The 142,894-nt window shown below is 46.5% G+C and overlaps 3 protein-coding genes across 3 annotated transcripts in view; 2 read left to right on the forward strand and 1 right to left on the reverse strand.

Annotated features, from left to right (window-relative positions):
* The window catches only part of CHRNA2 (cholinergic receptor nicotinic alpha 2 subunit), an 11,261-nt gene extending 6,255 nt beyond the window's left edge, over window positions 1–5,006 (reverse strand). The window contains exons 1-4 of the mRNA XM_077769681.1: window positions 4,898–5,006; window positions 3,595–3,746; window positions 3,165–3,209; window positions 1,346–1,455 (exon numbers count right to left, since the gene is read on the reverse strand). Of these exons, the coding sequence (XP_077625807.1) occupies window positions 1,346–1,455; window positions 3,165–3,209; window positions 3,595–3,746; window positions 4,898–5,006 (416 nt within the window). The remainder of the gene's footprint in view (window positions 1–1,345; window positions 1,456–3,164; window positions 3,210–3,594; window positions 3,747–4,897) is intronic.
* A 23,680-nt stretch (window positions 5,007–28,686) lies between these two features.
* EPHX2 (epoxide hydrolase 2) lies at window positions 28,687–96,145 on the forward strand. The gene is made up of 19 exons (XM_077769713.1): window positions 28,687–28,713; window positions 39,049–39,133; window positions 45,742–45,901; window positions 47,141–47,331; window positions 49,217–49,339; window positions 52,206–52,280; window positions 54,349–54,444; window positions 54,981–55,059; window positions 57,705–57,739; window positions 64,272–64,298; window positions 66,645–66,730; window positions 70,526–70,637; window positions 85,228–85,299; window positions 87,751–87,784; window positions 88,833–88,935; window positions 89,362–89,431; window positions 93,799–93,879; window positions 95,430–95,488; window positions 95,652–96,145. Exons 2-19 carry the CDS (start codon window positions 39,107–39,109, stop codon window positions 95,728–95,730), a joined length of 1,509 nt encoding a protein of 502 aa, XP_077625839.1. The 5' UTR covers window positions 28,687–28,713; window positions 39,049–39,106; the 3' UTR covers window positions 95,731–96,145.
* A 7,534-nt stretch (window positions 96,146–103,679) lies between these two features.
* LOC144236098 (L-gulonolactone oxidase) lies at window positions 103,680–137,601 on the forward strand. Its single transcript, XM_077769714.1, has 12 exons — window positions 103,680–104,235; window positions 105,165–105,266; window positions 107,034–107,159; window positions 109,001–109,095; window positions 114,423–114,513; window positions 117,983–118,168; window positions 127,733–127,840; window positions 128,689–128,765; window positions 133,137–133,286; window positions 134,150–134,314; window positions 136,045–136,135; window positions 136,907–137,601. Exons 1-12 carry the CDS (start codon window positions 104,233–104,235, stop codon window positions 137,033–137,035), a joined length of 1,323 nt encoding a protein of 440 aa, XP_077625840.1. The 5' UTR covers window positions 103,680–104,232; the 3' UTR covers window positions 137,036–137,601.
* Window positions 137,602–142,894: the final 5,293 nt, after the last annotated feature.

Consider the following 142,894-nt stretch of genomic DNA (forward strand, 5'->3'; position numbering starts at 1 on the left):
GGGCTTGAACCCATGAACTGTAAGATCATGACCTGAGCCAAAGTTGGACACTCAACCAACTGAGCCACCCAGGCACCCCTAGAACAGTTTTTTTTTTAATGTTTATTCATTTTGAAAAAGAGAGTGTGAAAGGGGGAAGGGTAGAGAGAGAGGAAGACAGAGGATCAGAAGCAGGCTCTGTGCTGACAGCAGAGACTCTGATGCAGGGCTCGAGCCCACGAATCGTGAGATCATGACCTGAGCCCAAGTCAGACACTCAACTGATGGAGCCACTCAGACGTCCCTTAAGTTTTGATTTCTTTTTTTTTTTTAATGTTTTATTTATTTCTAGGAGAGAGAGAGAGACAGTTGTGAGCAGGGGAGGGTCAGAGAGAGAGGGAGTGACAGACTCTGAAACAGGCTCCAGGCTCTGAGCTGGCAGTCAGCACAGAGCCCGACGCAGGGCCCGAACCCACGAACCGCGAGATCGTGACCTAAGCGAAAGTCGGATGCTTAACCGACTAATTCACCCAGGCGCCCCATTAAGTTTTGATTTCTTAATGAAGAATTACCTGACAGTGAACACACAAATGAAAGTATAGATCTCTATATCTTCTTTAAAAAAATTGTGGGGGTGCCTGGGTGACTCAGTTGAGCGTCTGACTTCAGCTCAGGTCATGATTTCCACATTGTGAGTTTGAGTCGAGCTCTGTGCTGAAGATGCAGAACCTGCTTGGGATTCTCTCTCTCTCTCTCTCTCTCTCTCTCTGCCCCTCCCCCACACTCTCTCTCTCTCAAAATTAACAAAAATTTAAAACACTAAAACAAAATTGCATTGTTGGTGTTCAATGGGGCTCTCTTTAGACTTCCCTTGGCCTTTATCTTCTTGTCATTATGCTCAAAGACAGCTCCTTTTTGGTCTTGAATTCAAGGCAACTATCAATAATATGAGTTTTTAAAAATACCATACCAAGTTTGCTCTCTTGATGGTGTTCCCCCAGGGATGCTGCTTACCTGTTCCAACAGTATGGCCATCCTGCAAACCAAGCCATTGTTTTCAGAGCCTGTACCTGCCTCAGTTTGCAAATACTGCCCAGTGTTGGCAAATCGTGCCCCCCCACCCCCCCAGCACAGCACCATGCACTGATTTAGAGTGAGATGTACACTTAGTACGTTTGGGTATCTGAGTGAGAGAACACAAGGAAAGAAATACAGGAACCAAGAAGAAGCATGGAGTTGAGAGCAAAGCAGGAGTTGAGAGGAAAGCAAGGAAGCAGAGTTACAAGCAGGTACCTCACATGTCCGACCAGGCCAAGCCTCACTTTCCCCGCCCCTCCCAGGGCCTCCAAGATCCCCGGCTTCCTACTTGTTGTAGAGGACAATGTCGGGGATCCAGATCATCTCCGAAGGGACACGCAGGGATGTGATGTTGCCGAAGTCAGCCGGGTTCCAGTGCAGCTTGTAATCATTCCACTCCTGTCAGTGGGGGGCAGAGGGGGATGGTGTCATGTCACCAGCACCGCCCAGGGAGCTGCCTGGGGCATACCTAGGCAGCCTGGGGACATCCCAGCAGCTGGCTTCGGGAGCGCCCCAAGCACCTCTCCTAGCCCCACAGAAGGGAAAGGACTGGAAGGCTGGGACAGGCCTCGGGGAGGGCTATTGATCTTAGACTGGGCTCCCGCTTGTATCTCTGAACCTGTTCTAGGAGGTGCCTGGGTGGTTCAATTGGTTGAGTGTCTAACTTCGGCTCAGGTCATGATCTTACAGTTCATGGGTTCGAGCCCCATGTCGGGCTCCGTGCTGACAGCTCAAAGCCTGGAGCCTGCTTCAGATTCTGTGTCTCCCTCTCTCTCCCCCACTCCCCCACTTGTGTTTTGTCTGTCTCTCTCTTTCAGAAATAAATAAATGTTAGAAAAAATTACTTCAGGGCCTGGGGAAGGGCCAGGCAGAGTATGAGGGGGTGAAGAGGAAAGGAATATATTCAGGCTCCAATAAAACCTGTGCCCCCAAGTTCTGCCCCCAAGGATGGTACATCAAAAAAGGCCACACATTCTATTCCAGGATTGATGCAGGCCAGTTTCCAGACCTCAAGACGCCAGCAGCTTCATTTCCTATCTCTTCGGACCCTTACTCTGAGGTATCTGAACCACCAGGTGAGGCATTCGACTCCTCTGCAGGAGAGAACTCATGGAGAGACCCTGACTATGCCTGAAGAGGAAGAAGAGCCCAGTGGGCTCAGCTTCCAGAACTTTTCAGAGCCTTCCAGACACCCCTCCTAAGAAAAGGACATGAGTGATACTATCTTAAACGCCACCCCCCCCCAGAGCAGACCACAGCTTAAACAGCACCTAGTAACACCAGTAGTAGCCATACAAAGCAGAAAAATCACCCAAACTCCTGACCATAAAACTATGAGATATGACAAGTGTTAATTTGAACCATTAAACTGTGCAGTAGTTTGTTAGGCAGCCTAGATGTGGAACACCCAGCATTCTCCCACAGAAGGAGCCTGGAGTTCAGACTTGAGCACACCCGCCCCCTCCCCTTTTCTAGTGCAGNGCTATCTTAAACGCCACCACCCCCCCCAGAGCAGACCACAGCTTAAACAGCACCTAGTAACACCAGTAGTAGCCATACAAAGCAGAAAAATCACCCAAACTCCTGACCATAAAACTATGAGATATGACAAGTGTTAATTTGAACCATTAAACTGTGCAGTAGTTTGTTAGGCAGCCTAGATGTGGAACACCCAGCATTCTCCCACAGAAGGAGCCTGGAGTTCAGACTTGAGCACACCCGCCCCCTCCCCTTTTCTAGTGCAGTTGTACTCAGCTTCAGGCTTTCTTCGGGTGTAAAATGGGCAGAATGAAACCTCCTTTGGGTTTTCAGCAACAACTCAATAAGCTAATCTGCAAACAATAGTGGGGACGTAGGAAATGCCGACTCCCAGAATGGGGATGACTAGGGTCTTGTAAGTGACATTCTCAGGTACTGGACTTGAAGTCTCAGAGCACAGCCCCTACGAGAAGCAGTCTGCAATTGGATGGCTTTGGGAATGTCTCAAGTGGTAACTCTTGGGTGAAACAGGAATTAGAATCCCACTGATAGTGAGAGAGTCCTGGGTGGGCCTGGGGTCAGTGGGCTCCCTCCCCTATTCTCACCCCAACCAGGAGAGAGGATCTCACCTGCTTTAGCCAGACGTTGGTGGTCATCATTTGATTCTTCTCATCCTGACCGGTAGAGAGAATAAGAACAGTAGAGTAATGGAACCAGCTCCCCAAAACAGGGTGGAGTGGGATGGGCTGATGCAGGCTCCCTACTCCCCAGAAGAATCTCTTACGTGACACCCCAAGCCCAACACAATTTGCCATCCCCTCCTGATGCTGTCACCCTTATTCAGATTTTTCAGGATCACACCAGCCACTTGGGTCCTCTGGGACTTTGTGTCGAGTGGAACAAGGAGGGCACCTAGAAAACCCACTGCTGCCAATCAGTGTCCTCTCAGGAGGGGCCGTGGGGCTGGGAGAGTGGGAAGGAGAGATGAAGGCCCCTGGGAAGGGGACCTGTAGCCTGGGGGCTGATACCAAGAGAGAGAGGAATAGGGGACAGGCATACCACATCGATGAGCTGAGCAATGGACAGCCCAAAGCGCACGATCACCACATCCGAGGTGTTGGGCACTGGCCGTGCCCAGCGGTTGTAGCCCCTAAAGAGGTGTTTGAAGAGTTGGTCCTCAGCTTGGGTATGAGAGGCTTGCTGTGCTGACCCTACGGACAGGAAGGAAGAGTGGGGTCCCGAGGAGTCCATGGTGGTGGGTGCATGGGTCCCTCTCCTATCAGATCAGAGCCACTCAACCTCTGTTTCCTCATCTGTAAAATAGGGACTCTATCCAGAGTCTGGCTCAAAACATTGTTGAGGATTAAACAAAATAGTGTGAAGTAAAGTTTAACAAAGCAACCAGCTCAAAGGGGCGCCTGGGTGGCTCATTGGTTAAGCCTCTGACTTTCAATTTCAACTCAAGTTTAGGGGATTGAGCCCCACGTTGGGCTCTGCACTGAGAACATGGAGCCTGCCTGGGATTCTCTCTCTCCCTCTCTCTCCTTCTCTGCCTCCCCTCCTCAAAATAAATAAATAAACTTAAAGAAATGTCAGTTACTCTGTGACTATTAGATAAGAAGGCATGGAAATAAGTGCTGGACAAGGAGGCAGAGGCACAGGAATGGGGAAGAAGTCAGACCTGCAGACAAGATGCAGCCTAGACCTGAGGAGCCCCAAGGTGCAGCAATATGGGGGAGATATCTAATTGGTGCAGAGCAAGCTGCAGGGAGAAGGGCTTCACACATCTCAGAGATCCTTTCATTCCCATGTACCTGTCAACAAACCACTAACACTAACCACAAAATCCTCTGTCACTTCAGGCATGCCCTCCATTTTTGCTCAAGCCACTGGCATTTGCTCCTTCTTATCAACTAGCAAAGTGTTCCAAAATTGTGGATGGAATCTCTCATGTTTGTTTTCACCATGGTCTGCAAACAGCTTCACTCTTCAAGGTTCTGGTGCCTGAGCAAGCCAAGACTGTTGCGCTAAAATCCAGGAAAGTACAACAGTAACCATAGTTGCCATGTACTGAGTGCTTACTGTGTCCCACGTGCTAGTCGCAGGCTTGCATTTCATGTGATCCTCACAACAGCCCAGGACAGTTCGCAGATGAAGAACTCTGACCTTCGGGAGATTCAAGGTGACACAGCAGCTCCCAACATGAAAGCTGTGAGTGCCCTGCCACCTTCCCTGTGGGAATGAGCTACTCAAGTGCTCTGTAGCATTAGCAGCTGCTGTGAGCCCACCTGCAGGAGTCTCCTCCATGCAACACGGAAGCCTACAGGTGCGACATGATGTCCTCGTGATTACCCCCACTCACCTGCTGGCATCAGAAGGAGCCACCACAGACCGAGCTTCATCATGGACAGGACTGCAGAGACGGAAGGGCCCATGGCTTCAGAGGACAGAGTCGGGCTTCCTCTGGACATCAGAAGGTGGGCAGGCCAGGGCTTTGCTGTGGGCTGAGGCTCAGACCTGCTTCCCCGGTTGTACAGCCTCCAGTTGCTGGTGTGGTAGAACTTCTTCTGGACACCACACAACGCTTCTCACTGTAGAACCTGAGCAAGCCAGGGGAAGGGGTTTAGGGTCCTCTGTCCTCGACACAGGTGTGCCTTGGTTCCTCACACTTCACAGAGCTGCAAAACGTGAGCAAACAGGCTTCCCAGGAGTAGAGGGCGCTTGGGCTCTCCCTGGCTTAACTGAAGATCTAACACATTCTTCTCTCTCTGGCCATCAACCAGCTATTCTAGCCTAAGATAAACCCTGACCCACTGGACAGAGGAGGGTGCAAGATAAGACTGGAGTCCCCATTGTTATGGCCTCAGTGTTGCATCTGTAAAATGGGGATAATTGCACAAGGCGGTCAATGGAAGAACTTGGGTGCTATTCACAATAGTCAAAATATGAAAGCACCCAAATATCAATGAGGTGATGAAGAAATACATAAGAGGTGGAATGTTTGTACCATGGAAGGATGTGTTGACCTGCTACAGCATAGATGGATCTTGAAAACATGGGAAGTGAAAGATGCCAGGCACACAAAACTACACATTATATGATCCTATGTATATGAAATATCCAGAATGGGTAAATCTGTGGAGATGGAGAGCAGATTAACTGTTTTGGTGGGGGGCTGGAGGGGAAGGGAGAAGAGGGAGTGACTGCTAATGGTACAGGGTTTCTTTTTGGGGTGATCAAAATATTCTACAATTAGGGGCGCCTGAGTGGCTCAGTTGGTTAAGCGTCTGACGCTTGATTTCAGCTCAGGTCATGATCTCAAGGTTTGTGATATCAAGCCTCCAGTCAATCTCCAAGCTGACAGTGTGGAGCCTGTTTGCAGTTCTCTCTCTCTCTCTCTCTCTCTTTCTCTCTCTCTCTCAAAATAAATAAATAAACATTAAAAAATGGTCCCAGTAGTGAGAAAGACACTGATGTCAAAGATGTGAGTGAAGTGTTGGATATTTCATAACAAAGGGAGTTGGGGAAAAGCTGTATTTTTAAGTTAATGTATTAATATATATAGTAGGTGATTTAAAATGCTTGTTACTGGAAAAATTAAATATTACCCTAAAAAGTTTCCATATTCAAATTAACGCTTTCATCATCATCTTCTTCTTCTTCTTCTTTTTAAACCACCCTTCTTATTGGCAGAATAGGGAGGTCTAATTGTTCAGGCTCATGTTACATGTGTCAAATGCTGACTCTGTCTGGCACCAGCTGTGTCCTTGGGACTAGGTGCAGATAATGGGCATGGGGTTTCCCTTTGGGATGATGAGAATGTTCTAGAACTCGATAGTGGTGATGTTTACACAACATTTGAGTGTCACTAATGGTAAATTTTATGTCATGTATATTTTACCCCCATTTAAAAAGGAAAAAGAATACGAGTGAAAGGGATTTTAAAATGCAACCCCAAGTACATCCTCTTTTGCCTGCTCCATTCTCATCTGCCAGGCTACTCTGTCCCTTCTCTTGAAGAAGTGATCCCATCACTGATGTTCCATCTCTCCTGAAGCCTGTCATCCCTGCCTGCCCTCCTGGAGTTCGCGAATGTGGCTCTGAGTCCTGGCCACCACACTCCCTGACACAGGACTTGGGCAGGGCACTCAATCCCTCTGAGATTATCCAATGTGAGGATAGCACAGTCTCTGTCTGCCTACCCCTCAGAACGGGTGCAGGGAGGGAACACACGGGATCACGCCCACTACAGCTCCTGAGAAATGCAGGGGGCTGAGTAGGAGAAGCAGCTGCTATGGTCATCAGGGCACAAAGAGCCACAGTCTCGTGCATTGATGGCTTGTGTCAACTTGGAGGGAGAGAGTGTGCGGGAGGGGTTTCATGTGAATTTCAGTGTGTTGGCAGTTCTGAAATATCTGTATTATAATAGGCTTTCCCAGAGTGTGTTAGGGGACAGAAAGCCCTCCTGTATTGATTTTCTTGGGTTTCAACTCAAAGACTTATTAGAAATTGACAATTACATTTGTCTCCCGCTACCTCAGGAGAATATGGCCTCAAACACCAGCCACCCTTACACCTCATCCTTGCCCCAGGTTTCCTCACATAGCAGTCCTACCTCAGTCAGTTCTTGGATCCTTTCTGGCCCCCCAAAATCCCAGAGGGCAGATGGAAAAGGCTGGCAGTCCTCTGAAGGTGGCTTCTCTGAAACATCTAATGAGTATTAAGAAAACAGTGCACAGCTCTCCCAGTGGGGTAGGGATGGGAGGTTCTCCAGGATCCAAGTGGGGTGGAGCAAGGGATCCTGGCAATGGAAAAATGGGAAGCTTCCTCCATAGATAGCTACCCTAACACAAACTCCTTCTGAAGCCGCTTCTGTCCAAACCACAAATTCTGGAGCCTAATTATCAGGAGCTCTGTAATGGGAATGCAGCTTTATATATACACGAACTAACATCTCGCTGCACATCCTGCATAACATTTGCGAGATGCCTGCCCCAGCTTGTGCATCAATTTATAGCTCCTGAGGCACAGATGAACTGCAGCCGCTGGGTCTGGGGGCTGAGACCCTTGCAGTTGCAGAGGTCTGCCTCCTGGAGGCTTCCCTACAGCAGACCCAAGCAGAAGAAAGTTATTATTAACAATACTGTAGACTGAATGTTTGTGTTGCCCTCCTCCACCAAATTCATAGCTTGAAGCCCTAACCCCCAGTGTGATGGTGTTAGGAGGTGGGGGTCTTTGGGTGGTGATTAGGTCATAAGGGTAGAGTACTCATGAATAGAATCAGTGTTTTTATCAAGGAGATAGGAGAGTGCTCCCTCTCCCCTTCCACCATGTGAAGACTCAGCAAGGAGGCACATCTATGAACCAGGAACCAGTAATCCATCAAACACCAAATCTGCCAGCACCTTGACCTTGGACTGTCCAGCCTCCAGAATTCTGAGAGATAAATGTCTCTTCTTTATTTATACCACCCAGTCTCTCTGGGATTTTTGTTATAGAAGCCCTGGGGGACCAAGACGACCAACTTGCTCTTTTCTAATCTTTTTTTTTTTCTCTGTACATACACATCACCTGTGTTATCTCTGGGTGCAGAAATTAGAGGCAGTTTTTACTTCTTTTTGTCACATTGTTATATTTTCCAAATTTCTTACCATAAGGATGTATTAGCTACTAAATATTATAAAGTATGTTTAATTGGATGCTGACATCTGTTGGATGTTTTGCATGCCCTCCCCATCTCATGGCAGGGTGGAGGGTAGCTGCTCTCACCCCACCCAATAGGTGTCAATTTAAGACTCCATTCCTCCATCTAAATGGAGTGCAAGTCATCAAAGTCAACTGTAAAAAAGGTGGAAGCAATTGGAATGTGGACAAATAGATAAACAAATGTGGTGCACACATCCAGTGCCATATTATTTAGCCTTGAAAAGGAAGAAAAATCTCACACATCTACAGACAAAGAAGAACCCTGGAGACATTGGCCTAAGTGACATAAGCCAAACAGCAAAGGACAAATATTGTATGATGCCATGATTTGACCACCTAGAGTAATCAAATTTAGAGAGTCAGGATGGGGACTGCCAGGGGCTGGGAAGAGGGGGGAGGGGAGAGTTAGTGTTTGATAGGGACAGACTTTCAGTAGGGTAATACGTGAAGTTCTGGAGATGGACGGTGGTGATGGCTGCACAGCACCATGAATGGACTTGATGTCACTGATCTCTACACTTAAAAATGGTTAAAACAGTAAATGATGTATGTTTTGATACAATAAAAAAATACTTGGGGATAAACTGGTAATATATACTCAAAACTCATCCCCCAAAATGTCAGCTATGAAAAAAATACTTGGGGAGAAACTGGTAATAAATACTCAAAACTCATCTCCCCAAAATGTCAGCCATGGGAATCACCTTAGGGCTGAGACAAAAGAGAGATCAGGAAATAGATAGTAGCACTGAACTCCTCACATGGGCTCCAAAGTTGAGACAAAAGAAGACAGTGGCTGGAGTGCCTGGGTGGCTCAGTTGGTTGAGTGTCCAACTTTGGCTCAGGTCGTGATCTTAGTCTGTGAGTTCAAGCTCCCTGTAAGGCTCTGTCCTGACAGCTAAGAGCCTGGAGCCTGATTCATATTCTGTGTCTCCTTTCTCTCTGCCCCTGCCCTGCTCATTCTCTCTCTCTCTCTGTCTCTCTCTCTGTCTCTGTCTCTCAAAAACAAAATAAACATTAAAAAAAACTTGATAGGGCTTTGGAAGAGAAGCAGAAGTCACTTCTGTGAGTTTCTTGCAGATGGGGACTGTGTCTCATTTGCCTGTTATCTCAGCCCCAAGCACAGCCCTTGTAACAGGGGTTTGCTTGTGTATTCCAGGTATAGAAGGTCACTGTAATTGGTGCCTAGGAGTGGAAGAGTGCTCAGGAAGAGTCTATGAGGCAGACCCAGGCTTAGTTTAGGGAGCAAAATGACATAGGACTCTTGTTCCCATAATCTGATTATTTATTCTTTCCTTTACTTATTCATCTTTCCACTTCCTCTTCCATCATGGGGCCAACAATGTGCCCGACATTAGGAACCAAGAATTGAGAATGTCTGACCCTGAGGAGGACACAGTAGAGAAGAAAGGATGGAAGAAAAGTTGTAGACTCTCCTCTGCTCATCCACCCTTGCTGTGAGGCATGACTTTGTTCATTTAGTCCCATTGGTTTCAAAACCATGCAGAGAGACCCCAAGTCCCCAGAAGTGTCCCTTTTGAGCTTTTTACAACTCCTCAAACCAGGAAGTTCTTCCCTGAGTCTGATGTCAGGTAAGAATCTGAGAGACAAGAGACACTTGAGATGAGCTGAGTTGATTTTAGAGATCCTGGCATTGCCCAACTAAGACAGATATTATCAACATCCAGGGGAAACTGCAGAACAGGTGGCCTTTTCAGTCTTCCTGCAGTCATTCAAAACCTGACAATCACAGCACTCCTTTTCTGGTTCCTTTTCTCTTTTTCATCCTCCATCCTGGATGTCTTAAGATTCTTATACATCTTGTGCCTCCCTAATTGACCTGGAACATCAGCGGCAAATTATAACCTGACACCATCTCTACCATCTAAAAGTTTCATTTGTTTGTTAAAATGAAGAGGAGCTATAAAATTAAATTGCTTTTCTCCACCAGGACATAGCTTCACTATGGAATCTTCACCAGGAAGATTCACTGCTTTGTTTTCAGTTAGCTGTGAGAAAACAGGGCGGGGCAAGGGCAGGGAGAGAGGATGCCAGGGTCCCCTTTGATGTTAATGCCTAGATCTTTCTAACAACAATCTACAAAACTTGTGTAGTTTTAAGGTTTACAAGGCACTTTCACACTTTTACTTCATTTGGGTCTCATGTAACCCCTCAGAGGGGTAGGGGAAGAGATTTTATTATCTCTTTTGTGTAAATAAAAGAAATATTGATGCTCAGAAAAGATTTGCTCAAGGATGCATAGTTCAAAATCGATACAGTTGAGATTCAAATTCAGGTCTTCAGCTTCTTATTTTTTTTTTAAGTTTATTTATTTTGAAAGAGGAGAGAGAGAGAGAGAGAGCAGGGGAAAGGCAGAGAAAGAGAGAAAGTGCCAAGCAGGCTCCACACAATCAGCATGGAACCCAACATGGGTCTCAAACCCCCAATGAACTCTCATGGTTCATCCATAAGATCATGACCTGAGCCAAAACCAAGAGTCAGGCATTTAACTAAGCAAGCCACTCAGGAGTCCCTCGGGTCTTCAACTTCTAAATTATAATGTGGTAAAGTGTTACCCAGTGCCACTAACTAGAAGGGCAATTTGTATGGACAACTGAGCCCATACTTCCATGTATTCTACATATCCTAGCACTACTGACTAACAGGACTGAGGTCAGTGGCAGATGGGCCGTGAGAAGGAAAGATGTCCCACCCCAAATCCTCGTTCACCTGGATCCAGGGTTCTAGGAGTTTCCTCTATATGCAGATTCACTCACTCCCCATTCCAACCCATACCATGGCCAAAATTCCCAAAGCTATGACCCATTTCACCTTTCAGTCCAGTGCACTAAATAAAAGATTTCCTCCCTCCCATTAGTGACAATAGGAGAAAAAGAAATAGAAATCCAGGCATGCTGAAATTATATTATATAAAGAACTAACCAGACATGTGCTGGACTCTATGAAAGATGTGCAAATAGAAGTCAATTGATCCTAGAAGATATGTTCCTACGAGATGCCTCAAATTTGCATCCTTTGTAATTAGTCCACAATAGTAATCTCATTAATTTGTCACTGGAAATCGAAGGAGAAATTATCCCACGTAATTGGCAGTAATTAGAGTTACCTTCTAACTAAGAAAGATATTAAAAGAGAAAGAGCCCTGGACTCTTTGATCCTTTAGCTGGCTGGGTTGGCAGGATGGGGAAGGAGGGGTGGCTGTGGGCTAATGTCCCTGTTTATAAAGGGTGTTTGGATAAGAGGTGCACAGGGAAAGCTACACAAAAGAAATTGCGTATGGGGATTTAAGACACCAACATCCCCATTACTGTTGCTGATACATGCGGGTGTGCAGACCATCACCCCCCCCCCCCCCCCCTNCCTCATGCCTGCCTCCTGAGTCCTGGTCCCTTCACCTTGTGAAGTCAAGGTGATTTGGGCTCGCCTCTTTGTCCATCTTCCTAATGCAGCTGACTTTCAGCTTCCCACCCACCAGGCCATATTCTATTATTTTCACAAGTATCACCTTCTCCAGAAAGCCTGCTTCGATCCCCACAGCCCCTCTCTGCCATCCAGCACCCCCTTACCTCCCCCACCATGAGAATCCCAGCTGTCTCCCAACTGTCAATACCCCAAAGAAAGCCCCTTGCTTAAAGGAAATGATACTGTTTCTTCTTCCAACTAATTTCATTCCAGGAGCTCAGGGGAGAGAGAGCATATTTCTAGCTTGTATATCTGCTCTGCTCAATAAATTGATCAATCACAGAAGCTTCACATCTCAAGGTCAGGTGGAGTCTTTTTTTTTTTTAATGTTTTATTTATTTCTAGGAGAGAGAGAGACAGCGTGAGCAGGGGAGGGTCAGAGAGAGAGGGAGTCACAGACTGAAACAGGCTCCAGGCTCTGAGCTGGCAGTCAGCACAGAGCCCGACGCGGGGCTCGAACCCACGAACCGCGAGATCATGACCTAAGTGAAAGTCGGACGCATAACCGACTAAGCCACCCAGGCGCCCCATGGTCAGGTGGAGTCTTAAAGGTCATCTGGATCAGCACATCAGCTGATGTGGGAAACCTCTCCCACAAATTCCAGCCTCCGTAAAACCCCAGCAATGAAGAACTTTCTACCTTCCAAGTCAGTTAATACCATTGATGTGTGTTAGTCTTTACTAAAAGATACAGAATAATTACTTTATGAATAAGTAAGTGACAAACAAGTAGTAGTAATCAAAACACAGAAGCAGATATACTATAGTAAAGCCACTAACTCCTGAGACTGTGCTACCCTCTGTGGAAGGGGTTGATTGTCACTGGGCTCTGAACAGCCCTAACAGAGGCAAGTGGAAGATCACATTTTTTCTAGGGGCAGGTGGCTTTAGCATTCTGACATACTCTCCTCCTAAAGTACCTAGAAGCCACAAATCTGGTAGAACCCCCTTGACCCCACCCCAACCATGTCTCCACATCTGCCACCCCCAACACAAGCTTCAGGGGGAGGGCACCTTTCTTACCTGTGACCGTAGAAGAAGAAAGTCCTTTGAAAGAACACAGAATAGCCTGGCTTGGAAGTCCTCTTGGTCAGCCGAAAGAAGTTCCCCCCCAAAATGGAAAGGCCGGTATAGAGCAGAGCTGGATGGTTTCATCTCATGGCCAAACAGAGGCTGGGGCTGGACATCCCTTGGCAGAGGGCGACATGCCTCTGAGTCACGGTGGCTTCCTGGGGAGGGCTGGACAAGTTCTGCAGGCAGATCACTGCCTGGGGCTCCCAACTCTGGCAGCCAGAGAGCCTTGGCAGGTGCTATAGAGGAGGGCGTCATGGGGAGCCTGGCACAAAGACTTCTGCAGGTAAAAGCCAAGCCAGTCCACAGGAGGGACCGCTGGCTTGGCAAGCACACACACTCATGCTCTCATTCTCCTCTCTCTCTCTCTCTCACACACACACATACACATATACCCTCTCTGGAGAGGAGGAGGAGCCTGTGACTATTCAGTCTGTGTCCAGTGGGGACAGACAACAGATTTGCTTTCCCTCTTTCCAGCTATTAAGATGCTTCTTTCTTTGTTCTGAAGGACCCTGTGCCCTTGGATCACTGCCTGGACCCCCTGATGTCACCCACAGGTAGGGAATCTCCTGGCTCTTGGGTCTGTGTGTCAAGAGAGCCATAGACTTTCAAGTAGAATAGGACTGAGGACAGAGCCCTCAGTGAACAGGCCTATGGGTCTGTCCTTCCCCTTCTCCCCTGGAGGAAAACCCCTCTCCCCTCAAGCAGCTGTCTTCAGGACCACAGGTCACCCATGCTGCCACCTGGTTTGGCTGCAGCTTGCCTGTCACCTTCTCAGACTCCTTGCTGGTGACCTCGCCTTAGTTTCCCAGAGAAGCACGATCATCTTCCAAACCATAGACCCCTTGCCTCCTTCTCACAGCAGAAGTGTTGTCCCTCCGCCCTGCATAGTGGTCTTGGCAGCACCCCTGTCTATGAAATACTCCCAGGCATCCTCATATCTTCACCTCTTCTCCAGCCCGGTCCTTCCCCTCAGCCCATAAGTAATCTCGTCCTGCACCCCAAAATCACTCTTCGAAGTCTGCCTCCCCCTCAAGCCACTTGCCATCTCATCTCTCTTATTTTGCTGAAAGAAAAGGGCCCTGAGCATGATTGCCAGGGTCTGATTTCTGGCTTTGCTCTTCAAAGCTGTGTGGGTTTTTGAACAGTGAAGGAAAACATCAACAAAACAAAAAGACAAGCTACTGAATGAGAGAAGATACTTGCAAATGATATATCTGAAAGGGGATCTAATATATACATGAAACTCAGACAACTTAATAGCAGGAAAACAAACAAATCTGGGGTGCTTGGGGGGCTCAGTCAGTTAAGCGTCCGACTCTTGACTTTGGCTCAGGTCACAATCTCACGGTTCATGAGTTTCAGCCCCACATTGAGTTCTGTGCTGACAATGCAGAGCCTGCTTGGGATTCTCTCTCTCCCTATCTCTCTGCCCCTCACCTGCTCTCTCTCTCAAACAATAAACTAAAGGAAAAAAACCCCCACAAATAACCTGATTAAAAAACAGGCAGAGGAACTGAATAGAAACACTTTCAAAGAAGACATACAGATGGCTAATAGGCACATGAAAAGTTGCTCAACATCACTCATCATCAGGAAAACACAAATCAAAACAACAATGAGATATCATAGTCAGTATGGCTAAAATAAAAAAGACAAGAAATGGCAAGTGTTGATGAGAATGTGAAGAAAAAGGAACTCTCTTGCGCTGTTGGTGGGACTGGAAGCTGGTGCAGCCACTGTGGAAAAGAGTATGGAGCTTCTGCAGAAACTTAAAGATAGAAATACCCAGCAATTCTTCTGCGTATTTACTAGAAGAACATGAAAACATAATTTAAGAAGATACATGTACTCTTATGTTTATAAGAGCATTATTTACAATAACCAAATTACGGAAAAAGCACAAGTGTCTGTCAATGGGTAAATGGATAAAGATGTGATATACACATATATTGGACTATTACACAGCCATAAAAAAGAATGAAATATTGCCATCTGTGACAACATGAATGGACCTAGAGGGTATTATGCTAAGTGAAATAAGCCAGACAGAGAAAGATAAATACCATATGATTTCACTTATATGTGGAACCTAAAGCACAAAACAGGTGAACAAACAAACAGAAAACAAAAGAGAAACAGACTTATATATACAGAGAATAAATTGGTGGTTGACAGAGGGGTAGGGGTGGGGATAGGCAAAATAGATGAAGGGGAGTAAGAGGTACAAACTTCTAGTTATAAAATAAGTAAGTCAGAGGGAGGACAAGTACAGCATAGGGCCGTATAGTCAATAATTTCATAATAATTTTGTATTATGATAATAATGGTGACAGACGGTAACTACACTTATTGTGGTGAAGATTTTGTAATATATATGATCATCAAATCATTATGCTGTATACCCCAAATCAATATATTATATGTCAACCATACTTTAAAAAAGGTGTGTAGTTTTAGATAGGTCTCTAGAGCTTTCTGTGCCTCAATTTCTTTGTACATAAAACTAGGATGTGAATATTGGTTCCTACTTCACAGGCTTATTGTGAGGAGTAATTGAGTTTGTATAAATAAAGGGCTTGGGGCACCTGGGTGGCTCAGTTGGCCGAGCATCCAACTTCAGCTCAGGTCATAATGTTGCGGTTCGTGAGTTCGAGTCCTGTGTTGGGCTCTGTGCTGACAGCTCAGAGCCTGGAACTTGCTTCAGATTCTATGTCTCCCTCTTCCTCTTTGTCCCTCCCCCACTCATTTCTTGTCTCTCTCTCTCTCTCTCTCTCCAAAACAAATGAACATTAAAATTTTTTTTTAATAAATAAAGGGCTTAGAGTTGTGAAATAATATATGATACATATGTGTATAAGTATGTATATGTTTACACATATGTATATGATTGCTAGTGTTATCTTTTGAGAAAATAAAGGCATAAAATACAAATTCATTAAACACTATATTCTCACTATCTATAATGAACAAATATTAGTATTTCACCATATGTACTTTCATATTGAGATGTGTAAGTCTGTGTAATCACAGCTTATATCAACTAGGGTTCTCGGTTACAAGCAATAAAAACCTATTAATGATTTAAGCAGAAAATGTCCTTTACTAAATAAAGGACAACAGGTGGCTCATAGAAAAACTTAGGAAGCTGAGAACCCGCTTAGGGCACAGGTGAGAACAAGGGAAACATCAGCCAGACCAGAGCCTGAATCACAAGCCATTAGCTGCACGGTGGCCCCGCTGCTATAGAATTGGATGCAAAATCTTGCAATGTCTGTCACTGGTACTGCTGTCACTGCTGTCCCTGGGAACCAGGCACTTCTGCTGCCGCCAGAAATAATTCTCTATCCCTGCTTCTTTGTGGCACTGGCTCCCAACACAAAGGTCAGGACAGATGCCATCTGACTAAGCATGTGCCCATGATAGGGGCAAGGAAGGTTGAGGACGCAGGAATCTGGTGTTTTGGGCTCCTGTGCAAAGTGGCTCTACCACCTTCAAGGTGGGAACATTCCCAAAATATTTGGAAGGAGTTTAAATCCTGGGAAGCTCCCCAAGATCTAGCTTTTTGGCTCCTAATATCAATGCACACCCAACTTTCCATAATTACACTTAGAAAAAAAATGCTTACATATAACTGTTCTAAAAGTTGTACCCAAAATGTGTTTTAATTAGGTATGACAAGACATCCAGACATGGGAATAGTTGTTGTTGTGAAGAAGTTTATACCCACAGATCCCTAGAAGTAAAAACCACAGTGTGCCATGAGGGGCCACATGGGGAAGTACTAGCACCAGCCGGGGACAGAAAAGGCAAAGGAGAGAGCATGGCCCAGGGTATTTATCGGAGTTTCTACAAGAGAGACAAAGCAGGCCAGGATAAGCAGTTTAGGTTGGGATAGTCCGAGTAATTTGGGCAGGCTGTGGGCTCTAGTTGTCTGGTACCTGGCTGTGGGGTGCTTTGTGCAGAGGGAGTGTTGGCTTCATATGTGGTTGGGGATGTTGACTCGGGAGTGGTTGGAGGGTTTGTAATATGATTTTTTTTAATGTTTTATTTATTTCTAGGAGAGAGAGAGAGAGACAGCGTGAGCAGGGGAGGGCCAGAGAGAGAGGGAGTCACAGACTGAAACAGGCTCCAGGCTCTTAGCTGGCAGTCAGCACAGAGCCCGACGCGGGGCCCGAACCCACGAACCGCGAGATCATGACCCAGGCGAAAGTCAGACGCCCAACCGACTAAGCCACCCAGGCGCCCCTGTAATATGATTTTTGTACTGGATCTCAAGGATGATGTTTGGCCATCAGTTTGGCCCTGTGAGCAATGGTGGCCAAGTAGACAAACACAGAATCTAAGAAAACACATTTCAAACACTAACGTGAGGAAGCCATTCCATACAGAAATAAAAGTGCTCATTCTAACCCCATATCCTTAGGAGTCATCGATTACTCTATCCAGCTTCATATCTAGCCTTTCTGGGCAATGCCCATCCTTGCTCCCATCCTGACACAATGTCATCTTGAAGTTCTGTTTCCCATGGAGTAAATCATAAAATTCATCAAAAGCACACTGCATATAAAGTAATGGGGTGCACAGAAAAAATAAATTAACCAAGTAAGGAAGAAAATATAGGCTGGTACATGCCTTATTGTTATAAAAGATCATTAGGTTAGAGTTGATATTTATAGCTTTCCCCTTCACCCATCCTTCAGAAGAAACACCTATTTCATGAAAGACAAATTGCTACCCCCTCCATTATGGAAGGAGTTCACTGTAATCAGCTTGCTGCCAGGTGAATAATTTGAGCCTCTGGGCTTGGTTACCTTATCTAGAGCTCGGGATTTGTCATTGCTGTTGGAGAATTTGGCAATGGGAGCAATAGGGATCCCATCGGGAATAGCATCTGTAATTAGAATACCCTATTAAGTTTACAATGATGCATTGACACTCTGCAAGACCCATCCATCTTAGATAGAGTTTGGTGGTCATCAAAATTACCTTCCCTGCATCATTCTGGTCTTTGATGGAGGTTCTAACCCTTGTGATTTCCCCCAGAGACATGCTATGGATTTTATTTATTACTTTGTTACAGAGGCTTCTTCTTGGTTCTTCCACTCAAGACTGATAATGATGTATCACATACTGAGAAGTTTCCTTAACTCAAGTCTTCAGCACCCAAGATTCAAAGTACTTCCCACACCTCCTGTAATCAAGATGGTAGCCTTCTCACACCAATCTGTTTTTCAAAGCCTTGGAGAAGGGAGTGTCTCATGAGCTTTCTCATATAAGGAAGATGGTAGAAGGTCGTGCATAAAAAAAAAAATCCATTCCAACATTTCTTTTTTTTTTCTTTTTTTAATGTTTTTTATTTATTTCTAGGAGAGAGAGAGAGAGACAGTGTGAGCAGGGGAGGGTCAGAGAGAGAGGGGGTCACAGACTGAAACAGGCTCCAGGCTCTGAGCTGGCAGCCAGCACAGAGCCCGACGCGGGGCTCGAACCCACGAACCGCGAGATCATGACCTAAGTGAAAGTCGGATGCCTAACCGACTAAGCCACCCAGGCGCCCCTCCAACATTTCTATTTCACCAAGTCTTACCTTCCACTATACTAATTTCTAGTATCTCATAGTAACTTTTCATGGACTACCATTGAACAAACTATGAATACCACTCTGTGATGGTTAATCTTATGTGTCAAAGTGACTGGGCTAAGGAATGCCCAGATAGTTGCTAAAACATTCTTTCTGAGTGTCTCTGTAGGGTGTCTCTGGAAGAGACAAGCATTTAAATCAGTAGACAAATCCAAGAGGATCACCCTCCCCAATGCATGTGGGCATCATTTTATCTGTTGAGGGTCTAGGTAGAACAAAAAAGTGATGGAAGGATGATTCACTTTCTCTGCCCAAGGTATGACCTCTATTTTCTCCTGCCTTTGGTCACCAGTACACCTGGTTCTTCAGCCTTCAGACTCAAACGTACACCACTGGTTCCTACCTCTCATTCTCAGACCTTTGAACTCTAGACTGTCAGTGTGTAATACTACCTGCTTTCCTGTTTTTTCCAGCTTGCAGCGAGCAGACTGGGACTTCTCAGCCTCCATAACCATATGAACCAATATAATAAGTCTCATCATATATATATATATAATACATATATATACATATACATACACATACATATATACATACATATATAAAATAAATGACAATCCATTTCTATGCATGATCACCAGATTGTGGGCATCAATGAGCAGAATCTTGCAGGTTTAGGGTGTGTTCGTGTCTCCTCCCAGGTTTGTCCCTGGAACCTGCCTGCTGGTGAGGCAGTGAAGGGACTTAGGGTGGGGCATGAAGGAAGTTGGCTTACCTGGCTCATGATAAATCTTTCAGGTGAGGTTATTGTAGGACTTTCTGCTAAGGTAAGAACAGTTCACCAGCTAGAGAAAGAGAAACCTCTTTCCCTGACAAGGAGGAGTTCCTGCATGGGACTATTCCCATTTCTTAGAGTCTTACTTCTTCCCATCAGTGCTGTAAATCGAACTGATGCAATTTGAGCTTGGAGTTTTGCCATCTGGTTATTTATCCATTTATTGCCCATCATCTCTGAATGTACTTTCAGTTTATGTTTCTTTGAGTATTTCTTCTTTAAAGTATACCCAATACTAGCTTTCTCAGTGAAGAGCACTGGAGGGACATTGCAGGAGGATGAGAGAGAGGTTTCCTGCAATTTCTAGCACAGGTGGTGGTACCTTTCAGTCTCAGCTGGCAATAGCCTCTCTGTATCCTTTTTTTTTTTTGTTTTTTTTTTTTTTACAAATAGTTTATTGTCAAATTAGTTTCCACATAACACTCAGTGCTCATGCCCACGAGTGCCCTCCTCCATGAGCATCCCCTGCTCCCCCCCACATCCATCAGTCCTCAGTTTTTGTCAGCATTCAAGAGTCTCTCATAGTTTGCCTATCTCCTTTTCCCACACCATTTCCCCCCTTCTTCTTCCCCTTGTTCCTCAGTTAAGTTCTTCCTAATCCTCCTATACGTGCAAACATATGATATTTGTCCTTCTCTGCCTGACTTATTTCGCTCAGCATAACACCCTCANCTGTATCCATTTTTGACATGGAAACCAGAGCCTCAGGTTGTCTGCACACAGCCACCTGCCCAGATTCCCTCGGAGAGCCCCTCCAAGGGCTGTGTGCAGCTGACTGTGGTCAGAGGGTCACACATGAGGAAGAGTGCAGGAGAAATAATTTGGGGAAGAGAAGACCAGTTGAGATAAGCAAAAGAGTAGTTGTAGACAAAGAATAGAAGAGGCCCCAGGACTGATTTTAATTTAGAGATGAGGAAAATGAGGAGGAGTCCACAGAGGAAACCAAGCAGGAGTTGTTTGCAGAGCAGGTTGGAGCACCCAGGCAAGAGAGGGTATGAGAGGCCAAGCACAGAGGGTGTCATCAGGAAGAGGAATGAACACTGCACCGGATGCTGTTAAGTCAGGCATGGTGAGGGTGTAGAATGATCTATGGATTTAGCAACACAGAGGTTTTCTGTGATGTTGGGAAGAGGATTTTCACTGAGGGGGTAAAGACAAAAGCATGATTCAAATGAGTTCAAGGGAGAATGGGTCAAGAATGCTTAGAGTTGATGAACCTCAACAACTCCTACAGACTTTTGCTGTAAAAGAAGAACACGAGATAGTAGTGGAAGAGAAATGTGGGCCTTCCATAGATTTATTCATTTTTAAGGTTTATTTATTTATTTTGAGGGAGACAGAGAGAGAGAGAGAGAGAGAGAGAAGGGGAAAATCCCAAGCACTGACAGTGCAGAGCTCAACATGGGGCTTGAACTCACCATCCTGAGATCATGGCCTGAGCTGAAACTAAAAGTTGGACGCTTAACTGACTGAGCCACCCAGGCATCCTTATATATTTACTCCATAAGTGAAGTTATAGACTGTTGGCGTCCTAGTTTGCTTGAGCTGCTATAACAAAACACCACAGACTGGGTGACTCAAAATACAGAAATTTCTCTCTCCAGTTCTGCAGGCTGGAAGTCCAAGATCAAGGTGCCAGCAAGGAGGGTTTCATTCTGAGGCCTCATGGCATGCAGGTGGCTACCATCTCACTTTGTGCTCACATGACCTCTTCTTTATGTCCAGCAAGCTCTCTGGTGTCTTTTTTCTTTTTAAGTTTATTTACTTATTTTGAGAGAGACAGAGACAGCACAAGCAGGGGAGGAGCAGAGAGAGAGGGAGAGAGAAACCCAAGCAGGCTCCAGGCTGTCAGCTTATAGCCTGATGTGGGGCTCAAACTCATGAAACATGAGATCATGACCTAAGCTGAAACTGAGAGTTGGACACTCAACCAACTGAGCCACCCAGGCACCCCTCTCCTCTGGTGTCTTTTTAAATAGGAACACTAGTCCCTTCATGCGGCCAATCCACATGACCTCAACTAACCCTAATTTCTTCCCAAAGGCCCTATCTCCAAATACCATAGAACTGTGGACTAGGGCTTCAACATACAGATGAGGGTGGAGAGGAGAAGGGACACATACATTGAGCCCATAACAGTTGGCATGTGAATGGGATGATCCAGGAGAGGATATAAGTGGTGATGGGGTGAGGAGTCGTCCTTTTGCCTCCAAGAGTACCAAATTCAGTGTCTCAGGGGAAGAGTCAGCCTTATTCAGGAGCAGAGGCAGCTGCTCCATGTAGCTGGAGAGAAGACTGAGTTGAAGCAGCCAAAGGTCCAGGTAGGTGAGTCAACAGAGAGGTGGGAGTCTGTGGAAGTTTTCTGATTGCTCCAATTTTCTCAGTGCAATGGGAAGCAAAGACACTGGCCGAGAGTGAGGATGGGGGAAATCATTGGAGTCTGAGGAGAGAAAGGATCTTGTCAGTCGGTCTCCCAGGAGATCAGGCGAGACAGCTGACTAAGAGTAGTGGAGTAGTTAAGTGCAGTGTGGTACAGTCGGCTGAGTTGTGGTTAATATTATGAGTCTTCCAGGGGATCGGGGAGGGGGGCAGTGATGATGACTAAAAAGGTCGTCTCTTCCTCCCCCTGCCCAGTGGCACAAGGGGAGGAGGGGAGAACAGTAGGAGGAGCAGGTGCCTCAGAGGAGAGCCACATTTGAGATAGAACAAGAAGAGCAAGAGAATAAAAAAAAAAGAGGCTGGGGGAAAGAGTAAATCTTACTGATGATGATCCTGAAGTTCCAGAGGGCATGGTGAATTCCAGAAGGTTCCAGAAGGCACAATAGAAGGGTTTTGGGAATTGGTGAGGAATAAGAGGGTTCTATGCTGGCTGATCTAGGCAGAGAATATATTTAATGACAGGCTACTGGAGGCCATTTGGAAGCTTTGAGAACCAAACTTGGAAAACTAGCAGTAGAGAAGGTTAAGAACCCAAATCACCCCAGACCAGACTTGGAAACACAGTGCTGTTTCTGTTGCTGAAAACTGAGGGTCACATGGCCTGCATCATCCTTGTTGGCTGAGGACCTTGGATATTGCTGCTGCCCCAAAACTGCCAACCAAAACCTTTTCCCTGTCCGTCTTCCCTTCACCAGCTCCTGCTGTAAAGCCTGGACTGGGTGCATCTGATTTGCTGAACCTGACTCATAGACCTTCACCCTAGTTCAAGGTGAGCTCACAGAATCTCGGGAGGAAAAGAGGAGCAGTCTAGGAAGCCACACAGCCAAGAAGAGCATAGTGACAGCAAACCACACCATGGTACAATTTTTACAAAGCCACCCTTGTGCCACTCCATCCACACCAAGTGTATAGGACTAGACTGGGGAAGCTCCCTACTATCCTCCCCAGAAACACTAGATGCTTCTGCCACTATTGCTGGAAGACAGTTCCAGCTCACATATCTGTTGCTTCAGGTTGCCGGTTCTCATACTCAAATCACGGGCAAGAAGGTTGATGGGCAGAGCCCATGCCTCATGAGCAACATTATGGGGGCCTAGGGAACATGGTGTTCGCAGAGTCTACCTTGAGAAGGAAGAACTCAAAACGTGAGAACTATCAAAGTAGAGAGATGATGTTCAAAGGACACTGTGTATCTCTGACAGATGTCAGATGTCCACTGGAGGGTATAATTCTTCAAAGCTAGGAAGAGGCTATAGATGTTGGACAGTCAAAAAAAAATAACTAAGAAAAATGACAAGTAGCTACCATAAATATTTCTAATGTTCTTCTCATTCATAGCCCCAGAAGCAACTAGAAATTCCTTCAATTCATCATTCCACTACAATAGAAGCTTCTTGGTCCCTATTTTTGTCTATTTTATTTACCAGTGAATCTCAAGTGTCAGAAAGTGGCACTATATTATTTGTTGAATGGATTAAAGAAATTCATTTGCTGCACTAAAGAAATACAAACCTTCAGGTGGAATGTGGGTTTACAAAATTTGTAGTGCCAGGGTGGCTCAGTCTGTTAAGTGTCTGTCTCTGGGTTTTGGCTCAGGTCATGATCTCATGGTTCATGAGTTTGAGCCCCACATTGGGCTCTGCGCTGAAAGTGTGGAGCCTGCTTAGATTCTTTCTTCCTCTCTTTCTGCCTCTCCCTCTCTCTCTCGCTCTCAAAAATAAATAAATAAAAATTAAAAAGAAAACTGCCAGAGACAACTTTAATTTAGCTTGATTCAAACACCTGGGGCGGGAGAGGCAGCAGCGTGAAATCCTTCCTCAACCACTTGGAACTGATAGTTTTAAAATAGAGTTGGGGGTGGCTGGTGGCTCAGTCGGTTAAGTGTCCGACTTTGGCTCAGGTCATGATTTCGCAGTTAGTGGGTTCGAGCCCCTCATCGGGCTCTGTGCTGACAGCTAGCTCAGAGCCTGGAGCCTGTTTCAGATTCTGTATCTCCCTCTCTCTCTCTGACCCTCTCCTGCTCACACTGTTTCTCTCTCTGTTTCTCAGAAATAAATAAAACATTAAAAAAATTTTAAAAATAAAATAGAGTTGGGTGGGGGGCCCCTGGGTGGCTCAATCGATTAAGTGACCCACTTTGGCTCAGGTCATGATCTCACAGTCTGTGGATTTGAGCCCTACGTTGGGCTCTGTGCTGAGCTCAGAGCCTGGATCCTGCTTCAGATTCTGTGTTTACTTCTCTCTCTGCTTCTTGTGTTGTTTTTCCTCTCAAAAATAATGAATAAACATAAAAAAAAATGGGGTTGGAAAACCAAGGTCTAGCTGGCGATGGGAAAGAGAGGCAGTCGCAGGAAATCCAAAACAAAACCTGATGAGTTTACTGTAAGCTTATTGCAAATTTAGCAATTGATATAATTTCTGAATTTGCACTACTGTACTAGCCATGTTTATGATGCCATGCTATCACTTCAAACATATTTTATAAATATTTTTAAAAATTTTTTAATGTTTTGTTTATTTTTGAGAGCGAGAGCTTGAGGGGGGCAGGGGCAAAGAGAGAGGGAGACACAGAATCTGAAGCAGACTCCAAGCTGTTAGCACAGAGCTGGATGGTGGGCTTAAACTCATAGACCACAAGATCATGCCTTGAGCCAAAGTCAGACGCTTAACCAACTGAGCCACTCAGGCGCCCCTTATAAATAATAAAATTAGCAGACCTAAGGGGTTATGATTTACATTTCAATAAAGATTTCCATGGCCCAGCTGAGTGGGCTTCTTTTTTTTTTTAAACTTTTTTTTTTAATGTTTTATTTATTTCTAGGAGAGAGAGAGAGAGAGACAGCGTGAGCAGGGAGGGTCAGAGAGAGAGGGAGTCACAGACTGAAACAGGCTCCAGGCTCTGAGCTGGCAGTCAGCACAGAGCCCGACGCGGGGCTCGAACCCACGAACCGCGAGATCATGACCCAAGCGAAAGTCGGACGCTCAACCGACTAAGCCACCCAGGCGCCCCTGAGTGAGCTTTTACCTTCCTCTATTGTAGGTGGCAGAAAACATGAGGGAAGTATGACCCATGAGAAAGAGTAGAACACAGTAAAATGCAATTGAGACCTCTAAACTTTGCCTGAGCAATTCAGCCAGGGCGTTCTGTAACTCACAAGGTGCCAGAGACTGAAACTGCACAGGTCATCCCTGATGGCAAGGCCCAGGGAAAAGACTGCAAGGCAGTCAGAAGAACCCCGTGAAGAATTCTTCTTCTCTGCTTAGTCTGTGCCTTTTCACTGTCACTTCTGCTGTTAGTCTATTCTAGGGTTAATATGAAACCAGAATTGGCCAAATTTCCCCCTCTTCCTCCAAAATGGAATGTACATAAATATCATGTCTGCCCCCTCAATCAGATGTTGTTTAATGAATATTGTAGCAATTAGCAAAATTGGAGACAGTCTGGTACGCATGGGGTCCATAAGAGACCTAGAATTCATTTTCCTTGTATGGGTCTAATTGCCAGTAAGAATACATATTATGCCATAGGCAGAGACAAAAACAAGACTTACTAGTTTTGGAGGACTTTCTTGGAAAAATGTTAGAGAAATATTTGCCTGCTGACCTGAAACCTGTGAGGCAACTTATGGATTGTTCTGGCCAAAGAATGAGATCAGTAAATGCAGAGACCAAATTCTAGTTGATCTATGTAAAACATTTCCATACGTCATCTATGATAAATGTTGACATTGTTCTTTCTTAGTAAGGGGTTGTGAGAGTCTATTACCTATAACCATGGGTACAAGTATATCCTGTTTTTGCACGCCCACTGAATTTAAACAATCAAAGTGCACTTTGTTTTCATGCATCCTGATTATATGCTTCACTTATTTCCTGCCATGTGTAGTAAAGAATATGTAGAACTTTGTTAGGACTACCTGGTTAAATTTTATCAATTTAAGTAGGAATTTTATACTGTGAAATCACTGTTGCTAAGAATATTTAGAAATATTAAATCCCATGACTGTTTTCAAAAAATGTAAATTGTTTAAGCATGATTGTTTGGATCTGCTATATAAAAACCCTAAGCTGAAAAATAAATTTGAGCAGTCCACATGAAGAGGCTGGCTCTGTGTCTTTTTCGCCGACTCCAACCATCACTCTCCAGGTCAACCCTGGCTTGCAGAGGCTGGACCCCTGCAACAAGGTATTATAGAATATCCCAGACCACGTCAATTTACTAGTTTACCACCCCTGAATAAACAAAAGTGCACGTGATACTTTCATATTTTCTTATTAATCAGCAATTATTCCCATCTTAAAAAGGGAGTCTCAGATTCTGTATTTCTTACTTTCCTTCTCGGAAGGGGGATTTATAAACTCCAGTTCTGTCAGTGTGTCCTTCCTCTTTGCTGTGCTACATATACAAACATATATGTATATGTATTCCTAAATGGCACTGCACCAGATGGCAGAATTATTCTAGTTAATTTAAATAGAAAGAGATGTAATACGGGCTACTAGAAACTTATAAAATCTTTGCAAGCAGTGGGTAAGTGAACTCCAGGGTGAGCCTTTAAGAAAGACTCCTAAAAAAAAAATATTTGGGTTCTCTGATGTGCGTTTCCGTTGACATCTCCACTAAACTGTGGAGAATGAAGCTTTTGGCAACACACACACACTTTAAAGTCTGTGGCCCCGGCTTTTTCTCAGGCGTCCCCTGTGTCAGGCGTGCTCGGGCCGGTGAAAGTCTGGCAAATTGGCGTGAAGCAGTCAGCTGTCCCGGGACTCAAGCCCTAGCCGCCGCGGAGACAGGACCGCTTTCCCGCTAGGACGCGACCCGGGCCGGACCAGGACAAGGGGCGGGGCGGGGCGGGGGCAGAGTCGGAGGGGGGGCCGGGCTCCACCAGTGGGTGGGTGTGGGGAGGGCCTCTCCAGTACAACTCCAGGCCTGCCTGGGCGCAGTTCCGGGCGCTTGGTGGCAGGCTGGAGGTGCCCGTGCAGGCCGCCATGGCGCTGCGCGCGGCCGTGTTCGACCTGGATGGGGTCCTGGCGGTGCCCTCTTTGGCCAGCGCCTTCGGCCGCGNCCGGGCCAGAGGGCTGAGGGAGATTGGGGGGCGGGAGGCCGCTGGAAAGCTGCCTCTGGGGACCTCCGGCCCAGTTTTCACCCGGCTTAGGGCAAGAGCCCATCGAAAGGTTAAAACAATTACCCGGCCCGAAAATACCCGACTATGTCAGTAGACCTGTTTTTCTGAACACTAAGCAATTAAATCTCTCTAAAGACTCCAAAAATTGACCTTTATATATTTCCCAAAAGGAGAGGAACTGTTCGCCGCGCTTTCTGCTCTCCCCCTAATTCTAGGTATTGGAATGGGTCTTAACGACCCGCTGAAATTTGCAAGAGACCAAAGTTCTTATTAGAAGAGCAAAGGAGAGAAACAGACCCAAAGCCTAATCGCTGGGAAATGATGGACTAGGAAGCATCACCAGTAAAGAGAATGTTCAGAATGAGATTCCAGTAACCTCAGAAAAGACCTGTTGTGATAATTGGAAAAAAACAACAACATCGGAATGTAAAACAATTAATGCAGCATGGTTTCAAATATGGGGGGGTGGGTGTAAGTTATATGTAGAAAAATGTCTGAAAGAAGTATTCCGGAATTTCCTGGGATTGTTAATCCCACGTGAGGTTATGAATTATTTCCTTCATTTTAATACTTTTTGCGTTTTCCAAATGCAAACACCTGCTTATGAACATGTGTTTCTCCTATAGTCAGAAGGAAGGAAAGCATATTTGTTTAAAAAGGAAAGAAAGAAAGAAAGAAAGAGAGAAAGAGAGAGAGAGAGAAAGAGAAAGAGAGAAAGAGAGAAAGAAAGAAAGAGAGAAAGAAAGAGAGAAAGAAAGAAAGAAAGAAAGAAAGAAAGAAAGAAAGAAACACCCTGGCCATACCCGCAAAAGACTAAATTCCAAACTAGTGGCAAGAATGAGAGGGTGGACGCTTTGAGAATTCTGCACTGTTTTGTTTCATGTCAAATGGAGTCAAACTCCGAGATGGAGTTTGGTTTTGGCAGCAATTTATTTAACACAGTTTCACTGTGGGTATTTCACAAGCCAATAGCATGCAGGATAATGTCCCTTCATAAACCAATAGACAAAAACATACTCGCAAACAATGATAAATAATCCCATTATTGTTCCAGTTAAGAGGGTCTGAAAGAAATGAAGTCCAAATGTAGTTGAGGTGTACCGTTATCTGGTTTTGTACTTGTGAGAGACGGTTTAGCCAATTGAAAGCTGCCCTGCAGCTTGCGTTGCAAAAGTTCGTCTTCCGTTGCCAGAACGCGTTGCTAGGCAACGATGGCGCCAACATTGGTGGGCTAGAGGGCTTTCTTCCCTAGCTGGAGGCTATTCCTCAAAGAGTGACCTTTATCTAGGCAAAGGCTAATTGCCCCCAGGGCTTGGGAGAGCTATTTAGAGGAGCAGAGCCAGCCCTCACCCCCCCCTCCCCCGCCCAAACCAACTACTCTTTGGATAGTCCTCACAGACTTCTGTCTTGCTTCCTCAACGTTTTTATTCAGACACCCAGTGAGGCCCTCAGCAGTTGAGCTGTTGAATGCTTATCAAGGGCAAAGGACAGTTATTGACGTTTTGTTTCAGCTTACCTCCCTCCTTTCAATATAACTTCACATCTAAGGACAACTTTTTTTTTTTTAATCTTTTGTCGTGAACACGTGGATTTGAAATCTTATCAAACCAATACAAAACATGCCCCATTCTAGAATTCTTGTGATACCAAAGGCCAACCAGGCTTTCTATTCTATTGTATAAATTATAAAAGACTGGTTAGTGCAGGCATGCCAAGCCGAAAGGGGTCTAACCCTCACTCCTATAGATGGGGAAACTGAAGCTTAGCAGGGGACTCACTTGATCTCTTTAGTCATTAGACACAGGCCACCACCAAACCAGTTTTTCTGCCTTCCTGTTTAGGCTTCTTTCCTCTCTGGCTCATCATGACTTCCCACCTCACTTGGCTATTGTTCAGGAAAAGATACCAGTCTGTAGGGGATGAGTAAATACACGGTAAGTATGTCATAATAAATTGGCATCAATATGTCAACATCAGTAGTAAGTGTATCAATAATTATTTGTTGTCAGTAAACACAAATAAGGTGACTACAGAGTCCACAATTGGAATAATCACACCCCAGGTCATTAGGATTTGAGAGAAGTCTTGAAAACAGAGGCCACCTTTGATCCAGGCTTGTCCAATTCAGATCATTTTACAGGAGTGAGACGCTGAGGAAGGATTAGTGAGTTTTATTTTTTATTTTACTTATTTATTATTATTATTTCTAAAGGTTTATTTTTGAGAGAGAGAGAGAGAGTGAGATGAGGAGGGACAGAGAGAGGGAGACACAGAACCTGAAGCAGGCTCTGGGCTCTGAGCTGTGAGCACAGAGCCCGACACAGGGCTCGAACCCACGAACCATAAGATCATCACCTGAACCCGCGTTGGACACTTAACAAATGAGCCACCCAGGTGCCCCAGTGATTTTATTGTTTAGGAACTCTTTTAACCATAGTGTTGTTTTGCTTCCTTTTGACTCATAAATTTTATTTTATTTTATTTATTTAAAAAATTTTTTTAATGTTTTTTAAATTTGTTTCTGAGAGAGAGAGCTAGAGAGAGACAGAGACAGCATGAACAGGGTAGGGTCAGAGAGAGAGGGAGACACTGAATCTGAAACAGGCTCCAGGCTCTCAGCTAGCTGTCAGCACAGAGCCGTCGCGGGGCTCAAAACCACGAACTGTGAGATCATGACCTGAGCCGAAGTCAGATGCTTAACCGACTGAGCCACCCAGGCGTCCCTTGATTTTATTTTTAGAAGACCTGAAAAGAGAGTAAGCTGTGAGCTATATTTGTGCCTGTGATCTCATCAATGTGGGGGTGAACGTGACTTGTGAGGGTACAAGTCACAAGTATACATGTTTACAAATGTGGGGTACTTAAAAGAGCACTGATCTCTGAGTCAGGCCCAGATTAAAAATCTCAGCTCTAACATGCACTGCTGGGTAACCTTGCTTAATCGGTTTTAGTCTTAGTCAACTCCTCTATAACCTTAGTCTTCATGTTAAAATAAGAAAATGCCTTCTAGAAATTTTTGTGAGGGTTAAACTAGGTAACATGGAAGGTAGATGGACAGCTGTATTGTGACACATTTTTTATTTATAAAAGTCTCATGGATGTGTAAAGTGCTCCATTGGGCATATTCTGTTTCTCTATAGTTGCCCAGACTCATGCACTCTTTCTATGGCCATGGTTAAGATTGTTCCTGACAGCCATAAAACAGGTCATAGCAAAGCTAGCCGATGCCAGGAGGTCAGAGTCCGTAATCTTGACCTTCTTAGCCTATGGAGCCTGTGAATCAACCATGAAGGTATTCATTCAGAAGGTAAGCCTGGGGTGCCTGGGGAGCTCAGTGGGTTAAGCGTCTGACTCTTCATTTTGGCTCAGGTCATGATCTTGCGTGTGGTTGTGAGTTCAAGCTCCATGTTGGGCTCTGCACTGACAGCATGGAGCCTACTTGGGATTCTCTCTCTGCCACTCCCTTGGGCTCTCTCACTCCCTCTCTCTTAGATAAATAAACATTAAAAAAAAAAAAGGTGAGCCTGAAGAAACTGCCTTACACTGTACATTTTTAACATGCTTGCCATCTGGCGTGCAAACTCAGAATCCACAGATAGCCAGAGTTCAAGGTGAAGGCAGTGCCGTAAGAGGAACAAAGTTCTTGGGTGGCTCAACGGGGACAGATTAGGTCTGAGTTGGAGAACCAGGAAAGCCTTAGTGGAGGCAGAGCCCAAGAAGACTGGTAAGAGGTTGATGCGGGAGAGATGTGAAGGGAGACCCAGATGAAGGGAGCAGCATGAGTAAAGGCTGGGGGGTGGAAAGCATGGAATGCGTGCTGGGACACTGAGTATTCCATTGTGGCCAGAGAGGAGGGGTATTGCAGGAGAGAAGTGGGGGATTTGCTCGGGCCTGTGCTATAGTGTGATATGAAAGTCACTGAGCGTGTCCCTACTTTGATAGCCGGTGGCTCTCAGGGATTTGAGATGGGGTGGAGGGAAGTAAAATCACTGGTGTTCTAACGCAAGGTAGCCAGTTGTTGGGGCGATGGGTCAAGTACACTGGTCAGAGGGAAGAGGCTGATGCTCACATGGGATCCGGGAGTTTGGCAGCTTGCTGGTAGAGCAGTGTGGGGTGATGGAGAACCCTGGGAGGGGTTGGAGCTAAGATGAGTGAGTCCTTCTCTGAGCGAGGTCACTGGCGTGAAAGGTGAGGAAGCTGTGCTGCAGGACCCAAGGAAGCCTGAGAGCCTGGGAGGAGAAGCCGTGCGGGGAGAGGGCAAGAGGCCCCTGGACATCGTAAATCCCTGCGATAGATACCGTCGTGTAGCAGGAGGGAAGGGGAAACTTCACTCTCGGAGGTGGCCCCCAGACCAGCGTACTCTGAGGGTCAGGGTGCTGGACATGACAATTACCTTGACAGCTGAGGCTAACATGATCTAGAGGAACCTGGATGGCACCCTGAGATCTGGATCCGCTGTGTAGACAGTTGTGTGCTTCACGTAATACCTTCTCACACAGCTTTGCTGTGGATGGTCTGCCCAGTGCACCTGGACTTCACGGACACCAGGGATGGGGAGAGGATCTACTCCTTTCAAAAATGTGTGGTCTAGGGGCATCTGGGCGACTCAGTAGGTTAAGGGTCCAACTCTTCACTTTGGCTCAGGTCATGATCTCACAGTTCATGAGTTGGAGCCCCACATCAGGCTTTGCACTAACAGTGCAGAGCCTGCTTGGGATTCTGTCTCCCTCTCTCTCTGTTCCTCTGCTTGTGCTCCTCTCCCTCCTTAAGTAAATAAATAAAAATAAACTTAAAAAAAATGTATGTTCTCGAACCTGAGGTGCTTGTTGTATGCAGTGCTCAGTAAATGTTTTTTAGCAAGAGAAATGGGGTCAGCAAATATAGAAAGGATATTTGAGAAGTGGGTCTTTGTATCCATATCCTGTGGACTATATCAGGAAGTATTTGTTGAATGCTTCCAGGAGCTCCTGGGGCTCTTTCCACCTTTGTAGTGGCCTTGTGCCTGTTATTTCCTACCTCTGGGATTTTAGGTTATCTCTGAAGCACCTTTCCTTCTTTTTTCTTTTACACATAGGTTTTAATTTCATAACAAATACACAAATGCATACTTATTATGAAAATATTCAAGCTAACAGAATAATGTGGAATAGTGATGCAAGTCACAGGGCGCCTGGATGGCTCAGTTGGTTAAGTGTCTGACTCTTGATTTCAGCTGGAGTCATGATCTCATGGTTTGTGGGTTCGAGCCCTGCATCAGGCTCTGCTCTGGCAGTGTGGAATCTGCTCAGGATTCTCTCTCTCTCCCTCTCCTTCTGCTCTCCCTTGCCCTTGCTCTCTCTCTGTCTCTCTCTCTCAAAATAAATAAACTTTAAAAAAAGAAAAAGGAATGCAAGTCCCTTTTCACCCTTCCTGTTCCTCTCCCCGTTTCTGGTATGATCATGGTTGATACATAGTTCATTTAATCCAGAACCAAGGAGCTTTTTAGAGGTTTTTCGCCCCATAATTCTTTTTTTTAATGTTTATTTATTTTTGAGAGAGAGTAAGTACAAGTGGGGAAGGAACAGAGAGAGGAGGAGACAAAGGATCCAAAGCAGATTGGTGCTGACAGCAGAGAGCCTGATGTGGGACTCGAACCCACCAACCATGAGAGCACTACCTGAGCCGAAGTTGGATGCTTAACTGAGCCACCCAGGCACCACCCCCCACCCCCCTAATTCTTTATAGCAAAACCTGGCCTGACTTCATTTGACCACAAAGTCTGACCCCATTTTGGTAGTATATCTGATCTGAACAAGCGTGGGGCTCTTTATCATCTTTATTCCATTGCTGTGAGTAGTCACACATTTCACCACAGAAATAGTTGTGATTTTGATTCAGAGGGCTGTCCCAGACCCTCCTAGAGGTTACTTCCTACAGTATGCCCCCAGTTCACCTTTACCTCTACAATTTTACCTTTACAATCTTAACAGCTCTGACTTTTGAAACTCATCTGGTTCTGAGGTTTCAGATAAGGCCTTGTCTGTCTGTCACTTGCTTATCTGAATTTGGAGCCACAGTTATGCACGGTTTGGTAGGTGGGTAGTTTGATAGATAGCTAGGTTTAAAAAAAAACATAGGTGGGGCGTATGGGTGGCTCAGTCAGTTGGGCATCTGACTTCAACTCAGGTCATGATCTCCTCATCTCTGAATTCGAGCCCCTCATCGGCTCTGTGCTGACAGCTCAGAACCTGGAGCCTACTGCATATTCTGTGTCTTCTCTCTCTGCCCCTCTCCTGCTCATGCTCTATGTCTCTTTCACTGAAAAATAAATAAATAAATAAATAAATAAATAAATAAATAAATAAACAAACATTAAAAAAACCACAAAAAACCCAATAGGATCATGGTACACATACTGTTCTAGGCCTTAATTTTTTTTTTTTTTACTTAATTTGCTTAGTTTTAATTACTTCACTTAACAATTGGACATCTTCCTGTGTCTGTTTATACATATATATACATATATACTTTTCCTTTTTTAACCACTCCATAGTATTCCACAGTATGGAAGTGCCATCATTTATTCAAACATTTTCCCTGGTGATGGACATTTTGTTATTTCTTAGTTATCAATGTTACAAACAGTATCCCTGCAATAGCTCCGTAGGGTAGTTTTCCAGAAGTGTAGTCACCAGGTGAAAGTGCATTTACATGTAAAGGGTTGATAGATTGTGCCAAAGTATTTTGTAAAAGCACAGTGCCTGTCCTAATAGCGTGTCGCAAACCCTGCCCCAGAGCCTCCCTACAGCCGAGTTGACCTTTTTAAACTTTTGCCATGTAGATGGGTGAAAAATACCATCCCACTGTGTCAGTCTTCATTTCCCTCTTCACTGTTCATTTTTATTGGCCATTTGTAGCTCTTCCTTTGGTTTTTACCTGTTATGCTGTTTGCCCATTTTTATACTGGATTGTTTGTGACTTTGATTCCTACCATGATGTTTTTGTGTTTTCTACTTACCCACCTCTTCTGCTATTTCTTCTTTTATTCCTCTTTTTCCTGTCTGTAGTTGTGTTGATCAAGTTTTCTTTTTCTCCAGTTTTCCCTGGGGGAAACGTTTTATTCCTAGTCTTCTTATGGGTATGTTTTCTTTCTTATCTCTTTAAGATAACCTAGAATTATTTTATTTATTTTTTAAGTTTATTTATTTTGAGAGAGAAAGAAAGCAGGACTTAGGACCAGAGAGAGGGTGAGAGAGAGAGAGAGAGAGAGAGAGAGAGAGAGAGAGAGAGAGAAAATCCCAAGCAGGCTCCATGTTGTTGGCACAGAGCCAATGTGGGACTTGAACTCATGAATTATAAGATCATGCCCTTAACTTAGATGCTTAACTGACTGAGCCACCCAGGTGCCTCTACCTTTTCTTTCTTTCTTTCTTTCTTTCTTTCTTTCTTTCTTTCTTTCTTTCTTTCTTTCTTTCTTCCTTCCTTCCTTCCTTCCTTCCTTCCTCCCTCCCTCCCTTCCTCCCTTTCTTTCTTTCTTTCTTTTCTTTCATGTTTATTTATTATTGAGAGACAGAGAGAGACAGAGCATGAGCATGGGAGAGGCAGAGAGGGGGAGACACAGAATCCAAAGCAGGCTCCAGTCTGTGAGCTGTCAGCACAGAGCCTGATGCAGGGCTCGACTCACAAACCATGAGATCGTGACCTGAGCTGAAGTCGGATGCCCAACCAACTGAGCCACCCAGGCACCCTCTTTATTTTTTGTATAATGAAGAATTTGTCTGGTGTTTGTCCTGGGTTCCTAGCACAGAGCTTCTAAAGCCCTTTGAATTTCCTGAGGGAGAGGAGTGCCATTGGTAGTCAATGAGGTGACTCATGGTGGTGGGGGGGGAGGGTTACAAATCTTCATGATTGGGACTGGTCACCAGGAAGGCCAACTGAGTGATTGGGGTGGAGGCTGAAACTCCATTTAGGTAAAAATGAAGTCTTACTGATGGTNCCCAGGGAGAGGCCCTGAAACTGCTTGAAGAGAGACATACCTGGTCAGCCCCCAGCTGTTTCAGCTCTTCCCTTCGCCCATCCAGTTCTAGCTGTCTGCAGACACAACACAGGAGAGATCCTGAGCCAGAACCACCCAGCTGAGCCCTTCCCTAATTCCTGACCCTCAGAAACCTGGAGAGAGAGTAAAATGACTGATTGTTTTAAGCCACAGAATTGGGGCTGATGTTTTAGGCAGCAATAATAACTAGAACACTTTCTGTTTCCCTTACAAATTAATTTTTCTCAATATCACTAACATATGATATAATTTACCAGTTTATTCTCTTTCTCCCCCACTAGAATGTGAGCTCCTGAAGATAGAGATATTTGTTCATTCCTTCTTTCATGTTGCCTATAACAGTGCCTGGCACATAGAAGGTGCTCAATGAATGTTTGTTAATGAATAGATGAAGTGGTGGGGAGAGACTAGCTCAGGTGTCTGAATTCCCCAAGTCCACTTTCTACTAATGGAGTTTATTGAGGGTGACTTTGAACCTGCTCTGGGACTTCACGGGGAAGGAACAACAGTAGACTTCTTTTCACATATTTGGGCTCTTGTTTTCCTCCTTTCTCTCTTTTTTAGGTCCATATGTTCCAAGCTACATCCATCTTCCAGATTTTCTCATATATTTCAGTCTGATAATTTATGTTTTCTTGTTTTTCTTAACTATGGAAGTTGTTTTTCTTTTTAACTCTTTTAAGGGTTTTTTTTTGTATTCTCTTAGTGGGATTTTAGGCAGGAAGAGAAATAGATACATGCCCAGTGTGCTGTTCTGATACAATCCCCACTCTCTTAGTTTTCCTTTTTTGATGCCATCTTGATCATTCCATAAAGGTGTGTGTGCCTTATAACTTGTATGTGCCCTGTAGGAACTGCCATTTTCTTTTTTTTTTTGAAAATTTTTAATGTTTATTTATTTTTGAGAGAGAGAGGGAGAGAGACAGAACACAAGCAGGGGAGGGGCAGAGGGAGCAGGAGACAGAATCCTCAGCAGGCTCCAGGCTCTGAGGTGTCAGCACAGAACCCAATGCAGGGCTCAAACTCATGAGCTGTGAGATCATGACCTGAGCCAAAGTCAGATGCTTAACCAACTGAGCCACCCAGGTGCCCCAGTAACTGCTGTTTTCTAAACTGCTATCAAATTATACTCTTCCAAGAATGGAAGAGAGTTCCACTTTCTCCACAAGGTCATTAGTCCTTGACATTGTCAGTGTGTTTAAATTTAGTGGTTTTGGTGAGTATATAGTATCATCTCATTGTGGTTTTAATTTATATTTCCCTGATGAATTATGATGTTGAGCTTTTTATATGCTTATTGGCCATATGATAATTCTCTTGAGTGAAATTCTTATTTAAGTTGTTTGCCCATTTTTCAATAGAGTCATCTTTCCCTTACTTATATTTAGGACTATTTATATATATCTGATAGAAGTCCTTTGTCATATATATGTATCGCAAACATCTTCTCCATGTGTATGGTTTGCTCATTCACTTTCTCAATGACATTGTTGATGAACAGAAAGTCTTGATTTAAATAACATCTAATTTATCATTGTTTTGTTTTATGTTAGTGCTTTTTGTATCCTTTTAAGCAATTTTTGCATACTTAAAGGTCATGAAGATATTGCTCTTTCTTCTTTTTTAAAAAGTTTACTTCTTTATTTTGAGAGAGAGTGTGCATGCATGGGGGAGGCATAGAGAGAGTGTGCACTGTCAGTCAGAGCAGAGCCCGATGTGGGGCTCACACTCATGAACCATGAGATCATGGCTTCAGCTGATGTCGGCTGCTTAACTGACTGAGCCACCCAGGCACCCCTGAAAATTGTAGTTTCAAATCCAACAATGTTCTTACTTCAAATTCCTTTTATTATTATTATTATAATTATTGCCTGATTTGGCTTTAGATACATTGGTACCTCCTTCCTTTACAATTGTATTCTTCCCTCAGCTCCTCTTCTTTTATCAGTCCCCATTCTCCAGGCATAAAAATAATTTTCCCTTTGTTTTCTATCTTACTTATCCAGCGTGTTATAGTTATTTGTTTATATGTTGCCTCCCCAGTTTCCCTGTAAGCTCCTTATGAATACAATCATATTTTTCCGTTTTTATATCACAGCACCCAGCATGATGTCTTGTACACCTTAGGTGCTCAATAAAAGGTTGTCGAGTTGAATCGTGTCTTGATTCTCAAACTTGGAGGGCAGAGGTGCCTGAGTGGTTCAGTTGGTTAAGCAAACTCTTGGTTTCTGCTCAGGTCATGATCTCACCATTGGTGGGTTTGAGCCCCATGCTTGGGATTCTCTCTCCCCTCCCCCAAAATAAGTAAACATAAAACAAAACACTGGAGGGCCACGGCAGGAGGATATGAGATATCTTTTGGGGTAATGGAAATGTTCTAAAACTAGAATGTTCGCACAACTTTGTAAATTTACTGCAAATCATTGAATCATACACTTAAAATGTGAATTTGATGGTGTGTAATTACAATTTAATAACAGTGTTTAAAAAAAATAGAGAACTGGGGGGTGTGCCTGGCTGGCTCAGTTGGTACAGCATGCCACTCTTGATCTCAGGGTTGTAAGTTGGGGCCTCACATCGGGTGTAGAGATGACTTAAAAATACAATCTTAAAAAAAAGAAAAATAAATTAAAAAAGGATAATTATGGCAAAGTTGTGGCAAAGCCATTGCTACTACTGAAAACTTGAACTTCAAATACTAGGAATATCTTTGTACATTTTGTGCAAAGTTGATCATTGTTACCTGCAAGGTTAGTTTGATAAAAAGTTTGATAAAATGTCAATAGTAAGTTGACTATTATCAGAAATGAAACTCCCAGATTCGAGGTGTTTGTTGTCTTACTTGCGAATGGTAAATAATTTTAACTGGCTTGCCAATTCCAGTCCATTGTAAATATTGGCCTGGGGCACTGTATTAGGGATTGCACATCGGGATTTGGATCCAGTGGAATAGGATGTGGTGATGGATTATCCGCCTGAGCCTGGGGAGTGGAGGAGCAGAGGTGTGTGTCCATGCCATGCATGTCCCATCCTTTATCTGTCTGATGTCGCCCAGCCACTCCTGTGAAGGTAGCTCATCTACTACTGGGGGTGGGAAATTATCAGAAAATTAGAATGGAAACTTTTATATTTGTAAAGGAAAGGGCAAAGGTAATTAGCTGATCTCTCTGTGTCTGCTACTCCTTGGATCTATGTATAAGGGATGAATATGAACTGAGGTGTGTTAGAGAACTAGGGCTGTCATAACTAAGTACCACAGACTGGGTGGCTTCCACAACAGTTCCAGAGGCTAGAAGTCCAAGATCAAGGTGGTGGTAGGGTTGGTTGATCCTGAGGCCTCTCTCCTTGGCTTGTAAATGACCGTCTTCTCCCTGTGTCCTCACATGATCTTCTCTCTGTTCATGTCTGTGTCCGGATTCCTTCTTGGAACACCAGTTAGTTATTGGCTCAGGGCCTACCTTAATGACCTTATTTTAACTGAATCCCCTTTTTAAAGGCCTATTGCCAAATACAGTCACATTCTGAAGTATTGGAGATTAGGACTTCAACATATGAATTGGGGGAGAGCACAGTTTAGCTCATGACATGAGAAAACTTTTTAAAAATTAAATAAGGTTAAAGTGAAATAGAAACTATATATTCAAGGGCACTTGGCTGGCTCAGTTGGTAGAGTATATGACTCTTGATCTCAGGGTCATGAGTCCAAGCCCCACGTTGGGAGTGGAGTCTACTGAAAGAAAGAAGGAAAGAAGGAAAGAAAGAAAGAAAGAAAGAAAGAAAGAAAGAAAGAAAGAAAGAAAGAAAGAAAGAAAGAAAGAAGAAACTACATTGAGAATCAAAACCAGAAACAATATTTCATCCCCTTTGAAGGACATGTACTAATAAAGCTGACGCTGGGAACAATGCCATGTGCAAATGAGCTGAAGACAGGAATGACTGCATATCTGGTCTTGATTTTGTCCCTTAGTTAAAATCAGTTGAAGAGTCTCTGCTAGGTGATCCCCCATGAGCTGCTTCACCCGTGAGCATATTTATCATTTAGTTTATGGTCTCATGTCACAATTGGATTGGTCTTTCAGGCTAAGATTCCAACTTGAACTTTGCATTTCCCCATCCAGGGCAGAATGCCTTTCTAACAGCAGTTTGCCTGTGGATATAAATAGCATCTGTCCCCTACATGGTGCTGTGATGAAGTCATTAGAGCATTCGTGATATTGTTTCTTTGGTCTTCTAGAGGCTTTCTGAATGAAGCTTTCCAGAAAGGAGGCCCAGATGGTTCCAGTGCCCGCCTCATGAGGGGAGAGATCACATATTCCCAGGTAAGGTGACACTTCATAGATGCCTCCTGTCCCCCACAAGAAGGCATTCTGTGCCCATGAACCCATTCTCCCACACTGATTAGAAGCTCCCTGAGGGCAGACTAATGTTTGCTACACCCGTTTATACCCCTTATAGTACTCACCTCGGAAGACTGGGATGGAGGCCTGAAAACACACAAAGAGATATTTAAGGCTGGTGTATTGTCTCTTTGGGCCAGGCATCAGGATATACCCCATGACTGGAGAATTTCCAAACCTTTAAAGATCTACGCCTATTACCATAACCAGAGTAGCTTTTTTTCCCCCTTAAATTGTGGCAAAGTACACATAATAGAAAATTTACCATCTTGGTCATTTTAAGCATATAATTTTGTAACATAAAGTGTGTTCACGTTGTGAAACCATCACCACCATGTATCTCCAGAAATCTTTTCATCTTGCAGAAGTGAAATTCTATACCCCTCAAACAATTAACTCCCCATCCTATTTTTCCCTCAGCCACCAGCAACCATGGCTGAACTTTCTGTCTCTATGTATGTAGCTGCTCTCACTAAATCATTTAAGTAGAATCATGCTGTATTTGTCCTTTTGTGACTGGCTTATTTCCCTTATCATGGTGTCTTCAAAGTGCATCCATGCTGTGACATATGAAAGGATTTCTTTCCTTTTTAAGGATGGTTCGTTTTCCATTGTGTGGATAGACCACATTTTGTTTCTCCATTCATCTGTCCATGGACATTGGTTGTTTCCACCTTTTGGTTATTGTGAGTGATACAGCTGAGAACATGGGTGTATTAATATCTGTTTCATACCTTGCTTTCAATTCTTCTGGGTATGTATACCTTAGAAAGAATTGCTAGATCAGTTCAAGATTTGAGTCACAGCTCTCACTTATAGATTCTGTGAACCCAGCAAGTTGCTTAACCTCTTAAAGTCTCAGTCAAAGTGAGAGCAGTATATTCTCTATTTCATAGGTTATTAGGAAGCTTGGAAAATGTCTAGCACAGTGCCTGGCACATAGAAAGGCTCAATAAATAGTAGTTATTATTGTTACTACAACCTTGATTGTTTTTTAATTTTTATTATTTTTTACATGTTTATTCACTTTCTAATGTCTCATTTATTTTTGAGAAAGAGAGAGAGACAGTGTGAGCAGGGGAGGGTCAGAGAGAGAGGGAGATACAAAATCTGAAGACAGACTACAGGCTCTGAGCTAGCTGTCAGCACAGAGCCTGACGCGGGGCTCAAACCCACAAACTGTGAGATCATGACCTGAGCTGAAGTCAGATGCTTAACCAACTGAGCCACCCAGGCGCCCCTGTTTACTCATTTTTGAGAGACAGAGCACGAGTCGGGGAGGGACAGAGAGAGAGGGAGACACAGAATCTGAAATAGGCTCTAGACTCTGAACTGTCAGCACAGAGCCCGATGTGGGGCTTGAACTCACATACCACAAGATCATGACCTGAGCTGCAGTCAGATGCTTAACTTACTGAGCCATCCAGGCACTCCCCTCAATTGTTTTTTATAAAGAAATCAGGATTTGAAATCACTTGAATCCGGTTAGTGTCTGGAAGAAGAAAAGCTATTGAAAATCTATTTCATAAGCGCACAGAGAACACAGTTTATATTTTAAAACTTTTTATGAACTACAGCTACCTATCTGTCTGTCAGAAAACTTGGGGCACACTGTAGTAGAAAGCAAAAGCATCCATATCCTGTGAAGTCCCATCACATACATAGACACACACACACACACACACACACACACACACACACACACACACTGTGGCCACTGGGAGTATGAAAATTAATGATACTGTTGAGAATTAATGTTGAGTCAATAAAAAATCTGCAGTAATATTGTTGAAAGATAAGAAAAGAGGGAAGTGCTATGTGTTTTGAATCAACATAGGAATTCTATAGGGAATTTCTTGTAATTGCTGTAAAAACCCTGCACCCATTCAGACTTCTTTCAGTCTGTGTGCAGCTTCTAGGGAACTTGAATGGTTAGCAGATGAGGTCTGAAACACCGAATAGCAGTTGACCCTTGAACAACGTGCATTTGAACAGCATGGCCCCACCCATATATGGATTTTTTCCAATAAATACACATATAGTGCTGTAAATGCATTTTCTCTTAGGTTTTTCTTAACAACATGTTCTTTTCTCTAGCCTATTTTATTGTGTGAATACAGTATATAATACATATAACATAAAATACATGTTAATCAATTGTATGTTATCGGTAAGGCTTCTGGTCAACAGCTTATTAGTAGTTAAGTTTTGGGGAGTCAAAAGTTATATGTGGATTTTCGACTGTATGAGGGGTCCATGCCTCCAAACCCCTCATTGTTCAAGGGTCAACGCTACTTAGGTTCAATTTGTCTTTTAAAAAGTCGTATCATGGGAATGAGCATCATCCTTAATTAATCATTTGTGTATACAACACAGACAGAAAAATAAACTAAGGGTACAGCTTAATGAATTTTCGCCGACTGACTGCACCCACGTCAGCAGCACCCAGATCAAGAAATAAAACATAATCAGTGCTCTAGGCACCCCACTTACGCCCTTTCTAGATACGTGCCCTCCAAGAGTAACTACCCATCCTGACTTCTAATGTTAGAGATCACTTTTTGTACTTTATGTAAATGGAACCATGCAGATGAACTCTTTTGTATCTGATATCTTTTCCTCCACATTGTATTTGGAGAATCAGAGATGTTACTGTGCGCAGTTGTAGATAGTTTTATTCTCATTGCTGCATGATATCCCATTATGTGAATATACCCCAATCTGTTTATCCATTCTGCCTTTTTTCACCCTGAGATGTAGAGGCCTTGGGAGATTTTGAGTGGTGAAGTAAATATATGTCTTTGCAGCAAGGAAAAGGTTGATTCAAGAAGCAGCCAAATGAGGGGATGGGAGGGCAAGCCTCAGACCCACCTCCTGAATGATACTTTTAACCTCCTGACTCTTGCCGCTGTATAAAAAGATCAAAACAGCAAAGATCATTATAGAGAACTAATTATGGACATTATTCGAAGATCTAGGTGAGAGATGGTGGTAGCTTGGGCTAAAATATTGGTGGAAGCTGTAAAAAGTGGCCTGAGTCTGGAATAGTTTGCCCATAGACTCAGCAGGTTTTCCTGGTGGATCAAGTGTGAGTATGAGAGAGGAATGAAGGATAAAAGGCTTCTGGCCATAACAAACTGGAAGTATCAGTTGCTGTTCATCACTGTGGGGCTGGGAAATCAGGTGTCCAGGTTGGGATATTTTAATGTGAAATGCTTATTGATTTCCAAATAGAGTGTAGAATAGGCAGCTGGATATGCAAACCCAGAGACGAAGAAACAAGTCCAAGCTGAATGGATGTGTGTATATATATAATATACATATATACACATATATATACACATATGTATATGCATGTATATGTACACATACATACACACATACAGCATATAGATTACATTTTTAATGCCATTGGACTCAGTATGATCATGGAGAAAGAAAGTGTAAATGGAGCATCCAGACCCCCAGGTACTGTACTGTTAAAGATCAGGTTGATGAGGAAGACCCAGCAATGAGGGATAGAGAATGAATCTCCATCCATAAGAGAAAAATCAGGAAGGTGAGAAGACCTGAAAGCCAAGAAGTTATCAAGTTTCAGATGAAGAGAGTGGTCATCTGTGTCAATGTAACTGATAGGTCAGGTAAAGTGAAGGCTGGGGAGTGCCCATTAGATACAGCAACACAACATGGAGGTCATTGGTAACATTGCCAAGAGAAGTCTCTGGAATGTGGAGGTAGAAGCCTGTTCAAGAAAGAATGAGATAAAGGGTTTGAAGACTATGTGAAGTTTTCATGCAAAGTGGGGCATAAAAATGGGGCAGTAGTGGGAGGGGACAGGGTGAAGAAAGAGACTTTCTTTATGAAAACAACATGCTTGTATGCTGATGGCAATGACCTCCTAGCAAGGGAGATTGCTGATAGAGGAATAAGGAAGGGAGACCCATGGAGTCACGTCCTTGAAGCAGAAAGAGATGGAATCTGGATGGAGGGGTTGAACTTTGATAAGAGCAATGGAACATTATCTATGGCAAGAGAAGGGAAGGTGGAGTTCTTGGCCACAGATGCCAGTAGGTGGATATTTGTGATGGTGGGAACATGTGAAAATTCTAATTATTCTCCCTTCCTCCAACCCTCCTCACTGTTTCCAGGATGACCTCCCTAAAATGCAAATCTCCTTATATAACTCTCCCACTTAACTATATATATATTTTTACTTGTGTAATAGTCTAAGGCTGGAAGAGTTTTATTATTTTTATGGAAAGGTGAATTCTTTCATCATTTTTTCAATTCTCTTAATGACGTTAGTCTATTTGCATTTTATGTTTTATCTTGCATCCATTTTGGCATTTTAATCTTTTTTTTAAGTTTATTTATTTATTTTGAGAGAGAAAGAGAGCACATGAGCAAGGGAGGGGAAGAGAGAGAGACAGACAGAATCCCAAGCAAGCTGTGAGCTGTCAGTGCAGACCTCAACCTGGGGCTCAGTCTCATGAACTGTGAGATCATGACCTGAGCCAAAATCAAGAGTCAGACATTCAACTGACTGTGCCACCCAGGTAACCTGCCCCCCTTTTAAAAATCTTTTGACTGCCCCTCCCCCATTGTTTCCACCCCTACCTACCTGTTCCTGTCTCTAGCAGACACATTCTCTGTATCTATGCGTTTGGCTTTTTTTTGGTATTGTTTTGTTTTGGCTTCAGTTTTTAATTTAGTTTCTACATATAAGAGAGATCATACAATATTTTTCTTTCTGTATACTACTTCACTTAACATAATGCCCTTGATCTTCATCCATAAAGTCACAAATGGCAAAACTTTTGTTCTTTGTAGCTGAATAATATTCCATTGTATTTATATATCACATTTTCTTTATCCTTCATTCATCCATTGATGGCTACCTTGTTTTCATTTCTTGGCTATTATAAACAATGCTGCAGTGAACATGGGGGTACAGATATCTTTTCAAGTTGGTGTTTTTGTTTTCTTTGGATAAACACGTAGAAGTAGAATGCTAGATCATATGGTAGTTCTATTTTTAATTTTTTGAAGATTGTCCATATTGTTTTCCACAGCAACTGTACCAATTGACATTCCACCGACAGTGTGGAGGGGTTCCCATTTCTCTATAGCCTCACCAACAATTGTTATTTCTTGTCTTTTTTGGTAAAAGCCATTCCAATAGGTGTGAGGTTGTATCTCATTTTGGTTTTGATTTGCATTTCCCTGATGGTTGGTCAAGTTGAGCATCTTTTCATGTGTCTGTTGGCCATCCATATGTCTTCTTTGGAAAAATGTCTTTTCAGATCTTCCATATATTTTTTAATCAGATTGTTTGTTTTTTTGCTATTTAGTTGTGTGAGTTCTTTATATGTTTTGGATATTAGCTCCTTATCAGATACGTGATATCTGATATATTTTTTTCCATTCCATAGGTTTCCCTTTTCATTTTGTCATTTTTTTGATGTCTTTCTTTGCTGTGTAGAAGCTTTTTAGCTTGATGCCGTCCCACTTGTTTATTTTTGCTTTTGTGGCTTTTACTTTTGTTGTCAGATTCATAAAATCATCACCAAAACCTATGTCAAGGAATTTACCACCTGTGTCTTCTTCCAGGGGTTTTATGGTTTCAGTCTTTCATCCATTTTGAGTTGATATTTATGTACCATGTAAAATAGGAGTCAAGTTTCACTGTTTTGCATGTTGCTGTCCAATTTTCCCAACACCATTTATTGAAGAGATTGTCTTTTTTTTCCCATTGTATATTTTCAGCTTCTTTGTTGTAAATTATTTGACTACATATGCAGGGGTTTATTTATGGCCTCCCTATTATTCTGCTATTGGGTATTTGGGTAGTTTTCAGTTTGAACCATTACAAATAGTGCTGCTATGATACTGTGTAAATGTATCATAATCCATTTTCCTTTTAATAAGTGTATTATCTAGACCCACTGTAACAAAATATCACAGACTGAGTGGCTTAAACAATAGAAACTTATTTTCTCATAGCTCTGGAGCCTTGAAGCTCAAGATGATCTTGATGAAGATCAAGGTATTGATAGGGTCAGTTTTTTCTGAGGTCTCCCTTCTTGACTTCTAGTGGCCAGTCTTCTCTGTTTCTTCAGTATTTCCTGTGTGTGTGTGTGTCTCCCCTGATCTCCTGTTCTTAACAGGGTACCAGTCAGATTAGATTAGAGCCCACTCAAGACCTCATGTTACCTTAATCACCTCTTTAAAGACCCTACCTCCAAGGACAGTCACATTCTGAAGTATGAGGGGTTGAGATTTAAACATGAATTTGGAGGGAACACCATTCAGCCCATCACAGGGGCATTTGTGTAGTTTGCAGTGTGGGGCTCTTAGGAATAGAGGTGCTACACTGCACTAGAACAGTGCATATATGTACATGTCTTCTGGTGAATATATGTAGTCATTCCTGTTGGGTGTGTGTCTAGGAATGGAATTGCTGGATCACAGCAAGGGATTGTTCAAGGGGTTGTATGAACTGATAGCCCCTCATCAATTCACTTTTACAGTGGGTCCCACTCATGACAGCAGACTGCAGGAAGTGTTCTGAAGACTCTGGAATCCGCCTCCCTGAGAATTTCTCTGTAAATCAGATTTTTGGCAAGGCGGCTGCAGCGAGGAAGATCAACCACCCCATGCTTCAGGCGGCTCTTGCTCTCAGAAAGCAAGGTAGGGATCCCATACTGGCCATTCTTGGAAATAACCACACCAGAACCCTTGGAAAGGTTGGGTCAGAAGACCTCTAGATGAGTTCTGAGATCACAGGTCTTCTGGACCTCGATGGAAAGCCATTCTTAAGACATAGCCCAAAAGTAAGTTTTATCAAATAGCAAAAAATAACACCATCAGAATGTCTGGGAAAATGTAGGAGTTTTATTTAATAAAGCGATTTGTGCCAGAGACTGCCTTGTGAGCAAACTTCTCTCCCTCCAATGACACTAGTCATGACCAGAACGACCCAATTTTTTGTCACAGTGATTGAAAATTAAGGCCTTTTAAGCAATGGTGATTGTCTCACCCTTTGAATATCAAAGGGGCTGAACTATGAGCTGGCTGACATGAATTCAGAAGGTGTCAGACGGCCTAAGATGTGAGATCATGTTTGTCCAATAGACATTTGTTCATTGTCAGAGCCCAGCTCTTTGTCACAGGCATACTCGAAATCATTCTACCTGCTTATTAGTAGACGTATCTGGTCTCAGCTAAGCCATCCCATGTCCATATTTCTCACTCATGTTATATGGACAGCATCTCACCACTGACTCCTCAGTATCTCATTTCCAGCATCTCCTGGTTCTTGCCCTTCGTGGCCTGGGAGAGAAAGCCAGGGGATAATGCTATCTCTGTTTACATTCTTCTAGTTTTGAAATGGGAATGCAGTCTCTGACAACTAAGGCAGTCTCTGACAACTAAGGTTTTGAAGTATAGTCGAGCTGAGTTTTCAGTAATATAGACTGGAAGAAGCACTGGAGGGGCAGTCCAGAGGCACAGTTCTGAGTGGGCTGGATTCTGCCTTTGCCATGTGGCCCAGGGAAGCTCCTAGTTTTTCTGAGCTTCTGTTTGCTTGTCTATAAAAGTAGACGGTAAGATCTGTCCTGCCTACCCCAGAGGTGGTGAGGGTCATGTGAGCTGATGAAGGTTATAACCTCTTGCTCTATGGTTGCAAGGAATTGAGGGAAGTAGTGTTTCTATCCATGCTTCTGAAAGGCCTTAATGTACACAGTTAGCTCACTCTCATGTCTCTGTGTCAGGAGGTGCTTATGTGAAGATGCTTCTTTTCCAACCTGTCAGTTTAGAAGCTGGGCAAAACCCTGCTTGGCCCCTTCTTTGGGGTTCCCTGTGGGATACCCTGAGCTTCTCAGAGCAGAGTCCTGTACCTGGTCCAGTCACTGGTGACTTCTCTCTCAGGATACACAACCTGCATCCTCACCAACAATTGGCTGGACGACAGTGCTGAGAGGGGCACCTTGGCCCAGCTAATGTGCGAGCTAAGGCCACACTTTGACTTCCTGATAGAGTCGTGCAGGATCAGAATGGCCAAGCCTGATCCTCAGATCTACGAGTTCCTGCTGGACACCTTGAAGGCCAGCCCCAGTGAGGTATGTACACAACTCCCTTTAGTGAAAAAGAATGTTCTAGAGAATGCAATCAAGAAAAACTGTGGAGGAGTGAGCAGGTGGGGGACATCTGGAACCTGGCAGGACCTCTAGGTCCAGGGGCAGGGTCCTGTTCTCCCAGCACAGGACTTTTTTTTTTTTTTTTTAACAAATAGTTTATTGTCAAGTTGGTTTCCATATAACACCCGCAAGTGTTATGTGTGCTCATCCCCACAAGTGCCCTCCTCTATGCCCATCTCCCCTCCCCCCCACCCCTACCCATCAGTCCTCAGTTTGTTCTCAGCATTCAAGAGTCTCTCCCAGGACAGGACTTTTAAAGGACTTTACCCATCTCTTCAGTCTAGAACATTCTACAAGATGTGGACATCTGGCCCCTCTCTGTGGCTTTTATTGGTCACAACAGGTAACGTCAAAACTGCTGACCAGCTGCCTCAGTTTACTTATAAAGAAACATAGACAACATAGACCCTGGGAGACTTTCCCAAGGCCACAAGGCTGGTAAGAGTCACCCCACCAAGGGGTGAGCAGAAGCAGGCTCCAATATTACAGCTGTCTTTCTAGGCACCACTAACTTCTATCCTTGTATTGCTTCTATTTATCTATTTCGAAAATCCTGTTTTCCTTGTATTCCCCACCTCTAATTTGAAAAAGGCAATCAGACCAAGATTAAATTCCTTTCGCTGGTGTTTCTGACTCTTTCTCATTGGCCCCACCTCATCCACAAGGTGATCAGATGAAACCCTGAACTCTGCCATGGGGAGTCCTTACCAGGCTCAATCACAGAACGCTTCCTCTCTCCTCTTAAACTTTGCTCCTGCTCCCCTCAACCCCTGGATTAAGCCTCGTAACAGGGCTCTGAATTTTGGTGTGCGTATAAATAAACATCTTCTTATTTCTGGCTTTTGGGTTGTGTGAGCTGCTTAGAAGTCTATGCCTGCCATAATCCAAGATGATGAATGCACTTATGCTTTCTTATACAACTTTAAGGATTGTCCTTTAACTTTAAAATTTAAATCTTTGCTCCATTCAGAATTTATTTTGGGGTGAGGTATGAAGGAAGCATCCATTCCCCCCCCCCCATACAGTTAAAATAATTATAGAATCTTTTAAATACTATTTTTCCTTTCTGGGCAGACAACAAGAATTGTCACTTATATTTGGGTTCATTCCTCAACTCTCTTCAATTTCACTGACATGGCTATCTTCTAATATCCCCAACCCCACTTTTTTTTTTTTTTTTACCTTCTGTGGCTTGATAATTTGTTTTAGTATTTGCCCTTATTACAGTTCTTTTCCACACTTTTTTTGTCTGTTCATCTGTTCATACATGTTGATTTCCTAGATGAATTTATTTTGATGTCACCCTGATAAATTTATATCCTTTTTAAATTTTCTTATAGTTTCAGAATTCAGGCTGAAGTGCATGTGGGAATAAGTATATCTATCTGTGTGTTTATGTGTATGCTCATATACTGAAATATCTTTAACTTTTTAAAAAATGTTTATTTTTGAGATAGAGACAGAATGCGGGTGGGGGAGGGGCGGAGAGAGAGGGAGACACAGAATCCAAAGCAGACTCCAGGCTCTGAGCTGTCAGCACAGAGCCCAATGTTGGACTCAAACTCACAAACCGCGAGATCACGACCTGAGCCGAAGTTGGATGCTTAACTGACTGAGCCACCCAGGCGCCCCTAAATATTTTTAACTTTAAGAGTAAACAACTACGTGGAGAAAAAATAATTCATCATCTTATCATTATAAAATAACCAGTGTTTGCATTTTAGCATGTTTCCTTCCGGTGTTGCCCTTCACATGTGAGTTTTGCTTTGGCTGCAGTGATTCTAGTATCCACGCTATTTGCATGCAGGTGGTGTTCTTGGATGACATCGGGGCTAATCTGAAGCCAGCTTGTGACTTGGGGATGGTCACCATTCTCGTCCGTGACACAGACACAGCCCTGAGGGTACTGGAGAAAGTGACTGGGATGCAGGTAACGCCAGGTTGGGTTTCCACCTGTCACCAGTGTTCAGGTGTGTGAGAGACAGCAAGAGAGGGAAGAACAGGTTCCAGGGGTGCTTGCACCTCCCAGGTGGGAGCCCGGTACCTGTTGTGCAGTCAGCATGATGTCCTTGAACTTCATACTTCTTTCTCTGCAGTCATGCCCAGAGAAACTTCTCTGAGGACGAGAATCCATACTAGTTAGAGTCGGAAGAACCAAGACCCAAGACAAGAGTGCGGCTTTCAAAGCCACCAGACTTGACGTTTTAGAGTAAATATTGAGAACTTAGCTGCTGAGGCTGTCCTCGTGGGGGTGGTGGCCCAGTCCTCACTTCATCTACCCCATCATACTGCTGGCACTCAGGCACAGTGGTTTAGTTAACTATCCCTCACAGAGAGGGAGTGGATGCCCTTGATGATGTCCCCTGGTGGGGAGCCTGCTGTGCCAGAGCCGAGGAACCTTTTTGGTGTTCGAAGTTTACCTAAGACGGCTGAGACCAGGCATGGCAGGAATGCCATGGCCTTTGGAAGAGACAGGCCTTTGCAGGAATGCCGTGCTTTGCATGTGTTAGTGTCATGGGAGAGGAGGGAGGGACATGCGGCTGGCTGAGCTAGCTGGCTGTCACAGCCATCCCGGCCACTTTCTCTAAGGGAACCATGTTCATTTCCTGAGCTGCTGTGAAGTACAGACTGGGTGGCCGAGACCAGCTCACTAGGAGGCCGGAAGTCCAAGTGTTGGTGGGGACGGTTCCTTCTGGGGCCTCTCTCCTTGGCCACATTCTCTCTGCCTTCATGTGGTCTTCCCTTGCGTGTGTCCAAATGTTCTTCTCTTAAGGGGACACCAGCCAGATTATATTTTTACTCCAAAAGGCTCACTCCAGTGATGTCATTTAACCTAAATGACCCCTTTAAAGACCTTCTCTCCAAATACAGTCACATTCTGAGGCCCTGGGGATTAAGACTTCAACAGACGAATTTGGAGAGGACACAAACTTAGCCCCCNTCTACTGACTTCACAACCTCCAAATGTCCTGCGCAGGCTTAATTGATCCATCCACAAGCCTGGAAGTCTCGTGCAGCAGAGAAGAACACACCTCGACTTGCAATCCCAGCAGCCACCTGCTTGCCTCATTTACTAGTATCCCCTTGTCATATACGAGCCATAGAAACCTGTCCTGTAACATTGGAAAAGTAAGCCACGCCTTGCCTGTCTTCTCCAGGGTATGGGGAAGATAAAAGGAAAAATGAAAATGACGTTTCTGAAGTGAGGGAGACATACCCCTTATCTCTCAGGAAGTCTCTGGGACCCAGTCCTGAACACGCTTTGTAAATGGTACTAACAGCAGGAGAACAGTGAGCAGGAAACCCCCACCCTCTCAGGCCTGGACACAGTGGGACATCTATCTGCTAGTGTGTGACAGGGATACCTCAGAAGAACGGCTCCCAGGCACACTGGCCTTTGGTCGGTGTCTTGGCTTCCTCAGGCCACACAAGGGCCATTGGTCATCAGAGGCCACCGAGCTGCCCATCCCTCCCGCCATACCCTGAGTCCTCTCCAGATGCCACAGATTTTAGGGGCTTGCCTCCTATTTCCCCCCTTGGAGGACACCCAGGCAGACTCCTGCCTGGGTTTAAAAGGGAGATAAACATAGTTTACTTCCTGCACTTTAGAGGTCAGAGAACTAGATAGCTGATGAGGGGCACTTCCTTAAGTTACACCTTTGGGGTTAAAGCTGAGAGATCTAGCAGTAGAAGTCACCAGTACGTCACTTCTCATGAATAAGTTCATCTATGTGTGCTCGGCATTCTGTCCTTTGTCATTTTTGTCTCAAGAAACCTGATACAAATCAGTTAAGCCCCTCATGGACCCTTTGTTCAGGAATTTTCTTTTCTCAGATGTCATACAAAGATGGTTATCTGACCTTCGGAGACTCCAGAGGACAAGACCTGGGGCCTGCAGGCCAAACTTAAGCCCCAGGGCCTCAGAAGTGACTATATTTGGAGATAGGGCTTTTAAAGATGTGACTAAGGTAAATTGGGGGAGGCCTTAATCAAGTAGGACTGTGTCCTTATAAGAAGAGGCAGTTAGGGCACAGACACACAGGGAAGACCATGTCAGGACTCAAGGTGAAGGCGGCCCTCTGCAAGCCAAAGAGGCCTCAGGAGGAACCAGCTTCTAGAACGAAGAGACATAACTGTCTGTTGTTTCTGCCACCTCATCTGTGGCCCATTGTTATGGCAGCTCGAGCAGATGAGTACAGAGGTGCAGAGAGTTTGATTCCAGCCAGCTTGAGGGACAGTCCCTTCAGCAGAGCCTTAGACTGATGTGAACTTGGCATTCCTGATGCTGTCCCACAGGAGCCTGGGTGCTGACCTGAGGAAATGACACAGAGAAGAATTCTATCAATTGAAATACAAAGTCTCAGTGTTTTAGAGCAGTTGGTGTTCTTTTTTTTTCTTGCTTATGTGAAGTTCAGTTGGTGGTGGCCAGTGGCTTTGCTTCACGCAGCCATTCAAGGACCCGGGTTGATGGAGAACCCACCGTCTTCCACCTGTGGTTTCCCAGGTCACACCAGGCTCTCAGCCGGGAGAGGCAGGGTAGAGAATTTAGAGAATTGAAGGGGATTTTAATGCATCAGGCTGACAGGCCATACCCTTTTGTCAGAGGGCTCCGTCCTTGGCTACACTGACCTGGGGAGGGGGGAGAGAAATGTGTCTGGTTGCAGGAGAGGGATGTGGGCTGGGTAGTCACCAGAGGACTCAGGAGGCACAGGCCAGCATTCTGGAGTTTTGGAAGCTCTCTCAGAACTTCTCACAGAAGGAGGCTGCTGCCTCTCTCATTGTACTTTTCCATCTAGCTTCTCCAAGCTGCAGCTGCTCTGCCAATCCTGTGCAATCCCAGCGATGTGAGCCATGGCTATGTGCCAATAAAGGTATGTGAGCACTCTCTCCAAGGCAACCTACATGGACCTGCAGAGACATTTCCTAACACTGAGGGTAGCCTGACATCCACTGTTTGTAGGGAAATGGTACTTCCCATAAGTATCTGTCCTCACAAGTCAGAAGACGTGGACCACGCCTCAGGATACGCAAAGCAGTGTGACGGGTGTAGTCAGACTCCCGTGGAACAACAGGTTATATGGGACCATGTATAGCCCAGGGGTGCCAAAGGGCATGGTAATTTTATTAACCTATCATTTAAAGGATGGGAAAGTACTTGCATTTGCTGGGCTGCTCAGCAGAGTCCAATACAGAGCAGCGAGAGGGAACCCTTTAGTTAGGATCCACTTACAACAGAGGCAGCTGAAGATCATTACACTGGACATCAGTACTAGAAAGTTTTTCAGTAGAAGGAGTGTAGAATTTAAAGTTAAATCTTTCCCTTTGCCAAGTGTGAATCGGAATACTCTGCAACATTCTGATAAGAAGATTGTAGACCATGAAAGAATATGTGAAATGTCAGCCAAATGCTTTCTTGAGCAAAATAGCTCATTGGGAATCGTGAGTGAAACTTCCGGTTTGGAACACGGAGTTTGGAGTGATCAGAGATATAGCTAAATAGAAGTGTTCCAAGTGAATTTCTAGATGCAAAGCTTATTTTTCTCATTTCTTTCCATTAGAAAGTTGGAGACACATACTTTTGGGGAAAAGAAAGCACTTTGACTCTATCTTGCTTTAGTTCATGTGCTTCACCTACACAATAATAATTGAAGTAGGTTAAGTACTCAAACAAACAATCCCAGGCTTTCAGTGGCCCAGCACCAAGTTTGTTGCTTGCTTGCAGAACAGCACAGGGTAGGAGTGGGCGCACTCCATGCGGTTGTTCAAACAGCCAGGCTCTTTCTTTCTGCTGGCTCTGCCTTTCTTAATGCCCTAATGCTCCAGGGGCGGATAGAAAGAGGAGGAGGACCAAGTGTGGGAGGGTCATATGGGCCCTGGATTTAGCACAGATTTCTCTTACTCATATGCCATTGACCATAACTCGGTCACATGGCCATATCCATTGCAAGGAGGTGGGGAGAGGTCTGGAAAATGCTGTCATGTGTCAGGGAGAAGAGAACACAGATACTGAGCTCTAGCAGTCTCTAATACACAGCCCAGAAAGGAGAAGAAGTTAGCAAAGCTTGAAAAAGACTTTATATCCAAGAGATAATTTTGAGGGGCATCTGGGTGGCTCAGTTGGTTAAATGCTCAATTCTTTTTTTAAAAATGTTTTTTTAACATTTATTCATTTTTAAGAGAGAGAGAGAGGAATAGAGCACAAGTGGGGGAGGGGTGGAGAGACGGAGACCCAGAATTCGAAGCAGACTCCAGGCTCTGAGCTGTCAGCACAGAGCCAGATGCGGGGCTTGAATCCATGAACCGCAAGATCATGACTCGAGCCAAAGTCGGATGCTTAACCAACTGAGTCATCCAGGCACCCAAATGCCCAACTCCCAATTTTGGCTCAGCTTATGATCTCATGGTTTATGGGTTCAAGCCCCATGTCAGGCTCTACAGTGACATTGTGAGCCTGCTTGGGATTCTCTATCTCCTCATTTCCCCTCCTCTGAAAATGAATAAATAAATTTTAAAAAAGAGATAAACAATTTTTAACAAAACAATCCTGGTATTCTGTATGTTAACATGAATATTACGCTGTGCACAAAATCAGCCCCAGTTTAAAATTCAGAAGACCTGTCAAACAGTACCAGAAATGCTGATGGTATGAGGGCCTTTCAGGGAGGAAGGCCAAGTTGTTTTGTTCTTGTTTTTTTTTTCCCCAATATTATAACCTTTTCAGGCTTCCTATGTTCCTAGGAAAGCTGTCTGTTTTGAATGCACTTTGGCTGGTTGTCTCTTCTTAAACATCTTCTAGCACTGGGGTCTTGAGCTGAGTAAACTGGGCCATGTGAGGTCTGGCAATACACTGAGGTGGCCTGGGGCAGTCTGCAGAAGGCATGTCTGGTTCTCCCCAGCCTGGTACTGTGGTCACTACCAGCTCACCTCTCTTTTCTACAGCCTGGGGTGCGTATGCATTTTGTGGAGCTGGGCTCTGGCCCTGCTGTGTGCCTGTGCCATGGATTTCCTGAGAGCTGGTTCTCTTGGAGGTACCAGGTAAAGGAGACTGGGGGAAGGTATGCCCCAGCCAGGGGGAGGGGACAGGACAGTCTAGGTAGTATGGCCCAGAGTAGAATGCCATCAAGGAGCTGAAAACTTACAGTGGAGCATCGTCTTGAATGTGTGACCATATGATATCTCAGAAGTCTTGGGGCCGGAGATGGGTCCAGACCTCAGAGCTGTATTAGCCCATATTCCACTTTTGCAGATAAGAGAAAGCCAGATTCTTCCAGACCCTTTATGCCACCTGCTGGGAAGCCTTTGTAATGAATATAGAAATTTAAAAGCTCTTTGCTAGAAAAAGTGATCTCTTAGATGTAGCATTAGAAGCAGTACATGAGCCCTACCACTGTCCATGGCCGCCCTATCCAGGTGGGCTTGTTCCAGCCTCATGGTGGTGATCCCAGATAGTGCCACATGGTACTTTGAGTTGAGCCATTTATAAGAATGGGGGTAGAAGGAAGCAAAGAAGGATTGTCGGCAAAAGACTAATGAGGCAACACTTGAGTGTACTTGAACTGTTTGTTTTCTAGATCCCTGCTCTGGCTCAGGCGGGTTTCCGGGTGCTAGCTCTGGATATGAAAGGCTATGGAGAGTCGTCTGCTCCTCCTGGTAGGTTAGCTGTCTCACAGCGGTCCTGTGTTGGTTATGCCTTCTGGCTGAGCTCTCTAGCTGCACTGACTTTCCTTGGGCCCAGGTCCAAGCATGTAGCCCTTCAAGGGAGTCTGATTTCACCTTTCCTGTTTCCTTCAGTAACCTGTGTCTGTGCACTTTGGGCCCAGATCTCCCTGCTCTGTGTACTCTAAAGGAATACAAGAAACCCAATGGCCTGTGTCCTGAGGAAGACTCCCACTGGTCTGTGAGGATATAGGGTATAGGACGTACCATCCAGCTACATAATTTTTCCATCTTGCAGTACTCTGTATTCCTTAGGCAGTAATTCCCCATTCCCCATTCCCTAGCCCCTGGCAACTACCTTTCTCTCTACCTGTGAATCTGACTACTCCAGTCATCTCTAAGTAGATCATATGATATTCTTTTGTCACTGGCTGATTGCACTTAGCATAATGCCTTCAAGAGTTATCCATGTTGTAGCATATATGACAGTTTCCTTCCTTTTGAAGGCTGAGTAATATACTTCATTGTATCTATAGACCACATTTTGTTTATCACTGTATTCATCAGTGGGCATTTGCGTTGCCTCCACCTTCTGGCTAATGTAAATCATACTGCTATAAATATGGGTATGCAAATATCTGCTCGAGTTCCTCCTTTCAGTTTTTTGGGGTGTATGCCCAGAAGTGGAATGGTTGGATCATATGGAAATTGGTAGGCCAGGTTCTTAACCAGGGTCTATGGATCCCAGATAGAGTCTATCTGGGGATGGGCATTGGGAACCTATGAACCCAAGTCTATGTTTGGGTGTATGAGCACTTTCCTGGGATGATGGAGTTTCAGAGGGGTTCTCAGCCCCAAACTGTTAAACTCCCCAGGTGGAGGTAGGAGCGTGTTACAGCCAGTTATGCGGCAGAATCCTTGTTCCTCCAGGGTCAGCCGTGCTGTTAGCCATAGCAGCTCAGTGAACCAGACCAGCTGCTCACCACTCCTTCTCTGAGCTGCCTCCCTGTTCACGTCACAGGGAGTGTGTCTAGTTTGAAGCCAGCTGACATGAGTGGGTACTTGGGTAACCACCAGCCAGTCCATTCAGCCTGTCATGACAGGGGAGGTGCCTCCATGATTGTTCTCTACTTGTCATGGTATCAACCTAGCGGCTGCTTACTGCCTCTTGAGTAATGCAGAGGCACTTTGGACAAAAAGAGAACTTCTAGTCCAAACACCCAAGAAAGACATTTAAGGGTTTCCCCCGCAATTTAATTATTAAAATGTTTATTTTCATTCATCCCTACCTAAGATCTTCCCTGACTCCCCTAGGCATAATTTAGTAATTTATCATTCAAGCTAGGACACTATTAAAAGAAACACTATTAGTGTTTACACACTACTAGTAGTAACACACAAACTGAACTGTCTGGATGAATTGGGACTTATAAATACCCTAATTATAACTATTTTTAAGAACATAATAATTTACATGTTAACTATTGCTGAAGATTATATGTAACATGAATTCTAAAGCCAAGCATGACGATCTGGAATGCATACAAATACATTGCAGATCATTTGTATATAAATCTCATACCATTTGGAAATAGATTTTAAGTAACAAATTGTTTGCCTTTAAAACCATGAAGCCATTATCCCACGGTTTTCTATCTTCCCTTGTTGCTACTGAAAGGTCCCATGCCATTCTGATCTATGAGGCCTTCTATGTGACCATTTTCTTTTTCCTCACCCTTAATACCTTTAGGATCTTTTTCTCTATCTTGCTGTGTTCTAAAACTTTATGATATTATACTATGACCTGGGTCTTTTTTCATTCATTTTTCTGGGTACATTTATCTTTTAGTTCTTGCAAGTTTTCTTGAATTATTTCTTTGATAGTTTTTTCCTTCTATTTTCTCTTTTTTTTTTCTTTTTTTACCTTCTGGAATTGCTATTATTATTAAAATGTTCATACCAAAGTGATCTACAGATGCAATGGAATCCCTATCAAAATCCCAGTGGCATTTTTTACAGAAATAGAAAAAATTCTACAAGTCCTGTGGATCCACAAAAACCCCAAATAGTCAAATCAGTCTTTAGAAAGAACAAAGCTGGAGGACTCACACTTCCGGATTTCAAAGTATATCACAAAGCTACAGTAATCAAAACAATGTGGTGTTGGTATAAAGATGGACATATGGCCAATGGAACAGAGTAGAGAGCCCAGAAATAAGTCCACACGTACTGTCAGCTGATCTTTGATAAGGGTGTCTAGAACATACTCTAGGGAGAAAGCAGTCTCTTCAGCAAATGGTGCTGAGAAAATTGGATACCCACATGCAAGAGAATGGAACTGGACCCTTCCCTTACACCATACACAAAAATCAACTCAAAATGGATTAAAGACTTAAATATAAGACCTGAAACTAAAACTCTTAGAAGAAAGCATAAATAAAAAGTTTTGTGACATTGACCTTAGCAGTGATTTCATGGAAATGACCCCCAAAAGCACAGGAAACAAAACCAAAAATAACCAAGTAGACTACTGCAATCTGAAGGTTTAATAAGGTATATATTTTTGTGGCAAAGGGATCCTCTTAGTCTGTTGGTAATTTTCAAGCATGTTAACTAATTGTATTTATTTTTAATTGCAGAAATAGAGGAATATTCCTTGGAAGTGTTATGCAAGGTAAGAAAAATCTTTGGATAACATTTGTAATATCTTTTCTGTCCTGGTGTTTTCCTTGATACAAGATAGAAGTATGGGCATTCATTCAATCCTAGGAAAGCATTTTACAGCATTTGGGTATAAAATTTTACTGAAAGTTAAGATGGTATTTCAAAATGACAGCCAACACTTACTATATATCAAATACGGTTCCAAGCATTTGATGGAAAAAGAAACTGAGTCACAAGGAGGTAAAGTAATTGCCTTAGATCACTAGCTAGGAGAGCCAGGTCTGAACCTTGCTATAGCTCCCACAGCCCTCCTTGTAGCCACTCCCCAGCTCACCTTTCCATCTGAGGATTTTATTTTTTATTTTATTATTTTTTTTATTTAAAAGAGAATGTTTTTTAATGTTTGTTTGTTTGTTTGTTTGTTTATTTATTTATTTATTTATTTATTTATGAGAGAGAGGGTCAGAGAGAGAGGGTGACACAGAATCTGAAACAGGCTCCAGGCTCTGAGCTGTCAGCACAGAGCCGGACATGGGACTCAAACTCGGGAATGGCAAGATCATGACCTGAACCAAAGTCGGATGCTTAACTGACAAGCCACCCAGGAACCCCTATTTTTTTAGTTTTTAGAGAGAGAGATACAAGTGAGTGAGGGGCAGAGAGAGAGAATCCCATGAGGGACAGAGAGAGAAAGGAGGAGGGAAAGAGAGAGAGAGAGAGAGAGAGAGAGGTGGGGTTTGTGTTTTTACCTGAAGCAGCATTCATGCTTACCTAATGTGGAACTCGAACTCACAAACCGTGAGATCATGACTTGAGCCGAAGTCAGATGCTTAACAACTGAGCCACTCAGGCGCCCTCCATCCTGAGGGTTTTAAAAACCACTTTATTTTGGTAAAGATGTTGTTGGCCAAACCTAGGGAGTTAGTGTGTGGATTGGTAACTGCAGTGACACTCCCTTTCTAGGTAAAGCGTAAGCACCATCAGGAAGGGGACCCTAATCTCAGGGCTTGCAAGGGGAGGCCAAGGCTGAGGTGAGGAGCCTGTGCCCCAAGGCTTTGTCAGCCCTCGGGGAAAACAGAGGCTGGGGAAGCCAAGGGGAAGAAACAGCCTCTTGGGTGGTCAGAAAGCGGGCCATGTCGATGATGCTGCTGAAAGTACAGGAAGGCTCTGTCTAGGAGTTATAGCTCTGTTTGGACCTCCTCCTAGCCAGGCCCACATGCAGGTTTTGGTGCCTCGTAAGAGGAGCAGTGATAAAACTTTACTTTTCAGTTGGGGTTATCCTTCCTTCCTCAGTTTCCGAGTCTTTACCTCTTCCACTTCTGATCTTGCTCATATCTCCCCCCAAATCCTGCCAAGTTCTCACCAGTGACCCTGTGGGGTTGGAGGGACTCTCCCCATTCCCCTAATGTCCGCTAACGGGACCCCTACTTGTTTCTGTCAAAATTGGTTCTTAAGACAGATGAAACTGTCAGGGCGCCTGGGTGGCTCAGTCGGTTAAGCCTCTGACTTCAGCTTAGGTCATGATCTAGCAGTTTGTGGGTTCGAGCCCTGCATCGGGCTCTGTGCTGACAACTCAAAGCCTGGAGCCTGCTTCAGATTCTGTGTTTCTCGCTCTCTCTCTGTCCCTCCCTGCTCGTACTCTGTCTCTCAAAAATAAATAAACATTTAAAAAATTAAAAAAAAAGACAGATGAAATTTTCTAATTATCCTCCTGAAGGAAGTCCTTTTACTAAAACAAACAAGATAAAATGTGAGGCTCCTGTCTCCAACTCTACCATTTAAAAATCATTCGTGTGTCCACTACTAGGTATTCACCCAAAAAGAATTAACAAAATATGTCCACCTAAAACCTGGACATGAATATTCAAAGCAACATTCTTCACAAAAGCCAAAAAAACAACCCAATGGAAACATTGGGTGGAAACAACCCAAATGTTTATTAACTGATGAATGGATAAAAAAATTTGCATATCCATACAGTGGAATAGTATTCAGTCATAAACTGGCATAAAATCATGATGCATGCTTTGGCATGAATGAACCTTGAAAACATTATGCCAAGATAAGCTGGTCACAAATGGCCACATATTGTATAATTTCATTGATAAGAAATTTCCAGAAGAGGTCAGTCCATAGAGACAGAAATGAAATTAATGGTCACCAAGGGCCAGGTGAAATGGGGAACTGACTATTCATGGGCACAAGTTTCTTTTTGGCCTGATGCAATGTTCTGTGACTAGATAGCAGTAGTGATCTCACAACTCTGTAACTACACTAAGCTCTGTTGAATTGTGTATTTTTAACAGGTGAATTTTGTGGTATGTGAGTCATAGCTCAATGAAGCTATCATTTGAAAAATTATCAGCACAATATTTATAATGTAAAATTTTATTTAAAACCCCCTGTATAATCTTCTTTTTTAAAAAAAAACCCCTGCATAAATTTTAAATATACTGTTATAAGAAACTGAATGAGGAGCCATACTGCTTATCTTCAAGTGCCCACAAAAACCCTTTTCTCAACTACAGCCCCCCCAAATAAATTGAAAACTTTTTTTTTCTCAACCACAAGTCCCTAAATTTATGTGCCAGTTCATCATACAACTGCTATTTGTTTTAGAATAAGTACCTGTAGGGGGCACCTGGGTGACTCAGTCAGTTAGTTAAGTGTCCAACTTCCTCTTAGGTCATGATCTCATGGTTCATGGGTTCAAACCCCTTTTCGGACTCTGTGCAGACAGCTCGGAGCCTGGAGCCTGCTTCAGATTCTGTCTCTCTCTCTCTCTCCCCTACCCCACTTACTCACACTTTCTCTCTCAAAAAAAATAAATAAACATTAAAAAAATTTAGACTAAGTGCCTTTAGGGCACCCTGAACCTATTCTCTGTGTCTGTAGTCTTAGGATTCCAAATTAGGGGTATTGGAATGCAACTTAGCAATAATGGTGTGTTCTCAAGTTCATTAACGTTGGGAGGCCTATCTACACCCAGTTGCTCCTTTCATTGTGTGTGACCTTGAGTTAGTCATTTAACCTTTCCAGGTCATGCTGTCAAGTATAAAACGCAGAGAGGGAGTTGCACTTCGTGTTCTCAAGACCCCTCCTGATCTGTGTGATTCTCAGTTTTGTCGCGTTAAATAGCAAAAATTCAACCCAGTAAATTATAAAGATCTAATTGGTTTTATGAATTGATTCATAAATCAGACAGTGTCCCGTCTAGCAAGTAGAGGGCTAGAGAAAAGAAAAGATTGCTAAAGGTAGAGAGGGAGTGGGAAGAAGGAAATTATTAGCAGGGAAGCCATTGTTTTAGGCAATGTCACCCTTCTAAGGAGAGCGCAAGGGGTCTCTCAGTAATTTCCTCGTGCTGACCAGGAAGTTCCCATGTTGAGTGGTTAAAGGTTACATTCAGGGCACCTGGGTGACTCAGTCAGTTAAGCACCAACTTCTGCTCAGGTCATGATCTTGCAGTCTGTGGGTTCGAGCCCAGCATCAGGCTGAAAGCTCAGAGCCTAGAGCCTGCTTCAGATTCTGTCTCTCTCTCTCTCTCTCTCTCTCTCTCTCTCCTTCTCTCCCACTCATGCTCTGTCTCTCAAAAATAAACATTTAAAAAATTTAAAAAAGGTTACATTTATTGAAGTTGAAACTGCAGGCAGGCTGTGTATTGAGTGTACGTTTTCTGACGTGGGGCCTTCACCTAAGTGATGCCATTTTAGGCCTGTGGTTTTCTTTTTAAGAGTAGGGTGCAGGGGCGCCTGGGTGGCTTAGTCGGTTAGGTGTCCGACTTTCGCTTAGGTCATGATCTCGCGGTTCGTGGGTTCGAGCCCTGCATCGGGCTCTGTGCTGACTGCCAGCTCAGAGCCTGGAGCCTGTTTCAGTCTGTGACTCCCTCTCTCTCTGACCCTCCCCTGCTCACGCTGTCTCTCTCTCTCTCTCCTAGAAATAAATAAAAACATTAAAAAAAAAAAAAGAGTAGGGTGCAGAAATAACACTTAACTAATCCTCAGTCTCCGTGGCTAATTGCAGAGTGAAAAAAGCTCTCTAGTGTCTCTTATAAGAACACTTATCCTATCTGATCAGGACCCTACCCACATGACCTCATTGAACCTTCATTACTTCTGTGAAGACCCTATCTTCAAATGCTCTCATGCTGGGATTCGGGCTTTCACATGTGAATTTTGAGGGACACAAACGTTCAGTCTGTAACAAGACTTTCTGACTCTGTAATATGGTGTCCTTCTAATAATCATTCCCCCGTCTTTGGGGGTAAAATGAAAATAAAAACCATTAAACTCATAACCTAATTACATCAATACTGTATATCTACATTTAAAAAAAGTAACAGATTGTGCCTATTTTAATCAACAGAACCTGTCGTCTACACTTGCTTTCCAACATTCTTCAGAGGAACAGTGAGGGGCTTGCTCGTTGCCCCCTCCCTAGTGAGGTTGTCACAGTGGCCCTGAGTTTTCTGGGCGGGCATGGGAGCTGGGGTCCCAAAAGGAGCCAGAAAACCTTTAACATTCTTTCCCTTTGAAGCTGTCACTGGCTGTAGGAAGAACTCTGTGTTCCCCACCCTACCGCCCTCAAAAAACTGATGTTCCTATTCGGTGGATTTCCCCAGCAGAACTGAGGCCACAGTGGAGAATATCTGAACACTTTGTAATGCTTGTAGGGCTCTGTGGGAAAGCCCTTTGTCTTCTGGCTGTGTCCTGCTGTCCTGAAGTTTCCTTCTCCTTGCTTAATGTAGATAGGCCTCACCCAGAGAAGGAAAAAAAAGGTGCTTTTCATTTTGGAAGCACCTAAAACAGTAGGAGATGGAAATACAATCACATATATTTTCTAAGTCTTCAAAATTTTATGGTGTAGTCTCTGAAGCCTCCAGTGAGGGCAGTGATCTACGGAACCAAAAACAAATTAGGGACTTCCCAACTGGGAGAAAGAGGGGAGGAACCAAGGGACTGGAAAATATTTAAGATAATGCTGGTGGTCCACATGGCAAACCAGGATAGCCCTGAAGGCTTTGATGTTGAGGTTTTTTTTTTTTTTCAATGTTTACTTATTTTGAAAGAGAGAGAGAAAGAGAGCAATCACAAGTGGGAGAGGAGCAGAGAGACAGAGGGAGGGAGAGAGAGAGAATTCCAAGCAGACTCCGTGCTGTCAGCACAGAGCCTGACACAGGGCTCGAACCCATGAACTGTGAGATCATGACCTGAGCTGAAATCAAGAGTCGGACACTTAACTGACTGAGCCACCCGGGTGCCCCTAGATGTTAAACGTTTGAAATCAGATAGGCTTGGAATCAGTCCCAGTTCTGCCTGACTAGCTGCATGGCCTTGGCTGAATTTGACCATTTGGCCATTGTGAGCCTCAGTTTCCTCATCTGTAGAGTGGAGATACCATTTCCTCCCTGCAGCTCCGGATGAGGGGAAAGGAAGTGAATTGAGTGGCCAAGCTAGGGCTCCAGGGATAGAACTCCACAGACTCTTTAGTTCTAGCAAGCGGAGGCTCCTCACACGGGCTCAGGTAAATAGGGGGATAGTGTTGATGAGTCAGACAGATCATATAGGAGGAGTGAGGTGGGGAAGCCGGAAGCTGGTGTGGCTTTCTGCAGGGACTGCAAGGCGTGTCAGGTCTCTGATTCACTCTGTCCACACCTCTGCTCTGTCCTACCCTTCCCCTATCGCCAGCAGGACCCCTCTGCTTGCTCGTTTTGTTCTGGCCCAGTATGACATCCCCAAGTCCTGATTCTGGATGACCCTCATCTCCAGCACCTCCACACCTTTTCTGGACCCTGTGCTTGCCGGGTGTGGCCAGGCACCCCCTCTGTGCTGCAGGACAGGGGCAGGAGCTTGCTGTCCTGGAGCAAGGCAGGCAGCCAGCCCTGTGCACAGCAGTTTTCTTCCTCTGTCCTTCTCCCGGGAAGAAGCCATGATGTCTGGCTTATGATGGATGTGGCCCAGTTAGGGATGTGCGCCAGCACACCCTGAATAATTCACTGTATGTGTCTGGGGTCAGCCGGGTTCCTGAGAGGATGCTGCAAAGGGAAGGGAGAGAATTCCTAAGTGAGGGAAATGATTGAACGTTGTGTTCATGTGCTCAGACCGCCATAACCAAATACCAGAACCTGGGAGGCTTAAACAACAGAACTCTATTCTCTTGCCATTCTGGAGGCTGGAAGCCCGAGATCAAGGTGTCGGCAGGGTCTCATCTGAGGCTTGTTGGTGGCCGTTTTTCCCCTGTGTCTTCACGTGGGCTTTCCTCTGTGCGTGTCCATGTCCAAACCTTTTGTTCTTATAAAGACACTGGCCAACTGAGATCATGACTCACTCTAATTACCTCATTTTAATTTACTCATTTCTTTAATGGCTCATCTCCAGATATAGCCACATTCCAAGGTCCTGGGATAGTGGCAAGATTAGGGCTTCAACATGTGAATTTGGGGGAGACACAATACAGCTTATAAAAAGGCAGATATAGTAATTCTAATCTTGAAGCAGCTAAGGTGGGTGTATACAATTTCTGAGTTTTTGTCTTTTTTTCCTTAGGAGATGGTAACCTTTCTGGATAAGTTGGTAAGTCATTTTGAACTGATCTCTGGAGAATTCTGTTTGGGTGGGCAATTAAAGATGTTCCTTTGTTTTGTTTGTTTTTTGAGAGAGAGAGAGAGAGAGAGAGAGGCAGAGAGAAGGGGGGAGAGAGAGAGAGAGAGAGAGAGAGAGAGAGATTGATTCTCAAGCAGACTCAATGCCCAGCACAGACCCTAACGCAGGGCTCAATCCCACAATGGTGGGATCATGACCTGAGCCAAAATCAAGAGTCAGATGTTCAACTGACTGAGCCACCCCAAAGAGGAAACCTTTGAAGACATCAGCTGTTAGAACCCCTAAGGAGAGCGGCAAGGTCAGGAATGACACTTAGGGACAGTGGGAGGCAGGGTAGGTGCTCAGGAGGAATTACAGACGCAGAGATGGCAAAGCGAAGTGGAGAACACTGTAGAGCCAAGTGTGTTTTGGTTTTTTGTTTCAGGAAAAGCATTTTCCAGAGAATAGGATCCTCCTTTTGGCCTTTAGCCAGGGTCAAGAGCTTTGTGTCCCAAAGTTTGGAAAATATCCTATGGGCTAATATTTTACAATGTTTAAAAACGTATATCCCTTTAGAAAGACCTAAAATCAAATGCCTTCCTTTAACATCATGTGGAATGTCAAGCACAAAGCAGATCACCAGTGGCGATCAGAGACTATACTTTTTACTTGTGTAAGTTTGAGATTGCAGTTAAGGAGTGCATTTCCCTGTCCTCAGGTCATGGTGGCAGGATGAGGGGAGCAGGGCCTGGCCTGAGGGGGAGAAGGGGTCAGCCAGGACAGTGACCATGGAGGGGTTGCGAAGAGAGACCCCCCAGAACAGTGCAGTTAGTCCCTGTTTGTTGGATATGAGAGTCAGGAGGAGAATTTGAGATGACTGAGGGGTTCTGGTCCAGCAGCAAGGCACAGTTCCAGACACTGTTACCGTCTCCGCCCTCTGCAGAGTCTCAGTTCCACAGAATTGGCTTCAGACATTTTGAGAATGATGGGGACATCTAAGATGACATGGCCCAGTGTGGCCACCCCAGTTCTGACTCTAGAATGCCTTTCTATCTAGAAGATTTCCATCTGGCTAAGAAAGTCTCTTACTCTGACTGTTGAAAGAGAGCCCCTGGGGTGCTAGCTGGCTGCGCTTGGGTGTCCCTCCCTGGCCCAGGCATTCCTGGGACAATTCCAAGGACAGGCCTGAGGGCTGAGTGGTGAAGTAACTCCTGTGTGAGAGGGAGAGGAGGGGGTAGACTCCGTGAAGGAGAAAAGAATCTGGAAAGCATAGCGTCACAGAAGCTCAGGGAAGAACATTTTAACGAAAATGTCTGATGTTGCAGAACAGTTGAAAAGTGACAGCCGAGAGGGGAAAAACACTATTATTAGTGATTAATAGCCTTTAAAAGGGAAGTTTCAGTGGACTCAGGGGTAGCAGGGAAGAAGCCAGCTTGTAGGGACTTAGGAGGTCACCAGACAGGTGACTGGTATAGATCATTAAGAAGCTGGACACAAAGAAGACAGAAGTGTGTCAGGGAGTAGAGGCTGGGAGCTTCTTTTCAAGATGGCAGGGGAAGACTGGAGTGGCTCTGAAGGGCCCTTGTGTGGCTGATGGGGGCCAGCAGTGTGGGGTGGAGGGGTAAGCCCGATTTTAAGTTGGGGAAGCCTGGGTCTGAGTTACCATCCATGTGGCCTTGAGCAAGTCACCTAATAACTGTGAGCCTGTCTTCCTATTTGTAAAATGTGTACTCGGTTATTGGAAGAATTCCAGACAATGGGTGTACACACTTAGCACAGTGCCTGTGACATAGTAGGTCCTCAATAAAAGGGAGCTGTTGCCCCCCATTGTCAGCAGCAGCAGAAGAAAGGAAGACACAAGTAGAGAGGGAGGGATTAAAGATGCTGCTGAGATTTTAGTGGTTAGTTAAGGGAGGGAAGATCCCAAAAGAATGGGGAGAGAGTCACAGTCACTCAGTGAAAGATGAACATGGAACACAGGGAGGTAAATCATCCTAACTCGAAGACAAAAAGTAGAGAAGGAGGTGAAACAAACTTTGATTTGAGGGAAGGTAGAGCGGGAGAGGATTTGTGGCCAGGGGCCTTAGTGTTCTAAGAAAATGTAAGAGACCAGTCATCTGCAGAGGCTCTATGGAGCTGGTGTGTGTGGGAAGGGAGGCCTGAAGAGGGTGGATGTTGGAGTAGCTCCTGCATGGTTAGTGGAGGAGGAGTCCTAGAAAGTGAAGGAAAGGATCGCCAGCTGAGGGTTTGGGCCTCCAGAGAGCACGAGGCATAGGGCTCTCAGCACCCCATCCTGGAAACCTGCCACATTCAGCTCCTGTCTTTATCCTTCACTAGGGGATCACTCAAGCTGTGTTCATTGGCCACGACTGGGGAGGCCTGCTGGTGTGGACCATGGCTCTCTTCTACCCAGAGAGAGTGAGGTAATTAGGCCACAGGCGTCCAGAATTTGGACTTGAATTCCTGTTAGAATCCTTCCCCAGGTCTTGAACTGCAGTCAACTTCTTGAAAACAAATAGATTATCTGGGAAGGCAACATGTAGCTTCTTCTTGACCATTAACACATTCATAAGGAAGGAGGGCTTATTAATGAGTTAAAGTCTTAGGAAGCAAGGCCTATCCCAGTTACCGGTAAGGAGCCTGGGTAGCCAGTGGGAATGTAGGAGAATGGGGGTAGACTTTTGGGGGGAGTGGGTGAGGCAGCAAGACTGGTGGGGTCATAGAGCTGAGTACCAGGAGAAACTTCAGCCCTGGACTAGGAGTTGGGAAAGGTGGCTTTCAGTTTTGCTTTGAACTGGCTGTGTGACAAATCACTTCACCCCTTAGGCCTTGGTTTCCTCAACAACAGCATGGTAATGGTAACTCCTTGTGACTATATACCTGCAAAATACTGTGCAGGTATCAGGTTAGAATGGCATTCTGTGCCCACCATCACATCGTTCACACTCATTCTTAGAATGGCATCAGGGCATCAGTGGGAACTTTCAGAGGACAAGTTTTAAACCCAGAGAGCCCAGTGGTCTTTGTGGCCACCCCCCCAGTTGTGCTGGGAACTGTAGTTAAAGTGTGTGTGACGTCCTATTTCAGCCTGAGATCTTAGCAAATTAAATCAACATCAGCCTTAACAGCTCTATTTCCCTAACTAATCCAGTTACTTTTTCTTTCGTTGAGTTTATAAGAATGGAAAACTGGAGAACTTTGTTCAGCTCAATATCAGCTCAAATGGTAGGATGATATCACAGACCAATGTGAATCAAACACTTCCTGAAATAAGTTTTTGCACTCTTGTTCCTCTGATCTCGTTAGCTTCTCTCTCTGTCCTCTCTTTCATCCAGACTTGAAATAAGAGCTCAGTTCTTAGCAATTGGGTCACTAGAAAGTAACTCTATAGACTGTATTAGATGCTTCTTGAGGGGGATAGAAGGAACTAGAGCAACAAGTGTATGATCTCTACCTTGAAGGAAGTGAAACACCTTCTTGTTGTTTTATTAAACTTAGTCTCTCTACTATGAGACTTTGAAAAATTTAACATGAGCCCAGTGAAGTTGTGCCCAGAAGAACATTAGGTCTGGGATACAAAAGTTTGCTCTGGGTTCCTGTTCTTCTTCTCATTGTTCTGCTTTTATCCTGGCTGTCATTAGTTTGGTAGTAGTTGCTCCTTCTCCATCTGTGCTCATCAGAACAGCCCTGCTGCTGCATTCCTGGAGGAGGGGGCAAAGCTGGCTATTAAAAATGTTGTTGGCGTCAGGGTGCCTGGGTGGCTCAGTTGGTTAAGCATCTGACTCTTGATCTCGAATCAGGTCAGGTCATGATCTCACAGTTTGTGAGTTCGAGCCCTGCATCATGCTCTGCATTGATGGCGTGGAGCCTGCTTGAGATTCTGTGTCTCCTTCTCTTTGCCCCTCACCTGTTTGTGCTCTATTTCTCTATCTCCAAATAAATAGATAAACTTAAAAACATTAATAGTATCTTTGGCATTGATCTTCACCTTTCTAGTCAGGTAATGAATGAAAGGGGGGAAAAGCCCACCTTTAATGTGGAATATTTCTTTAAATCCTTGCTTTTGGCATTCTACTGAGATAAATTGCAGAGATCTATTTAATGTAAGAGTCAACTCCCTTGTTTGGGCAAGAATACCTTTTTATATCCTTTCTTTGACAATCATGTAGAGACTCTGCTCCCAAAAGGAGGCTGTGGTTTAGCTTTTTCCAATCTTAATGTGGTTGGCAGCAACATTTATATGCTAATGTCTCATGTGATGATAATTTTTTTATATATGGAATAAACTGTATGTCAAGGCAATTGAAAAGAAAATCCTATTCAGTTCAGAATGTTAAGCAAAAGCTAGAATTTCTTGTGATTTAAGTTATGCCTAAAATAGGTTCACTGTGGTAACATTGGAAACCTTTAGACATCAGTGTAACTTATTTTATAGCCTCACCTGCACTGTCTTATGGTGGTTATTGAACATTTGAAATGTGGCTGGTTCGAACTGAGATAATAACTCTATGTAGGAAAAACCTTCCAGATTTCAAAGACTTGATACCAAAAAAAACCAAAAGTGAAATATCTTATTAATAATTTTTGCATTGACAGCATGTTGAAATGATTAATATTTTAAATATATTAGGTTGAATAATATATTTAAATTAGCATTAGATTTCAAATTAATATTAATAATATTTTAAGTTAATCTCACATGTTTCTTTTTACTTGTTTTAATTGGCTAATAGAAAATTTTAAATTATATGTATGGCTCGCATTCTATTTGTTTGTTGGCACTGGGCAAACCTCACCACTGCTTTCCCTGATGGTTTCATTTGTCCTACTTATCCCGTCCCTCCTTGTTTATGTCTCCCACAGATAGTCTGTCCTCTCTGCTTCTCTTTTGGGAAGGAGTTTCCCTAGGATCACAGTGGGGACGGGATCCTTTTGCCAGACTAACTGTGGTCCTGGTCGACTTGTCAGCCCTGCCTTTGTGTGGTCGCTCAAATCCACCCATCTCTTTTATTCCTGCTTCTGCCATCCTGTTACCCCTGGATGACTATGCTGCAGTGTGCTGGCCCTCTCCTTGCTTTCTGGTGTCCCTCTCTGTATCCATGTCATGTACTGCTGCTGGACCCATCCCTTCCTGACTGCAACTTTAGTCTACTCTCCCCTTTTTTCAGAAGCTCTTAAGGTTGTCTTGGTTTTCTGCAGCATCTGATCCAGACTCGGGGCCCTTCGTGTCCAGGCTCCCAGTTGCCGTGCTGGCTTTTTTTCACAAGATACCCCATTAAACCCTTGGCCTTTGGCCACATAGATTCTTTGCCCTGTCAAACTTAGCAACATGTTTTGCCCCCTTCTACAGTTTGCTCATGCTACCCCGTGATGTTTCCCTTACAGTGTCATTTCCCCTCCCCTACTCTCTCCCACCCTTAAAGATCAAGTTCACATGCTCTCTTTTCCATGAGATCTTCCATGATGCCCAAATTTAGAAACTCTTTGTCTCCTTGAACTCCCAACTCTTTGTCTCCTTGAACTCCCATGGTGCTTGTGCTAGGCTTAAGGCTCATATCATAGTCCATCTTGTAATATAGTCATGGGTATATTTGTCTTTCCTTTTAAAATTATAATAAGCTCATTGAGTATTGATCTTATATCTTCTCTCCCTTTGTATATGACATAAAATTAACACAGAGTTAAGAGAGTAAAAGAAGGAAGGCAAAAATGAATACATTAAAAAAATTTTTTTAATGTTTATTTTTGAGCGAGAGACAGAGTGTGACCAGGGGAGAGGCAGAGAGAGAGGGAAACACAGAATCCAAAGGAGGCTCCAAGCTCTTAGCTATCAGCACACGGGGGCTCGAACCCACGATCCAAGAGATCATGACCTGAGCTGAAGTTGGACCGTTTACCAGCTGAGCCACCCAGGTGCCCCAAAACAAATGCATTTTTTTAAAACTATAATTTAATCAAGGTTGACATGCCACGCATGGTGTGTATGTGTGTCTTTGTTTAAGACAAGAAGGTGAGAAATACTTCAGTTCAGTGGGGAAAATCCACCAAGCTGGGAGTCAAGAAACTGGACCGCTGACATTCTCCCCCACACTGCTAGTGTGAGATCTTGTGCATATCCTTTTCCTGCTCTGAGCTTTGGTTTTGATGTGTAAGGTCCTTTCTGGCTCTTACGTAGTGTCTTCTTACAAGGTCTACATCTTGGTGTCTTCTTTCCACAGGGCAGTGGCCAGTTTGAATACTCCCTTCATACCGGCAGATCCCCGCGTACCCCTGATGGAGAGAATCAAAGCCAATCCTGTTTTTGATTACCAGCTCTACTTCCAAGCACCAGTAAGTTCAGGCTCCCGAGAATGGCGATCCCAGCAAGGTTTTTGTTCTTTTTTCCCCTTTCTCTCTCCTCCCCCATTGACTTGATTTTCTCTGTGCCGTATAATTTTCCATGTCATTAGTCAGAAATGATTTTACACCAGGGCTCAGGTAAAACTGACTCCATGTTCCAGCGAGTCCTTTCCAGGAGATGACACGTTTCTGTGTGTGTGCATTTGGGGTGGCAGGGGCGCAGGGAGTAGGGATGATGGTACAGTGGGGTTCTCATGTTTCTCTGAAATTGTGGACTGAGAGGCTAAGCACAGGTCTGGAGCTGCTGTCCCTTAGTTCTGTGCCTGAGAGCCTACTAAAGCCTACTTCTTGTTGGGGACAGCTCCTGGACTCTAGCCAAGGCCCTCGTATCTCACTTGCTGAGGAGTGAGTTTCGTGATTACAGGGAGCACCAGAGCCTGAAAGCCCTGCGCCAGCCTCGAAGTGTGCTTTGAGATACAGACGAGGTTTCTAGGTATCACCTCATGTGCCACAAGCCCAAGGCATCTTTCAAAGGTGCTCCCTGGAGCTTGGGTGATGCCTGTGGTGGGGTGTCACTGCCACCTTTCAAGAGGATTCACTGAGAGCAGCACTGTGAGCCAGCATCATCTGGCCTCATCTTTGGGGGAGGGGCACCTGCATCTCATCCGCTTATGGACTCTGGACCCCGAGCAACATCTGGGTACTTCCAGAAGGGATAAAGGACATTTCCTTGACACTCTCGAGAGAATGGATTGAATTAATAAGAAGCACAAGAGCGTCTCCCCTCTTTTCTCACCCAGCCTTGCCCTCCTGCTGCCCACAGGAGGCACCATTTCCAACCGAGAGTCATAACCATCCCAGTTTCAATTTGGCAACTGGCTCTTCTCTTAAGAATGATTGTAATTGATAAGATGCTGCCTTGGAAGAGGAACTTTCCAAGTGAGGCAATGACCTGACTCATTCAGTGAGACACCAGGAGCCTACAGCAACATCATGAAAAGGTGCTCAGTGTATCACATCCTTCATGGGGGCCAGGCCCTACTGTGCCCAGAGTGTGGGACGTGGTGACCTCCCTTTGGCTTGAATTGAATCAAAGCGCATTTAATTAGTTTGAAGAAGTCTTGAGTCTGCAGGATGATTAGATGGTGTATTAGTCCGTGAGGGCCGCCATAACGAATTACTACAGACCGGAGGGGCATAAACAGCAGAACTGATTATCTCACAGTTCTGGAGGCTGGAAGTCCAAGATCAGAGTGTCTGTATGGTTGGCCTCTTGTAAAGTCTCTCTCCTTGGTCTGTAGATGGCCCCTTTTTGCTGTGTCCTCACATGGCCTTTCCTCTGTGCACATGTCTTTCTGTGTTCGAATTTCCTCTCCTTAAGGATACCAGTCACAGTGGATGAGGGCCTCTAAAGACCTCATTTTAATGACCTCTTTAAAGACCTCATCTCCAAATGTTACATTCTGTTACTAGGGGTTAGGATTTCCTAGGAATTGGGAGGAGACAGTTTGGCCATGACAGACGGGTAAGGGGATAAGGAACAGTGCCCCCTGGTGGGAGAAAAGCAGGAGGGTGGGGACTGGATGGAGACCTTGAAGGGGAAGGTTGGGGACTGTGGGCATTTCCCTGTTTGGAAGGAGGCTTGGACATGGGACAGGAAGGAGGTTTAAGGGTCCTTGTGCACCAGACAGTAAACCCCAAGCCTGTAGCTGATATCAAAAGTCATAGAGAATCCTCGTAGGTCCCTGCCATAGATGGCCCCGTGAAAATTCTTCCAGCTGGACTAGAGGTTGGAGTCCCTGGTCTCAGGTGTGATGTACTGCCTGCCACCTCTCCCAGGTGTTTGCTTCGCCCCTGTGCACCTCATGCTGGAGAAGGATCTGGTGGTGGGGAGAGAAACAAAGTGTTGGTTCCCACTGCCAGTGGCAGCCGCCATGGCCTTTGGGAATTGAGGGAGGGAACAGGGCTCTACCCAGAATTGGGAAGCTGGTGTCTGGAGTTTTCCCGACTCTTATCTGACCCTTTCTCAATCTCTGGCTCTGCCTGGCACCCACCCCTTAGAGCCCAACCCCCTGCTACCACCCTCTGTGTGCCTGGAGGGCCCCACCCCACAGGCCCTTCCATCGCCATGGCTCCATGCTTCTTAGTTACTTCTCACCCTCTTCCCTAACCCAGACCCCCTGCCTCAGGTATGAGTAACAGGCCCTCAACAATCAGTCCCCAAATGCCAGGCTGCACCATATGGGGGGTCCTGAGGGAGAGAGAGGGCATGGGCTTTCACGCCAACTTCTTTCTCTTCCACCTTTTTAACTTTTGAATTCAACATTTGTAAGAAGATTCACATCTGCTGTAAAACAGAGGTGCTCCATGTTGTGGGTGAGGGGCCGAACATTACAAATATGTTTCAATGTCAGAAATGTTTTGATGAGTGTTTCTTACAAAGAATTAATATTTATTCGTTCCTGTAGCAAATGCTTCTGCATCTCCTCTGATGTGCTGCAACTCCTCTGATGTTGCAGAGATGAGTGACAATCTCTGAGGGTCAAACAAGCAGGTTACAAATAACTGGAACATAAGGCAGGGTTAGGGGCACCGGGGTGGGGGGGTGGGGGGAGGGTTCAGTCGGTTAAGCATCTGACTTTAGCTCAGGTCACAATCTCAAGGTTTGAGAGTTCGAACCCCACATCGGGTCTCTGCTGTCAGCACAGAGCCTACTTTGGATCCTCTGTCTCCCTCTCTCTCTGCCCCTCCCCTACTCATGCTTGTGCATGCAGGCAGTCTCTCGCTCTCTCTCTTGCTCTCTCTCTCTAAAAACTAAACATTTAAAAGGCAGGCACAGGGGCGCCTGGGTGGCTCAGTCAGTTGGGTGGCCGACTTCAGCTCAGATCCTGATCTCATGGTTTGTGTGTTCGAGCCCTGCATCGGGCTCTGTGGCTGAAAGCCAGCTCAGAGCCTAGAGCCTGTTTCAGATTCTGTGTCTCCCTCTCTCTCTGACCCTCCCCTTCTCATGCTGTCTTTCTCAGAAATAAATAAAACGTTAAGAAAAAAAATTTTTTTTAAAGGCAGGCATAAAGGACTGTAATGGAGGCACAGCATACTTGGAGAACTCCTAAGAAAACATTAATTTTTACCAAAGGAGAGGCATTTGGACTGGCCCCTGGCAATGCATAGGATCTATGTGGGTGGATATGAGAAGAAGGGCCCTTCCAGCCTGAGAGGACAAAGGGCTGATGATGCATATGACATGCTTAACCCAGGCAAATTCTTTATCTTCCATAAATAGCATGCCAGATAAGAGACTTCCTGAGACGAGACTTCCCAACAAAACAGCGATCCTTGAGTGAGTTTCAGAAGGTCTGGAAAATCTTGAAATTGCCTGCATAATTTCATGTATGCGTGCATGTGCCCAGGGAAGGAGTTCTTGCCTCGCTTCCATTAGAGCCTTTAGAAGTCAGCACAAGCTAGCAGCTGCTGGAGCGAAGCACTTGGTGTTTGAAGTGAGGCGCAGGGAGCAGCATCGGCGTTGCCTGAGAGCTTGCTAGAAAGGCACACTCGCAGGCCCTTTTGCCATGTACCCAGCAAGACTCCACTTCTTCACAGGGCCCCACAGGTGACTCATGTACACTAAGTGCCCCAGGAGGTTATCCCAGCTTTGCCTGCACCTGTTTTGTGACTCGGGCCCATTTCTGTGATTCTCTAGCCTGAAGATCCTCAAATATCACCTGCATCAGGATCACCTGGAAAGCCAGTTGAAACACAGATGGCCAGACCATACCCCCCAGAGTGTTGATTCAGTGGATTGTGTTGGCACCAAAGGGTTCGCATCTCTAACCAGCTTTCAGGTGATGCTGATGCTGCTGCTCCAGGGAAGGGGCTGATGTAGCCGTTTTCCAGATCGTGGTCGACATGCGTAGCCATTCTTCTTTGTGAATTGGAGACCTCTGGGCAGCTGTTCCGCTCTAGGATTGCTGGAGCGGATCAGGGAGGGCACCGACAGTCTTACTGATAATAGGCTCCCTGCACTGCAGTGATTCTGCAACTTTCTGGTCCCAGGCCCTCTTTATACTCTTAAAAGTTATTGAGGACTTCAAAGAGCTTTAGTTAATGTGGGTTACCATCTGTTGGTATTTACCCTCCTAGGTATTGTAATTTTAAAATATTTATTCTTTATCTGGGGCACCTGGGTGGCTCAGTCAGTTAAGCGTCCAACTTCGGCTCAGGTCATGATCCCATGGTTCCTTGGTTCGAGCCAGACATCAGGCTCTGTGCTGACAGCTCAGAGCCTGGAGCCTGCTTTGGATTCTGTGTCTCCCTCTCTCTCTGCCCCTTCCCTGCTTGTGTTCTGTTTCTCTGTCAAAAATAAATAAACATTAAAATATATATATATTTAAAATATTAATTATTTCATTAAAAAATAATGTGCCTATGTTGATGTAAGTGACACATTTTTTATATTTCCTTTAAAAACTTTAGTGAAAATAGTAGTCCAGAAATTGTTTTCTATTTTCTTTTTTTTAATGTTTGTTTATTTTGAGAGAGAGAACACGTGAGCAGGGAAGGGGCAGAGAGACGGAGAAAGAGAATCCCAAGCAGGTTCCGTGCTTGGAGTAGAGAGCCCAACACGAGGCTCAAACTCATGAACCATGAGCTCATGACCTAAGCCGAAATCAAGAGTCTGACACTTAACTGATTGAGCCACCCAGGTGCCCTTTCATTAATTTTAATATTGTGGTAAAATACTGTTTAAAAGAAAACCACAAGCCCAAAATGGCATTACTTAGGTGAAGGCTCCAAGTTATTAAACCAACACTCAATACCCAGCCTGACTGCAGTTTCAACCCCCCACAAATGCAACCTTTAACCAGTCAGCATAGGAACTTCCTGGTCAGCACAAGGAAATTATTAAGAGACCCCTGCCGTTGCCCCTAGCAGGGCCACCGTGCCTAAAACAATGGGTCCTCTGCTAATAATTTCTTCTGTCCTACTCCATCTCTACCTTTAAAAACTTTTCCTTTTCTGTTGCCCTTTGAAGCCCCCCTCTACTTGTTAGACAGGGTGCTGCCCCATTCATGAACTGTTTAATAAAGCCAGTTAGATCTTCAAAATATACTTCGTTGAATTTTTGTTGTTTAACAATACACATAACCCAAAACTTACCATCTTAGCCATTTTTTAAGTGTACAGTGGCATTAAGTACCTTTACTGTGCTGTACAGCCATCACTACCGTCCATCTCTAGAACTTTTTCATCTTGCAGATATGAGACTGTACACTAGTAGCACTGATTCCCCCTTGCCTCTTCCCTCCAGCCCCCGGCACCAGCATTCCACTTTCTGTCTCTGAATTTAAATAATCTAGGTACCTCATAGAAGTGGACTCCCATAGTATGTGTCTTTTTGTGTCTGGGTTATTTCACTTTAGCATAACATCCTCAGGATTATTATTTATTTTAATGTTTATTTATTTATTTTGAGAGAGAGAGACAGAATCCCAAGCTGGCTCCATGCTCAGCATGGAGCCCAACATGGGGCTTGATCCCACAAACGCGAGATCATGACCTGAGCTGAAATCAAGAGTTGGATGCTTAAGGGGTGCCTGGGTGGCTCAGTTGGTTGAGCATCCAGCTTTGGCTCAGATCATGATCTCATGGTCTGTGGGTTCAACCCCTGTGTTGGGCTCTGTGCTGACAGCTCAGAGCCTGGAGCCTGCTTCAGATTCTGTGTCTTCCTTTCTCTCTGCCTCTCCCCTGCTCATGCTCTGTCTCTCAATACTAAATAAACTTAAAAAAAAAGTCAGATGCTCAACCTAATAAGCCACCCGGCTGCCCCAAAATCCTCAGGATTATTCCACATGGTAGCACATGTCAGAATTTCCAACCTTTTTAGGACTAATAATACTCCATTGTACATGTAGACCACATTTTGTTTATCCATTCATCCTTTCATGGACACTTGGGTTGCAGTTATTCCTTTTTTTGAGCACCGAATGCCAAGTGGTTCTATTCCCAAATGCACTATGCTCACTTTGACCTGAGCAGACAGGGGTCCTGGGGGTTCAGGAATTGGTCCAAGACCTGTTCCTGACTTGGCTTGACCTAGCTTTGACTTCAAAGCCTAATGCCTCCCCCTAAGCCACACTGGGAGGGAGCTTGGACTTTGTTGTGTGTGCCCTGCTCGTCCAAACAGTGGGAAGGAGGAAACCAAGATAAGCTCCAAGGCCTGATTGACAAAAGTGACCTGGGGAGGGGGGCGGTGTTGATGCCTACTGACTCTGTAGGGCAAAGTTTTTGGTTTCAAAGGTTCTTCCAATCATTGTGGGAAAATCAGTACCTCCACTGTTGCTGCTGGGTTTTAAATCTGTAGGAAGAGTTTGGAGAATGGTTTTGTTCTTAAGAACAAAGCCTTTTGGTAGGGAAATGTTAAATATTCAAATCAGTGATCAGTGGAAGTGTGTTTGAGGTGACTTCAGCTGCTGAGGCTGGACTGGATAGGCATAGCACTGGGCCTTAAGGAGAAACCGTGCACTGGGGTCCTGCTGGCGTGTCCAAGCCTACTTAGCAATAGGGCAAGTCCCTTCCTACCTCTGATCCTCAGTTTCCTCATCTGAAAAAGGATTGCCTTGTTGGATGGTTTTCAAATAGATTTCAAACTTAAGCTGAATTCAGGCCAGTAAATAAAGCATAATGTGTAGACCACCTATTTAATTCAGGGGTGGGTGCTAGAACCCCCTCTTCCTACCTCCCTCCTTCCAAACCCATCCCCATCATGGGGCAGGCAGCCAGGAGGAGTCACTGTGAGACCTCAAGGTCACTCTGGATGCATTCAGCCCAAGGAAGGCTACAGTGTGGACCACAGGGTGCCCATTCCTCCCACTTAATGTGAGTGCAACAAGGTGTGGCTTAGGTAAACTCCAAGTTTAGATTCAGCTCCTCTGGCTCTTTGAACCCTGAGCCAATGTGTTTTCCATCTCATCCTGCAAATTTGCCAAGTCTGGTGGAGACTACAATTAAAAGGTGTGTTTTTCTTTTTTTCTCAGCAATGAGATGATTGGCTTTGCATTTGTATAGTTAGAAAGAGGAAGAAGTAGCTCTGGGCAGCAAAGACAAATAGAATAGGCTGGGTAATTTGAGTGTGACAAGCTCCATGTTTTTATCCTTAAGACTCTTCAGGTCCTTGCTTAGCCTGGGAATATTTTATCGCCCCTCTGCCCCCGAAATCAGCACATGGTCAGTGCATGTCCTCTTCCACCTGCCAACACTGGTCCCTCTTTACTCCTCCTTAACATATGTGTCTTTTTATTTCTTTGGAAAAGGGTGTGTGGCAGAACCTGTGCATGTTGATGAGGCTTTCGGGGGTTTGATAGTGGGGTTCGCGGGGTTGGGAGCCAATGGCCAAGAATGAATTCTTGATATTGTCTTTGGTGCAAAAAGTGACTTTTTAAAAGTGTTACGGAATCTGGTCTGGATCACCCAGCGGAAGAACCAAGCAGCACTCAGAGATCTTGGAAGGCAGGAGATTTATTTTATTCCATTGGGCTCAGAGATCATTCTCCAGAGGTCTGAGCCCAGATCATCAGCAGAGGAAACAATTTATAGCCTGTTACTTCCGCATTCCGTATTAACGTGGGCTTGACAGGCAGGGTGGGAAGAAGTGGGGGGTCTTTGATCAGGGACAGGTATTTCCTTCTCAGCCCTGTCGGCCATCTTAGAACAGATTTTTCCTATCAAAAGCACAGGGACAGGACTCATGGGCAGGAAGAGCTGCCCCAGGACCATGAGGAGAGACTGGTTTTATACTATGGAGTGAGGGGGAGGTAAAGTCCAGTTTCTAACAAAATTTTCATATGCTGAAGGAGATTCCTAGGATACTGGAGGCCTAGCTGTTGTCAAGCTAAGGTTGTATTTCCCTCTAGCAAACATTACCATTAAGGCAGTAAGGAGTTCCTGGGGAAATGTTTTGCTCTGCTTGCCTCAGTATTTGCCAATGAGCTGCAGGTTAGAAGGAAGTTTAATTTTATCTGCCATTTCCTTCTGCCTTTGTTTCCCACATCTGGTGTGGGTGTCTGGAACCAGATAGAAAGCTAGAGGCTATAGATGCTAGAGCAAACCAGAGCCTACTTTTAAGAATGTAACAGCTGAGAAACTAGGTGATCGAGAGAAGATGTGGGGAGAGGAAATTACAGGTAGCAGTCAAGAAGAGACGATTTTGCCTGGTGGAAGGGTACCATGACATCCACAAAGGATTTTCTTCTTCCTCAAAGTGTTCCGAGTCTCCCTTAATCCCCAGAACACACATAGTAACCACCACCCCCCTTCCTGGCTGCCAGGCTATAGGGACAGCTGGTAATTTGTTCCTGCATTTATTTTTTAGATAATTTATGTTTGGTACTTTAAAAAAAGTTCTGAGTTGTGTAAAATAAAAAGTTAAATCCCCTTTCACTCATCTAGAAGTAGCTACTATGAATAGTTTTGCGAGTATTTCCCAGACACTTTTTAAAAATACACTTTTGTGTGTGGGGGCGGGGAGGGAGTGCGCATGTGCGCCTATGAGTGCACGTGTAATTTTTATATAAATGGAATCATGCTGCTTTTTCATTTACTAGATCGTGGGCAGATTATCCTGCCAGTACATGTAGATATACCTCATTCGTTGTGATGGCTGCTTGGTGCTTCACAAGTTGGGTGGACCATCATTTATTTAACCAAACCTCCATTGAAGGATGATATTATTTTGGTTGTTTTCACAGCTGAATAATACATTTAAAATTTTTTTTAAAAGTTTATTCATTTTGAGAGAGAGAAAGCATGCACAAACAGGGGAGGGGCAGAGAGAGGGAGAGAGAGAATTCCCAAGTAGGCTCCATGCTGTCCGTACAGAGCCTAATGTGGGACTCAAACCCACAAACTGTGAGATCATGACCAGAGTCAGATGCTTAACCAACTGAGTCACCCAGGTGCCCCTTAATAGTACATTTTATTATTATTTTTTTAAGTTTAAGTTTATCTACTTATTCTGGGTTGGGGGGACAGAGAGTGGGAGAGAGAACCCCAAGCAGGCTCTGCGATTCCAGCATGGAGCCCAGTGCAGGGCTCACACCCACAAACGGTTACCTGATCTGGAATCAAGAGTCTGATGCTCAACTGACTGAGCCACCCAGGCACCCCTTGAGCAATACATTTAAAAGAAAGTGCCACTGTGTGCGGCCTTACTCACCAAGACTTTGGTTTTAGTACTTGCGCCTTCCATGGAAGAAACCATTTGCATTTGATTTTCGTTTTCTTAAACGGGTAGTGTTATGTTATAGTAAAAAGAACCAGATACCGGGGGATTTGAAGTCTGGGGTTCTCATGTCCAGCCCAGCCATTTGTGATGTGCCTGGCTTTGAAGCAGGTCCCGCTCCAACCTGAGAGTCTTTATCTGTGAGACGGCCTTCCCAGCTTGGTGCTGTGGTGAAGCACAAAGGAGCCTACCCTGGGGAAGTGGTCTCAGAGTGCCACAAGTCTTCTCCGGGACCTTCCAGGGCCCAGCCCCCCTCTCTTTCTTGTGTGTGCCTGGCTGAACATGGAAAGTAATAAACCCTTTTCTCTTTTGGTCCAGATTTCGGGTGGCATTTTGCATCTCAAGGACAACCACCCTAACCCTGTATTCTGGCTTACTTTGAGAAAACCCTGCCCCAGCATTTCAGGGGAATCTGAGTAATTATCTGAATAATTATGAGGTGGACAGAACACGAAGCAGAGTTGCTGGCCCCATCCCCTGACGGGAGGAATGCTTGCTCTCCTCTTCCCTCCCAGGCCCATCTTCTACTGTTGGTTGTAGGGCGGACAGAGGCTGCCTGAGGTCGAGCTTGGAGGACGCACCATTTGATTTAAGTGGCTGTCTCCACTGCAGCAATGAAACAATAGACCCAATTAAGTGCATTCTGAGGAATACCTGCTAGTCATCTTGGAAAGAACAAAAGGGGCGATTAGAGAGGAGAAATCCCACTGGGTGGGGAAGCAGGAGGAGGGTATCTCTGTGAGGAGATCTGAGGGAGATCAAGGCGATGGCTGCTGTGGCCTCCCAGCTGTAGGGATCTCCCTGGCCCATGTGATGGTTGAGAATTCCTCCCCTGCCAGCACTCTGGGAAAAAAGTCTATACTAAACTTGGTCTTGATTGTATCTTCCATTTTTGGGGTTCCTCTAACAGTGAGTGGAACACGTGCACAGGGAGGAAACTGGGGATGGAGGCACGTTAGGAGATCTTGGGAGCCAGAGACCTCCCTGTGGTCAGCGCACCTGTCATCCAGCTGCTGGGTGGGGTACATGCCCCCATGAACCCAGAGGTTACGCAGGCCCTAGTCCCTTTCCCTCCTCACCCACCCCTCCAAATCAAGAGACTTCCTGAAGTGGTGTTATTTTTCCAGGGCTTGGTTGCTTAAAATGACAGAAATTTATGCTCTCACAGTTCTGGAGGCTAAAGTGCAAAATCAAGGCGCCAGCAGGTTTGGTTTCTTCTGAAGGCCATGAGGGGGAATCCATTCCATGCCTGTCTCCTAGCTTCTGGTGAGGCCAGGGACCCTTGGTGTTCCCTGATTTGTAACTCTGTCACTCGTCTTAATGATTTCATCCACAAAGACTCCATTGCCAAACAAGGCCACATTCGCAGGTACTAGGCATTAGATCTTCGACATACCTTTTTGGGGGCCACTCTTCAACCCACTATGGTGAGGTAAGGGGGCAATAACACTGGGGTACGAATACAAATACATTTCACCAGAAATTACATTTCCTTCATCGGTTCTTCAGATTGATTTTAATGATCACATTGAGGAGTGTGACAAGATATAGCCACACAGACACATTTACCTACAGTTGGAAATACATCTCAGGAGAAAGGGAAAAGCCAAGGATATTAATATGAAGGCACAGAAAGCAGGGAAAAGAGAACTAGAAGTTTCCTCGTAGATGTGAGTTTCTGTGATTTCTCTAAAATAAAGAGAGGGAAGGAGGGAGAGGAGGTGGTTAGTAAGAAAGGCCAAGAAATTCTGATGCATTCTCCAAGGTGAGTTTCACCATCCGCACATACCATAAAAGGTCAGCCTTAAACAGCCTCAGAGTACTCTGAGACAGAGCTCCAGGATTCATGGAATTCCAAAGGCTTTGTTCTAGAGGCTTCTTTTAGAATACAGAGTAGTCTTCAGTCCTCCTGCCCCACTGGTAGCTTTGGGTCACAAGAGAGCAAATTCTGTCATTCGACTTTGTCCTGTGTGTCAACTCTACCTCCATCTGGGGGTGAGTATGAACTCCCAGTGGAGGGAAGAAAAATAATAGCCACAATAATTTAGAAGACACCATAGCCTTTCTCTCCTATACCTGCCTCTTTTCTTTCCCTCTCTTCCATTCTGCTTCTCACTCACCCAGCCTTTGCTGAGTACCTACTATTACCATGCTGTGGCTGTGGGAACAAAAATAGGAAGACAATACTTTGTGCCTGTAAGAAACTCACAGGCTTGTGAGTGGACCAGATCCAAAAATAGACATTTCTTTTTTTTTTTTTTTAATGTTTCTTTTATTTTGAGAGACAAGAGACAGCAGGTGCAGGGAAGGGGCAGACAGAGAAGGAGAGAGAGAATTCCAAGCAGGCCCCATGCCATCATGACCTGAGCTGAAATGAAGACTTAGTTGCTCAACCAACTGAGCCACCCAGGTGCTCAAAAACAGACATTTCTGATGCAATCTAATATTAATTTTAATGATGGAGATACTTATAATAATGATAATTACCACTTATTGGTATTTCTCCTCTGTGTCAGACCTTGTAAGAAACGGGCATTATCATGATCTCGTATAATCCTTATAGAACTCCCAATATATAGATGAGGAAATTGAGGTTCTGGATTATTAAGTTTCCCAGTTAGTTAAGTATCAGGACTGGGGCTTGAAGCTTGTTTGCTAGGTTCCAAAGTCCATCCTTTCACCTCTGCTCAGGAGCACAGAGGGAGGGGCCCCTCCCAGCAAGCACGCAGGAAACTTGTCATTGGTCCGTGGGACTTAAAAATATGGTATCACCTTTTATAAATCACAGATCAGGTGGTATCAGCAGGGCACATAACCAGAGTACAAATGTTATTGTCCTCTCCTCTTTCTGGCCCTCACCTTTGTCCTCGTTCTTTCTGGTGATCTGATTTTCTTTCATGTGGGTGGACAAACTTATTTACCTTTTTGATCCCTTTGATTTTTTATTGACCCACTTGGCTCTTTTTGCTCTTTTGCAAATGACTCCATTTGCTCTTTTAAGGGCCATTTGCGGGCCAAAGCCCTGTCTAGAGCCCTGCACCAGGGAAGACTCCTCCCCACACTGGGATGAGGACAACTCCCAATAAATAAAAATGATGACCCATGTGACATGCGGGGCTGAGCAGGGCTTTTATCCATCCCTTAAAATGCACTTCCTTCCACCGCTATTTCTAGCCTTGGCACTCATCATGGAACAGAAGGTCACGCCTGAATCATCATGGTGATTGAATCTTGCAAATGTGAGGAGATTGTAATGAACACACCAACATTGGTTGCATCAGAAAATCTCAAACCGCAGACCTAGTGCTGCGGATGATCAATGTTTCCTTCCATGCACGCTGCCCTCTTGGGAGCTCTTTCGATGTTGCTGTGCAGAATAAATGAAGCGCTCTGTACCAGGGCCTCTAAAGCGTGCAGGGCTGAGGGTTGCTGGTCACTAGAAGGCTTACAGCACCCTCCTTTCTGGGAACATCAAGGGGAGGAGAGGAAGGAGCATATGTTCAGCCCCTGCTCTGTCCTAGGACCAATCCCAGATGCTCCCAAGTGGATATTCCCCTGCCCTCAAAGTGGCCCGAGGGGGACATCTTAAAGCTGCATGGGCTCCAACAAGAATAGAGTTGTTCTATTGGGATGGCTGGAGGCGGGACTTCCTGGAAGAGGCAGTTTTGGGTATAGGTGTCGAAGGCTCTTTGAAGGCCACACTGAGGGAACGAGGTGTTCTTGGTGGAATTTCCAGTGTGTTAAACCAGGGAGGTGAGAGAGTAAGGGCACCCATTCATAGGACACTCTGTAGTCCATTTCAGCTGGGGTCTGGGTACGTTCAGGTGAGCAGTTGGAAAGGAAGAGAAAAACGTAGATTGGCACAGAGCTATAGACTGAATGTGTTCCCCCCAAATTCTCAGGTGGAAATCCTGATCCTCAGTGTGAGGGTATTAGGAGGTGGTTTTGGGGGGTGATTGGGTCAGGAGGGCTGTGCCCTCATTAGTGGGATGAGCGCCCTCCCCAGAGAGCGGTCCCTCGCCCTTTCCACCACTTGAGGGCACAGCCAGAAGATGGGTGGGTATGAACCAGAAGGAGTGAATCTGCAGGCATCTTGATCCCAGACTTCCTAGCCTCCATACTGAGAGATGTCTGTGTTTATAAGTTCTGCGATCTATGGTGTTCTGTTACAGCAGCCCGAACAGACTAATGGGGAAGGATCTTGGTTCTTTAGGAGCAGTTGCCCCTGCTGGATCCCTACCTCAGGGACACCTATCTTTCTTTACACAGGTTTTATAACAGCTTTCAGGTCCAAGGGCTTTCAATTTCCAAAACAAAAGACTGGATTAAAATTTTCTTTTTATGCCCTAAAAACGTCATGTCCTGGGAGACCAGCCAGGAGATGAGCATCTACTGATGGATCTCGAAGCCCCTTGCTACCCCATCTTAGTGTCTGGACGTGCTCCCGGGTGGGGGATGGGGGTAAGAAGGAAGGGGAGGAGGGGAGACACAGATGCAGACCCAGAGTTTCCAGCAAGAATGTCTTCCCCTGACCCCAGCATCTACCTCAGTCCATACCCACCCTGGGGACGTCTATTTTGTACATTAGCATCTCTTCCTAGCCCAGTTTGCCAGGGAAGGGCCCGGTATCTGTGGAACTGATGAAACAAGTTCAAGTTAGAGCTAATCCAGCTGTGTACAAGCCAGAGGCCTGGAAATGAGCAAAGCACCGTGTTAGATTAGGCATTCTCTGTAACAACACTCCCATGGAGGTACCTGGTACTTTGTCACCACAAGGGCTATATATCCTGGCTCTTCACAAGGCAACCTTGCTGCCCTGTCCTTTGGGAGTAGTCTGTGGACATGGAATAATAGTTGGTCTGTACTAATTTAGGCCCAACTCAAGGAAGTTGGTTCTGAAGTTGCCATGGCAAAATGAGATACGAGAATGGAACAATTTTTGGCTTCTTGGAATCCTTGCAACTGATCCCTCCTCACCCCAGCCCCCCCATCCAGCCCTCCCCCATTCCCTTAAAGGGCCTGTAACAAGTAAGACCTTCTTATTGTAAGAATTTTGAAAAACAGAAAAGAAGGCAACATCCACAAACCCACCTCCCAGGGGGTGACCACTGTTAGCATCTTGTATTTTATTTGAAGCTTTTGTTTTTTAAAATAAGTGTTTCAATGTTAAAACCCAAATTAATGCACTTCTAACTCTGGCTGGGGTGGGGAGGGGGGGTTCTGGCTGTCATTCAGATGGGGGCTGAGGGATTCAGGTTCAGGATGTGTGCAGAGTGCCTCCTTTTGATTTCTTGATTGTTCTAGGGAGTGGCTGAGGCTGAACTGGAACAGAACCTGAACCGAACTTTCAAGAGCTTCTTCAGAGCAAGTGATGAGGTGAGGTTGCGGGGGGGATGTGCAAAGATACAAAGGCCTCTGGAATGCATCCCTGGGAGGGGGAGGGGTCCTGGAGTATGGGAGAGTCTGGAAATGAGCAACTTGGCCTCCTTTCCTTTTTTTTTAAAGTTTATTTATTCATTTTGCAAGAGACTGAGATAGCGTGAGTGGGGGAGGGGTAGAGAGAATCCCAAGCAGGCTCCCCACTGTCAGTGCAGAGCCCCACAGGAGATTTGAACTCATGAATCATGAGATCATGACCTGAGCCAAAATCAAGAGTTGGATACCCAACAGACTGAGCTGCCCAGGCGCCCCAGCCTTCCGCCGGTGTAGTCAGGGTGATTGAGGTCCTCACTTTACTACTCCCCTCATTATGGGGAAAGGTTACATCCTCCCCATCACACACAGGCAGGGCTTTGAAACTAAGATCAAAGAAAGTTTATAATGCAACAGTTTAGAAATTATGTCATGACCTGCCACTACCATTTTCACATGTGTAACTTTATCAAAGTCCCAAATCAATTGCCATCACTAACCCTCATCTTGAAAAGGAGCCTAGGATGCTTTACCTCCACAAGCCCGCCTGCCATCTCATATGTCAGCTGTCACTGTCTTGTCCCCCCTGTTATTCAGACAGTCAGTGCCACTAAGACATCCCCATGTTTGCTGGTCACCACTGGAGTCTTGCCCCTTTGCACTTAGTTCAATTTCTTCCCTCCTGAAGGACCTTCTTTGGTGCTTCTCTCAATAAGAGTCTGTTGATAGTGAACTTGACAATTTTTTGGCCTGAGAATATCTCCATTTTGCTTTTCAGTCTTGTAGAATAGTTCATCCAAATATAGAATTCCAGGTAGAAGCTTCTGTCATTGCTTATGACAAACCAGCCTGAGGTCTGCCCTCTTGTATTCAGTGGTGTCTGATCTCCAGTTGGATACATCTTTGAAGTTTTCTTTTTTGAACAGGGTTTTGTGGGGGTTTTTTGTATGAAAGTTGTATGTGGTTCTTTTTGCAAATCATTCTAATCTCTTATGATAGAGCCTTGCTCTATTCTTGATTTCTAGTTCCTTCTTTATGTCATTAATTTAATGCTTAACATTAAAGCATAGTTACTTTTTTCATTCTCCCTCTCTCTTTATCTTACTTTTTGTTTTTGGGAAAGTTCTTTCTTTTTGTTTTTATAGTTTATTGTCAAATTGGTTTCCATATAACAGCCAATATTCATCCCAACAAGTGCCCTCCTTCATGCCCATCACCCATTTTCCCCCTCTCCCCATCCCCATCAACCCTCATTTGTTCTCAGTATTTAACAGTCTCTCATGGTTTGCTTCCCTCCCTCTTCTTAACTATTTTTCCCCTTCCCCTCCCCCATGGTCCTCTGTTAAGTTTCTCCTATTCCACATATGAGTCCTCTCTCTCTCTTTAAGTTCTATGACTTGATATCCTTGGAGACTCTTATGTTAACTGTTTGCTGTGTTTGCTCTCTCTTGCAGTGGGGCATGTGTGTGTGTGTGAGAGAGAGTTTTACAGTTTTGGTTTGTGAGCTCATCTTCAACAGCACTGAATCTGCACCAGTCTGCTTCAGCTGCAACTGAGAAAAGGCCCTCATCTGCTTCAGCATTTGCTTCTTCTGCCAGGCATCCCAGTGGCATTGCCAGCCCAGGCTCACTTTTCTTCTTGTTTGCTTTGCATCTTGAGGGGTTTCCAGACTACTCAGGTAAAGCAAGTCTAAATCTAGATGCCTATGAAGGCAGGCTTCCAGCCATGAATTCCTGGGAGAACTTTTTGTGGTTTCCTCTTAGAACCATACCGAAATGGAACAATGTCTTTCACTTTTGCTCTGCATGGTAGGTGGATTTTTTTAATCCACCCCTTAACTGAAGACTGCAGATTTACTGGATTTATAGTGGAGAGGCAGAGAGTGTCAGTCTTTTTTATTTTTTTAATGTTTTAAAATTTATTTTGATTGGGGGTAAGGGCAGAGAGAGTGAGAGAATCCCATGTAGGTTCTGCACTGTCAGTGCAGAGCCCTAGTAGAGCCCTACTTGGGGCTTGAACTCACGAACCATGAGATCATGACATGAGCTGAAATGAAGAGTCAGATGCTTAACCAACTGAGCCACCCAGGCACCCCAGGTAATATCTCATTTTTGACTTCCCACTGGCCACAGGTCTCAGGTCTCATCTCTTATTCCCATTGGTTGTGTCAACCCAAGTTCTTACACTACCAAACCTGCAAAGCACCCAGGAGCAGCCTTGGCACAGAGCCGTGGCCATTAGCCACCTCTGCTTTGACCCCTGAGAACGTGTCTCCCACTCTCTGGGGGTTTTAGTATGTTTATGTAACCTGATGGCACCCGTAGGCCTTTGGTTGTGACAAGGTTTACAGATGACCCATTCCGGCATATTTCCTTACTTCCCCCACAGTGACATTTCTAACTTTGCTCCCTACAGGCTTTTCTCTCTGTGAGCAGAGTCTGTGAAATGGGTAAGAGAGGTTCTTGGGAGGGAAGGGGGACAGGAGGGTCATGGCAGGAGTCAGCTAAACGTGACATGAGTGTCCATCTGACCGCTATGAGCAGAAGCAGCCACCCCCGAGCTCTGAACTATGACTTGTTTAACATAGGTCCCCCCTGCTGACTAGTGCTCACCCCAGCCCTGGACTGACCACTCGGCCTTGGGCCTTGGTTCTTTTCCCCCAGGGAACTTTGGTCCCCAGATCTTAAACCGTAAGAGCTTAGAGGACTTCTAGAGCTCATCAGGCCAATCCTGCCTTCTGCTGATAAGGACCAAGACTGATAGGGAATGACCTTTGCAAATCACCTGGTGCACACCGGGCCCGGGGCCAGAGTCAGACTGGACCCCAAGCCAGAACCCCTCTGTCATAATCCACTGGCCTTCCCTCCATTCCTGCACTGTGTTCCCATCATTTCCACATGACCACATGTGGTCATCACACGGTCACCACCAGGGGGACTGGGGACTGCCAGGACACAGCGCACACCTCTGAAAACAGGGTAGGGTTCCATGCCATACAAAAGACCATGAGCATTCCGAAAGCAACAGATTTCATGCTGCTTGCCCTGGAATTTCCTCTGGTCTGAGAGTAAAATCAGCACCCATTTACGAAAGTTCTGAGAATGAGTGGGGGTACCTAAAGTTAAACTGTTTAGAGAAGATTTAGTATGGGGGAGAGGGTAGCTGGAGGGCTGGTAGGACCTGGAAAAACAATAAATAGTGTCATCCTGTGAGCTTCTGAAAGAGGGGGGCATATGGTTTGTCCTGGAAGGCCTGTGAGATCCTTGGGTTCCAGGATGACCATGAGGGCATGGAGAACTTGAGAGGAGATGGGCTCCTTGTGGAGAAGAAAGAGAGAAAGAATGAATGAAGGAGCATGAGAAGCTTCCCTGGGAGTTCAGATGTGACAAGAAAGGCAGTCAGGTATCCACCGTCATCAGCTGGGAACACACTGGAGTTAGAACTCAGGTGCTCGGCCCAGGGCTGGCTCCAAGAGCAAACAAGTGGCTTTTTTGCAGGAGGACTCTTTGTGAGAACCCCCCAAGAGCCCAGCCTCAGCCGCATCGTCACCGAGGAGGACATCCAGTTCTATGTGCAGCAGTTCAAGAAGTCTGGTTTCAGGTAAAGAGAGCAGTGCCCCAAACAGTGAAGAGATGATTGGTAAAGAGGGGTATGGGATGAGGCCTACCATCCCTGCAGCTTCTGGGTGACAAGGGCACTAAACGGACCCCCCATGATCTAACACAGCAGCCCCCAGAGAATGTGGGCCAGCTTCTGTGTGTTTCCGGAAGCCCACTTCCGAGGCTGGCAGCCCTCCCAGCTGAGCCTGAATGCCTGCACTAGGCCTTGCTCGTTAAAATATGGCAAGTGTGTCGGCCACCAGATGTGAACCCTGGGCTCTGTCCTCCCCCTTCCCCTGCAGAAACCTTAGCTCCTGCTGGGAAGACCCCCTCTGAAGAGCTGGCTCCTTGGGGGAGGGGGTGGTCTGTAGCATAGTCATCTCCTGAAAGCCTTCCTGTGTTTGTTTCCCTGATCTTCCCCACCCAGGGGCCCCCTAAACTGGTATCGAAACATGGAAGTAAACTGGCTGTGGGGCTGCACAGCCTTGGGACGAAAGGTAAGTGCTGGTTCAGGGTGGCTACCCTCCCCTAGGAGCCCCTGTTGGGGCTCTTCATTGGCCCAGTTCATCTGCTGTTTGGTCAGAGTTGGGGGGATGGGCAGGACAGACTAACTTGCTGTCTTTGTCCTTTCTGCCCTTCCCCTCCACTCAAGGGAGAAGTGCCTCAACTCAGGGCTTTCACTGATGCTTTCCTTGGAATGGTAGAGGGTGGCTTGGGGGCAGAGCAGGGCATCCGTGTGGAAGGCCCTGTCTCCTGACGGCGCCCCAGGTCAAGGCAGCAGATTGTCCAGGATGACTCCTAAAGGTGAGGGGATCACACAGAGCCCCCATTTCACAGAAGGAGCGTGAGGTGCTTTCAGAGAGATAGGCATCAGCCTCTGGCTGTGTCACCTTGCCCAAGTCCACCTGAGTCTCAGTTTCCTTGTTTGCCAAGCAGACAATGGGTTTCCAGTCTCTGGGTCTGTGAAGTGAATAACGGTATGCACCGCTTTTTGAAAGCTCGCTTTTACGAAAGACCTACATGAGGATCTGTTTTCACTAAGAAATCCAAAGAGGATTTTTGCTTTTAGAAAAAAAAGCAGCTGGTATCTCTTTTGCCGTGAGTCATTCTAGAGGCAGTGTGCAAGCGAGAGCGGCCCAGCCAAGCCCCTTCCCCAGGAACTACCCTCAGCCTCTCAGCACTAAGTCACTATAGCCTTGAACTGTATCTGTGAGCATCTGGGCTTTCTAGTGGTCTGTTTTGTGTATCTGTTAGCAAGATGTTTCCTAAGGTTTCAGAAAAAACCTAAGAGGGGTTATTTTGGGGGTCCAGGAATGTTCAAAAACTTTTTCATATAAATTAGTGGTGATTACTTCTTCACTTTACACCATTTTGGCATATGGCGGTTTTCACAGGAATGCTCTGCTTTTGGATAGCTGGGGAAACCTATAACAGGATCCACAGTTTACATTCAAAACATTGAAAACCAGGGTGCCCGGGTGGCTTAGTCGGTTAAGCGTCTGACTCTTGATCTTGTCTTGGGCCATGATCTCATGAGTTTGAGCCCCACGTCGGGCTCCTCACGCTGATGGTGTGGAACCTCTTGGGACTCTCTCTCTCTCTCTCTCTCTGCCCTTCCCACCCACACTCTCTCTCAAAATAAATAAACTTAAAAAAAAAAGTTTACAGACCTATGGGAAATTGCATTTTCGCATTCCTCAGCTCCCTCAGTAGCCCTGGTTTTCTCATTGATTCGTTGGAAGAGGAACACCCTCCGTGTGCTAGACCTTAGAGATACCATGGCAGATAAAACTCATGAGGCCCATGGGGCACCTGAATGGCTCATTCAGTTGAACGTCTGACTCTTGATTTCAACTCAGGTCACGATCCCAGGGTCATGGGATCGAGCCCCATGTGCTTAAGATTCTCTCTCTCTGTCTCAACAAAACAAAAAACAGATGAGATCCCAACCTCATGAGGGTGAGGCAGTAGAGCATGGAACATAGTTAAGAGCAGGCTGGGCCGCAGCTTAGCCTGGGATCTAATCCCTGTGTGACCTAGGGTAAGGCACTTAACCCACTCTGTTCTCCATCACCACTTCTGAAACATGAGAAGTATGAGAATAGTTCTTATCTCATAGGTGTGCGTAAGGTGTGGGTTAATGCCTTCAAAAATAGTCCTTAGCATGTAGTAGTAGTAGTAGTAATAGTAGTAGTAGTTGAAGCTCAATATCTTTGACTCCCTCACCTGTGACTGATAAAAATGACAAAGCTATGGTTGGATAGGCAAAATCTCACAACATGGAGGCACGTAATGCCAGAGGCTTTGGGAAGGTGCACCCCAATGGGGCTGACGTTGGAAACCCATTCTTCTATAGCTACCTTCCAGATCTTCCTTCTCCCCCACCTCCTTTCACAACTCCACAACCAGTTTCCATTTTGACTTGGAATATTCTGGAGTTTATAGCAGCCTTAGGATTAGTTTCAGTAATAAAACCAGTTTTTTGTAGTTGTTCATTCAACCTATTCCCTTTAAAAAAATTATTTTTTAAATTTAAATCCAAGATCGTGAACAAATAGTGTAATAATGGTTTTAGGTGTAGAATTTAGTGATTGATCACTTCCATATTACACTCAGTGCTCATCACAGCAAGTGCCTTCCTGAACACCCATCACCCATTTAGCCCTTCCCCCCACCCAGCACCCCACCATCAACCCTCAGTTTGTTCTCTGTGTTTAAGAGTCTCTTATGGTTTGTCTCCTCTGTTTTTCTCTTATTTTTGCTTCCCCTCCCCTATGTGCATCTGCTTTATTCCTTAAATTCCACATATGAGTGAAATCACAGGATATTTGTCTCTCTCTGCCTGACTTCTTTTGCTCAGTGTAATACACTCTAGTTCCATCACATAGCAACAAAATCGCTTATGAACATCTGCTGCTCCTTCATCATTTGGGAGCGGGGCTGTGGTGAGAAGCACGCCGTTCTGTGCGGTGGTGAAAACCATGCAAGTTCCTTAACCAGGGACAAATGGAAGCTGTTTGACAATTATAATGGTGGAGGGAGAACAAAGAGGATAAATGGAGGCTTTCTCCACCCCACAGTATTCTATCTGTCAGTAGACGAAAGTGAAGTCCTTTCTGCTGCCACTCATGTCAGGCTGATAATAGCTGTGGCTGACCCATTCACTTCGTGGATTCTTGGCTGACCTTTTAAAGTTTCCACTTAATTCCAAGAAAAGGAATATTGATCTCAATCCAAGGCATCTTTCCTCCTTTCTGGTGCCATCTATTCCGTTCTATCAAAAAACTAAATTCAGCAGAATAAGTCTGAAGATCTAATTGGCCTTATTAAATGGCTCATGAATCAGGCAGCCTAGCATCCCTTCTGGCAAGCAGAGGGGCGCACTGTGGGCTGGCATTGCACAAAGTGGAAGGTTTTCTCCAGAAGGAGGGTGGGGCAAGAAAGGTATAAGCAAAAGAGAAGAGGCCATTGTTTCAGACAAGGTCATGTTCCCTTAGGGGGAAGAGCAGGGGTCTTATGCACAGTCCCTCAGCTTCCTAAGGGGGAAGTGGAGAACCTGTGTGACCGGTTACCTCCTTGGTGCTCATCAATAAATTCCAGCCTAACCAGTTAAGACATTTCTGGGGGAGGAACTGCAGTTAGGTTAGGTATTAAGCTCTGGTTTAATGACTTGGCCTGGCCCAAGTGACACCATTTGGGGCCTGTGGTTTTCTTTTTATGGTTCTGTAAATATCAGACACACAGAGTGGGCCAGCACACGTGTTCTTACTTCCACACACTCGTGTGCACGAAATCCGTGTTGGTCATGACCCTGTTGACTTCATCCATCTTAGAAAATCCCAGTCTGTCCTTCTGGGTGTCTCATACTTCTACAAAAAACACTTCATGTGTTTGGGCACCAATATATGGGGGTTACCTCCACCAAGCAGTTCTCTACAACACCAGAATTCCATTCCGTTCTGGCACTGTTTCCCCAGAGGCAGTGTTGGATCCCACAGGTAAGGGCCCGGTCCTACAAGACTTCCCCTCCTTCAGATGCCAATCACAGGCCCAGGTGTGCCTGAGGATCCCATGCCTCCCGCCTCAGGCTTGATTCATTTGCTAGGGTGGCTCACGGAACTCAGGGAGACAGATTTGCCAGCTTGTTAAAGGGGACCATGAAGGATACAGGTGAACAGCCAGATGGAGAGACATATAGGGTGAGGTCTGGGAGGGGCCCAAGCACAGGAACTCCTGTCCCTGCAGAGCTGGGGTATATCACCCCTCCCAGTGTGGATGTGTTGGCCTGTGTGGAAGCTCCCCAAACCCCATCCTATTTGGATTCTATGGACTTTGATGGAGGCTTATTCGTGTAGGCATGATTAACTCCATTGCCAGCCCCTCCGTCCTCTCTAGGGAATAGGGGGTGGGGCTGAAAATTCTAAGTTTCTAATCATGGCTTGGTCTTTCTGATGACCAGCTGCCACCCAGTCCCCACTCAGGAGCCCACCCAGAGTCCACTGGATAGAACAAAAGATACCCCTTGTGCTCTTATCACTTTGGAATTTACAAAATTTACACAGGGTTTCAGGAACAGGAGCAGAGACAAATCTGTATTTTCTATCATCTCACACCATCATCTTAGATCCCCAGTAATAGTGGTGCCTCCTTCCTGCAAAGCCTGGGGAAACAAAGCCAGGACCACAGTCATACCGCAGGGGTCTTTCTGAGGGGAAGGGTGTTAATTGTGGGAGAAGCCACAAAGCAGTAAAATGAAGTGCTGTGTCCGTCTGGGGAGAGGGAAGGCCTAAGCTTTAGAGGGGTGCAAGAAGGGACCATTTCCTCCCTTCTCTGGCTGCTCCTGCCTCCTGGTGCCCTCCCCTAGATCCTGGTTCCCGCCCTGATGGTGACCGCGGAGAAGGATTTCGTGACCACTCCGGAGATGTCCAAGCATATGGAGAACTGGGTGAGCCAGCTGTCCTGCACTGGGGTCATCAGTGCTTCCCGGGAGAGGGCACAGGCCTTGCGGGGGAAAGATGGCAGCTGGGGATGCAGAGCCAGAGTGCTTGCTGGACGGGGCCCTTCATCAGTGGGAGCCTTGCCACCTCAAGGAACAGCAGTCTCGACTGATGCTTCCTTTCCCCTGCACTGATGTAGCCTGTCACTCACTCACGCACGCATGTGTGCCTTCATTCATTTCATGGGCTTTTACTGTGCACGTAAGTGCTAGATTCTGGAAGGTAAAGGTGAATAAGTTGGGGAGCTCGCCATCCTGCTATTCATCCCCGACGCAGGAGAGGTGACAAGGGCACTGTTGGGAGTGAGGGCTTTACAGAGGTGTGGACCCCTGCATCTGGCCCTGGTGAATGACTAAGGCCTGCCCTACAGAGAAAACAGGAGACAGGTGAGAGGCAAGGAGCATGCAGGGTTTACTGGGAGAATGGCAGGAGCTCCGTATGTCTGGAAGATTCTGCTGAGCCCACTGGGCCAGGCTGCACTTTGTATGCCCACAGGTGTGAGCCGCTGAAGGGGATTGACAGGTGACACATGTGTGGGTTGGAAGCTCACCCTGCTATGAGCACGGAGGTTGGCGGGGATCCGGAGGCTTGCAGGTGGGGTTGTTGTGGGCTGGCTCATTGTATCTTGCTGAAGTGCCAGGGGCGGTCCAATTCCTTAGCATCATTGGCACAGCAGACAGTGTGATACGTGAGATGCTGCTGAGGACACGCTTGTCATGGGGCCCCAGAGCCCGCTGACTGAGAGGCTCATATTCTCCAGCACCAACCCTTGAAGGTTTCTGTAGACTCTCCAGTTTTTCAGCTGGCCCTTTCCGGCCCTGGCAACTGACTGCTGACCTCAGTGAGGTTTATGTTTGGAAGGGGCCGTCCTTGCCTCTGTGGGGAAAGCCACATTCCCCGCAGCGTTTTCTCCATCGGGTTGCACATTTCAAGGCTCGTGTTGGGCGGGAGCCTGCATGTGCCAAGTGCGGTGCTGCTGCTGGCCCCCCTCCCCCTTTGGGGCTTGTTTCTGTGACCCACTGTGGCACTTCAGGGTCCCAAAGGGAGACCAACCAGCCCTGCATGCCGGGGAGAAGGGAGGCTGCCTGAGAGGGGGACTCAGTCATGTCTGTGTGGCGACAGCCAAACAACCAAGTATTTTCCAGACAGTGAACAAGCCGAATCCTAATAATTCTAAAGAGAAGCAGTTTGTTTCGATGAGTACAAATAAGGCAGCCCTGAATTTGAATCTTAGCTCAATCACTCTCTGCGTGACCTTGGGCAGGTTACCTGACTTCTCTGAGCCTTCACCTTACCCCAAAGGATTACAGTCAAGGTTAGAGAAAGCAATGCATGTAGACTCCCTGGCACACAGTAGCAGCTCAGTAAATGCCCATTCCTTTCCTAAATAATGCAGGGGTTTTTGGGGGGTCGGGGGTGGCCCGAGGGGAGCACTAACCTAAAACCAGACCCATATGCATTCTGCCACTTAACTTTTCTGAGTACGGTTTTCTTCTAGATCCCCTACCTGAAAAGGGGACACATTAAGGATTGCGGACACTGGACACAGATGGAGAAGTAAGGAGATGTGGTGGGGGTGGGGGAGACTCCCGGGTGAGGGAGACCAGGACTTCCCTTGTACATCCAATAAGGGCTTTCCTGGCCTCACCATTCACTTCATCACCCCTGCTCTCAGACGTGAGGCTTGACAGGTGTGAATTGCTCTCTGTTTCCTTCCCAGGCCCACCGAGTTGAATCGGATCCTCATTGAGTGGCTGGAGACTGATGGCAGGGACCCACCAGTGGTCTCGAAGCTTTAGGGTTTGGTGTGTGCCAGCCCCCAGCAGACCTTCGAGCCCTTCCTCTGTTGGGCTTAGAATGCAGAGGAAGCCTTTCCAGTACCTCTTGTAACCGGCAGCAACATTCTAAGGGGGCTTACTCCCAAGGGTGGTTTCCTTTATGAAGAGAGTCAGGTCTGACATAATTTTAGATGCAGGAAAAATCGTGTGTGATTCATTTTCCAGGTATGAAGGTGTTACTTTATCTCTAAGAGCTAGTGTTCTATAGGGCACAGAAAGGGGTTGGCCAGGGGTGATTTCTCTTTGACTAACCAATCATGGCATTGCAGCAAAATCAGCAGTTAATTTTGAAGCACGTTGGCTGAGATTGGAACTCATTGGTTTAATAAAGTTAAAACATCCCTGACACTGGCGTTTGTTCTGGGAGGAAGGCAGAGCGAGGGTGGTAGACTGTTGTCTTCGAATGAATGTGTTTCCCTCTGCTCTTGAGGCTCCAAGGCCCTGCATGATCTGGAGCAGCAGTGCCCAGTGGAATTTTCTCTTTTATTTAAAAGCATTTTTTAACATTTATGTTTGAGAGAAAGAGTATGAGCACAAGTAGGGGAGGGGCAGAGACATGGTGACAGAGGATCCCAAGCAGGCTGCACGCTGTGAGTGCAGAGCTCAATATGGGGCTTGAACTCATGAACCTTGAGATCATGCCCTGAGCCGAGATCAAGTATCAGCCGCTTAACCGATGGAGCCACCCAGGTGCCCCTGTGCAGCGGAACTTTCTGAGATGAGAGAAATGGTCTGCTCTGTGCTGTCAGATGGAGAAGCTGCCAACCACATGCAGCCATGTGCCCTCAGCACGGTATGCTCGCACACACGCGCATGGCCTGAGCACTTGAAGGTGGAAAATGAGTATGAGGAAATGATCTTCTCATTTCCTTGTCATTGGTATAAATCTGAATGGCCACGTCTGGCAGTAGCTGCCATGTGTCTCAGCACAGACCCAGATCTTCCTTCAGCTGTACCTTCCCAGCCACATCAAGAAGCTGTGTCTCACTGGATCTGTCCCCTCCAGTTGTGGGCCCCCACCCCCACTCCCCGCCTTCCGGCTCCAAGCTGTCATCGCCTCCTGCCCAGACCCCTGCAGCACAGCCTCCTAACTGGTCTCCCTGCACAGAGTCTGATGTGAATATTGCAGGGCCTTCCCGCTGTCCCCAAATAAAGGTCTCTCACCCTCAGCCTGCCCTGATCACTCCCAGATTCCTAAATGCTCTCCAACGTCACCACCCCTTAAGTCTCTGCCGGTACCATGCCAATTCTCCTTGACCCTGTGCCCCCTGTGGGACTCCCTCTTACTACCTCCCCCAGCAAGTCCCCGAAGTGGGTCATGTGCTCTTTCTCCCTCCCCCTGAGACTGGTGTGCTCACAGGTGTATATGCACACCTCCCTTGCTGCATATTCTCCTGGGAGAGCTTGAGGGAAAAGGTAGTGTCTTTAAGATGAATTATTAATTATATAGAGTGTAAATTAGCCTGGCAGAAAGGGTGTGTCTGTGTGTAGAAGGCAAGGGAAAGGTTAGAAATGTTAGCCGCTATCATTATTAAGTACGTCTGCGTGCCTTAGAGTCTTCTATATAACATCTCCTCTTCTTCCCATTTAACAGATGGGAAAGCTGAGATTCTGATAGCTTGCCTGAGGTCACTTGATTGGTTGGAAGCATAGCCTAGATTCAGGTGCATTCTGTCTGGTCCCAAAGGCTAGGTCCTACCAAAAATCTCCTTTCTGAGTCTGGAGTCAGACTACCTGGACTAGACTCCTGATATGCCACTTTCTACTGTGTCACCTCAAGAAAGGCTTTCCTGTGCCTCATTTCCTCATCTACAAAGAGTACATGAAGAGTACCAGCCTCTTAGGTGATTGTGAGTACCAAATGAGTTAATGTGTACAGGGGCCTGGAACAGCATCTGGCACAGAGGAAGCGCTGTGAAAGTATTAGCTATAAGCTTTCTAGTTTATCCTAGGACAAGGCCTATGTGGACTTTAAATTTCCAGCCACACCACCACCACCTCCTTCCTTTTGGGTCTGTCAATTAAAGGGCCCATTTAAAGGGCAAATTAATGGGGTGCCTGGGTGGCCCAGTCAGTTGAATGTCTGACTTCAGCTCAGGTTGTGATCTCGTAGTTTGTGAGCTCAAGCCCCACATTGGGCTCTGTGCTGACAACTCAGAACAAGGAGCCTGCTTCGGATTCTGTGTCTCCCTCTCTCTCTGCTCCTCCTCCATCTTTCTTTCTCAGATAAATAAACATTAAAAAAATTAAATAAAAGGAAAATTAGTGACCTGGTGGGGGGGGATCACTGTATAAGTCAGATATTCTATTAAAACTGAGTATGTTCAATCTCAAGGGTCAAATGAATCAAGTCCATAGATTTCGCAACAAGAATATAACCAGTCAGGCAGGTTGAGGGTCACAGAGGTTCCTGGATTGGAAGAGTCTTCAGGTTATATGAGAAAACACTACAAGTATCTAGAACTGTGTGTTTCCCCACTGCTGTGAGAGCTTCAGCCCACACGTCAATCAGCCACTGTGGCTGTAGTGGCAAAGGGCCCTGACCTCATTAAGACAGATTTTTTAGATGCCAGTTTAAGTACAACTTGCTGGGAGTGTGTGCAAGTTATTTTAAGTATATAGTGTGACATTCATTTCATGACTTCAAAGGACTTAAATAACAAATGTATTGACCTCGCTAAGGGAACTCTGCTACAAAGAGGCATGGCAGACCCCATATTCTCCATTACACCTGCATATCGGTGGGGCCACGGAGCTCTCCAAAGGGGGTTGCGGTCACTCACAAATTATGTCTTTGCACTTAGTGGCTGTCAGCTAGCAATAGCCAAGGTTTCCAGGAGAAATGTCTTCTGAGTCTGTTAGAACAGATGGGACAAAAAAACTATTTCTGCCTCCCTTGGGGTACAGTGAACCCCTGGTGTTAGGCCTTGAAGTGACTCTAGGCCAGTTTGCATGTCATTCACATCAACATAAGCACAAATACAGAACAAACAATAGCTAGAATATCTCGGTCAGAACCTCAAAGGTTTATGCAACAGGAATTGGGTGAGAAACATCATACCTCACTGTTCAAAGGAATCCATCTATCAAGAAAGGATAAAATATTTTCTTAGCAGTCATAGAAGTATCTTCCAAGTGTTGGCTACTGCACCTGGTTGTTAACTGTCTGCCCCATGAGACTGTAAGGCCCTTTGGATTGGCAACTGCCTATCTAGGTGACTCATCCTCCATCCTGACCCAGCAGATACCTGGCATTTTGTAGATGCTTATTCAGTGTTTGCTGAATAAATCAGAGAATGAAAGCACAGATGCATGGATGGATAAATGAGTCGATTTCAGATTCTTCATTTTGATGCCCTACTGGGTGAATGGCCAATTGGCATGACTGTTTTCACCATCCCAAGACTTGATGGAATAAGACTAGGGGTGCCTGGCTGGGTCAGTAGGTAGAGCATGAGACTATTGATCTCGGGGTTGTGAATTGAAGCCTTGTGTTGGGTGTGGAGCCCACTTTAAAAGAGACTGAAAGGCAGGAACGGAGGGGAGAGGGTGGGAGGAAGGAAGGAGGGAAGGAAGGAAGAAGGGTAGGAAGGAAGGAGGGAAGAAGGAAGGTGACTCTTATTAAGACTCCTGGTATATAGAATTAATTTTGGAAGGAGACCTCCAGGTTCTAGTCATCTATGAATCTGCTAGCATTCAGTGGGTTTCTGCTGCATAAAACAGAAATGCAATAATTTTTTTACTAACACAGCTGAAGGATTTACAGTTACTGTAGAGGTTTACCGCTTTGGTATTCATAAGGTATGAGTGGGATCACTTTGTCAGTTTACTTACATTTTGCCATATTTACATTATATGGTAATGTACCATTACATGGTACCTACATTTGAAAGAATATCAATGATGTTTATACTCCTGTGAGCTCACTTTTTTTTTCACAATCACTGTAGTAAAATATACATTAAAATTTGCTGTTTTAACTATTTTCAAGTATACAGTTCAGTGGCATTAAGTGCACTCACTCTGTTTGCAACCATCACCTCCATCCATCTCCAGAACCTTTTCATTGTCCCAAACTGAGACCACTGTACCCATTAAACACTAACTCCCAGTTCTCCCTCTCCCCAACCATGGGAATCCCCATTCTACTCTTAGTCTCTATAAGTGGAATCATACAGTACTTGTCTTTTTGTGACTAGCTTATTTCACTCAGTAGAAGATCCTCAAGGCACATTTATGTTGTAGCATGTATCAGATATTCCTTCCTTTTTAAGGCTGAGCAATATTCCAGAATGTGGATATGCCACATTTTGTTTATCCATTCATCCATTTGTTGACACTTGATTGCTTCTACCTTTTGGCTACAGTGAATAGTGCTGGTGTGAACACAGAGTACAAATATCTCTTCAAGTCTCTGCTTTCAGTTCTTCTGAGTATATACCCAGAGGTAGGATTACTGGATCCTGTGGTACTTCTAGGTTTAATTTTTTGAGGCCCCACCACACTGTTTTCCAGAATGGCTGCACCATGTTACATTCTCATCAGCAATGCAAAAGGTTTCGTTTTTTCACATCATCACCAACACTTGTTATTTTCTGAGTTTTTGATAATAGCTCATAGTTAATGATAATGGGTGTGAAGAGGTATCTCACTATAGTTTTGATTGCATTTCCCTAATACTTAGTGATGTTGAGCATCTTTTCCTGTGCTTCTTTGCCATTTGAATATCTCCTTTGGAGAAATGTCTATTCAAGTCTTTTGCCCATTCTTTAAAAGATTTCATTTTTTTAAATGTTTGTTTATTTTTGAGAGCATGCGTGACTGGGGGAGGAGCAGAGAGAGGGGAGGACAGAAGATCTGAAACAGGCTCTGTGCTGACAGCAGAGCCTGATGTGGGGCTCCAGCTACTCACTGGCTGTGAGATCATGACCTGAGCCAAAGCCGGATGCTTAACCGACTAAGCCACCCAGGGACCCCATCTTTGCCCATTTTTAATTAATGTTTGCTTTCAGGTTGAGTTGTAGGAGTTCTTTATATAGTGTGGATATTAACCCTTTGTAAGATTTACAAATATTTTCTCCCATAAGTCACAAACTCATTATTTATTTATCTTTAAAAATTTTATTTATTTATTTATTTATTTATTTATTTATTTATTTTTAAGTAGGCTTCATGCCCAGCATGGAGCCCAATGCAGGGCTTTAACCCATGACCCTGAGATCAAGACCTGAGCTGAGATTAGGAGTCAGATGCTTAACCAACTGAGCCACACAGGCGCCCCCGTAAACTCATTTTTAATCAAGTAAAAAATACCTTCCTAGCTTAAAAGGTCTTGGTTAACATCTACTTTGTGTTTCTTAGGCAGTTCATCACTGTTTCCCATGATAGTCATGCCAGAACCCCCAGAATGAGGCAGAATGTATCAGCATTGGAGAGTAGGTGTGACTGGCTTGTGTCAGAATTTCAAAGACAGAAACAATTCTTGGCTTATGTAACTCAAAGTAAGAAAATTCCAGAGAAAGCCCCCAACTGTAGTCTTTTATGCCATTTGAATAGATTGAGGAGATGGGTACTTGGTCTTTGTCTCCATCAATTATCCTGGATTCAGGTGGAAAAAGGACTGAGAGACAGGGGGCATTTTAGACAGTGTCATCCTTCTTTGTCTTATGTATTGAGTGAACTTGAATTAGTAGCACAAGGAAGTAATATCTGCAGATCAGGAGTCATTAAACACTCTCCCAGATGTTCACACTATTTCAAAGAAGTGTTCAAAGTTACCACATATAAGTTGTATATTAAAGAGCTCACTCTGACTGGTGAACAAGTATGGGAGGGGAAAAGGTCAAAAACAAGCTTCAGTGACCACTGAAACAGTAGCATTAATTTCTCTCGCCAACAAATGTTAGAAAAAATTAAGACTCAGCAATTATTGAACTAGCTGAGTCCTCATGCAAGAAGGAATAAGCAATAAACCACTTTAATCACAGATGGTGGTGATGCAGATTGAATTAACTGATACTGCTTTTGCTGATTTTTATATTTTTTTCATATCATTTTATGTTTCTCCGTAAAGGCAGTTTGTAAAATTGATGTGACTGGCTTGCGGGGGTGGGGATGAAAGCCTTCCATTCAAGGGCAGTAGTAAGAGGCAAAGAGAAAACAGTGCATGGCTCCAGGCTCTGTAAATCCTCCTCAAAGGAGGGAAGGGAGACTCTCCGCCTTTCCAGGGCACAGCCCAGGCCCACCCACACCCACAGCACCTGGCTTCAAGGCTGTCTCAGCATAGAATGCATTTGCCAAAAGGAGAAAACTTGGGTCTGAGTGTGGGTGAGTGGGAAACAAGTTGGTTATTTGGGGTGATGCCAGACTGACCCTCCACGTTTCGCTCCTCTACCTGCCATGGGCCTCTGCCTTCTGGGCTTGATGCTCACCCCATCTGTTGGCCACAGCTCCTGGGCCTCCTTCCAGGGCTTTGGGACAGTAGCCAACCAGGTACTTTCTCCACCCCTCAGCCCCAAGGCTTCCAACCACTGTCTCCCTCACCAAGCCCTGCCTTTCCCGGCCAGGGAGTCTAAGGTTCTATGGGGAGGTTCCTGCAGCTCTCTTCTCTCAGTCAGTGGAGCCAGCAGCATCGGAGGGCGCAGGACCTGTGTCTTTCATCAGGGACAGCCCGAGTGAAAAGGGCTCAGAGGCAGGAGCCGGGCCTCGCTCTTCTCTCTCGTGAAGGCCCCCGTAGAGATCTTACCCTGGGGAGCTTGAGAAAACCAGGCGTTAATTTTCTTGGGCTGTCATAACAGACTACCACGGACTAAGTGGCTTCAACAGCAGAGATTTATTTTCTCCCAGTTCTGGAGGCTGGAAGTCTGAGATGGAGCAGTCGGCAGGGGTGGGTTCTCCTGAGGTCTGTCTCCTGGGCTGCCTTTTCCCGGAGTCTTCTAATGGCCTTTCCTCTGCGTGCTCCTCTTTTTAGGACACCAGTCCTATTCAGAGTCCATCCTCATGACCTCACCTTAACTTCAAGGCTCTCTCTCCAAATACAGTCACATTCTGAGTGGCTGGGGGCTAAGGCTTCACCATAGGAATTTGGGAGGAACGCAGCTCCCTATAACACAGCCTTTCCCTGAAAGATCAGTTCTCCCCTCAGGGAGGCCCTGGGACTCCCCTCCCCATGACCCAGCTGCCGAGTAAAGAGCAGTACCTCCTGAGCCAGGCTTTCCCTGTGATGAACACGTGGCTGGACCCCCACCTCATACTTGTACATTTGCAACTGGGGTGGGGGTGCAATCATTCACACACACACACGCACACACATATGCACTCAGCAGCTTAGCAGAAATCCTGGTCCGGGGGATACAGGTGTGACTGTGGCAATTGCCCTTGCCAGGACTTTTCTTGTGCATCTCTAACCCAGCTCCACTCCTGCAGCCCAACCTTTCCTGCTCCCAGACTCCAGAGCGGTTGCCCCTGCCTCCCACTAGACAACAGCCCTTGGCTTGGAGACATCTGAAAAGCCGGATGCTCGGCAGCTGATTTGCTTGTTCATTGCACAACTGCGCTTGGGGTTGGCAATAAGACAGTAGTGTCTGGAGAATACTGCCACCAGCAAGCTCACAGCCAGGGTCATTTCAAGCTTGCTGTCATTTCAAGCTCCCGTTGTGTCCCATGTCCCATGCTCCTCATAGATCTGCTCTAACCTTTATATCAACCCAGAGAATTAGGCAAAAGTGCCCCAACTTCACTGAGGAGGAAAATGAGGTTAATGGAGGTTAACAGGCAGAGCCTGGAGGAGGAACCCAGGGCTGTCTGCATAGAGCCTGGGGGAGGCTTCTGCTGGAAGAGTGCCTGAGCTGCATGTCTCTCGTCTCCCCCCACCCTGTGCTATGGCCACCAGCCTCCTGTCATGTCTCTCTAACGATGGGAAGCTTGGTGTGTTCATCTCCCAAATCGGACAAATGAGCTAACACAGATGCTCACTGCACTGCACTGGGGTGCCACGTGTGCCCTCCTCCAAGTGGACACCAAGGAACCCCCTGCATTAAGATCCCCCACAGAACCCCCCATGTCATAGCCTCCACTGACCTATGGAATTAAGGATCCCATTTGGAAGCTGCGGGTCCTTTGGGTCCAGAATGCCCAAAGTTGGGGTCAGAGCTCAAGTAGAATCCAGGGACAGAGCAGCTGCCTCTTAAACTCTGCTCTTCCACCAGCTGAGAAGGGCCCCCGGGGCAGGGGGCAGGGCCTGGGCTGCTATCTGTCCGGGTGGAGCTTGTCGCAACCCTGTTTACCCACCTTTGCCGCGAAGCCCCTCGGTATGCAGTAGATAGGAGCCAGCCCTGAGCTTGGAGGCCGCTGTGCTGCCTGCTCCGGACTCTGGCCCCACCTTGCCTCGGCACCCTGCTGCCCAGTGCTCTGTTCCTGGAGGAAGCCACAGTCCACCAAGGCCACTGACCCACTGCCGGAGCCATGGTAAGATCACAGAGCACAGCCGGTCAGCCCCGCAGGGTTGTGTTCAGGCTGGGCCCACGGGCCAGACATGGGAGGATGGAGTTAGGTCAAGTCTAGGGCCAAGGGGAGGCCATGGGGAACCTCTTGAATTGGACTTGAGGCTCTAGGGGTGGCACTGGTGGGGAAAGCATGGAAGAGAGGAAGGGCTGGGTCATACTCTTAGTGTCGTCATTTGATTGCTGTGTGTGCTTAGGGCACTTACCTCACCTCTCTGAGCTTTGGTTTCTGCTCCTGAAAATGGGAGTAATATTACCTACTTTGTCGCATTGTTATGAGGTCTAAATAAGATATCATGTGTAGAGTATCTTGTATAGTGCTCAGGACACAGCTTATGTCTAACACATGGGAAGCTTATCCCCACAGCTCCCTGCTTTGGTTTAGAGGCCAGAAAGGCTGCTGTAGAGGCTTCCAGACTTGGCCCGTCTGAGTGGGAGAAGCCTTGTAGGAGAGCTGAAGGCCAGCTCCAAGTCCTTCTTGGGCCACCAGGCCAGTGCGTGCAGCCCCTTCCCCAGTGTCCCTGCTGGACCAGAGTACCTCAGAGAGGAGCCCGGAACAGAGTGGGGTGAGGGGCAGGAGCCCTGAGTCCTGCTTTTTCATGCTCCACCCCCAACCCTGTCCCTTCTGCTAAGAACAGACAGTGTTCTCTGTGTGCCCTGCCCTCGTGGCCAGGAGGGGTCAAGGGAGAGAACAGCAGGAAGTCCTGCACATAGATGAAGAGCTTCGGATGCCCGTTTAATCTTCCCACTGGCCCTGAGACGTGACCAGGGCACAGGAGCCTGGCTCAGCGCCCTGGCCGCAGCCTTCCATCCTGCATTGGCCTGAGCACGGAGGGGCATCAGGGCAGCCTGTGGCCACATGTCTGTGGTGACCCAGCTCTTTTCCTATCACAGGTCCATGGGTACAAGGGAGTCAAGTTCCAAAACTGGGCTAGGACCTATGGCTGTTGCCCAGAAATGTACTACCAGCCCACGTCCGTGGAGGAGGTCAGAGAGGTGAGTGTCCCTCCAGGGCTATAGACCAGGCCCCGCCTCAAACAGGAAGCTGGGAGCCCCTGCCCCCACCCTCCCAGAGTTCCATGAAGCCCACCAGAAAAGTTCTGGGCTTCTGGCCCCCATGCCCCTGCTATGCTCCACGTTATACCCTACCGTGCCATCAGTGATGCCAGCATTCTGTCTCCAGCTCAGATCTCCTCTCAGGCTGCAGACCCACATGCAACCTCTCTCCTGTGTGCTTCAAGGTCATCACAGACTTACAGGCCCCAAACTACATTTCCAGTGTTTTGATTCTCTTTTGTTGTTGACTTCAACCTCTTCTATCCCCATCTCTGCAGGGGGCGCCTGGGTGCTCACACTAGAAGCCAGGAAAGTGGGTCACTGTCTTTTCTTTACCCTTATCTGTGATCAGCAAGTCTTGCCCCAGAAGTTTCCAGAACCCTTCCCCTTCTCTTCGGCAGCACAGCCACTCTCCATGCCCTGTCCACCATCCCTTCCTCACTCACCATGACCTCCGGCGGCCTTGGCCCTGGTCTCCCTGCTTCAATTCTCACTTCCTTTGAAGGTACTCTCCACCTCAGCAAAAATAATTTTCTTAAAATGTGGATTGGGCTCCCTTCACAGGCTGACTATTTAATGTTTATTTATTTATTTTTGAAAGAGAGGGAGAGCACAAGCAGGGGAGAGGCAGAGAGAGAGGGAGGCACAGAATCCAAAGCAGGCTCCAGTCTCTGAGCTGTTAGCCCAGGACCTGACACAGGGTTCAAATCCGTGAACCGTGAGCTTGTGACCCGAGCCGAAGCCGGACACTTAGCTGACTGAGCCACTCAGGCACCCCCACAGGCTCCCTATTATTTGTGGAGTAAAAGCCCAGCTTGACTCACAAGGCCATGTATCACCTGGCCTTGGTTCATCCTTTGTTGAAGGACACATCCTTTGTCTTATGACAAACCAGAGTTTTTCCTACCCCCAGGCCTTTGCACTTGCTGTTCCCACTGCCAGAATGCCTATACCTTCCCTTTTCACATGACTAACTCCTTTTCATCCTTTAGGGCTCAGGGTAAACTTCAGCTCCTCAGTGCATTCTGAGACCACTTTACCTGAAGTGTGTCCCCAGGGGTCTCTGTCTCAGCTCCTTGTTTGTTTCCTTCATTGCATATTCCTAACTTGCAAATTATTTGTCGACTTGAACATGTTGATGCTTCTGGCCCTCTCTCTCATAAGGATGTAAGACCATGCTTGGCTTGATTTCCACTGTATCCTCCCAGCACTGTCCCTGCTGGGACACCCAGCACCTCTCACTGTCCCTGCACAGAACACTTCTCAATCTCACTTGCTTATGGAACCCCTTGTGGTACACTGTGGACCAGTGTTCCAGGTACCAGATATGAGGTTTTGGAGCAGGGACATGAAGGTGAAAGGGAATGGCTTCATTTAGGTGATACCATGCATTTATTTATGTATTCATTCAGTGACCACTAGAGACTAGAGCTGGGCCTGGGGTAGACCCAGGTGCAAAGTCAAAGCCACTTTCACCCCTAGCAACCTTTATTCCAGGCAGCTGAGCCCATGTGAGACAAGATGAGGAGCTGGAACCTTACTCTGAAGGCTCTCCTTCCTGGGCTGGACTGCACAGCAGCCCCCAGCCAGGCAGGAGCCTTGGAAACCTGGGGGAGAAGGGACGGTGCCCAGCCTGGGTGGGCTGCCCCCCTTAGGCCCTGCAGAGGAGTCTCTGGCCTGCGGCTGACTCCAGCATTGCCTTGGCAGGTGCTGGCCCTGGCCAGGCAGCAGAACAAGCGGGTGAAGGTGGTGGGCGGTGGCCACTCACCCTCGGACATCGCCTGCACCGATGGCTTCATGATCCACATGGGCAAGATGAACCGGCTTCTCCAGGTACTCAGAGCCCTCAGCCCCCCACCTCTGCTTTCCCTGGCCTCAGCCTCTGTCCCAGATCTTGCGCGGAAACTCCTTAGCCTTTGCCCTCAGGCCTGATCCTCTCCCTGCTCCTGAGTCCAAAGTAACACCCCAATTTCTGACCTGCCCATGGTCACCCCTCCCCGGAGCCTTCCCTAGGCTTGTTCAGGCTTCTCATCAGCTGTTCGCGCCTCCTTGTGGCCACAGAGAGAATGTTCGGCTCCTCCCTCCTGGTGCCTCCTCTCAGCTTCTCTAGAACAACAATGGCAAATCAGATCCCCAAAGATGGACTCATGGTCACAGATCCGGAAGGGTTTACACCTAACTAGTTTTACATATGGGGAAATGAGATCAGAGAGGGTGAGTGATGTACCTAGGATCACACAGCCGATTATTAGCAGTGCTGGGCACAAACTTAGGAGACTAACACCAGTGTTGTGCTTGGATGCTGTGCATTTCAGCCAGCACCTGCCAAGAAGGAGAGGCCAGACAGGTGCCCTGCACCTTAGGAGGACTTCTTTTCTCACCTTGCAGGGCCAGCTCTCCTGAACTGTAGTTTTTGCCAGATAACCTCCCCCTCTTCCCCCAGCCGTGCTGGCAGAGGTTCTGGATTTCTCTCCATTATGTATTTCTTTGCTCAGGCTAACAGTCTCCACCCCATAGAAAATGTCCTGGTCAAGACGTCAGTCATGGCAGTAATGAACTCTGATTGCTAATTAGTGAGGGTTGGACTCCAACAGTTGGTTTTGCCCAGCTCTGTGCTCAGGGTCAGTGGAACGAGCTTGAGCTTGTGATTTGGAGTCCCACAGATGTGAATTCTCCTCTCCGTTCCACCGCCATTGTTTGCATGGCCTTGGATGAGCAACTTGAAGACCCTGAACTTCAGTCTCCTCCCTGGGAAAGCAGAGCCTGCTCCTACCTCCCTGGGCTGCCAGGGATCTTCTAGAACCCTTCTTGTGTGTGGCAGGAAACTCCTGTCCCTTTCCAGTCCTCTGTCTTTGCCTGAGACCTCCCTGGGTGAGAATAAGTGGGGAACTGGGTCTCGGTTTAGTAGAATCAAGCCCCTGCAGGCATAGGTCCTCCTTAATCGGTGGCTTTGCACGACCATCCAGGAATCCCACCTTCTAGTCCCGGTGGGGTGGGGCTGGAGAAAAGTGCAGTTGTGGCAGTGACCTTGAGCGAACCCCTTCTTTTCCCTGCTCCTTATTTCCTTCCCCTGTGAGAAGAAGGGGTTACACAGAATACACTAGTCCCCGCCTTATCTGTGGTTTCATTTTCCTTGGTTTCAGAAGTCAACCACTCTCTGAAAGCAGATGATCTACCTTTTGACATATCAGAAGGTCAACTGTAGCCTAATCCTACGTCACAATTCCTAAATCCTTTATCTCAATCCCATCATCACACAGGCATTTTATCATCTCCCATCCCTGTAACTTTTGTTACAATATATTGTTACAATTGTTTTGTTTTATCTTTAGTTATTGTTGTTACTCTCTTACTGTGCATAATCTATAAATTAAACTTTATCATAGGTAAACATAGGAAACATAGAGTATATATAAAGTTCAGCGTTAGATGTGGCTTCAGTCATCTGCTGGGGATCTTGGAAAGTGTCCCCTGTAGATAAGGGAGGATTACTGTATTCCCAGAGCTCCAGCGCTCCAAGGCTCTGCCCACATGCCCTTCAGCTGCCTGCAGCAAGAGGTGGCTTGAGCTGACCACAGGCTGGGACAGGCTTGCTCATACTCATGGGAATATGGCTGCTGGGGGAGGGCTGGCTGATAGTCTCATTCATGGCAGCCTATGCTGGTCTCTTGCAGGTGGACACAGAGAAGAAGCAGGTGACGGTGGAGGCCGGGATCCTCTTGGCTGACCTGCACCCACAGCTGGGCGAGCATGGCCTGGCTTTGTCCAAGTAAGAACCACTCTCCCATTCCTGGTGGGACCAATGCTGCCCACCACCCCTTGCCCTGACCTCAGCCGGACACTCAAGGATCTGGCAGGAGAGAGAGAAACACTTCCCAGGGTGCATCCTCTTTCTCTGGACCCCTTTTCTTCCCCCTTGGGGTACCTATCTCCCTATCTGCCCCCCTTAAGGGACTATTGTGTGAGAATAGAAAGAAACAGGCCAGAGATGGGCCAAGCATTAAGTAACAGTCTTGTAAAGGGGCAGGAAAACCATGGATTAAGATATTTTTGGTGGGGGATGCAAAATGGTGACCTTATTAAAGCATAGGGACAGGATGTGTGGGCAGAAAGAGCTGCTCCCTTTTTTTTTTTTTAAAAGTTTATTTATTTTGAGAGAGAGAGAAACAGCACAAGTGGGGGAGGAGCAGTGAGAAGGGGAGAGAGAGAATTCCAAGTGCCGGAGGCCAGCTCCAGCGGGTCCAGGGGTCCCTGAAGGATGGACAGTGTTGGTGAGGGAGGGTTGGCAGAGCCACAAGAATCTTTCTGGTCACCAGGCAAGCATCTCTGCCCTGTTGGTTTTGGCGTCTTTATTTATAGGTCAAATGACAACAGGAGATCAGAAAAAGGAATTTTTACAATGGAAAACTCTTTGTGATAAGATGCTTTGGAAAGTGTACAAAAACAGGTTTTATGGAAGTATTCTTGCAGAATTACCCCAATCATAGTGAGATTGAATAAATCTTACAACTAAAGAAAGGATGTTCTTAGTGAAAAACAGGATGACATACATATTTGTTCTAAGTTAGTAACACAAAGATTGGGACATAGGTTAAGTTGTATATAGATAGGCTAGGAATCATTTTGTCTGGCTCACAAGAGGGTGAATGTTTTTGAGCTGGTTAATAAGTTGTTTGTGGAAACTTTTTTGACTTGATGCTATATGTGTAAACACCACAGAGGCCCTAAACATGTTGGTCTTTGTTTTTGGGTTATGTTTTAGCTACTCTTATCTATCCTCATCCCAGCCGCCAACGTAAGGGAGGGTGTTTGTGGAAAGTACGCCTTAGGGAAGGGACTGCCATACATCACCAGTTAGAAAAGGTGTAAGTGTTAACTTAAGTTCTGCCCTTATCTGTTCCTAACTCTAAATTAGGCTTTTTGTCTTGGGGCCAGGCTCAAATGTAACTCTTGTGTTCTTAACCCCCTTTATTATCTAAGTCTTGGATCTGCAAGGCCCATAAGAAGAGCCTTTTTGACAATCATTCACAGTGCTTATGTCTAAAATCTCATTTGAAGAGGCAGGAATAAGCCTTACCCTATAAGGTATCTGTGTGGGGAATATCAGTCTGATTTGGAATATTGTGAGGCCTGGTCAATACCAGCAGGCTCATTTCCAACAGAGCCAGTAGTAGCAGAAGGAGATACCAGTTTTCATTTCTCATGGCAGGAGCTGTGCAAACACTGCCATTTCCTCGCTGTGACCATCATCCAGCGCATCCAACGAGGCCGGTGTGGCTCCCAGCACCCAAGCAGGCTCCACAGTGTCAGTGCAGAGCTCCATGCATGGCTCAAACTGACGAACCATGAAATCATGAACTGAGCACAAACCAAGAGTCAGATGCTTAACTGACTGTGCCACCCAGCTGTATCCCTGGATTAAATTTTACTTAGAACTTGCAATAAACAACAGTATGGACCCAGTCAGAAAAATATGCAAAATAAGCATGGAGGAGTGGAAGGGCATGCTGACCTCCTGGGGTGCCTACCTGTGGCTGCACTCCTCTCTTCATCCGAACGTGGTGTCAGTGATTCAACTGTTGGAAAAAGGTGACTGTGTTTGGGATATTGGGGTAGCAATGTCTTTGCAGCTGGGAACTGCTCCCAAGGAAGCCTGTGGTTTGTCTTCAGGTAGAGGTGATCCATTTGCCTTAGCTGTCTTATCACAGGCCCTGAGGCATCACCACACCACTTTTACTCTGGAAACCATCCTGTTCCTGCTTCTCTAAAGATCATGGCCACTCAAGCATTTATGGGGTGTCTAGCACGTGCAGGTCTTGTTCAGGCCCTGAAGAGGCAAAGATGAATAAAAGCCCGATCCCACTTCAAGGAGCTGCTGGCGAGGGGCAGACAGACACACAAAGGGAGAAGCATAATGCAGGGCAATAGGTTCAATGTCAGAGAAGTATTACAGGCACTTCAGGGTTCTCAGGGGCTCTGGGTTCAGCCCCGGTAGGCAGAGGAGCATGTGAGGGGATGGGAATCAGGAAGCTTGTACAAGGAGCCCCTGGATTGAGTCCTAAAAGATGAGCAGGAATAAACCAGAAAAAAAAGAGGAGAGAAGGGAACCAGGCAGAAGAAACATTATGAGCAGAAGTCAAGCAGGAGGGGTGCCTGGGTCAGTCAGTTGGTTAAGCATCTGACTCTTGATTTTGGCTCAGGTCATGATCTCAGTTTGTGAGTTCAAGTCCCATGTTGGGCTCTGTGCTGGCAGTGCAGAGCCTGCTTGGAATTCTCTCTCCCTCTCTCTCTGCCCTCCTCCCTGCTCTCTCTCTCAAAATAAATAAGTGGGCACCTGGGTGGCTCAGTCAGTTGGGCATCTGACTTTGGCTTGGGTCATGATCTCATGGTCCGTGAATTTGAGCCCCATGTCGGGTTCTGTGCTGACAGCTCAGAGCCTGGAGCCTGCCTCAGAATCTGTGTCTCCCTCTCTCTCTCTCTCTCTCTCTCTCTCTCTGCCCCTCCTCCGCTCACGCTTTGTCTCTGTCACTCAAAATTAACTAAACATTAAAAAATTTTTAAATAATAAATAAAGTTAAAAAAAAGAAAAACAGGTAACACTTAAAAAAGAGAGAGAGAGAAAAGTCCAAAAGAGCGAGAGCGTGTGGGGTGTGCAGGGGCTTATGAGCAGATAGTGAGAGTCTGTGACAAGGATCACAGGAAGAGATGGTCTGTCAACTATGGGCATTAGCTGCTGGGCTCTGAAGCATGTCTGTGCCCGGTTTGTAATGTGTCCCTGTCCTCCCTGGGGACCCAGTCCTCCTCAAGCACTATCTGCATGGGTCCTTCTGCCCCCTCGGAGGTAGTCACACCTCCTATCCTGCGTACCTTGGGGGAGCCTAGGTGGATACCTCCAAGGATGCTATGGGGATGTCAGGAGTAGCTGTGGCTGGGAGCTGAAGGGAAGCACCGAGCTATGTCAGACTACACACCAGGGGCTTGAGAGGCGAGGGATATAACCCTTTTACAGATGAAGAAACCAGGGTCTGAGGCAAAGTGGCTTACCAACGTCACATAGCTGGAAGGCTCTGGAACGTTCCACTGTGAGGTGACCCAGAGGAGGCAGGATGGCAGCATGGTGTAGACCCCAGGTCTAGAAGCAGGTAGCCTGGGTATAAATCTTGCTTCTTCCTCCATTAGCTGTCAGTCAAGTTCTTTGACCCATCTGGGCCTCAGTGTTCTCATCTAGAAAATGGGTCTTAAAACAGGGTGCTCAGAAGACTGGATGAGTGAAAGATGACCCACATCAGGTGCTCACTAAATGTCAGTTCTTGTTCACTGGGCTCTGTCAGTGCCTCATTCAACAGGCCCTGGAGGCAACCTTTCCCCTTGGCTTGTTATTTCCAGCCTCTCAGAGGCCAGAGTCTAAGCCTTCCTTCCTTGACCCTTCTCCCTGAGGGCCTCACTTTTATCCAGTTTATTTCTTTTCACATGGGGGTCACAAGCCTGTTTCTGAATTGCTTTTTTGTCCGGCAAAGCTCATGGAGAAGAGAAGACACATCGCCCTTCTGGTTTTCACCACGGTACATAACACTGTGATGAACATCTTCGAGTGACACCTTCCCGCGCGTTGGAGGATTTCCCTGGGGCAGGAGTCTATGATCCTCTTTTCACATTCTGGAATTTTCAGATGTAACGCAACTAATGTGGACAAAGAGACAAGACCGGCACCCAGGGGAGGTGTGGCAGGGGTACGGGGAGCTGGAAAGGCTTTGGGATTTTTTTGTCCTCTTCCCGTTCTTCCAGGACAGCCCGGAGGTCTCATCACCTCCACAGGAAGGTCTGAGGCTGGACTTTCCAATCATTAGCGGCTGGTGTCCCCCAACACTTTTGGGGGCCAGGGCCCTGCCTGCCTCAGGGGCTGTCAGTCTGTGCTGACAGCCAGGGCGTGCCAAATCCCCACCCTCCCATTTTGTGTCTGTGAGAGGGTGGGCACACCCAGCTCTGCGGTGTAAACTGAGGGGGCTGGGCTACTGTGAAGTTATTGTGCTTCATCCAACACGCCCACCACCTGGGCACCCCGGGGGCCCTTGGTGAGCATCAGTTGCCTTCTCCTTTAAGCTGGGGCTGGGATGTCTCAGGGAACATTCCTAAGAAGGAAGAGTTTTGAACTCTTGAGCTGCTCTTTTTCCTTGACCTTGAGATTTGGGCACCTCTTTCTAATTCCGGCCCCCAAATCACACGCCTCCAGAGCCATCCTGCTCCCCTTGGAGCCCCTGATCTTCTCATGCACACACAGTTCTGTTCTTATTCCTTTAAAGGCCCAGAACTCTGGGCTGAGAGATGTGGGCTTATCCTAGGGGCCCCGAGGAGTCCCTGACAGTTTCTTTTGTTTTTTTTTTAAATGTTTATTTATTTATTGTTGAGAGAGGGAGATAGAAAGCGAGCAGGGGAGGAACAGAGAGAGAGGGAGACCAAATCCCAAGCAGGCTCCATACTGTCAGCACAGAGCCTGACGCGGGGCTCGAACTCATGATCTGAGCTGAAATCAAGATTCAGATGCTTTAACTAACTGAGGCCACCCAGGGCCCCCCCACCCCCACCACTGACAGTTTCTGAGCCTGGAGGTGACACACTTTCCCTCCCCCCTTCCTGACTGCTCAGGGAAGCTCCTGTCTCCATACACCTTCCTGGGACAGCTGTGGGAGCTGTTTGAATCAGGCCACTCCCTCAGGGACTCAGCAGGCCCTGACAGGCTGGGTCTAGAGAGGTGTTAGCAGGTGCGTTCCGGCCGCTGGTTAGCGAAGATCTTGTTGGCAGATGGGGGACAGAGGAAGGGGATGTTCTACGCTGTGGAAACCTCGGGGCTGAGTCATGCCCCTAGCAGCTTCTCTGACAGGCCACTGTGATGAGGAAACTGAGGCTCAGAGAAGAGAAGGGCCAACCAGTCAGAAAAGCTAAGTCATGGTACATTCAGGGCCAGAACCCAGGCAAGAGATGAATCAATTCTTCTGCTCTGAGGAGCCTCGTGCTGCAACCCAGTGGAGGGGGTAGGGATTGTCCCAAGGAAGCCTGACTGGTCCCTTGTGTCCCTTTTGCCTCTCCTGTTGACCCCAGCCTGGGAGCTGTGTCAGATGTGACTGCAGGGGGCGTCATTGGGTCTGGAACACACAACACAGGGATCAAACATGGCATCCTAGCCACCCAGGTGAGTCTGCCTGCTTCTCCGCCCCACTGACTGGGGGGTGGGGGAGAGGGGTCAGGGATGGGATGGAGCCTCTTCACCAGAGCTCCTGGGAAATCAGGGTCTCCATGGGCAGGGTTGGCTCTGCTCCTTGTAGGGCCTCAAAGCCACCCAATGTTCCCCCTCTGACAGAGACTTGGCAGGAGCCCTCCAGCCCCATTATTGCCTCTAAACCTCATTCACTCCCAACAGACACAAGTGGTGAAGCATGCTGAGGCACCCTTGCCTCTCAGGAGCCTCCTGGCCACCCTGTGGAAAAGGGCAAGCAGGGCAAGAGGTTCCATCCTCACTGAAAGCTCTGAGCCAGGAGCCAGACAGGGCAAGGGGTCTTTCTAGGTTAGCAAGTGGGGAGGGGCTGGGACAGGAGCCGAGGCTACCTGGGGTGGAGTCTGGCACATGTGGTCCTGGATCTGCACCTGACCTTCACTGAAAAGCATTTCTTAATCCATGCAAGAGTCTGGTTTGGGGAACTGGTTATGAACACAGATTTTGGACTCAGATCCGGGTTCAAACCTCGCCTCTAGCATGTACGAGGTGTGTTCAGGGAGGCAAGCTCTTTATTCCTCTGGACATCCCTGTTTTCATGTGTAATTTGGAGAGAATAATCCTCAACCCAGGAGAAGGATATGAGACAGCATAAGGGAAATACATGGCCAAGCCAAGGACAGCTCTTGACTTCTGTGTCAGGAGCCGCCATTTGGAGGGCTTTCCGTATTTAGAGGGGCTTCCTAACAGGCCCAGCTGGGTACCGTGAGGCAGGGTGCTGGCATGTGCATGTGGAAGCTGGTTGCACTCCGTCAGGGGTGAAAGAGCCCCCATATCCAGGCGGCCCGGGTAGCTCGCCATGTGTTTTCACTTGCAAAGGCTCATCTGGCCTGTGGGCCACAGGGCCTGTGGCTGCTGGAGCATTACAGCTAAACACTGGGGCTTGAGTTTTGCATCCCAGCTCTACCACTATTGTCTGTATGACCTGGCAAGTCTCTGTCTTGGGCTGCCTCAGTTTTCTCACCTGGAAAATGGGGATGGTCGCAACAGCAATGCATCTGGGGTGCTTAGCAAAGGGTACACAGTTAATGCTCCATAAATGTTAGAGATAGGTTTTGCATATAGGACACACTATATTCTGGAGCTCACACTCAGGGCTAGAAAAGAACTTTCAGCATTGCTGGGGGCTGGACCACACAGGTCGCTTAAGTCAGCTACCCAGGTGTATGGCTCTCTCCTGTGCAACATACCGAGGTAGACACACACCCCAGCAAACACTGTCTAAATGTGACTTCTTCTGAGAGCAGGGTCCCCTGTGCTCCAGTCTTGGAGCAGCTCTGAGAGCAAAAGAAAACAGCCCAAAGCAATTTCTCAGAGATTCACTTAGCGTTGTATTTGTTTTCTCGAACACCATGAGGGAGACCTAGTTCATGCTCTTTCCTTAAAACTTCACTTTGCTTTGTCGTCAGTATTGTGCACTGGCACCGGCTGCTCTTTTCCTTCTCCATTCTGTCTTTCTACCACAAGAGCCCCAGAGCATCCCCAGGCAGGAAGGGGGCATCCTGAGGGAAGGGAGTGAGCCAGGGAAGGGGAAGCACAGGGAACCCAGTGGTAATCATGCCCCACTCCTCCCACCGGTTAAGAGCTGCTGCAGCAAAGCATGCTGAGTTTTGTGGGACCTGGTTCCCAGGTACTTGGAGCCCTCCGTGGACATGCCACGACTTCCCCCTCCAAAGCTGGGTTCCATGCCCAGGTGGGCTCAGTGGCACCTGGGGGTGACAGCACAATAGCCAGCCCCTGGCCCCAGATCAGGCCACGGTCGTGGTCTGCTATCCAGGGCTGATGGCAATGTCTAAAAAATGTTCAGCAGAGTATGGAATAAATCCGAGTGGCCACAAATCAAAATGCACATGAGATTTACTGGTCCCTTCTCTTAAGGAGCTCAGCTGACCCGAACCAGCCCCAGGAAAGCAGTGGGAGAACCCTGCTGTTTAATTTTACGAATTTTGCCGATGACAGGGAGCTGCGGGGGTGGGGGTAGGGTGGGAGTAGGGGATTGACATCTTTAATGTCCACTGTACACCAGACACTCAGCTGGAAACTTCACACACTCTCTCTGAGATAGTTCTTGCCCTCATTTTACAGGTGAGGAAACAGAGAGGTTGAATAACACGCCCAGGGTCACACAGCTAGTAAAGCGGTGCCCACCTTTATTTGCTGCTGGACCCTGCTGAGCAGTTTCACTGGCCAGTGCTCATTTACAGCCCTGGGTCGTAGACAACATCTGGTTTTTATAGAAATCATTCTGACGGCCTCACGCCTACAGATGGCCATCACGCCCCATTTCTGCCAATCTCTTGCCTATGGCCCTGGTCTCTGCTAATTAGAATTGGTTCAGCTTTCTCTATTCTCTCACCCCAAGCACCGAGCCGCCAACTACACATGTCAAAAGCAATTTCCATCCAAATTAGTGGGTAGCAGAGTGTGGAGAAGTACTTAAACAGCAATGAAAGAGGGTTCCTCTGGAAATGGGAGAGGGAGAGAGAGAGACAGAGAGAGAGAGAGAGAGAGAGAGAGAGAGACTGGAGTTAATCACCTGTTTCTTGCTGAATGCCCCACCCTTTGCAGAAACCATGGTTTCTGATTGGGTGTAGCCAAGCAGGAGACTCTAATTCCCGAGGTGAGTGGGTCCCTGAAAGAGAGGATGGGCTCTCAGCTTGGCTGAGATGGTGCCCAAGAGAAGTAACAGGCTGAGAGACGCTGCAGGGGCCCCTGGCTCCTGGGCTGTGGGGAACAGCGGGGACAGTCCTAGCCCAGATGCACACATGTCCTCCCTCTGCCTTCACAAGGCACCTTTTTTTTTTTAAATGATTCCTAAGTTGTATTTTTTAAATGTCTATTGATTTATTTTGAGAGAGAGAAAGAGAGAGAGAATGAGTGAGCTAGCAGGGGAGGGGCAGAGAGAGACAGAGAGTCCCAAGCAGGCTCTGTACTGTCAGCACAGAGCCCAAAGTGGGGATCAAACTCACGAACTGTGAGATCATGACCTGAGCTGAAACCAAGAGTCGGGCACTTAACCGACTGAGCCACCCAGGTGCCCTGCAAGGCACCTTTAACCAGCACCTCACTGCTCTTTGGGGCCCTGTCTCATCTTGGACATCCTCTGGACAGAGGAGAGCCTTGCTGTATCTGCACAGTGAAGAGACAAGGCAGCGGTCGGAGTTCCCATGGACCCTCATGTAACGGATGCCCCCTGCCCTCCTGAGGGTTGAGCTGCCCAGACCTAGCCTTCCTTTCCCCAGTCCTCTGTGGCCAGGTGGCATTGATCTTTGGGGAATAGGTGATCCCTGGCCTCACTTCCAAGCACAAACAGGGAAGGAAGAGGCTCACCCTAAGTCTACAGGAAATACCCACCCGGGTTCTGAAGTGTCTCTTCTCCCCCTGCCAGGTTGTGGCGCTGACCCTGCTGACAGCCGATGGCACCATTCTTGAGTGCTCCGAGTCCAGCAATGCAGAAGTGTTCCAGGCTGCGCGGGTACACCTGGGCTGCCTGGGAGTCATCCTCACCGTCACCCTGCAGTGTGTTCCTCAGTTCCACTTGCAGGAGATCACTTTCCCCTCAACCCTGGATGAGGTACTGGTTTCTTGTTTGCCACCGCTTAACCTCAGGAAATAAGTGGAGGATGCTGACAGGTGGGCCATGTGCCACTGATGACCCCCTGTTGGGGGAGCTGGCTGACCTTGCCAGCTCTTCCTCAGCCCACGGATACTGTAGCCAGAGCCCTTTCTGAGCAGGTCTGTGAAGCTCAGAGGAATTGCAAGGGGATGGCAGAAGTATGGTGAAGAAAGAAGGCTAGGTAGAGAATTGCCGCAAGAGATAGGGTGCTGGCATGAGCTGACTGCTCCTGGGAAGGCATTAACTCTCAAATGCACTGAGCCATGGAATGTGCCCAGGATTCCCTTGATAATAGCTTCTGTACAGCAAAGTGGGTGGGCTAACTTTCAGTCTGGCTGGGTGCCTAAGGTTGCATTTAGGGGATGTGAGTCTAGATAATGGAGGGCAGAAATTTTGGCTTCTGACTGAAAGCAGTGTTTTGTGAATGCATGAAAAGCATGCTTGTTTGGCTAGCTGGATGGCTGGATAGGATGACTGGCTGACTGGATTGGATGGATGGAGGGATATGAGTGGATGGACAGATGTATGGATGGATGAATGCATGGATGATGGATGGATGGATAGATGGATGGATGGATGGATGGACAGATGGATGCATGGATGGACGGATGCATGTATGGATGGATGCATAGATGGATGCATGGATGAATGAGTAGCATGCATCAGTCCTGAAATGCCTGCAGGCAGGATCTATGCCTGGTAATCACTAAGGGACTCAAATCTACAGGCCTAAGTTCCTTGGTCTTTGAGTTCCTCCATGATCACCTTATCATTCGATATGAGTAGACCCTTTGCACAGATGGAAGAGTCAGTGATGTAAGCACTCCATGGTTAAGGTGGGATTTGTGATCAGATTGACCTGGCGTTGAGCACTGGCTCTGCCACTTCTAAGCTGTGACCTTGAGGCAGTCATTTAACCTTGTTAAGCCCTAGTTTCTTCATCCAAAAAGGGAGTTAAAAATAACTACCTTAAAGTATTGAATCTGAGGATTAAATCAGATAACACATGTAAAGTATCTAATTCAGTATTAGAATATTCCCCCCCATGGCACCTAGCCAATGATAAAAGAGAAACATTGCTCTCTAGAACCAAAATGTCTAATGCATGAAGACCAGGCAAAGGCCTTAAATCCAGAAGGCCCCCTACTCAGAGGCATGGTGTTTAGTGGAAATTTATCCCCAGAACTCCCGGTTGGTGAGAAAGTGCTTCCACTGCTCTAAGGGGTAGAGCACAGACACCTGGAGTACCAATACTTAGCCTAATGGGACAAAACTGGCAAGTGAACTGCCTGGAGCCTTGGCCTGAGAAAGCAGGGCTAGTTCAGGACAAGGACACTTCATAGAGTTGTGTGGCAGGGACAAGGTGTGGCTAAGCCAGGGAGTCCCACAAGGGTCTGGCTGGCCCACATGACTCTGCCTGGAACCAGCCCAGACTCTGAGCTCTTTGGGGCCACCTTGGCCTGCTTCAACCAGCTACAATCTCCCAGACCAGTGCTAAAGGGCGGGTCTAGACTCATTGTTCACTCCAAGTAGGGTTCAGAAAGTGTTCTACATTCTGCTCAGTGCTGGGCATGTTGATTGAGGCCTGCTGTGGGGTCAGCATTTGAGACTCCTATGACTCTAGGGCTAACTCCTAAGGCCATGAAATAACATTCTGAGCACCCACCACACTCTCGTATTCTTGGCCTCTCCCCTCTGTACTTTTTGGTGGGGCGACCACTCCATCCTGGTCCTATAGCAGGATGTGGCAAGGACCCCCACTGAGATACAACTCAGGCATTCTTCTCAGGCTTCAGCTGGGCAGCCCGGTACCCCTTTCTTCTCCTCAGCAGACTCTGGGACTCTGCTTCTTCCTCGCTTGGCATCTGCCACCATCTATCCTTTGTACCCCTCAAGGTTCTTTTGCCCCTAGACTGGCTGAGAAGAGATAACAGATCCTCCACTTTCTCCCCTCCTTGCTGCTTCTGAGCCAAGAATTCCAGCCTTCCTCAGCTAAAGCATCTTTAACAGACAGAGAATTATGGAAATGCATGCAGGGGGAGGTTACAAAGAGAGACCGTCTTGGTCCCCACTCTGAGGTTGACCATATACACTGACATGGCTAATGAAGGCACTGTAGTCTTGGAACTGAGTCTCCAGGACTGACAGACTAGGCAGCCTGCTCCAGGGCTTGAAACTGAAGACATTAGCCAGTAATGATGGCCTGGTCAGGAGCTAAAGAAATAGTTCATAACAACCATCAAGTCCAAAGGGAGACTGGTGAGAGAGGTTTAACCAGAGTTAGTACTGTGAGGGAGATTTGGAAGAGAATGAGGTAGAGTAGGCATAGCCTAGAGAGGTACCCAAGGGACTGAAATACAAAGCCAAGTCCACTATTTTAGGGCACAAATTCAAGCAATATTTAAAATTTATTTATTTATTTTGAGAGAGAGAGAAAGTGAGGGGGGGTTCACAGAGAGAGAGGGAGAGAGAGAGAATATCAAGCAGGCTCCACACTGTTAGTACTGAGCCCGACGCAGGGATCAATCCCACCAACTGTGAGATCATGACCTGGGCCAAAATCAAGAGTCGGATGCTTAACTGACTGATCCACCAAGGTGCCCCTCAAGCAATGTTTAAGATGAGGAACCAAAAGACTAGCAGCTGAGCGTGAAGTGGTGGAGTGGGAGGCAGGAGGCAGAAATAGTGTGACTACCACCAAGGTGGAGAATCCAGGAGGCACAGCAGGTTTGGGGAACAAGATTACAAGTTTGGTTTGGGAACTTGAGTTTGAGGTGCCTCAGGTGGAGGTGTTGGAGGGCAGCTGGCTTTGCAGGTTTGGCACTCAGGCAGGAGGCAGAGGCTGGAGATAACAGATTGAGGGGTTGTATTTGTTTGCTAGGGTTGCAGTAACAAATAACACAGACTAGATCAAGAGGTCTACAGGTTTGGTTCCTTGTGGGGACTCTCTCCTTGGATTATGGATGGCTATCTTCTTGCCAAGTCTTCACATGATCTCCTGTCTGTGCATTTCTGTGTCCCAATCTCTTCTCATAAGGACACTCATCTTATTGGATTAGGACTCACCCAATGACCTCATTTAACCTTAATTTCCTGTTTCCAAATATAGTCACATTCTGAAGTCCTGGGGGTTAGAACTTCAATATGTGAATGTGGGATGGGTACAATTCAGCCCAAAGTAAGGGTCGTCAGTCCCCTAAGTGATTGGTCACAGTGTAGGCAAGACTACCCAGAGAGAGTGGGCTTGGGTGAAAAGGGAGTGGATGAGAGGATGGAAAGGGTGCCGAGAAGGAGACTGAGGAAGATGGGTTAGAGAGGGCTACAGAGGCCAGAGATGCTGGGTGTCCATGATGGAGCAGTCAACAGGGTTCAATGCCATGGGGGATTGGAGTGTTGACAGGTCTGGTCATCAGAAGGCTGTAGCTGAACTTGGTGAAGATGGTTCAGTGGAGCGTGGGGCAGCTCAAGGGACAGATGAGCATCACCAATGAGGAAGGGAGATGGGCAGCATAGACCACTTTCAAGCAGTAAGGGGCTGTAATGTGCTTTTATTATTGAACCTATTTTCCTGCCTCTCATGTAGGTCAGAACTTGTCAAGGTTTTGACCCAGCGATAAAGATTGCTTCTTTGGGCCCCAGGTTCCTACTAGGCTATTCTGGCTGAGTCAATGAATGGTCTCCTAAGACCTGGTCTGTCCACTTTCTGCTCTTCCTTTGACCTGGCTGAGATTGAGTAAGATTGGTTATAGCCAAATCCTGGTTCTAGTGGAGGCATATCTCAGGCCATCCTCCTCCTGGACACACTCACACAGCCATGTGCGTGCAGACACACACTCTGCCTGGCCCCTGTGTCTGTCTAGAGCTCAAGAGGTTTTATTGCCTCCAACTTATCTCAACATGGAGACTTCTAACTGGACATGACATCCTTGAAAATTCCAAGTGACTCTAGGCAATGTGCTACCTTCTTCTCAAAGCTTCCATCTTCTTTTTTTCTTTAATGTTTATTTATTTATTTTGAGAGGGAGAGAGAGAGGGAGCATGGGAGGGGCATAGAGAGAGGGAGAGAGAAAATCTCAACAAGGCTCTGCAATGCAGAGTCTGACTCAGGGCTCCATCCCATGAACCATGAGATCATGATCTGAGCCAAAATCAAGAGTTGGATGCTCAACCGACTAAGCCACCCAGGCGCCCCCCAACTTCTTTGATTTTGAAAGGCTGTGATGACACATGAGAAATAGCAATTGCAATATCCTCCCCTAAAAGACAAAGTAGATACTCACACACAATTACACAGCAATAAACACTCAACAAGATGTAATGAAAAGGCTCCAGGAAGGGAGTCAGGGCCCCCGGGGGCTGGCTGTGCTGCTATCCTGTCTGAGCTTGAGCAAATCCTTCACATTTGGGGGACCCCATTTTCTTTCTTTTTTCAAAGTAGAGTCCAAGTAGATATTTCCTGAGGCCTTTTTAAGCTCTGACATTTGGTAAGTGAGTACAGGGCTTGGACACAGCCCCACCTCCTCGCCACATCCTGGAGGCAGAGGGTCACCTCTGGTATCTCTGGTTTCTCTCCTTTGGAGCATCTGGTGAAGTGGTTGGGCCCAACTCCAGAGGAGAGGCATGAGCCCTGTGAGAATACCCCCACTGTTCCCAACAGAGACCCCAGCTCACTCGCAGAGGGCTCATGGAGCAGGACCCTGTGAGTCAGCAGGCGCTCTGTGGATCCCTCCATTTCCATGAAGTGGCACCCCTTGTGCTGTAGAGCCAGGCTGGATCTCTGAGAAGCTCATCATCAGCTTCCATCATGCCTCGTGACAGCCTTCGCCACAGCTGCAGGCCGTAAACAAGGACAGAATGTCGGTGGCATTTGCAGCCCTGTGATTTATTCCAAAGGGTGTGGGCAATGAATGACCTCATATTCCATTTGCTTTTGCTCTTTCCACTCAAAGTAGCCTTTAAAGGGCACCTTCAAGAGGCTGTGAATACTTAGAAGGAAAAGCTAATAGGATGTGGAAATCTACAACATGGGCCTTGCTGCCTCGCTCCTCTCAAAGCAAATAAGCCCATGGAGGAGGAAGAAGGATCAGAAACTCATCATTAAATCTAAAAGGAATAATAATTGGGTGTAACCTTTAGGAGGTTTTTGACAACCATTAGGAAGACAGTGCACCCTCCTGCTCATGCATCGGTACCTGCTCCTGGTTTCTTACCATTTAGGTTCATAGGCATTTGTCTCACGTCCACAGGGGTTGCAAACCATGCTGCCCTGAGTGTGTGCCTCCATCTCAGGGCTGTACACAGCTCCCCAGCATCATGTCTTCTCTGGGCATGGACTTTTTCCTGATGGCCAAGCCCTCCAGGTTGGCTGATCCTGGGCTCCAGGAGGAGCATTTGAGGAGTGAGAGATAGGAAGCCAGGACAAAGGAGGACAATTGTCCTGCACATAAAGTTAGGTGTGAAGAGCTAGCTGCTCCACCATTTTTCCTTCCCTTATATTTCTTCCCTTTCCTTTTCTCCTCCTTCCTTTCCGATTCCCTGCCTTCCATCCAGTGTGTGTTTATGAAATCCCTATCATGGGTCTTCCAGCCCTGAACTTTGGAATAGAACCCAGACCCATCATAAGGGGTGCAGTGTAGAAGTTGGAACACATCTCCAAGTCAGACCACCACGTTTGAAGCCCGGTTTCTTCACTGACCTTCTATAAGTTTGGACAAGTCTCCTCACTTCTCTGAGCTTGGATTCCTCACATGTGTGGTGAGGATAAGAGCGTGACTGGCCCCATAGTATTACTGTCATTTTCACCAACTCCTCCCACCTGTGCTGTGTGGTGGTCTGTCTCAGATACAAGTCTGTGTGTCCCATTACTGATTCACTTAAATACATCACAACACGAATTCTGAAGGCTGTTCAAAGCCAAATGAGGGGAACAGGTCATTCCTGGACCCTAGGAGAGTTGGAATCAGTGTTTCTAGATGCAGGGAAGTGGCTTGAGGAAAGATGGCTTGTCCAGTTTTGTGGTGCCTAGAAAGAGGGAGCCCTCACAGCTTTTCTGATGAAGTCTCAGGATTTCTGACTCTTGCAGTTTGGCTGGTAAGGAATCACAACCAGTTAGAAGGTGTGAAGATTTTAGAACTTACTGTCAACCTCTTGCCCTTTATGCCACCCAAATCATAATGAGACGTGATGAGTGCAGCTGGCTGCTGCCTCGCCCCTCTTACAGCGCCTCAGGATGCAGTGTTGGTCCCAGTGTGCCACCGTCCTTGTCAGCAGCTTCCAGATGCCAGCCACTGTCTGGCGTGGCCATCTGCTGATGCTCACTAATCCTCGGCTGTGAGACTGGAAGCCAGTTCCCAAAAGCCAACTCAGCAGTGCCACAGGGACTAAATCCAGGGGACTGGACCTGCTGGAACCCTTCCTGCCAATAACGTGTCAAGGAAGAGGTTTCTTTGGGACCCAAGTGTCTGTGATGGTACTTTCAGGAAACACAGGTCAGATCAAGGAACTCCATGATCTAGGGACTAACCTCCTCCAGTTAGGATGGCTTGTGGGTGCTGAAGGAATGAGTTTAGTCCACAGTGGGGTGGGGCCTAGGGTTGTTCCACCATTCAGCAACCAACTTGGTGCTAAGTTAGGGGTCATGGAGAGTCCAGAGCTCAATCATGCATAGTTCATGCCTGTAGAAGGTTATAATTTGGTGTGTGTGGTGAGAGAAGATATGTCTTGTTTCTCTAATGTGGGGTGGAAAAGAATGGTGTCAGGACAGAGGCACAAAATGTAATGGGGGCATTGACTCTTGTCACTCCATTCTAGGTAGAAAGCCGGACATAAACCTCTCAGGCACCAGAGCTGAGAAGGGCGCCATTACATTTTCTGCTGGATTCTGGGCAATAGAGTGGGATGGCCCAGGATGCCAAATGTGAGAAGATGGGGGTGGTGGGGGTGGTTTCTCCTTTCCAGTGTCCCAGCCCCATCCTCCAGGCCAAGTCACCAGGCTGTATTTCTGGCTCTCCCAGGGGAAAGTCAGCTCTGCCCAGAGGCTTCCCACACGAGAGTCCTGTGGACCATGTGTCCATCTCCCTCTCAGGATGGAAGTGATAGTGACAGGAGTTTCTTCCTGAACTTTTCTTCAGACTCCAGCACAGCAGGAAAGGCTTTTCTCTTCAAATAAGGAATGATAGTGTACTCCAGCATTCTCTGTACAAGGCATTGTGCCAGCAGCTCTAAGATGAGGGGTTGGGAAACTACAGCCTGCAGGCAAATTCTGGCTCACTGCCTGTTTTTGTAAATAAAGTTTTATTAGCACATAGCCACACTCATTGTTAATGCATTGTCTATGGCTGCTTTCACGCTACCATGGCAGAGTTAAAGAGTTGCAACAGAGACTATATGGCCTCAAAAGCCTAAAATATTTATGTCTGGCTCTTTACAGAAAAATTTTGCTGATCTCTGCACTAGCAGGGGGGACCAAAGATGGATGAGATAGTCCCTGACCTATAAGAGACTGTTGACCAATTTCAGAGACAGATGGATGCTTAAAGAGCTGCAGTATAATTCTGGGATGGATGCAATAGAAGTAGAAGCCACTAGAAGGGGAGAAGATGGCTTCATGAGGAGCATTTAAGTTACCATCTCAATTTGGATAAGTCACCTTTCAGGTGCTCAACAGCCACTTATGGCCAGTGGCTGTTTTATCGGACAGTGTTTGTGGACGGAGGTCCTGGATGCTGCCTAAGCTGTGTGAGCTTTATTCTGTAGGAAATAGAGAGCTTCTGAGGATCTCTGAGCTGGGTTTTGGATGTTCTCTATAGATGTTGTCTGGAGAGATGAGAAACAGGCCATATTATGAGGCTAACGCAGGAGTATGGGTGACAGGTAAGAAGGGCGTGGACTACCTCACAACAGTAGCAGTGGGTCACCGGAGAAGACTGTGAAAGAAGACATTTGCAGAAATACAACAGGGCGACTGACAGACTGGAGCTGGGGTGGGGCGGGGGAGGGTTAGGATGACAGGCAGATCACTGGGATGCAACAATCACACACCCATCCCTGTATCCCCAGCTGCACCATGCCCTGGCAAGCGAGTCAGGGGGCCTCTCTGACAGTCATGACAGAGACCCAGAATCCCAAGTTCTACTGCTCTCAGACACCCCAACCTTAAGTTCTAGATGGGCTCATCTCAGTGCTTCATCTTGGCTTCATCTTCCTTCCTGGTCAGATGTGGAAATGGCCATCCTCCCTTGAGCTTACCAACCTCCTTGGACACTGTATTGACCCGTGATTAGATCCAGCCATTTTTCTATTCTGGGTCCCCAAATCCCCACAGTGCATTTGGTCAGTAAGTTATGTGTGTGTTTTGTTTTGTTCTGTTTTTCTTCTGTCTTTCCTGGCACTCTGTGCTCCCTCACTCACATGTTGATTTTACAGTGCTTTCAAATCTATGATTTTCCCTGTTCCTCACAACAGCCCTAGAAGGAAGGAAGAAGTACTACTGTCTTCATTCTACCGATGGAGAGATGCTCCCCAGAGGCCTCAAAGGCTTCTGGAAGTCACAGCTAGGGACTTTGTGGGGGAATAGGACTGGAACACTAGATGCGTGTGTGCATCGATCAAATCCAGAACCCAAACTGCTCTTTGGGCATGTGCCACATGGCAGTCACTCTATTAGGAGCTTTGATGTAGATTATCTCATTTCACTGCACCAGTGCCACATGTTACTGATGGGAAAACCAAAGCTGAGGGCGCTCAGCTTGGCCCCTCCAAGGTCATGCAGCTTGGTAAGCTGCAGACCAGACTCGAACCCAAAACTTACCCCAAGACCAGTGGTGCTTTTCCTCAACCCCCAGCTTCCTGTCAAATACCAAATCTATCTACCCTTTGGCTCAGAAATTGCCCTGTATCTGCTTGATGGGTTTTAGGGAGACATGGTTTGCATTGTGATCTCATCTCTAGGAGTGCAATAATAGGCCATATTAGAGCAAGATTCTCCAGTTCATTTTATTAAGGACCTGTGATGTATTAAGCAGTATGGAGATAAAGGATGATGACGATGACAGGGCATGGCAATGTAAGGGTAATATTAGCAGCAGCAGCAGCTTATGCCTATACAGTGCCTAGCATGTTCGTGACAACATTGTAAGCACTTTCTAGTCATTAGTGCATTTCATCTTCATACCAATCCTGACATGGGTACTCTTATTAGTCCCCTTTTATAGATGAGGAATGTGAGGGACAGAGATGTTAGGTACCTTGCCCAAACTCATACAGTTAGGACTTAGCCAGGACAGATAAGATATCATTTCTATCCTCTAAGCTGCTTGGGAAAATCAACATGCAAAAGTACCACTTTAATGTCCAGCATATTACAAGTCACATTCCATGTCATTTGACAACATTAGGACAATTTTAAGCATTTTCTCTTGATGGGGAGAAACAGAAGCACCCCCGGGCCCTGACATCCATTACATTCCCCACCATCAGCCTGTGACCAACACAGTCTTTCTTTTTTCCTTCTGCCGAGGTCAGGTTCTTGACAACCTGGACAGCCACCTGAAGAAATCTGAATACTTCCGCTTCCTCTGGTTCCCACACAGTGAGAACGTCAGCGTCATCTACCAGGACCACACCAACAAGGTAGCAACAGCATCATTCCTGTCCTCACACACGGCCTGGAGTCCCCAGGGTGGCTGATGTTTGTCATTGTCCCGATGGTCAGTGAGGTGTGAGAGGGAAAGCAAGGGTGGGCATCATGGAGTGTGAGGGCAGAAGCAGGAGAGGCAGGAGGGTGAAAGGAGGAAGGAAAGTTGGCCCAGTAAGGGCCTAATGTGACCACAGGTAGGGATGTGTGGGAGTGAGGTCAGGCGACAGCCTAGATGTGGGAGAGGGGAGCAGAGGTGTGGGGAGGACAGGATAGGATAAGATAGAGTATCAGGCAGCTGGGCTATACCTTGGACCATCTAATACGCCTCCACCTTCCCTCAAATGCCCTTGTCTTTCCCACCCCCAACTGGACAGGTGAAGAAACCAATAGTTTTGTCTCTCCTCCGTGTCCTTAGCAAATGGGGTGCTTCTCAGCAGAAGAACACAAAGCCATCACCTAGGATGAATGTTGATGGGACACGTCAGGCAAAAATGGTGACACATAATGTGTGTTATGGGCTGGCAAGGGGTTTGTAAATGGTGATCGCTGGACACCTGCCTCATGGACTCAGAAGAGGAGGGACAAATGCACATCTTCATCTTGTGCAAAATAAATACATGCATAAATACATACATATACATGAAACGAAAGGGGTGGGGTATGCAAATTGGCTGTGTCACCAAGAAGTGAGGCTTTCAATTGTCCTGGTAGGTGGGTTGCCCCCTCTACACACACATGCAGTCACTCTTGGACACATCTCCCTGTAAGGGGACACTATGATAAATAGGTCAGAAAGCAGCTGAGCTCTGGCTCTGAACTGATCACAGATTCTGCTTCCCAGCCCCCCTCCTCTTCAGCCAACTGGTTTTGGGACTATGCCATCGGATTCTATTTATTGGAGTTCCTGCTCTGGATCAGGTAGGAATGAGAGGGTACCTTTTTCCAGCATCTGCTGTATGCTGTTGAGGATGCAGTCCATCAAAAAAATAACACCCTGGCCTTTATGCATGTAAATTAGGGTCTAGAGCAGTGATTTTTCAACCCTGCCTACACATTCAGATCACCTGGCTTTTTAAAGATATGAATGCCTGCGTCCCACTCTTTGGTCCCCAGGTGATGTAAATCTCATAATGTCCTGTTTTCTACCTCCTTCCCAGCCTGAAATCTATGCTTATGTTCAGGCCCCATGTCTGCTGGTAAGTAGACATGTAACTCTGAGTGATGGGGAAGGTTTCATGGGTCCTTGAATGGTAACTTTATGTCCAGGCAAGACATGGCATGGCATGATATAAAATTTTTTGAAATATTTTATATATACAATGTAATATAGAAAGCATATATTTAAAATATAAAAAATTGGGGCACCTGAGATGCTCAGTTGGTTAAGTGTCTGACTTCAGCCTAGGTCATGATCTCACAGTTTGTGAGTTCAAGCCCCGCATCAGACTCTGTGCTGACAGCTCAGAGCCTGGAGCCTGCTTTGGATTCTATGTCTCCCTCCCTCCCCTGCTCACAATCTGTCTCTCTCTCTCTGCCTCAAAAATAAACATTAAAATTTTTTTTAATATAAATAATAATGTGGGGCACCTGGGTGGCTCAGTCAGTTGAGTGTCTGGCTTGATATCGACTCAGGTCATGGTCCTAGGGTCATGGGACTGAGTTTAATGGGCTCTGTGCTGAGTGTGGAGCCTGCTTAAGATCCTCTCCCTCTCCTCTGCCCCTTTTCCCCACTCACTCTCTTTCTCTCTCTTAAAAACAAAACAAAACAAAACAAAAATAATGTAATAAGCACCCATGTGGCTACCACCACACCAGCTTAAGAAATGAAACAACATGAGTCCAATTGGAACAGTCTTTGTGAAGTCCCAGATGACAGCCTCCAAGGGGTAACCAAGAAAGTAATCACTGCCCTGAAACTATGCTTATCAGCCCCTTGCTTTTATTTATACTTTAGTTTTATGAACCCTGATATCATAAATTTGGCAATTCAGCTTCGATAGTGATAATTACCCATGTTGATACAGATAGCTACAATTAGTCATTTTTCACCATGTGCATTTATTGCAATGCGTTGATCCATACTCATGATAATGGATGTTCTGGTTATTTCCAGAATTTTTCTTTTTCTCTCTCTCTTTTTTTTTTTTCCATTACAAACAATATTGCTGTGAGGATTCTCAACCCCTGCTTCTGATGCTTTTTTGTTTTTTTGTCTTGAGTATATCCTCATGAGTGGAACTCCTGGGTCACGGAGCATGAGTATCTCCAGGCTGTATCAGATCAAACTGTTTTCCCAAGTGGCCGCACCAAGTTACCTTGCAGTGCATGTAAGAGTCTCTGTGCTCCACTGGCTGGTCGAGATTGGAATTGTCAGACTTTTACATTTTCACAGGACATGTATTAGATAGTATCTCACCGTGGTTTTTAATGCCTACTTCCATGCCTACCAGAAAGGTTGTGCAGTTTTTTAGTATATTGATCCTTTGGATTTCTCTTCTATGAAGTGCCTATTTATGCATTTTGTCCTTTTTAAGAATTGGTTGGGTATTTTTTTCTTACTGTGCTGTAGAGTTTTATTTATATATTTTGAGCACTCCCTTTTTGGGCTTCAATACCCTCCTATTTGTGTTGTCTTCCACTTTTATGGCTTTAAAAAATGTTGGTGTTAGATGTATTTAATGTTAATACAGTAAAATTTAGCCGTTAATTGTTTTACCTTTGGGAAGGTGTCTTAGTAAGAAATCCATCCCTGCTGAAAGGGCATAAGAGCCCATCAAAGGTGGCACTGACAACAGGACCTGGGGAACTAGCTGGAGTTCTTGTTGGTCCTGGACGTGGCCGAGACCTTTGGCACCTGGCGTCGAGTCTCCTCAGGTTAGGGGAGCTGCAGGTGCACCAGATGGGATCCACATCAGGGTGACTAACTGCCTGGAAGGTCTTTAGGAGAGTGAAACTCGAGACAGGACTCACTGCATCTGAGCAGGGAAGGGACAAGGAGCTCTGAGTAAGCTGGCCTGGGGACTGCATCCTGGCAGATTGTGGATGGGAGTGAGGGTGGAAAATGCCCTGTCAGACTCGCTCTCTGCCTTCTATCACAGCCTCTCAGCAGCTTTATGTGTGTGTGTCTGTGGAGCCGGAGTCCAGTGAGCACCCAAATAAATTGGGCTCTAAATCACAGCTGCCACCTCCTGGCCTGAGTGGATGCTCTGTGAGAGCTCCACAGCCTCTGAGTTCAGCCCACTGGGCTCTGGCTTAGCTGCTTCTGGAAACTGCATCCACCCAGGCTCACCCCTGTGGGGTGCACACTCAGCTGCGTGCTTGAAGGTGCGGTAATGAATGGCAGTAACAGATTGTACTTGGTGGTTCAATGGCTGCTTCACAGTAAAACTTACTGTGTCCTTGCAAGGGAGGGGACCCTGCCTGTCCTGTTTGGGACAGCGCCCCAAACAATGCCTGGCACCTAGAGGAGGCCCCTAGATATTGTGTAAGAAATGCCACATTAAATGCTTGGTGCCTGTCTTTAGAGGAGTTCAGTAGTGGCCCACTGTAGGAGTGATGAGGTGGCCATAACTGACTGGGACAGTAAGGCAGGCTATCTGTTGGAAACAGGTCCCTGGCGGGTGGGCCAGAGCCAAGGGCAAACTCAGCTCCTTGGTTAGAACAGCCCTATTCCCTGCGGGCCAGTGGAAGCCCCATCACAGCCAGCTGCCCTGTGAGACACCAGAGAGCATCTGCCTTAAGACAGACTGCATCCGTCTCCTACCCCACCCCTGCAGCAAGTACCCATGTACCCTTTCTGAGTCCCAGGAAACTCGGTAGCTTGGGGCCATGGGAAGAGCATGAGCTAAGGATCCAGTGGACCTTAACTCTGATCCTTATCTTCACTTCCCTGCTGTGTGACTCCGGGTAAATTGCTCAGCCTCTCTGAGCTGTGGTTTGCCCATACATAAAGTAGAGCCACTAGCCAACATTTGGGTGTTTGGAGTATTCAGGTTGGCTCCACACTCAGTGCAGAGCCTGACATAAGGCTTGACCTGACCCTGGGATCGTGACCTGAGCAGAAATTGAGAGTCACATGCTCAACTGACTGAGCCACCCACGCACCCCATGAAAGCAGGGTCTTAAAGAGATACGTACACACTCATGTTCATAGCAGCATTATTCTTAATAGCCAAGAGGTGGAGGCAAACCCCAGTGTCCAACGGATGAATGCATGAACCAAATGTGGTCTACACAGATAACAGCATTTTAGTTGGCCTTAAAAAGAAAGGAAATTCTGATCCAGGCTACAACATGGATGAACCTGAAGGACAATATGCTAAGTGACCTAAGCCAGTCACAAAAGGCAAAAACTGTGGGACTCTGCTTATGTGAGGCCCCCAGAGCAGTCAAATTCATAAAGACAGATGGTAGAAGGGGGTTTGCTGGGGGGCTGGTGGGGAGAGCAGGGGAGTGGGGACTTGTTTATTGGGGACAGAGTTTCACTTTGTGAGGTTCTGGGCACTCTTGCAACAATGTGAATCTACCTAACACTGCTAACCCTTATACTTAAAAATGGCTAAGAGGGCAAATTTAAGGTTATGCAACTTTTTACCACAATTAAGAAGGAAAAAATCTCTGAGGCACCTGGGTGGCTCCATTGGTGGCTCAGGTCATGATCTCACAGTTCATGGGTTCGAGCTTCATGTCAGGCTCTGTGCTGACAGCTCAGAGCCTGGAGCCTGCTTCCGATTCTGTGTCTCCCTCTCTCTGACCCTCCCCCATGCTCTTGTGTGCTCTTGCTCTCTCTGTTTCTCTCAAAAACAAACATTAAAAACAAGCAACAACAACAAAGAAGAAGAAGAAGAAGAAGAAGAAGAAGAAGAAGAAGAAGAAGAAGAAGAAGAAGAAGGAAAAAACCACAAACACTGAAAACAAGCTAGTCCTCCCTAGAAGGGTAGCGGCATGCACACAGGGGCTCTCTGGAAGTGGCTTCTGTTAGTGTTGGGAGAATTGTTTGGAATGCTGTTTCTATCCGCAGGAAGGTTTCTAAGCTATAGGTAAGCGGGAGTGGCAGAGGTTTGGACGGAACTCCCCCCATGGTTTGTAAGCACACAGGTGGCACTCATTAAATGCTGGATTGTGCTGACAGCTCAGAGCCTGGAGCCTGCTTCGGATTCTGTGTCTCCTCTCTCTGCCCCTCCCCTGCTCTCTCTCTATGTCTCTCTCAGAAATAACTAAACATTAAAGATAAATGATAAATGCTGGGTTTTATGACGACTGATCACCCCTCTGCCCTGCCCCCTCCAGTTCCTTCCTGCCAGGCCTTGTGGGCTGGATCAATCGCTTCTTCTTCTGGCTCCTGTTCACCAGGAAGAGGGAGAGCAGCAATCTCAGCCATGAGATCTTCACCTATGAGTGCCGCTTCAAGCAGCACGTCCAGGACTGGGCCATTCCCAGGTAGGCCATTCTGGCCAGGCTGCAGAGGGGTCAGTGTCCAAGGGACCCCCTTCAAGGGTCCTTAGTGCAGCCCTGGCATGTATGCTGCCCACCAGGCTGCTGGTCCTACCCATAATGAGAAGGGGGCAAACCGGAGGCTGAGTCCCCTTCTGGGGCCCATGTACCAAGCCGGTCCACCTCTGCAGGGACAGCAGCTCGGAGGTGGCTCACAGCAGGCTTGAGCTTGGAGTGTGGGGCTCCCTGCCCAGCTCCTTGCTGCTCTGGAAGACTGTTCCCTGCATTCAGTCCCTTGGTGGGCAGAGCCCACCTCGCATGCCAGGGGCTGGGACTCTGCTTTGGGAGGGAGCCTGCGTGAGGACCTGGGCGAGATCTGTAGCCCCAGAACTCATTGCAGCTTCTTCTCTGAATGGTCCCATCTCCGCCTCTCTCCAGGAATGGGGGGGGGAGCGGTGCCCAGTGCTCAGGAGAGGCCTCTGTTACTGTGTTCAAGGTCTGGGGCTCCGCTCTCCCAGTGAGAATATTAGAACAAGTGTAAGTACTGGAATCAGGCTGCTTTGACTCTGTCTGAAAAGGAAGGGGCTGGGGTTGGGGGACAGCCGAAGCCAGGCACCTAAGAGGAGCCCCTGACTGGGCAGTGGCCCAAGACTGGCCCAGAAGCAGGAGGTAGCTCTCCAGTGGGCACACTCACAGTCCACGTGAGGGACTTGGAGAGCAACCACTGAAGATGGGCCTCCTTAGGAGCTGGGAGCCCCCATCCCCATCCCTGGTGGGGGTGGGAGGGAGCAGACATGCAGAACCTTGTGTGGTGGCTCCTGGAGGCCCTTCTCTGAGGTCTGGGTTCTGCTGCCCTGGGATGAATGCAGAGAGAAGACCAAAGAGGCGCTGCTGGAGCTGAAGGCTGTGCTGGAGACCCACCCCAAGATGGTGGCCCACTTCCCTGTGGAGGTGCGCTTCACCAGGGGGGATGACATCCTGCTGAGCCCCTGCTTCCAGAGGGACAGCTGCTACATGAACATCATTATGTACAGGTGCCCGGCTCGCTGGGAGGGGCGGGGCTGTGGGCGGGCTGGGGGAGGAGCCCTTCAGCTGTAAAAGGACCCTCCTCCTTACCCATCCTTCAAGGCCGGTTCAGATGCTGCCCTCTCTAGTGAGAATTCTTTGATCCTGGCAGCAGCAAATAGTCTCTCTTCCTTGCCTGCTATCTCATGTGCCTACTCTAGTGGGTGGTTCTGACAGCCTGAAATGCTGTGTTGAGAAGGATTCTGAAGCTAGGTTTAAGTTAAGCAGAAAATGGGGCACCTGGGTGGCTCAGTCAGCTAAGCACCTGACTCTTGATTTCGGCTCAGGTCATGATCTCATGGTTTGTGAGGTCTAGCCCTGTGTTGGGCTCCACGATGACAATATGGAACATGCTTGGGATTCTCTCTCCCTCTCTCTCTGTATCTTCCCTGCTCACAACACACACTTTCTCTGTCTCTCCCAAAATAAGTAAATAAACTTAAAAAAAAAATTTTGTTTTACAAATAGTTTATTGTCAAGTTGGTTTCCATATAACACCCAGTGCTCATCCCCACAAGTGTCTTCCTCCATGCCCATCTCCCCCCTCCTCCCCCCACACCCATCAGTCCTCAGTTTGTTCTCAAACTGTTCTCAGTTTGTTCAAGATTCTCTCATGGTTTGCCTCTCTCCCTCTCTCCCCCCCCAAAAAAACACAGTGTTTCCTATGAGTTAGGCAGGAAAGAGGTTCATTCTTGACTCAAGGGGTCATTGCCCATCCTGACCAGCTCCACCAGGCGCTGTGCAGACACCTTATGCACACAACTGCATTACCTTTTTCCTAGGGATATGTAGCAGTCTCTAGGATAAGGCTTAGGGACATGCATAGTTTATACTTGGTCTTAGCCAAAAGGCCAAGAAGCTATAGGACACACATAGTTTAAAACATCCATCTCTTTAAATATTTCCTGTGTAAACGATGTCTTCCTTCTGTCTCTTCTTTCCCATCTCTCATTGATAATAGCCTCTTCTGACTTTGCAAAAGAAAAACTTAGCTCTCCCCCATCTTGAGGCTTACTATGGTATATTTCTCCTGCATATAAAAGCCTCAGACTTATAAGATGCCCACGGGACCATTAAAGAATGCACTATTCTGGAAGGAGTTCTGAAAAACCAGAAAAGAGAGTTTCTGCAAGACGCATTGAACAGAAGGCAGCTTATATCACGCAGGGACAGACTTTTGGCATGGTTCAGACCTTATCAGTCTGTCCTTCTGTCTATCTTCTCCCTACCTGTGAATGCAAATCCAGAAGTGAGAAAGTCGCCATGAGTATGCATCACATGTATCTGAATTTTAAAAAGTTTGGGACGTAGACTTCTTAGCAGTGAGGACTGACCAATGAAGTTCTATATGGCCATGCTTTCCTTACATCGAATGAGGTGACTCCAAGATTCCTAGGCTTTGTCAAAAAGATGGTATATATATATGGTACACCATAATGATGTGTGTGTGTATAATATATTTATGCCAAGTAGAAAATATGAGATGATGCAATACTTTCTGATATCCTTCTGGGGACAAGCAGTGAGCAAAAGTCATCAAGTTGCTGGATCACTGCTATCCATGTCCTGTGGGCAGAGCCACGGCTTGATCTTGATGCCACATGCCAGGTGCTGGGCGTGGCACAGGGAAGTTGCCATGTAACCGTGGTGGGGTGCTCAGGGCAGGGACAGGGCCTCACCTCCTTCTGCTCCCCACCAGGCCCTATGGCAAGGATGTACCACGGTTGGACTACTGGCTGGCCTACGAGACCATCATGAAGAAGGTGGGGGGCAGGCCCCACTGGGCCAAGGTAGGATTTGCCAGTGAGAAGCCCACAGGGCTGATGGCCTGGCAGCTGCTGGGAGCGGGGGGTCCACCAGAGGGTGTCTCTCTTCCCTGTTCCTCTGACTGCCCAAGGCACAGAAGTTGGGATTGGGGCGGGGGGGGGGGGGGCTAAGGNCAGGCAGGAAGCTGACCCTGGCCTAGCTTCCCCCAACATTCATGTTCCAACATCTCAGTGATAGTACTCTGTGAAATCTCCTTCACAGTTTTCAGAGAAATCTCTCATTTTATTCGATTCTCATAGAAACCCTGTGAGCAGGGTAAGGCAGGAGTCAGTGAGGCCCTTTAAGAGATAGGGAACTGAGAGTCTTCAGAGGTGATGGGACTCATTTACTGATTAGCAATAGAATTGGGGGCAGAACCCTCTCTACTGTCACACTGTGGGGTGGCAAAGTGAATCCAGAGTTTAATGTTAACACTGTGACACCTTCCTTTACCTACCAAGAACTCCGTCTCTCCCGCTCGGGTCTTTACATCATGTGTGTACTTGCATGCATGCCTATGTGTGCAAGCATATGTGTGGACACACACATGCATGTATAGGTATGGGGACGTGCATTTTGCATACATGCATGCATGTGTGGGTAAGTGGGTACATGTGTGTGCACACACACTTGTGTGTGCCTAGGGATGGGAGGGTCACGTTTGCAGGCGCACAGCCACAAGTCTGCCTGTTTGTGGCCCCACTGAAATTTCAGCCCCGGGGAATGAGGTCAGTCCTGTCTGGTTGCTTCCATAGGCCCACAACTGTACCCGGAAGGACTTTGAGAAAATGTACCCAGCCTTTTCGAAGTTCTGTGCCATCCGAGAAAAGCTGGACCCTACCGGGATGTTCCTGAATGCGTATCTGGAGAAGGTGTTCTACTGAAGCAGAAACAGAACACATCAAGCCCACCCCATCCCATCCCTCAGGCCCACCTCCAGGATGTTGAAGGCTCAGTGTCCCACAGGCCCAATGAGGAGCAGACCTCTTTCCGTGGGCCCTCTGCTGTGGCACCCACAGCCACTCCTATCCACAGACAACAACCCCATGCAAAGAACACCCAAGTCTCCAATTACATCTCCATGCGGCAACCCCCTCCCCTGAACCTTAGTCTGTTTTCCCAGGATATAGAGAAACCCTTGAAATGTTATGTTTCTTTAAGAGGTCAGAGCTTTGGTTATTCACAGCTTCTACCTGCTGAAATTCTGGGGCCCCCTTAACGTGTGTTTGGGCACAGCAGTCCTGGGTACTGTGTTCTGCCTCCTTTCACCCTCAAGGGTTTTTCAGATGCTCAGCTGAGTGCCCACCTGCCCTAGGACTGCTCTCTCTCCATGTCTTCCGGTCCCCCTGATCTCCCATCGCCTGACCTTCAAGCATGTCTTTTCCAGGGAATGTTTGGGGATTGGGCCTCTCCTTGCCTTCTTTTAAATAAAGACCAAGAACTGATTCACTCTCTGCCCTCTCCTCTTCATTTCCAGGTAATCTTTTGGGAACAGGAGCCTCCCTAAATTCCTGGCTTCCCTCCAGAGCTAATGGGTCTTGAGCCTACCTGGACAATGCTCTTCATATACCTTTTGCAAACGTAGTATCAACGTGCCTCTGACCTACCACATTTTGTGACCATTCTTTTGTGAGCGTTCATGGAACATCTACTAGGTATCAAGTGCTTGAGGGGATTAAGAGACGATTCAGACAGGTTTCTGGCCTCAAAAGATTTATATTCTAATCATATCTCATAAGAGGTAATATCCATGATATGTGAAGAACTCTTACAACTCAACAACAGCAAATGTTTAAATGGGCAGAAGACTTGAGTTGACATTTCCCCAAAAAGATATCCAGATGGCCAATAAGCACATGAAAAGATGCTCCCCATCACTAATCATTAAGGAAGTGCAAATAAAACCACAATGAGATATCTCCACACCCATTAGGATCGCTATTATTTCAAACAACAACAACAACAAAAAAAACAATGGACTGCCTGGGTGACTCAGTGGGTTAAGCGTCCAACTTCAACTCAGGTCATGATCTCATGGTTCATGAGTTCCAGCCCCGCATAGGGCTCTGTGCTGAAACCTCAGAGCCTGCAGGCTGCTTCGGATTCTGTGTCTCCCTCTCTCTCTGCCCCTCCCCTGTTTGCGCTGTGTCTCTCTGTGTCTCTCAAAAATGAATAAACATTAAAAAAAATTTTAATAAAGTAAAATAAAAAATAAAAACAACAGCAACACCAACAACAGAAAGTAACAAGTGTTGTCAAGGATGTGGAGAAAGTGAATCTATTGCACATCACTGGTTGGAATGTAACATGGTGCATCCTCTTGAAAACAATATGGTGGGCCCTCAAAAAATTTAACACAGGATTACCATATGGTCCAGCAATTCCACTTCCGGGTAGATGCCCAGAAGGATATATGCCCACCAAAAAAATTCTGACTGTAGAACCCTTTTGATCATGAATGGTGTGTATTGATCCACTTTTTCTCTCCTTCCTTGATTCCTCCTAGCTACTTCTGTCCCGGATTCCCACTGGCTGACCTCTCTTCTCTCTCAGTGCCCCCTTACTCTGTCAACCTCAGGTAGCATGAGTCAGCCCCGCCCCCTTGGCAAACACTCTCATCTCAGGAGATCTGGAAAATCATGGTTGCTGAGCTCGGGACCTGTGCTCTGAGATTGTACTTATAACAGTGGACAGTGACCACCCACACCATCTAAAGAGGCGAATGGAAGGATGAGGAACAGCGTCATCCCTGGGCGAATGAGAAACTAAATTCTAGTGCAGCATCGGGGCTGCTGGGCCATGAAGGCTCTCTAAATTTGGGGTGAGAGGTCACCAGCCAAAAGAAAAGGTGCATATCCCAACAAGTGGAGCAGGTGAACTGTAGGTAGCTTCTCGCCTCAGGGCAGTCACCCGGCCCGGCCCTACATCCCACAGGGGCAGAGCTGAGAATGCAAGGGGTCCGGGTGAGCTCTGAGGGTCTCAGAAGGATGCACCTCTGCCCGGAAAGTCTGCCAAAATGCAAAGATGTGAGACATTTTAAGACCTAAGACAGATGCTGGCTCACTTCACTTGTAAATGTTTCTGCATGGGGATAACCCGGAACTGAGTCAGCCTGACCACCTGCATAGGCAGGGCCAGGAGGATAGATAAGGGGGTGGGTAGATAGAGCTGACTCGAGGGAGGGGGCAGCAAAGCCCACCAGGGGTGTGGAGCTGCAACACAACTTTAGTCTTCCCTCAAGGTCAGCAGCCACAGTCAGCCCTGGGAACAGTGTTCATGGCGCCTCCTAGTGGCAGCTGTCCTGACCCAGCCAAGGTACCCAGGTGAAAACCAAGCAGCCGGCCCTGGACCTAAACCGTCTAGCCAGCTAGTCCCAAACTAAACAGCAGCCAGGAATGCCACAGAGAAGGGAGCAGACCTTGAGGGAGGCTTGGGAGTTGCTGAGAGGGAAGAGTTCTCTCTGCAACCCTAGGTTTCAAATTTAGAAGAGGTTCCTGGGTCCCCTCCAAGGAAGATCTTACAAGAAAGGTCTCCAGTTAGTCAAATGAGGGCAAAGGCAGGAGCTATCCAAGAATGGGAGAATGGGAGCTGAAAAAATAGTTACAAGCACCCTAATCCCAAGGGACCTTGAGGAACCCATGGACAAAACGAGAATACAATAAAGCAGAGTCTGAGCATACCTGAGCCTGACTTATCTTGGTTTTACCTTAGTTTTCTTCCCCATGTGGCAGGGTCTTTCAGAGACACCTAGACATTTCCGGAAAATTCTAAAAGAAAATGATCAAACTTTTGGTGCTTTTTTTTTTTTTCCACTTTTGACATCCACAAATGAATGCCTTTACACACAGAGAGGGAGAGAACAATGTGCTATGTTCAAGATAATTGCAAGATATTATTTTAAAGGTCAACACCTTGTGCACTCGATGCAGGTGGGCTGGTGATTGGATGCAGGTTTGGATTTGGAGAATGAATACCTTCCTTTGATGTTGTCAGTGCACCTCTGTGAGTTTATATACATGACATCATACGCAAAGAGGTCAAAAGTCTCTTTGTGAATGTAAGGCTGAAGTAAGTGGTCCACCTGTCACCAGTTACTGAATTGGGCACCAGAGAAGGACAGAGATCAAAAGGAGATTGTGGGAGAATGTCTGGTACTAGTTCAAGGTCTGCATCTTTGCTCCCCCACGTGCTGGAGGCAACAAATGAGAGCAGGGAGGTGATGGTGCGATCCTCTCCATCCCCATCCTGGGTAAGCTCTTCTCAACCTTGGATTGACCGGGACAGGTTGAAGGTAACTGTTGACCATTAGTGAATGGGCCTCAGAGTGGTGGGGATGGGCAGGAGGAAGTGGGCAAATTCTGTTGCCCACTCATCTCTGAGCGATGTCCTAAACCTGGAAGATCATGACCAAGGGGTTAAGAATATCCCAGAGGCAAACAGAGAATTCATTATTAACCTTGTAAATCTGTTCCATGCGGTATGGCATTTACTGATAATACACGAATTGATCTGGTAATCATTAATTCTTTTAATAAGCTCTGCAGACCTGAGTCCTTTTCACATTGTCTTTGGAACGATTTCATATTTCCGGGGTTTGCCAAGCTACTCTCTTACAGCTAGAAGATACCAGGAAATGCTGGGTGTGATTAGGACATGAAGCTGGGGGACCTGAGCAGCTAAAAGGTGGCAGAATCAGATCTGGGTTCAATCCCAATTCTGCCAACTTACCAGCTGCATGGCTGTGAGTAAATGGTCCCCATTATCTCTACAACCTCACTCTTAAGTGACCTCTCCCACGATGCTCCATGTCTGAGCTTCATGCTTCGTTGTGGATAAGAATGTTTATCTCCTTGGAATCTGTTTATTGTGGAGTTTCAACTCATTTGGTGGCATGGATGTGAAATAATATTACTCATTCTAAGGGGTGTTCCCATCACTAAACAACATCTCAAGCAGACTGTTTCACTACCTGGAAACATCACAGATAATAAAATAGTCGGTTTTACTTACTTTAAATCTAATACCTAAACCCAGGCTCTTCTCCTCCTCTGTCAGAGGAGGTGAGGGGCACACTCTACCCTCTCACACACCTACAGCCCCTGGGTCCTGAAAGCCCAGAGAGTAAGAAGGGGTGTGGTCCAGCTCTGAACCCTTCCCACCCTCCATTCTCCCTGCTTAAGCTGTCTGAGGTTATCTGAGGTGGGGAGGGGTCTTGCTTGGTCTGGACACCTAGAGGGTTAGTGCAAGGTGGCCTCTTCTCCTTGTAGACAGGATGATGGTTTCCTTGGGCTGCCTTTGAACTTCACTTGGACAGACAGCAGTCCCTCTCTCTGACTTAGACCCTTGCCAGCAGTCCAAACCTCCAGCTCCCTCTCGGTGGGATGAAGGTACTGTTATAGGGTGAGCATTTTCCTTTGATCCTGTCACTGTGACTCTGTGATCAAAGTGTAACCCCAGTGGAGATGACATCAAAAGTCTGATTGGATGCCCTTTAGGAAAATGAAGCCTGGGCTAAATGGCCTTCCATTCACCTGCCACCCCATCACTTAGTGGCGAGCTTTGCTCTGCATTCATGGGCAGCGTCCTGGCTCCCAGCCCTCTCCTATTCCCTGCCACTTCACTGCAAAAGGTGGGCAACCTGATCCCTTTCAATAGTCTCTGTGGGGCACAAGGAACAGAGGTCAGATGTTCTTTCATCCAGGCCCCTAGGTCCCACATTTTTTTTAATGAAGGTTACTCCTAGAAGCCTTTGTAATGTGCCTACAGAGTATCTGTGGGACCTAATGGGATTACATCGGGCAATTGGCCCAAGTAGTAGAGCACTTTGGCTGGCCCACAGCAGCTGGTACAGTTGCACAAGCTGCTCACTGTGTAATTTCAGTGTCATTTCAAGGTGTAGTGAACAGAGGTTCCTTTTTGTTACAATTTCCTGGAAGAAGGCCATCAAGTGTCAACCATGGGCCTAACTGCAGGTTGGCGGTGCCACTGTTTACAGCCAAATACTAGGTCCTCTCTTCTCAGAACATCTAGCGCTCTTCCCACTTTGCAACAATAATCCTAGAAGCCAAAAATCAAGGGCCCATTAGCCATGGTCCCCCTGCTCTCATCTCTGCGCATTGGTGATCTCATGTCCTGCCTTGCTTTTTCTAGTGCCTCAGGCCAGGACCTCGGTCAGTGATGGAGAGATATTCACGGACCCTCAACAAGGCCACCATACAAAGGGGGAAAGAAGATCGACAGATTGGATCCCAGCAAGCTTCAGTCAGTTTCGGGCTGTGTTTTAAGGTGCTAACCTAGAACAGTTTAAACTAGACTGTATATGGATGCCTGGGTGTCTCAGTTGGTTGAGCATCTGACTTCAGCTCTGGTCATGGTCTCGCAGATTTTGGGTTCCAGACCCACATCGGGTTCTTTGCTGGCAGCTGGAGCCTGGAGCTTGCTTTGGATTCTGTGTCTCCCTCTCTCCCTGCCTCTCCCCTGCTTGTGTTCTGTCTCTGTCTCTCTCAAAATTAACATTTTTTAAAAATTAAAAATAAAGTAGATCGCATAAAAAGCAACATCTGGATATTGTGGCTGCCAGAATCTAGAGACATAATAGAAAACAAAAAATAAATTTTTAAATCTGGTATGTGACATTAATGTGGTGTACAATTTACATCATTTTAGCAAAATGCCTTTTGAACTCATAACCCTAATTAATACAGATCATTAAGCGAACCATACTAACTTTACTCTGAATTTCC

This window comes from Crocuta crocuta, unplaced genomic scaffold, assembly GCF_008692635.1.
Source record: "Crocuta crocuta isolate KB4526 unplaced genomic scaffold, BGI_CrCroc_1.0 scaffold551, whole genome shotgun sequence".
NCBI lineage: Eukaryota > Metazoa > Chordata > Mammalia > Carnivora > Hyaenidae > Crocuta > Crocuta crocuta.

Excerpts from the sequence above, each read along its gene's own strand:
- EPHX2 (XM_077769713.1), top strand. The coding sequence starts at position 39,107 with ATGAGGGGAGAGATCACATATTCCCAG. Across the intron at positions 45,902-47,140 it reads TCTTGCTCTCAGAAAGCAAG|GATACACAACCTGCATCCTC; the intron begins GTAGGGATCCCA and ends CTTCTCTCTCAG. Across the intron at positions 93,880-95,429 it reads CCAAGCATATGGAGAACTGG|ATCCCCTACCTGAAAAGGGG; the intron begins GTGAGCCAGCTG and ends GTTTTCTTCTAG.
- LOC144236098 (XM_077769714.1), top strand. Across the intron at positions 133,287-134,149 it reads CAGGACTGGGCCATTCCCAG|AGAGAAGACCAAAGAGGCGC; the intron begins GTAGGCCATTCT and ends GGATGAATGCAG. Across the intron at positions 134,315-136,044 it reads ATGAACATCATTATGTACAG|GCCCTATGGCAAGGATGTAC; the intron begins GTGCCCGGCTCG and ends GCTCCCCACCAG.